At 45.0% G+C, this 144,179-nt stretch overlaps 1 long non-coding RNA gene across 2 annotated transcripts; it reads left to right on the forward strand.

The window, feature by feature from the left end:
• Positions 1–18,548: 18,548 nt before the first annotated feature.
• LOC147729614 (uncharacterized) lies at positions 18,549–48,061 on the forward strand. Of its 2 annotated transcripts, XR_015308336.1 has the most exons (3): positions 18,616–18,804; positions 44,101–46,790; positions 47,164–48,061. It is a non-coding gene; the product is annotated as an uncharacterized LOC147729614 (long non-coding RNA). The 2 variants fall into 2 exon arrangements; XR_015308335.1 differs by lacking the exon at positions 47,164–48,061 and having other exon boundaries at positions 18,549–18,804; positions 44,101–45,302.
• Positions 48,062–144,179: the final 96,118 nt, after the last annotated feature.

The raw sequence follows: 144,179 nt of genomic DNA on the forward strand, positions 1-144,179 counted from the left end.
ATCAGTCTAACTTATTTCAACACAACATTTTATATTCATACATAGACACTTAAATTTCCGTTTGCTGAATCAAAATCATACACATATATACATTGAGAAAACATTAAATTTTCTTGTATGCATCATAATCCGCCCGATTTATACAGAAGTAAATATACTTATTGCGAGCTTCGATCTTCCTAGGTCCAAATAAACTGTATATCCTTCAGGTACCTGCGTCCTGAAAGCCTTTTTCCACTTAATGTGTCATCAAAAATTCGAGACCAGTCGATTAAAACTGCAAGATTAACTCGTCAAACAATCCACACGTAAACCTTCCGACGATCGGAATCTCCCGCGTTCGTATATATTTACTTCTGTATAAATCGTTGCCCCTGACGAAGGGACTCTACACTTGTCCCGAAATGCATTGGGCGGGCGGATTATGATGCATACAAGAAAATTTAATGTTTTCTCAATGTATATATGTGTATGATTTTGATTCAGCAAACGGAAATTTAAGTGTCTATGTATGAATATAAAATGTTGTGTTGAAATAAGTTAGACTGATGAGTAAAAACATATGAATAAATAATATGTTTTTTTCAAAAAAGGTTTGAAAAGGTTTGATCAATAGATTTACTTTAGTTGTGCGCTACTGAGCCTGTGTTAACTGCTTGTTAACCAGCCACATTTTCATGCTACTTTGTAGAGTGTTAGGGTACACTCAATCAGTCGCAGCACACAGATCATAATATCAGGTGTAGACTTGGTAAAACTTGGAATAACATAGGAGTGCTCGGTGCACAATTGTTCATTTCACAAACGTAAGTAGGCACGCCTGAGCAGTGTGTCTCCGATTACTTGGAGGCCTGTGCAGCGGTTCCTCCCGGGTTTTACACTGGCGCCGAGTACCTCTTATGGTTGTGAGGCCTTACTGCCGGGTGAACCCCTTTTGCTTATGCGGCTGGTGTGTCCTTGCTCCACTGAGGGAGAGGGCCGGTTGCCGTTTGCAGCAGGGCAATGAATGGGCCTCCGCTTACCTTCTCAGCGGCTCCAGGGCCCCGGGGGTGCCTCAGGCTGCCCGCTCCGCTCCCGCCTCAATTCCGGGCCTGCTCGTGCCCGCTGCAGATGCAGGAGTGCTTCTCCACCATGGGCTGATGTCGTCGAGAGTTCAGATGCGCGTCACCGGCCCCGCAGCTGCCTCCGAAGTTTGGCACCCTTCCCACCGCACCAGCCTCTGGGTCTCAGTCCTAATTTAGTCCCTTGCTCCGGCGGTTACATCAGGCCGCGATTTTCACGGCGGCGAATCTTGGCAGGGGCAGGGTGCTCCGCGACGCAGGCAGGCTCTTCTTGTAGCAGAGGTGCTCCGGTTTCCAATCTGCTGTAGTGGCGTTGTTTTCGAGCAGGATAATTACGCTGATTTCGTGGGGAAGCTTGTCTGGTCATAGAGCTCTCCTAAGCTGCGGCCATCTTAGCTGGACGCTAGCCACGCCCCCCGGCCAGTTCCTTCTTGATGTTGAAGAGCTCTTTGCAACAGCCTTTGTAATTTCACCTTTGCAGGCAGATAGCCTATGTAGAGCACTTTGGAGAAAAACACGCTGCGTTTCCTTTAGAAAAACAAAAATAATGATAGGTTCAATGTTTGACTTCATCTCAGCCAATGGTTATATCTGGGCTTCAATTTAGTCAATCTTTTTTTGCCCACCATGCCACCAAAGACAGGAACTAATTATATGCAAATCCGCCTTGGACCTGCTCTAATAGGAACACTGCAGCCCAAACTGCTAGGCAAAGTACCTTCTGAATGGAAAAACCAGCCACCCCGGACAGGTTGTGGCCTATTTGAGCCGCATCAGTAATGTGCATATTAGGTGTTATGAGGCAGTAAACTGAGGACCCACGCCTGGGCACACCCTCCACACTTAGGGTGTCACATTGAGGCAAACAAAAAACATGACGGGTGACCTCGTTGACAAGGCCTCAGTAGGCTGAATCCGGTGTTGGATGCTTGTATTCCTGTCTGGAAGGGACCTGGCCTGGAAGTTTGGGTTGGCCTGTTTTTATGGAGGAAGACGGAGATTAATCTGCATGTGATCAGTTTCTGTCCAGAGTAACATAGAGCACAGTAAAAGCATGGACTGGGGTGCAGCCCAGGTGCTTGCAAGTATCTAAGCATAATGCAAGCAATCCTTCCCTCACCTTATAGCTTGCGACAGGCCTACATTATTGACCAAACTCTAAAAAGGGCTAAACTGTCTTTGACGGTGCATGTTGGTACCAATAAATGTAGGCGCTAGTAATAAATGAAACTTATATAGCGCACGACTTACCCTGGGGCATCTCCGCGCTTGCTTAGGGAACCCGTCCTGGTATTCCCCTGTGAGATAACCCTGGCAGGGTATCCACAAGGTGAAAGCCAGGCATCCCACCGCGAGGGGCCGTTGTGGAGATTAAGCAAGCTATTGCCCAGAGTCGCAGAGTGTGAACCCGTGAGTCGAGAAGGCACCGGAGCGAGAATTAACGAGTCTGTGGAATTTTTGAGCCCAAGACCCGCCGAGGCGGGGAATTGAACCCTGGTCCAGGGCCGAACTCAAGCTCCAGGTCTGCCGCCTCTAGCCCCTGAGCCACACTTCTCCAGCCAGTTAGTAGTACAAGGTCTGCTCCATGCCCTCACCAGCATGGGTATGTGGGAGTGCATGTTGTGTATGTGAGAGAAGCATGCTGCACACTCTCACTTGTGCTTCTTGTTCTCTACATATGTCAGAAGGGGGAAACATCCTTTACACCGCAGATGTTTCAACGCAGTGCTGTTACGAAGCGTCCTTTACCACGCAAGTCGTAACCACGACTTGCACTGGAGGGCGCTACAGGATTAAGAATAGTATATTTACTATTCCAACACCTTTCCTAGTGTCCACGGGGACTGGTGTTAGAATAGTAAATTATACTTTTCTTGATCCGCGCCCCCAACACAAGTCGTTGTCATGACTTGCATTGTAAAAGACGCGTTGTAACAGCACGCGTTGTGACAGTATGCGTCGTAACGTCATACATCCGTCAGGAGGAGGGTTTGGACTTCTGGTGTCCATGTGGTTTGCAGTTCTTATGTGCGTGTGGTACCAGATTGGTGTGTGCAAGAACTGTGCATTTTTGGTGCACTACCAGTTTTTGAGAGAAGCTTGCTCTTCATATGCCCATGTAATGCATGTTCTGGGTTTTCTAGTACAGGGTCAGGCTGGGACAGAAAATAGGCCTGGGCACCAAAATAAAAGTGGCTCACATTAGTGAATCATTTAACCAAAAAAGTGGCTATTGAGGTTCCGTGACAATTGTAAGTGATGTTTTCGACTCGCACGAATATGGTCGAGTCTGGTATCTATGAACCGCAAATGACGTGTTTAGTGGGTGTACGCGTTTTCGCTATGCTAGCCTAAACCGTTCGTTTGTTTCGTGGGTTTCTTCATCTGAACCCACGGGTTCCATCTTAGATACGGCATCCATTTTGTTTCTTGCCCTCAAGTAGCCAGCGAACGGACGCTGTCCGCTTCGCGACCCTGGGATTCCCAATCTCTTGCGGAAGACACGTTTCCTTTGAAGGTGTCTTTATGATGAGGGGGATTACACTGTAAGGCAGATGGCCCCGCTCGAGGTTCATCTTGCCGTGCCGGTCTATTGTCTTAGTTGTGCATTCATTAGGCACGTCCCCTTTGATGCCTGCAACTCGTGTTTCCTGATACCACCCCTTTTACACCCTTTTCAATCTGTTCACTTTCCTCATCTTCCTTTGCACCTGTTTCTGTCTCTTCCTCGATTCGTTTACTGCTGATTGGAATGTACTAATGGTGGGAAGATGTACTTTTACAGTTGGGAACTGCCAAATGCTACTGTAATTATGTTCCGGGCCCTGAATACATGAAAGCGACCCCTTATGATCTTTACGATGTGAACCAGGTTGTAATCCTTTGTGCACCATGTTATCCTATGCTCAAAAACGGTATAAGAAGAGCGATCCACAGATACAATTTGAAGCAGTCTCCGTGAACTTACATGCTATGTACTTCTCGTGACTTCTGTGTTCCCTGCAGTAATAAACCTCGAATCTTTGACGCCGAAGGAAGTGTCCCGTGTCTCTGTCATTTGTACGCCGGAACAGGTTACCCACGAAGGTTTTAGGTGTTATCCCTGGCACCGCTGGGTCTTAGAAAAACCCAGTCCTTCAGTTGGCGCCCAAGGTGGGGCTGCATCAGCGGTACCGGTCCAAAGCCCGACGATCGTGAGGAACTTCGTGTGAAATCTCCGAGGGAGGTGCACCCCGCTTCATCGATCCTGTTGTCGAAACAAGTGGCCCGACGACTTTTCCCGCGAAGATCCCCGCCTCCTGACGGCTGTGACGGACTGCTGCCCTGACTGTAGACCTGTTTTGGCGCCTGGCGTAGACCTTGGTACAGCGAGACGATTGACGGGCCTTCCTGGTGACGCCACTGATCTTTGAGTTAAGTATTTGTGGGTCGCTCCCAGAGTCCTTTGTTGTGGGTGCTTAGTTGTTGCATGGTTCCATTGCATCTGTGGTTCTTGGTATTTTGCTCTTTGTTGAGATATTTGACGTCTGCAGTCGCCAAAAACCGAGGGTTTTTGCTTTTTGCAGGGACATTGTAATCCTATAACCCTTGACGTTTGTGATACTCGGTTAGTGTGCACGATGCCTGGCGGTAGTACTTTGTTCAGTTGCTTTAGGAGTTGTGGTGCGGATTCCCGACTGGAGGACTCGTGTCCGATACCTCCGGTTGGAACTCCAACTTACGAGTTGTACAGCCGACACGGTTTGGGTCCAATTACATTCAATGAGTGTTGGGTTTGTTACACTAAAAAAGACGGTGTCCTTAGTTGGCCACCTCATGGTAGTTTTGAGGCCCCGATTTTAGATAATCTTGAAGCTAAATTGTTCCAAAGAAAAGCAAGGCCGGCCATGTTTGATTCCTTTCGGTTGTGGCGTAAAGAAGCCAAGCAGAAAGAAATCAAGCAGCTTAAACGTAATAAGAGAGAAGGGATTGTTACAACGGTAAGAAATGCAGAGCAGTTCCAGCGAGATAAGGAGGAAAAGGAAAAGAAAGTTTTTGATAGATTGCAGCGCATGACTGTCGATAAGTGTTACCCCGCTTTACCGACGGGTACGGATAAGAAGGAGGACGTAGTAGAGGACTCCTTGTTATCCTATCTCTTGAAATCACCACCTCCGTATGCGCAGGGTACCGCAGTTCCTGTGGTTCCCCCTGTCCCTGTTCCTCAACCTGCTCCTGTTACTGTTCCTCCACCTGCTCCTGTTCCCGTTCCTCAACCTGTTCCTGCTCCCTTACCTGCTCCCGTCCCTACTGCTCCCCCGCTTGTACTTCCTCATACTCCTGCTCCCGCTGCTTCTACTGTTCTGGTTACTCCTGCTGTCCCTTCTGTTCCTGACACTTCTCTTGTTACCCCGTTGTGTTACTCTTCTACCCCTTCTGCTCGACATCGTGTCCCTTCTGTTGCTGCTAACTTCTTCACTTCTCTTGGACCGATTCTTGAGTCCGCTGGTTCTGATGGTCCCCAAAGGCGAAGTCAGCTTCCTGGTGGTAGGGAACATGACTCGCTATATAATATGGCAATGGGTTGCATTAGATACCCCCTTAGGAATCCTCCACGTGTGGTGCTTGATACGTTCTCCCAATTCAAAGAAACCGACACAGAGGTTCGTGTTTGAGGAAATGTGCAAGCTTTTACGTGATCAAATATCGGCTGATGCGTCCGATGATGTATTGGCTGCTTTAACTAATCTTCAGCTCCAGTTTGCGAGCGGAATAATGGTGGGTAGCAATGTTCGACGTGCTGTCGAGCAGTTGCTATCTTTTCGTCCTTCTATAATGCCTTGGGCATTGTTTTTAGAAGACATTGAGGAACCGCCAGCAGCGCCTGGTCAGTATCCCATGCGCGAAGTTCCACCGTTGTGGATGCCTGGCGATCCTAATGCTAATCCCATTATTCCGCCGTATTTCCAGAGAGTGTGGATACATCTTCCGTGGAAACGGTCAGAAGTTTTGCAGGTAAAGCAATCTTTGCCTGACCCTCACAAAAACCCTGCAGGGTACTATAAAGAATTGTCGCAGCTCGTGGATGCTACGGTAATGAATCTTGCTGACATTGATATGTTGTTTGGCAATGTCGTACCGCAACCGGTATGGGCTAAGATTCGTCAGGAAGACCATGCGGCAGAATTGGGCGATGACTGGACTGCACTTCTTGCTGCGGATGCCTTGCAAGTTGGTGGGGCTAAGCCCGAACAGTTGATTGCTAATCTCCCTCAGAGAATAATTACACTTATGAAAATGCTTATGCCAGCTATGAAAGTGAATTGGGATAAGTTGTCCGCTTGCAAACAAAAGAAGGATGAGAGTGTCTCTGACTTCTTTACGAGATTTGAGGAGGCATTCATTGATCATAGTGGTCAAGATATGGGTACTGAGGGAGATCAGAGATTGTTCGTGGACAAGTTCGTGTCGAATTTGTTGCCGGACTTAAGCAACAAATTAAGGAATTCAGAGAGTGCGTGGGCTGTTTCCACTTCTGCTCAGATATTGGCTACGGCCCAATATTATGAGAATAGGGAGAAAGAGGAAAATGATCGTGCAGACAAAAAAACAAAAGAGCTCAAAACTAAAGTGTTGTTGCAACAAGCGTATCCTCCACGTTCAAATCAGAATGATTCGCAACAGCGGAATCGATCGCAGTCTCAGTCGAATAGGTCGCAATCACGGAATGACTCCTCTTCGCAGAGATCTACGTTGGGGTACAATCAGTGTGCCTACTGTAGGGGAGAGGGTCATTTGAAATTCGATTGTCCAGTCTTGCGAGATCGAAATAGTGGTAATTCATCTAGAGGAGGTCGTAGTGGTCCTCAGCAGGCATCACGCGGTAGGGGCCGTGGTACTCAAAATGATCGTTCTAATAATTCTTCCGATTCTAATAATTGTTTTGACCAGCGTGGATTGTCGCAAGGCAGATCTGCACAGTATAATGTGGATGATTATTACGTCGATCAGGGCACTGACGACGGTAATTACTAGGACAGCCGTAGACAAGGAGAGGGAGTAGTATCAGTTCCGGTTGATCAGAGAGGGCCTTACGTCGCAGTTGCCACCTCGGGCGTCGTTGAGCCTTTTCTGTTGGACACTGGTGCAGCGAAAAGTTCCGTCATGCATTCGAAACTCCCTGGCGCACCTTTGTCTGGCTTAACAAATGTTTCCGTTGGATTTTCTGGCGCCCCTGTTAGCAATCCGGTTTCACGCCCATTGCCCCTTTCAATTGGGCCTCGTGAGCTGCAAGCTCCTTTGATTTTGACTACTGGTTGTGGTGAAAATCTTTTGGGCTTGGATTTGCTGAAACGACTGTATGCGACTTTGTATTGTTCTCCTGCGGGAGTGAAGCTTACTTTGGGTGAGAGAGTTATCTCTCCTATGTACTTGTCTCTTGATAAGCTTCCACCGGAATTGAGTTCTCTTCCTGCATCTTTGTGGGCAACAGGTCCCAATGACGTGGGCCTGCTTGATATCTCCCCTTATGTTGTCCACCTGAAATCTAATGTGCGTTTGCCACGTATTCCCCAGTATTGTATCTCCCTTGATGGTGAGCGAGCACTGTTAGCGATCATCTACGATTTGATTGAGAAAGATGTTATCGAGGAGACTCGGGGAAACGTGTGCAATAGCCCTGTGCTTCCCATTCTGAAGCGCACCGATCCATCAAAGCCTCCTGTTTATCGTTTTGTCATCGATTTACGGGAAGTGAATAAAATTGTGATTCCTCAGTTCCCTGTGGTGCCTGACATAACGGCTCCCCTGACTCTGATTCCAGCATCTGCGTCCTGGTTCTCAGTGATCGATCTGAAGAATGCTTTCTTCAGCATTCCGATTGCTGAGGAGAGTAGGGGCCTTTTCGGTTTCTCTCTTGGTGGCCGCAGCTTTAAGTTTAAACGCGCTCCTCAGGGCTACTGTGAGAGTCCATCGATATACAGTCAAGCCCTGAAAGGCCAACTTGATGCGTTTGTGTTGCCGGCCGGTTTGGCCTTGATCCAATATGTCGATGACTTATTGGTGGCTGCGGATACTCAGGACATTTGCAAACTTGCTACGGTGTCGTTGTTGCAGCATCTCTGTGACTTACATCACAAGGTGTCACCTTCTAAACTGCAATATTGTTGCCAAGAAGTAACCTATCTAGGTCACTTATTGTCAAAGGAGGGAAGAAGGTTGACCCCAGAGAGAATTGCAGCGATTGCTCGAATGAATGTGCCAACAACTCAGAGAGATGTGCGTGCCTTTTTAGGTATCACGTCATACTGAAGGCAATGGATTCCAAATTTTTCGTTGCTGGCGAAACCATTGGTGGCTCTTACGTGCAAGGATGTTCCAACTCCTTTGCCATGGACGGAAGAGTGTCAGAAAAGTTTTTCTGAACTGCGTGATGCGTTGTGTTCGGCCCCTGTGTTAGGTACTCCTGACTACAGTAAGCCGTTTACACTATACGTTCACGAGAGGGAAGGTTGTGCGTTGAGTGTCTTAACGCAACAATTCGGTGGTAAGCAGCGTCCATGTGCATATTTTTCCTCGACCTTGGACCCCGTAGCTAGAGCATTGCCGAGTTGTTTGAGAGCAACAGCGGCAGCTGCGGTGTCCATCCGACAATCTGCAGGATTGGTCATGGATAATATGCTCACGGTGATGGTTCCGCACGCAGTTGACACTCTCTTGAATCGTACGAAAACCCAACACCTGACGAGTGCAAGGTTGTCTGGGTATGAGTTGACGCTTTTGGCAAGTCACATTCAAATAAAACGCTGTAATGTTCTGAACCCGGCAACTTTGTTGCCAATCAGTATGGAATCAGACGAAGTAGCACCTCACGACTGTTACTTACGAACTGAGGAGGAAACAAAAGGTCGTGTGGACCTAAAAAACACTCCTTTGGAAGACCCTGATGGTACCCTGTATGTGGATGGTTCGTGTTTTAAGTTGCCGAATGGTGATGTGACGACTGCGCATGCTGTGGTAACATTGAGTACGGTTGTGGAGACTGCGAGATTGAATCAGAATTCTGCACAGGCGGCAGAGCCGATTGCCTTGACTAGAGCATGCGTGTTGTCGAAAGGGAAACGGGTGAATGTGTTTACGGACAGCCAGTATGCATTTGGTGTTGCTCACAGTTTTGGACGATTGTGGAGAGAGAGAGGCTTCATGACGTCGCATGGTACGAAGATTCAGCATGGACAACTTGTGAATGATCTTTTGGATGCACTTACATTGCCCGAGCAGGTGGCGATTATTAAATGTAGTGCACACCGTAAAGTGACGGATGATGTTGGTCGTGGCAATGCGTTCGCTGATGAAGTTGCTAAGGAGACTGCCAGGAACCTTAGCACTAAAATGTATGTGACGAGTTCGGTAAGGTGGCCTGCAGAAACTGGTATGTGTGAGGACACTATTGAGAGTGTGAAAGCGATTCAGAATGAGGCCACCGAGGCTAAAAAAACGAAGTGGAAAGAGAGTACGTGAAAGTTAGATGCGAATGGCTGTTGGATTGATTTGTCAGAGAATAGGAGGTGGATGTTGCCGGATGCATATGTGCTAGCCGTTGTGACGATGGCGCACGGCTTGGCACATATTAGTGCGAAAGGTATCTGCAAGTTGTTGTCCCCTGTATGGAAGAATGATGGTATTACTAAGTGTGCTTAGAGATTGGTTAAAAATTGTATGATATGTATTATGTACAATCCTGGTAAGGGAACTCCTACACCCCCTGGCCATTTTGCTCCCCCTTCATGTCCATTTGAGGTGATTCAGCTAGACTTCATCCATATGGAGCGATGCAATAACCTGAAGTACGTTTTAGTTGTGGTTTGCGCATTCTCCCGATGGATTGAAGCCTACCCTCTTAAAGACAACACTGCCCTGTCCACCGCAAAAATCCTACTGAAGGAATACTTTCCTCGGTATGGAATGCCACGGATTGTATGGTCTGATAACGGAAGTGAGTTTGTGGGGAGTGTGTAAAGAATGTGTGTAAGGGCCTTGGAATTACACAGAAATTCCACAGCGCCAATCATCCCCAGTCAGCAGGTTTGGTTGAAGGGTATAATGGCACCCTTAAATTGAAACTAGCAAAGATTCAGGCTACGACTGGTCTCTCGTGGCCTGACGCTTTGCCCTTAGCTCTTCTGTCAACCAGGGCGACTGTGCACTCCCGAGTAGGGCTCAGTCCCTATGAGATTGTGTTCGGCCGCCCTGCCAATGTTTGGGGGGTCCCTAGACCTAGTGTGTTCTCTGATCTTGAGTACCCAATGTTGATCGATTATCTTCATGATCTGACTGCTAAACTGAGGTTAATTCACCAACAGGTCTTTGAAGCACTGCCGACGCAGACGGAGGGTCCAGGCCACCAGCTCCAGCCCGGAGACTGGGTGGTGACGAGGAATTTTGGCCGAAAGTGCAACCTTGAGCCTCGTTTCACCGGACCCTACCAGGTGCTCCTTGCCACGAGAACTGCTGTTCGTTTGGAAGGGCGTGAGAACTGGGTGCACGCTACCCATACCAAAAAGGTACCTATACCTTTACCAGCGGACTCGTGGGTGAGGAAGGGCATCGCCTCGTCTGAAACTGAAACTGTTCCGAACTTTGTTCCATTCAGCGACGCTCAGCCTGTCGGAAATACTTCAGTGCAGCAGAACGATATTGTTGAACATTTGTCATCACAGAACTCAAGATCTGAACAATTGACTGGTCAACAGAACTCTGTGTCACCATCGGACCAACTGTTTGATGATCAGACTCGTCCGGGGAGAAGCCAATATTTTCTTCGCTCCAATACCAGAGATTAATAAATAAATATCTTTGCTTTCTCCCCTGATATCCACGTAACCCCATTGTCGCTATCCAGTTTGAACACACTTGCATAATTGTGATTTTGTAAATTTTGAGTCTTTTTCCACGCATGTGTTTTTGTTTCCACAGCTAGGAGATTTTTGTATATATTATTGATTAAAATACCTTACATCCGGGTGGACCATAGGGCCGCGCGGGTACTTCCTTCTGGTTAGTAGGTCTTGACACTAGGTCAGAGACCGTCGATTCCTGGGAACTCCTGGGGATTGACTACTGCTACACAGAACGAAGTGCGTCAAGAACGTCGCGGACGGTTTTAGAGGATGGCTTTCTCGAAGCTGTCGGAATTGGAAAAGGCTCAGGCCCAAAGATTCGAATTGCGCAGAATTGCACGTACAAAATGCTTCATGTTTCAGGTGTTCCTCTTATTCCTAACTGTTTCTTTGTTATTGGTGGGTGGGGTGTATTGCATGATACAGTCATTGTTGCCTTCTGCCTCACCTACCCCTTCTTCTGAACCTAAACCTACCTCCACTGTTTCTCCTCATTCTTTCCACATTCTACCCCAACACGAGCAGGTTAGACTTGCGGAATTTATGAACAATTCCTTCGTTCAGCTCCTTCACCAGCATCAGTTGGTGGTGAACACTACAAATTGTTGGGTGTGTGGGTTAATGCCACATACCACTGATAAGGGAATTCCGTACTTGGTCCTTTCTTACAGTTCCCAGGGTTCAGCTCGAGCATTCCAAACAATGTTTCGAAGCGCACTAGATTCTTACCCCAATCGAGAGCCACGTTCTCCACACTTTGGTCCCGGTCCGTACCATAAGTCTTTGGCAATAGCGATTGCGGATTTAGATAGGGATATCTATGAACCATCGCTCATCCCAGAGGAAGAGGTGCAAGCCTATAGGGATCTGAGTGAGGCTGAATATAGTGTGCTCGTGGGCGATAGACAGCTTAGAAGCTCTTCTCCAATATGGATCGTACCCCACCTTGGTAATTTCTGTCTGAAAGGCCGTGGCCGAAGCCCGAGAGCTCACCTTGGGGAGAGTGCTTGCACTGAGACTTATGTTTTACCAATGCTCTCTTCCCCTGTTCTCCTGACTGCCAAGGGTACGTACTTTGTCTGTTACGACCGTGCATATACATGGTTGCCCCTTGACTTTGCGGGCACCTGTTATATTGCAAACTTGTTGCCACCGACTTTTACGGTTTCCTCAGATTATCACAAGACTAGAGTTGTGAGGGGCGTGATTAGCAAAGAAGACACCGCCGGTCAAGAGGCAGGAGACTTTTTCAAGGGTTTCTTGTCGTTTTGGGGACCTATGGTCAATAGTAGGAACCTGAGACAGTTGACTCGAGTGGTGGAATCGACTGCTAATATCACTGCCAGTGCCCTTGGCAATATCACAGCAGAGCTTCAGGCGGATAGGCTGGTGACGTTACAAAATCGTATGGTTTTAGACGTTGTCTTAGCAGATCGAGGTGGAGTATGTAAGGTGATACATTCGAGTTGTTGTATATTCATTCCAGACAATGCTCCGACTGTCTATCAGGCCATCTCGAAGTTGCATAAGATCTCCGAGTCCATACACGTGGACGTAGGGGATTGGACGCTACTCGGGTGGTTTTGGGGTCTAATGTCGACTTGGGGTTGGAAGATTCTGATGATCATCGGGGTTGTTGTAGCATTCCTGTTCACGTGTTGTCTTTGTGTGCAGTGTGGTCCTGCCTTATGTGGCCTCTGTGCTACGACGTGTATAAGGCGGCCGCCTGTTACCAAAGGAACTCTGATGGATAGAATTATGTTGCAGCAGCATCTAGATGGTCTGATGAATATCGAGATCGATTATGATTCCGACTAGTGCTTGCCTACATGAGGGCAAAAGGAGCGTCTGAGGTTCCGTGACAATTGTAAGTGATGTTTTCGACTCGCACGAATATGGTCGAGTCTGGTATCTATGAACCGCAAATGACGTGTTTAGTGGGTGTACGCGTTTTCGCTATGCTAGCCTAAACCGTTCGTTTGTTTCGTGGGTTTCTTCATCTGAACCCACGGGTTCCATCTTAGATACGGCATCCATTTTGTTTCTTGCCCTCAAGTAGCCAGCGAACGGACGCTGTCTGCTTCGCGACCCTGGGATTCCCAATCTCTTGCGGAAGACATGTTTCCTTTGAAGGTGTCTTTATGATGAGGGGTATGACACTGTAAGGCAGATGGCCCCGCTCGAGGCTCATCTTGCCGTGCCGGTCTATTGTCTTAGTTGTGCATTCATTAGGCACGTCCCCTTTGATGCCTGCAACTCGTGTTTCCTGATACCACCCCTTTTACACCCTTTTCAATCTGTTCACTTTCCTCATCTTCCTTTGCACCTGTTTCTGTCTCTTCCTCGATTCGTTTACTGCTGATTGGAATGTACTAATGGTGGGAAGATGTACTTTTACAGTTGGGAACTGCCAAATGCTACTGTAATTATGTTCCGGGCCCTGAATACATGAAAGCGACCCCTTATGATCTTTACGATGGGAACCAGGTTGTAATCCTTTGTGCACCATGTTATCCTATGCTCAAAAACGGTATAAGAAGAGCGATCCACAGATACAATTTGAAGCAGTCTCCGTGAACTTACATGCTATGTACTTCTCGTGACATATGTGTTCCCTGCAGTAATAAACCTCGAATCTTTGACGCCGAAGGAAGTGTCCCGTGTCTCTGTCATTTGTACGCCGGAACAGGTTACCCACGAAGGTTTTAGGTGTTATCCCTGGCACCGCTGGGTCTTAGAAAAACTCAGTCCTTCACTATCGGGGGAGTTTTCAGCTTGTAAAGACACGCTCTTTAGGTGTTTTGCAAGGTTCAAGTTCAAGTTCAGGGATTTATATAGCGCACTACTCACCCAAGGGTCTCAAGGAGCTTGGGGAAGGGGGGTTCATTTTTTGTCGAATAGCCAGGTTTTAAGTTCTTTTCTGAAGGAGATGTGGTTTTGAGTAAGGCGGAGGTGAGTGGGGAGTGAGTTCCAGGTCTTGGCCGCCAGGAAGGAGAAAGATCTGCCACCCATGGTGGATTTTTGGATGCGAGGGACTGCGGCGAGGGCTTGATTGGACGATCTTAGTTGGCGGGTGGGTGTGTAGAAGGACAGGCGAGTGTTGAGGCATTCGGGTCCTAGTCTGTAGAGGGCCTTGTGTGCGTGGGTGAGAAGACGGAACGTAATTCTCTTGTTGACGGGAAGCCAGTGGAGGTATTTTAGGTGTCCGGTGATGTGATCTTGACGATGGATGTCCAATTAAGTCTCGCTGATGCGTTTTGGATGCGTTGGAGTTTTTTCTGTAATTTTGCTGTGATTCCGGCGTATAGTGTGTTACCATAATCCAGTCGACTCGTGACCAGTGCGTGGGTGACAGTCTTTCTTGTCTCGAGGGGGATCCAGCGGAAGATCTTTTTGAGAATACGAAGTACGTTGAAGCAGGAGGATGAGACTGCGTTGACTTGTCTGGACATCGAGAGAGAGGAGTCTAGGATGAAGCCAAGGTTACGTGCGTGGTCTGTGGGTATGGGTGCTGTGCCCAGAGCGGAAGGCCACCAAGAGTCGTCCCAGGCAGAGGGGGAAGATCCTAGGATGAGCCCCTCCGTTTTGTCTGAGTTGAGTTTTAGGCGGCTATGTTTCATCCATTTGGCTACTTCTTTCATGCCTTCGTGAAGATTGGTTTTGGCGGTGTTAGGGTCTTTGGTGAGGGAAAGGATTAACTGGGTGTCGTCGGCTTAGGAGATGATGTTAAGGTTGTGCTGGCGCGTGATGGATGCGAGTGGGCTCATGTAAACGTTGAAGAGGGTGGGACTGAGTGATGATCCTTGTGGTACGCCACAGATGACTTCAGTGGCCTCTGAGTTGAATGGGGGAAGTCGGACTCTTTGAGTTCTCCCGGCGAGGAATGAGATGATCCAGCCCAAGGCTTTTCCTTGTATGCCGATGTTGCTGAGGCGTTGTATAAGGGTGCTGTGGCAGACTGTGTCAAAAGCGGCGGAGAGGTCGAGCAGAATGAGGGCCGCTGTTTCTCCGTTATCCAGTAGTGTTCGGACGTCGTCTGTCGCTGCAATGAGCGCGGTTTCGGTGCTGTGTTTGGCTCGAAATCCGGACTGAGAGGGATCGAGGGAGCTGTTGGATTCAAGGAAGGCGGCGAGCTGGCTGTTGACGGCTTTCTCAATTACTTTGGCGGGGAAAGGGAGGAGGGATATGGGTCGGTAGTTTTTAAGTTCAGAGGGGTCTGCTGTGGGTTTCTTCAAGAGGGCGCTGAGTTCGGCGTGTTTCCAGCTTTCTGGGAAGGTGGCAGAGTTAAACGAGCAGTTGATGACATCATGGAGATGGGGTGCGATGATGGAGTCAGCTTTGTTGAAGATGTGGTGGGGGCAGGGGTCGGTTGGCGAGCCAGAGTGGATTGAGTTCATTAGGCGGATGGTGTCTTCAGTGGTGATTGGGTTCCAGGCGCTGAGATTGTTAGTTGGCGGTGTAGGATCTGAGTGGGGTGGGTAGGGTTGTTCGCAGGGAGTGTTCTCGAAGCTGTTGTGAATGTCGGCAATTTTGTTGTAGGAGAAGGAGGATAACGCATCGCAGAGGTCTTGGGAGGGAGTGATTTCGTTAGATGCTGTGGTGGGGTTGGTGAATTCTTTGACGATGTTGAAGAGTTCCTTGCTGTTGTGGACGTTGTTGTCGAGACGATCCTTGAATGCTGATTTCTTGGTGGATCGAATCAGTTGGTGGTGTTTGCGGGTGGCTGCCTTGAGGGTGGCCATGTTGTCGGTGGTTGGGTTTTTTCTCCATGTTTTCTCTAGCTTCTTGGATTTTTTAAGGTCATCATTGAACCAGGGAGCCTTTTGCTGCCTGATTTGATCTGGTGCTTTTTCAGGGGTGCTAATTCGTCAGCGCTGTGGGTGATCCATTGCTTGAGTTTGGTGGCCGCTTGGTTTGGGTCCAATGAGAGGGTGGGAGGATTTTGGTTGATTGATGTGAGGAGTTGGTCGGAGGTGATTTTGTTCCAGTTTCTCCGAGGAATAGGTTGTGGGCGGTTGTGGGTCAAGGAGGTTTTGTAGCTGAAGTGAACACAGCTGTGGTCCGTCCAATGGAGAGCTGTGGTGCGAACGAAGGAAATGTGCTTGCTGGAGGTGAAGATAGGGTCGAGCGTGTGTCCGGCTACATGGGTGGGTGTGTCAACAAGTTGTTTGAGACCGAGATTGGCCAGGTTGTCCAGAAGGGAGGTGGTGTTGCTGTTGTGTTTGTTTTCAAGGTGGAAGTTGAGGTCTCCTAATAGAATGTAGTTCTCGGAGGCGAGGGCATGTGGGCTGACGAAGTCAGTGATGTCATCGCTGAATTGAGTACGGGTTCCTGGAGGCCTGTAGATGAGGGTGCCTCTAAGTGTGGTCCTAGGGTCGGTGTGGATCTGGAAGTGGAGGTGTTCGGCAGTTGCGAGGTTATCGTCGGAGCTGGTCGTTATTTTGATGGTGTTCCTATGGATGAATGCAATGCCTCCTCCTGTTTGATTGGTGCGGTCTTTTCGGATGATCTTGTAAGCGTCCGGTATGGCTATGGCGATGTCGGGTGCTGATGATGTGTTCATCCATGTTTCTGTAAGGAAGGCGATGTCCGGTGACGCAGTGTCGAGTAGGTCCCAGAGTTCAGTAGCGTGTCTGTGGACCGAGCGGGTGTTCAGCAGGATGCACTTCAGGTGGTTAGAGTCGGAGCTGTGTTTGGAGGAAGAGGATTTGGTGTGGGTCCTGAAACAGGAGAACTTGCAGGTGTGGCAGGCGAATGGACCGTGTGTACGTCCTGGGGTGGCTTCGCAGCATTGTGGTGTGCGTCCGGGGTTGAGGGGGAGGAGAGTTGCGGCATCATATGTGAATCTAGTGGGCTGGGTACGGCGGGGGCCAGGGTGTCTGGCGCTGGGCGCAGTCCAGGCGCGGACGGGCGTAGACGGGCTTACCTTTGGCCCACCTTCGGCACGCATGGGGCGCGTCCACTGCGCGTGAACGCTGCGCGCAAAAGCATCTGTCATATATGGATGGTGGAGGGGGCGGGGGCGAGGGAGGGTCAGCTGGGAGGCCAAGGGTGGGGTGTAGGTCCGGGCAGGGAGGCACAACAACAAACGTAAAGATGGCTGCTGGCAACAAACCAAACTGGATTGGGGCAATACTACGCTATGCTATGCAATCATACATTCAAGTGCAATAAAATAATTTAGGCACAATGCGGACTCGCTGACTGCGCGCTTCAGAATTGTAGCTTTCTAATATCTGGCAGTAAACAGTCACAAAAGAGCGTGTGCGAGTCTTCATTAATTAAATTAAAACGATTTGGCAGCACGGATAAATAAGAGCAGCACAGTTCAATAAGAGGAGGAATGGGAGGAGGCACCAATCAGATCAAATGCCAAGTGCTACGATACCACTGCAGTCGGGGTGGGGAGCAGCGTGGGGGAGCGACCGCCTCTGGAAGGATCAGGACGGTCACAGAGGAGATGGCGGAGGGTCGGGCCAGGAGATTCAGTGGGAGGGAGGGTCACCTGGGAGTATACTACATGCATTTGTGTTTTCTACAGGAAATATTTGGGGTAAAAACAGGGAAATCAACAATGAAATCCAGACCATAAAACAGGCCCACAAACAGACAAAAAATGGCCCACACACTGACCTGTCAGACCAGCCCATTGGACACTGCCTGGTTTCCCCATAGGCCAGTCCGACCCAGTGCAAGTGAAGCTTGCACTGCAGATACCAGTACGGTTCCAGTTCTGTGTGTGCGAGGGAAGGTTGCATTTCTTATACATATGTGATACATGTCCTGTGTGTGTGTGGGAAGCTTGCACTGTAGATGCCAGTGTGGTTCCAGTTCTGTTTGTGCCAGGAAAGCTTGGACTTCTAATGCCTTTGTGATACATGTCCTGTGTGTGTGAGGGAAGCTTGCACTGTAGATGCCAGTGTGGTTCCAGTTCTGTTTGTGCCAGGAAAGCTTACCCTTCTGAAGCCCATGTGATACATGTTCTGTGTGTACAAGTGATGCTTGCATCACAGATGCTAGTGTGATATCAGTTTCGTGTGTGCAAGATAACCGTGTCCTTCTCAATCCCATGTGACTCATGTTGTGTGTGTGCAAGTGAAGCTTGCACTGCAGATGCCAGTGCGGTTCCAGTTGTGAGCGCGAGGGACGCTTGCACTTCTTCTGGTACAAATTTAATACATGTTCTGTGTGTGCGAGGGAGGCTTGCACTGCTGCTGCCTATGCAGTTCATGTTCTGTGCATGTAAGACGTCTGCTGCTATCTGATACTTGTTTTCTGTGTCTAAAATAAATGTTGAGAAAAACTGTCCCGTTCAAAAAAGCCAAAACCTCTGACATCATCAGTGCTTCACTTGGACCTTTTGGACCTTGTACCCTACTCTCTGGATTCAAAGGGGCGGGTGTTGGGGCGGTAGTCGTAATAGACAGTAAATTCAATTAGTGTTTATGTGCGGTTCAGATTATGGTCGTGCTAATCTTATGGCTGAGGCCCCTATGGGCACTGTGTGCCTTGAACTGGAACGGGCCGCTTTTGCCCGAGCCCGGTCCAGAGTTGCTCGTTCGGCCGGTCAGTCCCCGCCGGTGGACTTTGTGCCCACTTCGCTTGTTATTGTCCCCGCTCCTCGGACTCGCCCATCATCAAGTCATGGTCTTGCAGCTGATTGGATGTCCCAGATGCAGTCTCTGCCAATGCCAGCCTCTGTTACCGAGGAGGCGGGATAATCCGCCCCACAGCCGCCGCTTTACCAACAACATCTGGCGGGTCTGCTGTGGGAACCGCTCACGAGTCTGGCCACAGTCTGACCTCCGAGCTCCGCAGCCGCTGCCTGGCCCCTACCGCGCCCAGATATCCGCTCCCTCCCGCAGGTAAGACCCCCAACACCATTACCGCAGGTCGGGGAACCCCTGCTGCACCCCCACACCCCGAGACTTCTCTGCAGCTCCGGCACTGTGCACCGCAGGCACATTTTGAGGGCTTCTGCAGCTCGAACACCCCTCTTCCTGCCTGAGCACCCTCCTTCATGTCCGTCCCGAAAGACCCCCGTGTAGACTCTTCACCCCATAGAGCCTTTGCACCCTTATCCCAGCCGAGTGGCACTGAGACACACCCCGGGTCTCTCTGCAATGGCCTGTTATCTCAGGGCGTAGGTTGGACACGCGTCACTCATCCCGTTTCCATGAAACGCCACACTTTCGTCTGAGCACCTCGAATTCAGATTGAACACTCTGATACAGGCTGTACCCCAAGCTTATCCGCCTGACAACCCATCTACACACGGGGCACCGCAATCGTGCCCTACTGCACCTAACAACCAAGATTCCCCCAAGAAGCCCCCTGTTGTCGCTAGATCACCACTCCTGTTCACCGCCCCAACTCCCCCGCTGCACGTACACCCACTCACCCTCCTCCTCAAGGCCCCCCTGCCCTGCTCATGCCGAAGAGAAGAGGTGCTTCTGCGGTTGAGCTATGATACAGCAGCCTGGCTGAGGATGGAAGTGCCCCAGCCCGGGAGCCCTGGTGAAATAGCCGGCGCTGTCCTCTTAACAGCACTTGCACACGCTCTGTCCCGTTGAAAGAAAAGAAACTCTGCTGAGAGGGCAGCAAATGGTTAATTTAAAGGACAGCAGTCGAGTTAAAGTCTGAGAAGTTCAGCTGCCTGCCCAGATGCGTTGGTCCTGTCCAGCTGTAAACACAGGACACTGAAGTCCAGCCATCTTGTGGAAAAGTGCCTGTACTCTCGAACTGAAAGTGCAGCAGCAGTCTTTCTGACAAGTGCAGGCACTGTTCAAAGGAAAGCACAAGAATATTTATAGAGGGGGTTTACCCAGTTAGAAATACGGGGACCTGGGTTATCAATGCGTAATGGGAAGGGGTCCCAGTATTTAGGAAAACATTTAACCAAAAGGATGAAACATACTCAAACAAACATGAATTCAGTCCGCATTGTTTAATTCACAATGGGATGATACATAGAATATGTAAACCTTTCACAATGATTAAACCGTAGTTATTCGTAGTGCCCCAAAGGGAAGGACAGGGGGGTATTGTGAAATAGTGCTGGGAATTGGTGAGGGAAAGTGCAAGGATTCGTACGTGATAGTAAAATCAGTAATTCACACTTGGTTTACAGGGTTACAACATCTGTACCATAGAACATGACCACCCGGTTCATGTAACTTATTTTTACACAGAAATCATACTCCTAATGTTCCATGAATGAAAATAATGTGGTGTGGAGTTGACAATGAAGAACCGTAAGTTGTCGACGTTTCGACCCTCTGGCGTGCAGATATTTATGTTAATCTTGCGGTGGGGTCTTCATCAGGACCAGGGTGTAGGGGACACGTAACCTATTTAGAATGCAAATATATGTATTAAAATTACGGGCGAGTATCCCTAAATTATTTCAAAAAACGATGCATACCATCCACATAATGGAAAGTCACGCCAAAACTAGCAGGGACGGGATAATTAACTATCGGCGCAAGTCATGGCATGTAGTTAACTCTAGTCGAAGTATAAATGTAATTTAGAGAGTGAAAAATCAAAAAGTCAAAAACATAAGGAGATGGGCCTGATCCGCACTAGTGGACAGGTCAGCACTCACTAGGAAGTATTAATAAAATCACCGGAATAACCCCAATGCATAAGTAAGGCACAGGGTGCGTTCCAAATGGGTATATGCTTTGGTATACTTGATGCCGTTAATAAGGGAGAACATGTCAGATTGAGACTTACCACGGGTGTGGTATACACAGGACCCGATATGGTGAAGATTCAGGGTCACTTTGAGGAGAATCTAATGAAGATACATTAAAGGACAAAATTCAGAGATGGGGCCGTGCTTGGAAACGCATCTATAAATTAACCACATGGTGAGTAACTCACCGTAGTATAGCCGAGGTGTTACTAGTATGTTAGAAGATCGGAGGGGTTCCTGGTACCACCGGTACTGTGCAGTCTAACAAAATGAAACAATTACACTCATTAGAAAGCTCATAAAAACATCAAACAGTCTAATTAATTGGTTTTAAGGGACCGAGTCAGACAACTCACCAGCAAGCCGTCTTCAGGACACGTCCCGCGGGGATCGTGTTCTAGGGTGATCGAATGAGTCTAGACATAAAGAAAGGTGCAGGGGCATTAGCGTAAAAATGCCTGCACGGGTAGTCGAAAAGATCGTAGGAGCCCTCAGGAGTCAGGAAAGCCCGCTTACCGGTTAAGGAATGAATCCGGTTCCCGACGCTGCTCTCAATTGAAATGACGAGGCAGTGTTCCGGGTATCGGATTGTAACCAAGGAGACAAGGTCACGTGGTGACTGACTCATGCCGTGGACACAGTGGAAAGACTCCCAAGACTAAGTGGAGTAGTGTGAAAGTCCATTCTCACGGTATCGTGTGGAGTCAGTTCTAGACATATCCAAGGTGTAATGCCCTCATGTAATAGGAGCAATAAACCAACAAGCTGGAGTCACTAATTATTAAGGCTTGATGATGTACTGAAGTGAGCGGTCTATATGATATCTACATATCAAATTAGATTAACTGATCATGCCGCGTTGTGACAATCCTACATATGGCATACATTGTTTAATGCTATATGGTTAATATAATTTAACAATGCTATAGACCTAAGCACTATATAATTACGATGAATGCACAAGTGGATTTTTTAAAAACGCTCAAAGGGCGGCATAGCCTAACACATCAAGGTGCAGACCAACATACCTCGTCACAGTCTTAAAGGTAACCAGATGGATACCGTGTGTTTTCTTTATAAAGTGAACTAATATATCCGGTTTGGGTGCCGGATTGCCGCCTACTTAATCTTTTTGGTGTGATATGTGCTCAACATTGTGCTGGATAATGTGACTTGTTTGTCATTACTATTGACCATACATAAAAGGTGGAGTCTTAAACACACTATGATATTAATGGATGTCATATCGTACATACAGTGGTGTACCTCTCCCATGAGGGTAAAAGACCACATAGCAGAGCCAATTGTTACTCAGTTGGGCTTGAACATTCAGCTGGATAGTGTGACTTGTTTGTCATTACTATTGACCATACATAAAAGGTGAAGTCTTAAACACACGGTGGTGTACCTCTCACATGAGGGTAAAAGACCACATAACAGAGCCAATTGTTACTCAGTTGGGCTTGAGAATAGTCGATAACACAGATCATAGAGTTGTCAGTACTACCTGTTTATGACATACACTTACCATAACTTTATGCAGATGGCGTACCTCACACATGTGGGTAAAGGACATCTGTGCTATGAAAACGAATGACTTCAAGGTAAGGTAGCTAGTTGGGAGAAGGAACTGTCCTGTTCATTGAGCCCAGATTCAATTGAGTCAAAAGTGAACATCCATCTTAGTTCTCGGGTGTTGAGGATGTTTGAAATGTTCCCCCCCCGGGGGCCAAGTTTGGCTTTTTCAATAATTACCCACTTTAAGCTCTCAGGTGAATGTCCGGCTGCTGAGAAGTGGTCAACCAAGGGTGCGCCTGGTACTTGACATCGGATTCTACTCATATGTTGGAGTATCCGCACCTTTGCTTTTTGCTGAGTCTGGCCAATGTATATCAGTTGACATGGACAAATAATGGCGTAGATGATATTCACAGAGTTACAGTTGGTGTGGGATTTGATTGAGATTTTGTGGTGACGATATGTGAATTCCTTTGTCTGGATAGTACTTTCACATGCTTTGCAGCTACCACATTTGAAGTGGCCGACAATTGGGGGTAGATTCCATAGAGTAGCGATGGTGGGGTCCTCTGGTGTTTGTAGAAATGAGCGCACCACGTGGTCTTTAACACTTCTTGCTTTTTTGAAAGCATGTAGTGGCGGGTCAGCTTGCTGGATGTCGTCCGATATGAGTTCCCAATGGTGATTAATTATGCGTTTTATTTTGTTGCTCTTCGTATTAAAAGTGGTCACACACACAATTCTTTGTTCAGACTGTTCATCATTTGTCTTTGGAATCAGTAGTTCTTCACGAGGGTAAAACCAGGCCCTTTTCCTGGCTCGTTTGACCAGTTGTTTGGGATAGCCTCTGCTTATCAATCTTTGTCTCAATTCCTCTGATTCCGTATAGTAGTGGTCTTTGTTGGAGCAATTCCGACGGATATGAAGGAATTGCCCGAACGGTAGGTTATCTCGGAGAGCTCGGGGGTGGTGGCTGTCGTAATGCAGAAGTGAATTTCTCTCAGCTGGTTTTCGGTACAGCGTGGTCTGTAGTTGACCAGAGTTCTCATAGATGGTGAGATCAAGAAAATTGATCTGATGATTGTCCGATTGAATCGTAAATTTTAAGAATTGAGACTGCTCATTCAGCCAGCCGAAGAAATTCGTTAATCCCTCCATATCTCCATTCCATACCAGTAGGATGTCATCTATGTAACGCATCCATAGACTGAGGTGGTCTCTATAGGGATTGATATGACTTAGGACAGTATCTTGCTCAAAAGCGGCCATGTACAAGATGGCTACGTCTGGAGCAAAGGGAGCCCCCATAGCTACTCCAGACGTTTGGATGTAAAATCTATCCTTGAAAATAAAAAAGTTCTTAGTCATGGCTATTCGCAACAAAGCCACGATAAATTCAGTGGGTACTTGGACAGGAGCTGGTCGTTGGTTAAGGCAGCGTGTAATAACCATTAAAGCTTCCTGTTGAGGAATGCACGTATATAACGATACAACGTCACAGGTGGCTAGTCGTTGTTGGTCCACATCAAAAGGTAGTCCCTCTACTGTATTTATGGTGTGCATGGTGTCACGCAGATACGCTGGAGTCGCCTCAGCAATAGGTTTTATGAAAAAGTCTATATATTTGCCAAGGGGCTCAAGGATGGAACCACACCCAGACACAATCGGGCGTCCAGGGGGCTGCGTCATTGATTTGTGAATCTTCGGAATGGTATAGATAGTGGCCAAACGTGGATGTGGCTTGTTCAAAAAATTGAACTCCAATTCCGATAGAAACCCTTGATCAAGACCAGCTTGAGTTACTTCCAGAATCTCCCGGGCAATTGCTTGTGTTGGATCGGATCGCAGTGGCTGATAACTGGTGACATCGTTCAATTGACGAAGAACTTCAGATTCATAGGAGTCAACATCCTGTACCACAATGGCACCACCCTTGTCCGCTGGTTTAATTACTAGTTGGGTATTGCGTGCTAAGGTTTGAAGGGCCTGTTTCTCATTCCTGCTGGTATTGAATCTGGTGTAACATTTTGTTACGAATAACTACGGTTTAATCATTGTGAAAAGTTTACATATTCTATGTATCATCCCATTGTGAATTAAACAATGCGGACTGAATTCATGTTTGTTTGAGTATGTTTCATCCTTTTGGTTAAATGTTTTCCTAAATACTGGGACCCCTTCCCATTACGCAAAGGAAAGCACAGCAGAAACGTCCTGGTACTCTCCAACTGAAGGCATAGGCCCGCACCTGAGAACTGCACGTGGTGCTGTACTGAGGATGTCTATGCTGTAGAACAGAAACGTTTCTGAGACATGCTTGTATTCGCTGAAGGCAACAGGCATTGGCAATGCCACTCTTTGACTTATAACTGAAAGTGCCTATTCAAACTCTGATGAGTTTAGGCACTCACTCACTAACTCATCACACACGCGCCCTGTAGCTCATTCTTCCACACATGCATCCTTCCAGTCTCAGACTCATTATTGCTTTCACCCACTCACCCCCAATGCCTGGATTACTTGAGGTAATCCCCATTACTCTTAGTCCTACTCGTCCTCGACCCAGTCATAACACATGAGGTATTCCACCCGACAGGAAACAAAACAGGAAACGCTTTTTAGACTCCACCCACCCTCCTGTCAGGTGCTATATTACACCTCACCACCAGAAGCAAATCCTGATGTACCAAGCACCAAAGGCCCGGCAAGGGAGGGCGGGCGGGTTGTATGACTGGGTCGAGGACGAGTAGGACTAAGAGTAATGGGGATTACCTCAAGTAATCCAGGCATTACCTCTACGTCCCTCGTCCTCGACCCAGTCATAACACATGAGGCATACCAAAGCAACCCCAACGGCCTTTGGCACACCACAACCAGAAACAAGAACAGACACAAAGGCGTGCAGCAAGACATAGTTTATTAAGAAACCAAATCAAACAAGTGGAGGAACCCCCACCGCACGCAGCACCCCAGAGCCAAAATTCAGGCGGCCCGAAAGAGCACAATTCAGGCGATAATGTCGCACAAAAGTGGACTCGGACGCCCAGGTCCCCGCCCGACAGATTTCATCCAGAGGGACCCCATGGAAAGCCGCCCATGAGGCAGACACACCCCTGGTAGACCTAGCCTGAACACCAGAAGGGCAAGGCAAACCAGAGCCCTGGTAAGCCAAGGAAATCACCTCCTTGATCCAACGACCCAAAGTAAGCCGAGAGGCAGCTTTACCCCTACCAGCCAGACCAAAGGTAACAAAGAGGGAGTCAGAGGACCGAAAGACAGCAGAACGAGCAACATAAATAGACAAAGCCCGTCTGACATCCAAAGAATGGAGCAAGACATCAGAGGGCGAGGAGGGAGAAGGACAGAGAGAAGGAAGAATCAATTCCTGGGAGGAATGAAACTTGGAACGAATCTTAGGTAGAAACCCGGGGTCCAAAGCAAGGACCACCGCGTCGTCCAGAAACCTCAAGAAGGGGGGAGAACAGCGCAACGCTGTAAGCTCGCCCAACCTCCGAGCCGAAGTAACAGCGACCAAAAAGGCCACCTTGAAGGACAGGAACTTCAAGTCCACAGACTCCAGAGGCTCAAAAGGGGGCGACTGTAAGGCACCCAAAACCAAAGAAAGATCCCAGGGAGGAACCGGGGAACGTACCATAGGTGCAGAAAGAGAAAAGCTCCGAAACAAACGGGAAACCAACAAGCCATCCGAAGGCAAAAGAGAATCAGGATCCCGAAATGCCCGGATAGCAGCCCACTGACCCTTCAAAGTGGACAAAGCAAAGTGATTGTGAAACCCATCCAGAAAAAACTGAAGAATAGAGGAAACTGCACAAGAGGCAGGGGACAGTCCCATGGAAGCACACCAAGAAGAGAAGGAAACCCAGTGCTTAGAATAAGATGTAAGCGTGGACTTCCTACGGGAAGCCTGCATCACAGTGATGAGGTGATCGGGCAAACCCCGGACCCCAAGAGACAGCCGTTCAACCTCCAGACCGCCAAGGTGAGAGGCACCAACAGCGAGGACGACCGGCAACTCGGAGGAGACGGGTAGCGGGGCAGGATCCAGGGAGGCCCACCGCCAGCCGCAGCAGAAGCGGGAACCAAGAGCGGCGAGGCCAATAAGGCAGAACAGCCACCACCTGAGCCCCCACCCGCTGAACCTTCAGCAAGAAAGCAGGGATCAGAGGAAAGGGGGGGAAGGCATAGAGTAACCAAGGAGGCCAGAGGACGGTCAAGGCATCCACTCCCCAAGCCCCCTCCTCCGGAGTCCTGGAGCAGAACAGGGGAAGCAGGTCGTCCTTCAGCGAGGCAAAGAGATCCAGCACCGGAGTCCCGAACCTCAGGCACAGGGACCTGAAAATCCGAGGGGACAGGCACAGGGTGATAGAGGACGGGAACCTCCGACTCAAGGAGTCCGCCACCACGTTGTCCACACCCTTGATGTGTTGAGCAGACAGGGCCACCAGATGACACTCGGCCCAACTCGCAATGGCACAGGCCACCAAGTTCAGGGAAAGGCAGCGGGTACTGCCCTGGTGGTTGATGTAGGCCACAGTCACCGTGTTGTCCGACCTCACCAACACGTTGCATCCCAGAAGACGATCCTTGAAAAGGCGAAGGGCCCTCTCCACCACCGACAGTTCCCTCCAATTCGAAGACCGGTGCGACTCCGAAGGAAGCCAACGTGCCTGGATCGCCCAAGGACCCAGAGTCGCCCCCCAACCGGAGGCGCTGGCATCCGTCGTCAATATCAAAGGAGGCGGAGGATGGAACCACATGCCCCTCGACAGATTGGAGGGATCCAGCCACCATTGGAGAGCAGATACCAACCCTGGGGTCACCGGAACAGGAATCGAGAAGTCCAGGACAGGAAAGGGCACCCAACGCTGAACATGCCACAGCAGCGGCCGAACATGGGCCCTGGCCCAGGGCACCGTGAACACAGCGGCAGACATGTGACCCTGGACCACCAACCACTGCAGGAGAGGAGCAGACCTCCTGGAAAGCAATGTCCCCAGCAAGGACTGTAGACGCAGAAGCCGGGACTCCGGGAGAAAAACCTTGCCCATCACAGAGTCGAACACAGCCCCAATGAAGGTCCGCCGAGTAGACGGGTCCAGGTGACTTTTCGGCAGATTGACCAGGAAGCCATGGTCCTCGAGCGTACGCATGGTCAATGAAAGGTGGACAGACATGACCTCCGAAGATGGAGCCTGGAGCAGCCAATCGTCCAAGTAAGGAAACACGGACACCCCCAGGAGATGGAGATGGGCCACCAAGGGAGCAGCCACCTTGGTGAACACCCTGGGGGCGGACCGGAGACCGAAAGGAAGGACGCAGAACTGCCAATGACGACCATCCAGGCAGAAGCGAAGGAACTTCTGATCCTCCAACGCCATCGGGACATGCAGGTAGGCATCCTGGAGATCCAGCGACGTGAACACCCAACCCTCCTGGATCAGGGGAATCACCTTCTGCAGCGTCTCCATTTTGAAAGGTAACTTCTGAACAAACAAGTTCAAGGCACGAAGATTGATGACAACACGGAACCCTCCCGTGATCTTCGGAACCACAAAGACAATTGAATATTTCCCCAGTCCCCGCTCCAGGCACGGAACCGGGACAATCGCCCTCTTGTCGAACAGAGACCCAACACCCTCCAGCAACGCCCTCCGGCGAGCAGGGTCTGCATGTAAAGGGGTCACCACCAACCCCGAGGGAGTAGGTGGGGACAGGAACTCCATCCGGTAGCCCCGTGAAAGAACATCCAGCACCCACTGGTCCGATGTCGTCACCAGCCAAGCCTGGAGGAACAGCCGCAGTCTCCCACCAACCGCGGACTGACCCCCAGCGAGAGCGGGCACTGGAACGGAATAGTCAGGAGCGAGCAGCCCCCGACCCCCCCTCCGGCTGGGGCTTCTTCTGGAACCTCCGAGGAAAGGACCTGCGAGCCCCCCGCTGGCCCTTAAACGAGGACTGCTGGAACCTGGAAGGCTGGCGAAAGGACCTGGCATTCGAGAAGGACGAACCCTTCTGAGAAGCAGGCTGACGGAACGACAATGAATGCTTCCTCTCCTTGAAGACTTTATGCAGCTTGGTCTCCAGGGCGTCCCCAAAAAGCTGAGTACCAGAGAATGGCAACCTCAAAGCCATAGAACGCTGCGCAGCATCAGTCTTCCAACCTCTCAGCAGTAAGTTCCGACGGGCAGCCACCGAGGAACCACAAGACAACGCAGAAGCCCTGACAGAGTCAAAAGCGATGTCCGAAAGGAACTCAGATTGACGTTCCTTCGACTCCAGCAAATCAGGACAACTGATCCCCTCCTGCATAGCAGAAAACAAAGTCCTGAAGTCAGCCAGCAAGGACTGCGCCACATAAGCCCCATAGACTCCCGACCGCAGAGCCAGGTGAGAGCCAGCATAGGACTTCTTAAGAGCAGAGTCAATCTTCTTGTCAACTCCATCCTGCAGGATATTATCATCAGCCATGGAGGGACGACCAACCAGGGAAGCAACCACAGAATCCACCTGCACCGAATCAGGCAGGGCAACCTCCAGAACCTGCAAAGGATACAGTTTAGACATGAATCTGGGCACAGAAATATGGTCCGGGTCCTTCCATTCCTTAAGGAGGACATCCATGACAAACGGGTGCACAGGCATAGAAGAGGACGCAGGCTTCCGAAACTGCGGCAACACAGTATCCTGGGAGGTACTGGGCACAGGCTCCACCGGGAACCCCATATTCAACCGCACATGGCAAAGCAGATCAGGCATCAACTCCCTCGAGATGTACTTGCCCTGTAGATCCAACGCACCCAAAGTAGACTCATCAGAGGAAGCAGCGGAAGAAATATCCGAATACAGGGGTGCAGCCTCCCCAGAGCGACCCCCTGCACCCTTCTTGGAAGCCTTGAGACTGGACAGAGTCTCCAACAGCAGGCGCTTCAGGCGTCCAGAGCCCCCCTGACCAGCACGCCGACCAGCAGGCGCAGAATCCCCACTGTCGGAGGAGGCAGAGGAGGAGGAAGAGTACCGAACAGGAGAGACATGTTTCCTCTTCCTGTGGTGCTTCCCCATGACCAGCAACGACAGCAAATGCAGGAAACACAGCAACACGCCAAACACAGCAACACCAAGGCGTCACAGGCCAAACTGAACTCCAGGACATTATATAGGAACTAAAACACTCACCCCCGCAGCTGCAGCCACTTCGAAATCCAAACGGAGGGGCAGAAAGCAGCCTCCAAGCAACTGCCAATGAGGAAAGCAGAAACGGCACTCCAGCTGAAACGCTCCGATGACGTCATCAGGACGCGCCATCCCGGTACTCAGGTGAACGTCAGGGATCCCGGAGCCCACCCGGGCTCCCGACCATGCCAGACGGAGCAAATTGAGGAAACAACCGGAAGCGTCCCGCTTCCCCACACGGGCTCCTCACCCGGCCGATGCACCCGGTCTCCGGCAATCCGAAACACCGCCACCCAGCGCCCGCCAAACAGGGGCCGGCAGAAGCGAAGCGGAAGAAAGCGCGTCCCGCCCACAATCACTGGCAAGCGAGGGACGCGCGGGCAGCCGACTGCCCCTCCCAGCAGCGACCAGCCCTGGAACCAAAGCGGAGGCGAAGACAGGAAATCCACGGGGACCCGAGAAGCCCCGCAACCCAGGGTCCCCGACTGGAGGAAAGCCCAGGAAGCCCAGCAGCCCGGATTTACAAAGGTCCCACGTCGGTCCATGAGCTCCCCCAAGGCCCCGCCAAGGAAGACACCACAGGACTCCTGATGTAGGTAAGTGCCCAGCACTCACCCCAGCGTAACCCATCAGCATTCCGACCGACAGGAAACAAAACAGGATTTGCTTCTGGTGGTGAGGTGTAATATAGCACCTGACAGGAGGGTGGGTGGAGTCTAAAAAGCGTTTCCTGTTTTGTTTCCTGTCGGGTGGAATACCTCATGTGTTATGACTGGGTCGAGGACGAGGGACGTAGAGGTAATGCATTATTTCACGCCTGATCAATAAAACACACACTCAATTTAAGCAAACATATGCAAGATACATTTATAGAAAAGCAGAAAAAAGTGTAAAAAATGCTTGCATTAAAGAATAAGGTAAACATAACGGTGGTTGGCCATCTCGAAATGGTATTGTGTATAGTTTATCATTGTTTTAAAGTTCTAACATGGCGACCCATCTAGAGGCAATGTCTCAGCCATCTTGGAATGGTGAACCAGTGATACACTAAGGAGAATACCATTGCAAGAACACTGCATAGTCTAGAAGCACTGCAGGTTAATTGAGCTACAGGCGAGTAGCTCAGTAGTCTGGGGAACTGCCAGACGCTCTAGAAAATAAATAAAAATAAAAGTAGGAAACGGAAATAATTGATGAAGTTGAAAACTGAAAGACTTGTCTACCAGCACTGTTATTGAAGGGCACTAAATTTGAGGCATCTGTGTACATGTGATCATTCGAAATGCCATCACGTACATGGCAAAAGAGCCAGTGGCTGAAATAAGCTGACACTCGAACAAACAATGGGCGAAGAGGGCTGACCCAAAAACACTCCAGGTATGTATATACGTATTTTGTATGATTTTATTTTTTTATTCCCAGAAGCTGGCAAAGAACACATTCTGCCAGTCTAGACCTTAAATACTTTAAAATGCATACACACAGCTAAATACACATGAAATATAAATATATACAAAATTACAACTGACAAAATAAATCCGGTCTGTCGCCTTTAACATTTGCTTGTCACCATCACCACCTCAGGCCTACTGTATTGAGCATAGGCCTTTCCACAAGCAGCCATCAGACATACTGTCATACAATTACATATATGTACTCAATTAGATTTGATAAAGCAATACATAACCCGGCCCCCCCCCCCCCCCCCCCCCCCCCAAACAAGGCCTCGGAAGTATAATCACAGTGTAAATCGTCTCCCTCCATGATTTGTTTGATGGGGTATCCAATAGAGAAACCCTGCCTAGTACAATATAATTAGTGATATTCCATGTAATAAAACACCTTTCTACTTGCTTTTGCATGGTGCGATAACAACCCTTAAAGGCCCATTACCTTTAAGATATGTTGTTCACAGCAAATATGTCAGGCCTACTACCTTTGTCTCATCTTTTCATAATTAACAGGTCAACCCCATGGCATTTAGAATAACTTTTCCAAATGAAACAATGAATGCTACTGCCTTCATCGCTGGCTTATCACCATCAACAACCCAGGCTACCTGTATTGGGTATAAGCTTTCCCACAAGATAACTTCAGGCCTACAGTCAAATTACAAATATATGCAAAATTACAGTTGCCAACCCCAAACCCTGCCCTACTACTGTGATATGTGAAATACTGCGTCACTAATCTGATACCTATCTGTAGTAACCTTCTGAAATGCCGATAACTTTCACATATGCATTTCACTATAAATAAGTCAGGCCTACTGTCTTTGTCATACATTTTGTATAATAAACAGACCCACAGCCTTTGACATACCTTGTGCCAATGAACCTATTATGTCTATAGCCTTAATCACTGGCTCCCAACGAACCAAGACGGTGTACTGTATTGATCGTGACATATACAAGCGCTCTTTTTCAGTGGAAGCACACAACTTCTGTCCACTAACATCTTGTAGAAAGGACAATCGACATGTGGGAGGAGCCAAACACCTTTCGCAGTAGGGCTTTTCTAAGTTCTTTACACTTTTGATAAGCGCTTTCACTAGTGTTATAAATCAAATCAAATTCTCTTTATTCGGTTTTCCATAGTTATCGAAATACCATAAAAGTTCATAAAATACATTGTTTGCATAGTTTGTTTGAAAACAGATAAAACCAAATTGACATTATTGTCTGTTAAAATCTAGTTGTACATATATTTACAGTTTCATGGGTAGGTTATAAAACATCGTATGAAGTACAGTGTCAATTACGCTTACGCTTGTTAGTTGTCTTACAACTACTCCAACCTAATCAGAGTCATCACAGTTCATAAAAGCTGTACAATTGTCAAAGATTGGTACGATGTCTAATACAGAATTTGAGAAAGTGGACTATGGATTTCGCTATAAGTTCAAAGTGATGGAGGACCAAAAAGGCTGGCGACACTGACACATCCCCAGTTCTTTCAGAAGCGGAACTATCCATTGCCTGCGTGGTGTTATATAAAACTTGCAAAAAAAAAGTACATGAAATCACTGCAGCCCTACAGAGAAGTGCTGGTACAGTCTAGGTGAAGGCACAGCAGCTCTGAGGTGAAGTGCTGGTACTGACCAGCTTGAAGTACTGTTGGCGTTGCTGGGAAGTGCTGGTACTGACGGGTGTAAGAGGGCCGGGTCCCTCCGAGTCTCAGATCCAGCAGTCATTTAAAATGGAGACTGAAACATGTCCCTTTAGAGTTCAATATTCATGTCCTTAACTTTACTGGTAAAACACTATAGGTTCCTGAACAATTTATATTAAAAACACGTTAGCTTGCTTTTTAATATTTCACATGTTCTCATGTTCTACCTAATCCTGTACTCCATAGGAGCGTTTGCTTTATATATTTTTTTGCTTGGCACGTTCTCTTGTACTGTGCATGCTCTGAACTGAGTCCCCTCGGGGTGTTTATAACAGCCCATGATTCAGAGCTCTGGAGTTGAAGCTGAAGACAGTGCGAGTTTCTCACAGTGGCTCAAAAAGATGTTTATAAAACATGGTTATTCAGTCCTTCAGAGGGCGCAGAGACACCCATTGACGAAGCCAATAGGCCTGGCTGGTCTGAGGTGTATGTCAGTAGTATTGTTCTATATCTGTATGCAGTAACAGAAAGCTCAGAGAGACAGCAGTTTACCTTTAAGGGTGCACTCTATTGGACTCACAGAACCGTAATTTATATGTTTAAGCCACGCCTATAATGACAGATGTCCCACGCCCTCAGACTTTTTTCATCCCACGAAATATGGTTGGCCTGCAGGGAAATGCTGGTACTGACCCACTGAATGTGTCATTGCCCTGCAGAGAAGTGCTGACACTAACCAGATGAAGCTACAGGTTTCCTTCTAAGAAGTGCTGCTATTGACCCACTGAAGGCCAGTTGCCCGTAGTCATGATTAGTTGAAAGCAGAGCAGCCCTACAGAGAAGTGCTGATACCATGCACTTAAAATTCCAGCAGCCCGCTTTGAAGTGCTGGTTCTGGACAGCTGCAAGTACAGTTACCTTGTAAGAAGTACTTGTACTGTCCATTTGAAAGCACAACAGCGCTACAGAAAAGTGCTGATACAGTCTACTTGAAGGCACGGAAACTCTGGTGTGAAGTGTTGGTACTGACCAGATGGAAAGGATATTTTCCCTTTTAGGAAGTGCTGGTACTGACATGTTGAAAGTACAGCTGCCCTTCTGAGAAGTGTGTCAGTGACCAGCTGAAACTACAATTGCAGTTCTGTGAAGTGCTGCTACTTACCAGTTTAAAGTACTTCAGCCCTGCAAGTAAGTGCCCATCCTGACCAGTTAAAAGTATAGTTGTCCTTATGAGAATTGCTGGTACTAAGCATCTTAAAGCAAAGCAGCCCCCAAGAGAAGTGCTACTACTGACTGGCTGAAAGTACTGTTGCCTTGCTGAGAAGAGCTGGTACTGACCAGTTTAAAGTACAGTTAGCCTGTAAGAAGTTATGGTACTGACAAGCTGAAAGTACAGAGAAGTGCAGGTACTAACCAGCTTAAAGCAGAGCAGCCCACTAGAGTAGTGCTAGTACTGACTGACTGAAAGTACTGTTGCCTTGCTGAGAAGAGCTGTTTACTGACCAGTTTAAAGTACAGCTAGCCTGTAAGAAGTGCTGGCACGGACGAGCTGAAAGTACAGAGAAGTGCTGGTACTGACCAGTTCAAAACACCGCAACCCATTGTGAAGTGCTGCAGCAACCTATGCCCTCAAGTGTCCAGTGAAGAACACGGCTCCCAATGGTGCTGGAACTATTTTCAGAGTGGGGGTGCTGCCATTAATGAAATATCACTGAAATTATAGGAATTGTGAAAAATCCAAGTGTCACACAAAAACAAGAGTGGCAAATGTGTAACACCCATTCAGCAGGAGAGTGGTAACCGTGTGGTATGTAGCCCGTGGTGCATTTTTGAGCAAAGGTGTGGTAGTGCACTTTCATTTACAGAGAGCACATTTTTCATTGAAATGCCTACTAAATGTGATTAGACATGCAGCTTTACTGGTAAAACTAAATAGCTCACAAACAACATGTGGAAATCAGGTTTCATCAAATATTTATAATTCGTGCAATATTTCTCAAGCAGCAATTTGTCTGAAGACAGCCTGACATTTTATCTTTATCTCTGAATGCGAGGCAAAGGAGTCAAGAGAAAAACAAAATCAAAGGCATCTTTATTGCTCATTCTACTTCTGAACTCCAGCATGGTTATCAAGTCTAGTCCACGTGCTGTGCAACAAGCCGTATAGTTTACTTTTCAGTGGGCTTAGTTGCTTTCACAGTCACTCTCATTTGCAATCTTTTGATTGCTTGGCTCCCGAAGGCTTCCCTCTCTTTCTTGTGTAGGCTCCTCCCAAGTACACGTGTTCTTTGTCTTCTTTGTCCTTTCTTGTCTTTTGCAATGCACTTTTTAACAAAATGTATAAGCACAACACTATTATTCCTGGACATGCAATGTGCTTTCCAACCTATAACATCGACAAACAGCTTCTCATTGATGTTGATTTCACCCTCTCTGTTGTCTCTTTTGACACTTGAGTTACTTACACCCAAAGCTGCACTACTCAATGCGACTCAACTCTATGCTACTTCACTCTACATCACTTCACTCTACATCACTCTACCGTACACCATTCCACTGTACTCTACTCTTCTCCCCTGTACTCTATGCCATTCTAATCAATCAATCAATCAGGGAAATTATAAATGCACGACTAACCCGTGAAGGTCTCAAGGCGATGGGGGGAGGGGAGGTCAGCAGGTCCATTTCATTCGAAAAACCAGGTCTTCAGAGCCTTCCTGAAGGTGTTCATGGAGGGGGCACGTCTGATGTCAGCGGGGAGCTCGTTGTAGCTCTTGGCTGTGATGTATGAGAAGAATCTTCCCCCTGCTTTGGCTCTGCGGATGCGCAGGGTTTTGGCGAGGAGGAGGTTGGTGGATCAGAGGTTTCGTTTGGGTACGTGGAGGGTGATTCTGTCGTTGAGGTATTGGGGTCCAGTGTTGTGTGGCATTTGTAAGCGTAGGCGAGAGTCTTGAAGGGGATTCTTTTCTCGTCGAGTAGCCAGTGGAGCTTACGCAGGTGTTGGCTGATGTGTTCATGTTGGGGTATCCCGAGGATAAGTCTTGCAGCTGTGTTATACTCTACACAACTCCACTCTACACCACTTTACCAACTTCTACACCACTCCGCAGAATGGCACTCTATGCCAAGACACTCTACACCACTGTACTCCGCTCAACTCTACTCCGTGCCACTCTCCTCTATGCTACTACACTCTATGCCACTCTGCGCCACTCTATGTCACTCCACTCCTTGCCACTCCTGGCCACTCGTCTCTATGCCACTCCATTTGCCGCCACTACTCATTATGCCACTACATTCTACGCCACTACACTCACCTTTACTGTACTCCATGCCACAGCACTCAATGTACTACACCCCACTCTATGCTGCTCTATTCCACACCACTCTACTGCACGCCACTCCACTCTACGCCACTCCACTCTACGCCACTCCACTTCATTGTACTGTACATATTCTATGCTGCGGTACTGTATGGAACTCCACTCTATGTGGTTCTACTGAAACCACTCCACTTTGCCACTCTCCTCTACGCCACTTTACTCTACGCCATACCGCTCCATTTTTAAGTATACTGAACAATGCTGTAGAACATGACTAAAAGACATTGCCAAAACCAGTGGCTCTCACATAGGAAATACCTATTATTGGCCTTGCTAGTGCTTGTTTTGGAGGGTGCCGCAGCAATTCCTGCGCCCCTACTTTCAGAACCTATGACAGCGCACCTCGGGTGAGGATGGTAACAGCCGAGAAGCTGTTGTGAAACAGCCTCGTTTGTCCTGAGCGGTTGATAGTTGTGAAACTTCCGGCGGAGCAGAAGGAAGTGCAAGACGGAGCCGTGAAGGTTGCACAATGTTTGAGGGGGCCGGGGGGAGGGAGGGGGAGTTATCTACAAAGGGCCTTTGTGTGAACGCAGGTCCCAGCAATCAAAGCTGCCAACCAACCTCCTCCTTGCCAAAACCCTGCGCATCCGCAGAGAAGAGCAGGGGGAACATTCAATCAAAGCTGCCTGCAGGGCCAAACATAACTGATCAACGAGAACATTACTTTTTCCGTCTCTTTCATGCTGTAGGAACAATTTTTGAATTGATTGTAGATGTTTCCCAACTGGTCTATGGCTTGGAAAGGCTTTAAGGCTTTTGTGTGCTTGACGAGTGATTGACTGACTCACCCCAGCCCTACCAGCGACGTCAGCCTGTTTGATAAACACACATATTGCATAGAGCGGGCATGCCAGCATACCAGCATTTTTTCGTATGTATTACAAATTTCTGAAGTTGTTGATATTGTATGAATTAGTGCTCCCTGGGGAGTCGTTTGTCTCTTCCGGCATCAAAATCTGATCCCACCACTGCCCGTAGGTGGCGCCAAGGAGCTGAATCCTGTGGAACTCAGTTGCTGTGGGGTTCCTGCCTGACGTCTTTCAGCACGGCATCTGTGGGCGTGACCAGATGATGTCACTGCCCCCGCCAAAGCTTGAAAGCTGACCTCTGAAATGACACCAAAAATTAAATGCTGGCCTCGGTTTGTTTCTCTCGGGTGTTCATTAAACGCGTTTGCTTCTTCGGGTGTATTTAGGCGCAGGACACCATTCTCTGTCATTAGAAGGTCTGTGAAGAAGATGGCTGTCACTTTCAAATTTAAGATCAGGGTAAAGGGCTCTGATCCTTTCAACCGCTGCTGTTCTGAGGTAGGATGTAGTGCTTTTGGTGTGCAGGTGACCTCTCACTGGGAGGACTCTTATGGAGGCAACAGAGCATCTGTGTAGTGTCAAGTAAGTGTGCCACTCTTGGTTCCCTCTCCTCCTCCAGAGTGCTAGGGAACATGGTCCTTCCCGCAGCGGTGCTGTATATATATATATATATATATATATATATATATATATATATATATATATATATATATATATATATATATATATATATATATATATATATATATATATATATACTGCTGAGAAAAACAAAGATTAAAGTGACCTTCTTGTTAAACTTAAAACCTTAAAATCTACAGGAAAAAACAAAGGTTAAAGTAACGTTACGGTTAGGTGAGACCTTAACGGTTTAAATAACAAAAAAACACTGAAATTCACCTGTTCTAGTTATCCTAAGTATCTATAACTCGGGCCCTAAACTAACAATAACTTTCATCCGCACTATGCAGCCTTTTCATCAATGATGTCATCATTTGAGATGTTGCAGTGATGTCATAGATGATGTCATGAGTGATGTAATATGTGGGGTAATTAGCATTGCGCGGCGAGAGCGCGAGTTATAGTTACTTTAGGCCACCTTGTGCTGGAAATAGTTATATTATTTCTGAAGAAGGAGCCACTTCGTGTTATTGGAGGCAGACCTGATATAAAATGTGTTCCTCCTGAAGTGACGCTCACCATCTATGTGGGGGCCACTTAGGGCAAAAAATGTCCGCGGTCTGAACAGACCACTTGTTGGACTTCGAGTCGTATGATAAGTGATAGATCTGAATCCTGTTCTTGCCTTTGTCTCTTGCGTTGAACAGGATAAAAAATGGATGATTGCGGGAAGGCCTATGAGGTCTGGTCCTCTCTGGGCTACACCAGATTGATGCTTGCTTTTGCCGACAGAACCGTGCACGCCATGGGGGGAGGGGCACTCATGATGTTCTATTGAAGGAGTCTTGGATGCTCAAATTTGAGATTATGGGGAAAATTTACGAAAGTGTCACTCAACACAGCACAGCAGCTAAAAATGCTGCGCTTAATTGCGTGACAGGGAGGGAGCAGGAGAGTGCCACATCTACCAAGAGTGTGCAATAGTGCAAGAGTGTGTCTGTGAGTCTAGCATAGGTTGTGTACTGGAAGGTTTGCCTTCCAGTACAAAATACTACGCCTAGACAACTTTAAAAAACTTTCCCTACTTTATAAGTGTGCTGTACAGTGCAGGCAGTAAACATGCAAAGTCGGAAAACAAAGGAGAAATGAAAACCCCTGCTTTCAAATGGCGTTAATTTTTGACCCAAAACCTTGTCTACTAATGTTAGTAGAGAGCGTTTTGTGTCAAAAACCATGGGTGGGTCCTCAGGAACGCCCATGTATCACTCCTGTAACGCCACCTCAACGCTAAGCAATGAACCGCAGTGCTTTGTGCTGCTTTGCATTACTTTTAGCCATCTTTCCAGCGCAAAACAAGTTTGCGCTGGAAAGTAAATTACAAACAAAAACATTTTGCGCTGGTTGGTGCCACTTTTGCGACACAAACCCAGATCAATAAGTTAGTAAAACTTGCCCTTCGTTTCTTAGAAGCACAAGTGTTTGAGGACCTGTTATATTGGCCTGGTTACTGAATAACCTCAGCTTGTGGGAGGAATAATACAGCTTAGAGGTGTTGTGTCCAGGTGCATGCATTGTCCCGATGAGACCCACAAGATTTAGAATATGGGTCAAAACGCCAGCACTGTTCAGAGATTGTCCATTGCTGACTCATTCAAATGCAGAGAACTGGATTTATACCAGATTTTGAGAACATTGGGAGGTATCTCTTATCTGTATATATGTATCATATTTCGTTGTCACTTCACTGCACCTGGGTGCACTGCCCTGTTTGCACCACAGTTAATTATTTTGAACCACAAATATAAAGGATGTTATAATCTGCATGAAGAAAGGCTTTCTGTTTCCTTGTATTCAAAGTACATGTTTTCGTTCACTGGATACACTGATATTTATTTAAAACAAGACCTATGGATTCATTGTTTATGTTCTCTGCTCTTGCCAGAGAAGCAGCAGGGGATAATATTGCAGGGTTCAAGCAGAATATACATCGTTATCACACCTTTTTTTTCCCCCGCAGGGAATTACAATGCAGTAGTAACAACGAACGCATTGTAATTCTACATACCATTACCCCGCAAGTCGTAACAACGACTTGAGGAGGGGGCGCTGGGTGTTGGAATAGTATAATTTACTATTCCAACTCCAGTCTGTGCGGACAGTAGGGAAGGTGTTGGATTTTAAATCCAACACCTTCTCCCCCTCCGCAAGTCGTTGTTCTGACTTGCGGAGTAATGGTATGCGGAATTACAACGCAGTCGTTGTAACAACCGCGTTGTAATTCCCTGCGGGGAAAAAGTTTCGTGGTAAACGTTGTTTATTGTTCAAGTATCGCAAACAACAGAAGGCTAGGTTTCATATAACTTTACTGCTCTTGTGAATACTCTAGTGAAGCCAGTAGCTGGTGTGTGAAGAGGGCAGGATAGTCAAGGCTGGTGAGGATCAACCAAGAAGGAGAGATAAGGGGAAGGTTCCCAAGTCTAGGAAGATAGAGTGATAGTTGACCAATGATCTGTTGGCTGCTTGATGGTTGTTGAGAAGAACCACTTTCCATTGTGAAATGACATCTACAAGAGAGAAGGAGGTTTGAATACTAAGCCTGCTAGGAATGGTCACCTACATCTCCCCTCCCCCAAAATAGTGGGATCTGAGTAACAAAGACATCACTGCTTGAGGTGAAAACTGCCGTCAGTTTGGACCATGCTTGGGGAGAACTCGTCATAGTGACATTTTTTGCAAACTTCAAAGTTTACCTATGTATGCACCATTTACAATGCACATATGCACTGGTATTGTGTCAACTGGTAAAAGGGGTGGTTTCCCCCAGATTTAAGTTAATAATTGGCGATGAGTTAAGAAATCTCAGCTTTGCTGTGGCCAGTTCCTTCTCAGAGCTCCCATTCAGCTAGAGCTGGCCCTGAGCGCCGGGGATACTTTTAGGGCAAAGTTGGGTTGTAGTGTATCTTGGTGCTTGGGTGCAACCATCTTCAACCTCAGGTAAGAATCAACATAAATAAGATACAAAGTTCCTGAGTATGAGTCAGGTGGAGTGGAATCCATGTGAAGATACCACTCTGTCTGATTTGCATTGAGCCGGTGTTTCCCGTGTCTGAACTTAGCTTCCTTCACGGGATGATGCGCGAACCCCCAAACACCAGACGGAAGTGTGATCTAGTCCCCAATGGAATTTAAAAGCGAGATGGAACTGTATGGGGACTGGGCCTGGGAGCCCTTGGAGCAGAGGAGGGGGAGGTTTCCATTGCAGAATGGAATGGAGAGGGTCAGTGGGGATATGTATTTAAATTACACGGTCACCAGATGTTACATATTGTCGAAGGAAAAACAGAAGTGCAGGTACTCACTAACATACATGCGAACGCTTCAGGCAGACAATACTGATTTCAAGGCTAGTCTCCCTCTTCCCGATTCCCGCATGCAGATACCTGACTAAGAGTTATGCATGACTGCCAAAAATATAATGTTGATGCCTGTCACAAACGTTCCAATCTCCCCCTCCTAGAATTATCTCTGACACTTTTTGTCTTTAACTCCTACAGGAGGAGATCAGAGTATGTAACAGGATTCAACATTTTATTTTTGTCAGTTTTGTATAGTGCTCAGTTTTTGTCTACACTGTTATTTTATTTTATTTATGCAGTTGTTTACATACACCAAGGAAAAGAAAAGGTTGCACCACATCGTAGGACATGAGGATGCATAAAATATATAAGCAAAGATACCGCACTTAAATATACATTGAAGGTGTGAAAAACGCAGGTGGTTGAAACAGTCAGATAACCCCCATCCTTGAAAGTCAGAGTGAGAGGGGAGATCATTAGTCTACTGATGCCTAGGTTGGTTGACTTGGTCAGAGAAGGATTGGTTGAGGAGCAGTAGTTTCAGGTCCTTTCTGTAGCAAGGGAAGGAGGGGTTGCATCTGAGGTCAGTCGGGAGTGTGTTCCATATCCTGGGAACATTACCAGAGAAGGATCGGCATTGGGTCGCTCTCCTTTTCATTTCAGGGGGATGAGATAAAGTGAGTTGGTGCTCCTCAGAGTTCTTGATTTTCCTGCTTTAACCAGTTCGTGTTTCAGGTAATTGAGGGATTGGGTGTGGGGGGCCTTGTGTGTAATGCAGGCCAGTTTGTGCATACATCTACCTTCCATGGGAAGCCAGTTGAGTGATTTGAGGGTAGGTGTGATGTGTTCAAATCTTTTTCCACCAGTTATGAGTCTAGCCGCCATAGTAAGGACTGACCTTAGAGGGGCAAATTGAGCTTTTGGTGCACCTGTTAGGATGGTGTTCCCATAGTCTAGTTTAGAAAGAACTAGGGATTATACAATTGTCTTAAAATCATCCCGGGGAATGAAAGGTTTAATTTTCTTGAGGCGTTTTAGAGAGTAAAGTGCACCTTTTGCAGAGTTCTTGATGTGGTCTTTCATTGACAGGTTCTTAACCAGGGTAATGCCTAGTGATTATACCGAGTCAGATAGGACAAGGGGGCAGTTTAGAGCATCAAGATTCTTGAGCCAGCCTTGGATAGGTCGGTGGTTACTTTTCGGAGAGAACAGTATTAATCCCATTTTGACCGGGTTCAGCTTTAAATGGTTTGCGTTTAACCAGGTTTGGATCTTAGTTAGCGTGGCATTGAGGTATTGGACATCCTTGGGTGATTTGATTTTGTGGTATATTTGACTGTCATATGCATAGAGGTGGTATTTAACCCCTGCTTGCTTCAAAATAATTGCAATGGGTTCCATGAAGAGATTGAAGAGATTGAAGAGGGATGGTGAGAGAATCGATCCTTGCTGGGACTCCAAGTTTCACACGTGTTGGTGCAGAGAGGCAGGAGTTGATTTTAATTTGTTGCGAACGGTGCTGAAGGAAGGAAGTGAATCATTTTAGTACTGTGCCATTAATGCCAGAGCGTATCTTCAGCGTTGCAAGTAAAGCTGGATTGTTTATTGTGTCGAATGCCGCTGATAAGTCAATAAGTATGAGGAGACAGGCCTCACCTTCATCTAAGTTCTGTAAATATCATCTGAGATATTGAGCATCGCTGTTTCAGTGCTACAACCTTTCCTGAAACCTGATTAAAAGGTGTCCAACAGGTTGAAGTCGTCCATATGTTTGTTGAGTTGTTAGAGAACACGTTTCTCTAATGTTTTAGCTAGGAACGGAAGGTTGGAGATAGGTCTGATTTGTTGAGCTCGTTGGGATCAGCCCCTGGTTTCTTGAATAAAGGGGTGATTTGCCTTAGTTGTAGGGAGTCTAGGAGGCAACCTGATGCGTGACAAGAGTTGATGATTTTTGTCCATAAAGGGGCAATGATGTGGTTGAGATGTTTTACTATTGTGGATGGGAAGGGGTCCAAAGTGTGGGAAGCGGGCTTTAAGCTGGCAATTATATTGACAACTTTGATTTCTGACATGAGTTCGAAGTTCGACCAATTAGCGCCATTCTTCAGTTGGAAGCAGGCCTGGTTGTCTGTGGTATGATTTTGATCTGTTTGGTCAGGAGTGGTTGAAAGGGGGCAGGTTGTGGGGCGGGAAGCTTAGGGGTTTGGATGAAGGATTGCTACATTTTTGTGACTTTATCTGTGAAGAAGCTGGCGATTTCTTCGCATCAATCCTTGGTGGCTATTATTTCTTGTGGAGGTGTGATGTTTGTTTGACTTTTTACAATTTTGAAGAGTTCTCTAGGTCTATTCTTTGCCTGGTCTAGTTGGGTGCGAATAAACGAGGCCTTTTCTCTAAAGATGTGTTTTTTATATGTCTGTCGGGTTGACCTAAGTTGCGCTAGGTGGAGAGTCGAAGGGTTTAGTCTCCAAGTCCTTTCCGATTGTCAGAATTGTCGTCTTTCATTATTAAGATCTACATTGAACCAGGATTTAGATTTGGTAGATCTCCAATTTTTGAGTTTGAGTTGAGCTACTTGATCTAACACCTCTGTCATTGTGGAATTAAAGTGGGCTGTGAGGTCATCAGACGTCGTAATGGAGGGCTGGTGTAGTAGTTGGGCCTGAATCCTGGATTCCAGTTCAGTTATGGGGACTCCTTTGATGTTCCTGGTCCAGTGCTTAGGTTTGTCAGGTCGTTTAGAATGGTTTCTGACATGTTAGTCAATATTAAACATTATGAGGTGGTGGTCAGACCAGTCAATGGGAGAAATTGATTTCAAAGAGACCAGCTCATTTTTGGTGATAATTGTATCCATTGTAGCTCCTTTGATGTGTGTTGGTCCATTGCAAAGTTGTTTGAGGTTGGTTATTTCAAGCAGGGTGGAGAGGTTCTGTGCAGTGGTGTCTTCTTGGTTGTTCTAGTGAAGATTGAAGTCACCCAGGAACACGTCTTCTGTGTCTGTTAGGGAGAAGTGAGTTATTAGGTCAGTTAGTTCTTCAGTGAAGATGGCACGTTTACCGGGAGGGTAATAGATGGTGTGATACATTGTGAAGTCACTTCCTGTGATGTGACCTCTATTTTGCCTAACTCTGTGAGCCACCTGACCTCCTTTTTAGGACTTTATCCCTGATGGCACCTCCATGGTCTGATGGTGGCACCTTCATGGTCTGCATGGTGGCCACTAACAGGAAAAAAAATGCCATACACAGCATCGGTGGCCCAATCTAAGTGTAGGGTGGCATTCCTGATGTCCTCTAAGTGAGACCGGGGATGTGATGAGTGTGCAGCCAAACTTTACTCCCCTTAATCGTACATCAGTGGCTGTTTGAAATGCACAAATGAGATTCTAATGGGGTGTGTGAGGTGTGAGACTGTTCCTGTTCCAATGACAGCTGTGCTCCCCAGTCACGTTCTCTTCTCTCTTGCACAGGTTCTGCTGTTTCAAGATGGCCGACTTGAGAGTAACTACCAGTGCCTTCCTACTGATGGTGGTGGTCCTCGCGCTTTCCTGCCTCAGCCCCGTCTCCTCGCAATCATGGGCCTCGTTTCAGAGAAAGCACATCGACAGCACAGTCCTTCGTGGAGACAATAACTACTGCAACAATGTGATCACCAGTCGTCGAATCATAGACCGCAACGGGTGTAAATTCCGCAACACCTTCATTCACGCCTCAGCCGACACCATCAAGGGTCTCTGCTCCGGCCCCGATGGGTCTGTGCTCAGCAACAACATGTACCCACTCACTGACTGTTTCCATGACCCACTGGACAATAACGAGAAGCCACCAAACTGCAACTACCGGTTCCAGGTCAGGAGAAGACGCATCAAGATCAAGTGTGAGCGCTCTGACCCTGTGCACTTTGAGGGCATTTCGAGAAATTAGCAGCCCCATAACGGTCCAAGCTTCCCCTTCCTCTGCCTGCAAACGATGCAAGATAGCATGTACACGAACCACAGCAGCAACACCGCCTGGGCATTGTAATTCTGGGAGGTACTTATGTTAAAATTGAGTGGACAGGTTAAAAGTTTTGACCCAGCACATTTTCAGCATGCACTCTTTTCTGGAGAATCTAGGAGAGGAACCAGCTTCTTTCCTCTGCACTGGAACTTCTGCAGCATGCATTAATTGCTGCATATTCCATAACCCCGTCACCTGTAAAACCACAGCAATATAATAAAATACACTTTCTACAATGGCGGTTTTTTTATGCATGGCCACCAGAATTATACGTCATAGGAGGACCAAATTATGCGGCAGGGTTGTACTAAATTATGTGGCAAGAAAAGGCACATAATGCAGCACATTTTGTGATAGTATTACTTATTTTGTGATTTTTACACAGGGAAGCATTGTCTGGGTAAAGGTTTCACCCAAATACAAACTACGCAACTAAACGTGGACTAGTCAACTTTTGCAATGTCCTTTTCCCTGTATAGCACAATGTTTTGCTGCACTGTTAGTTACTTTTGTTCTGTTTGAACTAAAAACAAGTTTTGTATTAAAATCTGCAGATTTTGTAGCAGATTATGGATAATATGGCAAATGAAGCAAATCTAAAATCATGTGAAAACGCATCCAAAAAACACATAATTCCATAATTAAATGGCATTATTAAAAATTTATCACGAAAGTGGCTGAAATCCTTATGTGGGGGTACAACCCACAGGGCGGTGTGTGTGGCCCCTAGAGCAGTAAGGACCTACTGTGGATATTGGTGATTCTGAACTGATTTACACATGTATTTCTCACAATCCCAGCTGTTTTCTAGGGGTATATTTTACTTGATTATACCTAGAAAATGTGACCTCTGAAAACCCTGAGTGTGTGGTAGTTTACCACATCTCTAAATTCAGATTCAACCAGTTGCGCCGTTTTTCAGCCCCCAACCTTTTAGGTGTGCCCCACCCCTTAACCCTAATGCACATCTAATGCCTGGTCGTCCTGCCCCTCAAACAGAGTCAAATTTGGATGTTCACTTTTTCAAAATAGACTCATGCCTATGTCCTGCCTCTACTGCCCGTAAAGGGAACCACACCTGGTTGTCTTGTATCTCCAAACCAACTACACCTGGCTGTATCGACTTTCCCCACCACCAATGTGACTCACGCCACATATTACATCACGGTAGGTAGCAATGCAGATGTTACATCGTCCGCATTGTTACCACGCATGGCATTACAACGCTAGTCGTTTCTACGACTTGCACTATATGGCACGCTGGACTTAGGAATAGTATAAATTTCTATTCCTACTCCAGTTAGCGCAACAGCAGGGAATGTGTTGGACTTAAAATCCAAAACATTCCCTGTTGTTGCACGCCATCTAGCGCGATGTAATGCCATGCATGGTAATAATGCGGGCCATGTAATGTCCGCGCTGTTACCAACGAGCGTGGTACTGACAGCGTTGTAAACGCTGTCTCCCATGGCGACATGGGTGTGCGTGAATCTCTAAATTTACACACATACACATCATTCATTCATCTGCTAAGATAATGTACTGTTGTGCCTGGCTGGAGATTGATTCAGCTCTTACACTTTATTGACTTTTGTTCATGGAAGAAAATAAAAGTACAGTTTGTTAAAGTCTGAGAACAGTTGGTGAAATGTTAAGGAGAGTCCTCAACCACTTTGCTTTTTCAGTGGAAACATTTCGGATCTACTTTTGACGGTGGTAATATGGAGAAATCATCAGACACCCCGCTTTGGTTTTTGTTCCTGAAACGTGCACACTTTGCATTGCCTTCAATGGCAACGCGTGCATGTTTGGCGATTTCTTTGCGGGAGCGAGCTTGACACCATATGTTTGTAATTAACTTGCAAACGCATGGTGCCCATGGCTCGCTCCCGAAAGTGAAACGCTTTGTGTGCTCATGTGTAATGAACGAACTGCTGAAATCTCTAGTGCTCACCCCACCTTCAGCCACAAGATGGCAACCGTTGCATACAATTGTATTGTTTGGGCCTTCGTGGTAACTGATTTTGTTACTTTTAGGTGTAACGTTCAAGTGGTCTTCTTATCAGGACTAAGGGTGGCAAAACGGATCGCTTCACTTGCTTGGCTTGGCTGTTCTTTGTGCTTCGGCAATATATATTTTTCGAGTTCCTGCACGTGTGAGGTATGCTACAAACAACAGGGTTGAACCCAAAATAGTAACTTTATGGCTCCGAATCAGGGAGACCAGTTCAGAATGTATAGGAAACTACTGATCAATGAAGTAAACGTTGATTATTGTTTATGCATTTCACTCCTGTTCACTAAATTTCCTCACAACACTTCCCTCCCTTCCCTATGTGGGCACTAAAACTTTTATGAAGTATAAATAATTTTCAAGAGAACTGTGTAACCATAAAGTGGTTGATATAGGTACTTTGTGAATTAAAACATCGTAACCTCATTTGTTTGTTTTCTTCTATTTTCCCTATTCATTTGATTTTCTACACTGTTTATAAATCACTCTCTCAAGTCCGGGACCCCTATGCACGTGTGAGGTAGCAATAATTCATCAGTTTACCGGTATTGCTGCACAAAGTCACAAGTGTAAGAGACCAATGCCAGTACATGTAGAGAATACTGAAGTGCATGTAACACCGCAGTCTGGCCTTGCTGCACAAGATCACAAGTAGACAATACGGCAATGCCTATAATAGCACAACACGGGTCTTGCTGCACAAGCCAGCAGGGCATATAAGAGCAAAGCGTCACAGTTGGCATACATGTGTAATGACTAGCACAGGACTGGCATACCTCCATAAGACTGCAATGTGTGTAATACTATAGTTCTGGCATACGTGCTCAAGGCTGCAATGAACGTCATAGTCCGGCGCTGTCCTAGCTGCACAAATTGCAGTATATTGCATATTGTAGCACCAGCATATTTGTGCCTATTTATTTCAATCTAAACAGGTTCACTGAGCTATGCAGCAGTGGAGGAATCAATACTAGGACAGTATTAACATAATTATGCAGCAAGACCTGACAAATTATGCGGCATACGGCATCAAAGTCTAAAGCGGTAATATATATATATTTTTTTTGTCCTTTTAACAACTATTACTACTGTTTTGTAAAAGGTGCACTCCAATAATACGAGTTTATCACTAGAATACAGTAATTAGCAACTGAACGTTGAACAGTTAACCCTTGCAAGAGTCAGCTGTAGAATCATCTATCTGGTGCACTTCTTGTTTAGTAACTTTTCATCCTTATGAACTAGACACAAAATGTGCTTATGGCGATTCGGGAAATTATGCAGCCAGTGGTGGGTTGTGTGATGAACTCTGCAAATGTGTAATTATGCAGAGATGGCCATGGCCACAGTATCACATAGCTCCAGTCATGATGGAAATAAAATTAAAACACATATTAAAATAAAACCATGCTTTCAAAGGGTTATGGAGCTCTGTAAACTGTCTCTAATTGTTTATTAAAATGAACAAGGTCAGATGTGTCACAATAGAACATAATACGGAAGACTTTGCCCAACATAATAACAAGCACCAGTGCCTGGCCCTTCCAGAATCTAACAAGCACTGGCATAGCCAATAGGTCTCTCTTTTGGGACCTTATAAGTGTTTTGCCAGACCTATTGGCTTTGCCAGACTCTTTGTTTTACCCTATGGTCACAGGTTTTAAATCTGATGGGTCGTTCAGCTTTTCATCCCTCTGAGGTCGATAAAACAAACATCATTAACATCTGTTATCTATCAAGCACACTAAAGGTCTCCTCGTCAATGGATGTGTGTGCTATTAATACGCTTGTTAAATGTAAAGATAGAGATAAGACCAAAGAAAAAGAGTTGTTCTCATGCTTAAGATATCTTAGAATATATACTTAAAACCATTGAATGATCAAAGAAGATGTGGAGAAGGAGGTAAGACCTTTTTATACATTATATAAAGAAAGACATTATTATATATTATATAAAGAAACAGTACAAAGAAATATTTTCTGCGGTTTTATTTTTCGTAGAGAAGGGGTTGAGTGCACCTTATCTGAAGACACTAGAACACACAAACTCGACGGAACTAAACATTGCATCTAATAGTGCAGGGAGCTCATATCAGTCAATGCTATTTTATCAAAGCGAACTCTTGATTGTGTCTTTCTACAACGCAGCCCGTGCCTCTGTGTCAACACAAAAGTATTCATGTCCAAACACCCTCATCCCTTACCCTTGTAGTATCTGTAGGAAGGGGGATATCTGACTATGGTTGCCCCCAACTTTTTGCCTAGTGTTATGCTGATTTTCGACATAGTTGGCCTGGGAGCCTGCTATCCAGGACCCCAGGCTTCCTGCTCTCTCCGTTAAAATGGACTCCATGCACCTTAGGTACATATCTACTTGGTATTGGGTCACTCTTGTAAGTCCTTGTACAGTGTACCATAGGTACCCAGGGAATAAATGCACTCAAGGCCTGCCAAGGGCTGCAGCATGTATTATGCCACCCCTGGCTGGCCATCCAAAACTGACCCAACTGGCTGGTAACACAGCTGGGGCAAGGTGGTGTAATCACCCTCTGCTTTATATATAGTATACCTATATCTAACCCTAAAATGGACACATATACTCCTATAAGTCACTCCTACGGCAGGCCTTATCAATTCTGGAGGCAGAGTGCTTGGAATTATGTGAGATGGTGCTCTAGCATGAGCTGAGCCTGTCTGCAGCTTTTGGAACCATGTCCTTTAGCTGTTTCCATGATAACACTATACCATATACTCTTAAGTGCATTATAATCCTCGCGGGTATTGCTAACTTTGGCATAGCATTATCAAAACATGTCGAGTAAGGTGTCATACGAATTGGAATACTACCCCCTCGCCAGTTCTGGTGATGGGGGTAGCATTCCACCCTTTTAGAGGGACACGACATGTATGTAACTGAGAACCCCGGTTAAAGTTAACTCGAGCCTCAGCATCACAAAATGGATGGAGCCACCACAGACACAAGTCTGACCTCCTGCTGCTGGGAGTCCTTCCAGCGAGGGAGGCCTGGACAAAGGGTTTCCTGCCTTGGGAGGTGCTAGCACCACCCCAGGCAGGATTTTGTGTATTGGGGTAGGACAGGCTGAAAGGAATGAGACATGCCTGGGCACACAAGGTGTCCCTGTGCATACCCCGGTTCAAACCAGTTGCTGGGGCACTCCAGCGCCAGCTCTGGCACGAAACTGGACAAAGGATAGGGGGTGTAACCACCCCCCTTCCTGGTCCCACCCATAGGAGAGACCTAGTCACAGTACAGCCCCCTTTAGGAGAATAAAGGTAGGAGCTGGTCCCATTCCAAATTAGATTATCCTGATTTGAAACTCTTTAAAGAAGAAACTATGGACTTCGACGTTCTGCTCCACAGAAGACTGAAGAAAATCTCCCTTGTGGCCAAGGAGTGACCACCCTGCACAAGCAGGCACCATCAAGCATCCTAGTGGTTCACTTTGTCGTCCTTCCCGGTGGTACCAGACTTCAGAGCCCGACGAGACCCGGACTTCCAGACCTCTCCGACCTCTACCTACATCTGCAGCACAGCTGAGATCCGTGGGTGCGACGAGAGACGTGGGACCGGCCATCTTGGAGAAACTGCACTTCGCTTCCAGCATGACTTCAGAGGCATCCTCGAGAAAGTGCTTTGGGGATTGAGAAGCCCCAGCCCCGAGCAGCTCCTGCACAGCATCCACGAGATCTGCGTGGGGCCCTTTTGCTTGATTGCTGCTCGACGCGTTGTCTGGTCACTTGCCTGCTGGCAAGTGGCCTCCAAGTCGACGATCCATGAAATCTACACCACTGGTCTGGTTGCTCCAGACTGGCCCTTGCTTCCTTCCAAAAGAGAAGCACCCCGGACCCTCCTGGTCCGCACCAGACGCCATCTCCACTCCCTGCGTGGGTTGCCTTTGCCAAGGCCTGTTGAATCCGGATCTGACACTGCCGACAGCGAGAGCCTGCATGGGACAGCTCGTGCCTCCATCCTGGTCATCGAAGACACCTCCTGGTCCACGTGGCTGCAGAGTCAAGCGTCCACTCTTCACCTGATCGCGACAACAGCATCTGGTTCCTTCCTGGTTCCACTCCGGTCACTGGCTAGTGACTGTGAACATTGTCCCTGCTGCTTTCAGGTCTCTATCTTCCTCGATCCACCCTTAGATCGCTCCGGACATCTTCCTCCTGGTCGCCTGCAGCATCTTTCTTCAAGGCTCCATTGACTTCAACGTGGAAACCCGACACACTTTCACACCTATGCACCCGCAGCCCGTGGGTGAGGTAACAAGAGCATTTCGGTGCTCAAGGGTAGATTGACTCTCCTAGTGTCCAGGTATCCTGTCGTTTTAGTCTTAACCAGTCGGAACTGTCTTTTACTTACCTTTTCGTAATTTGTAATGTTCATTGACTTTGTCCCGCATCTCGCGTGTGAATTCACACTCTGCACACGCGTCCCGTGGGCCTCCTGTTCCTTACCTAAGGTTAGTGTAGTGTAGTGTAGGGTAGTGTAGTCCCAGCGATCCTACAGCCTCTGGACATCTTCATTTCCTCTGTCGATTTCCTTATACCATTTACTTAGTATATGGTTTGTCGTGCCCCTAGGGCACCATTGTAATTTGTGCAACTTATCGTATTTTTCTTAAGAGTCTTGTCATGTGCTTAGCCCTCTGATCTCATAAAGAGTTCAGAGGTGTTTTGTTAGTAATACATATCTTGTTTATTTTCATAACAACCTGTGTGGTGTCCTTTCATTTGGTATTCAAGGGGTTATATGTGGTAAAACAGCTGGCTTCACATGCCAAAAGAGTTTAGCCTAAGACTGCTTTGTCCATGCTACCATTAGGATAGCTGGTCTATAAGGTTGACTTACAACCAATCACCATAAGGGTTGTTTGGACTGATACAAGGTGATCACTAGAACTAGTGAGCATCATATATCAGGCCAACTTCTCACAGTATCCACAGCTACTCCACTATGTTTCTGCAGGCTGCTCTAAGGCTGAGGAAGCCGGCTCCATGCTAATAGAAATAAGCCCCATATACCAAAATATGAACTCTTCATACATCCAAAAATGAAACAATTTGTCCTTCGAAGCCGCCATATTTAAGTGTTACAGCATGCTCTCTGTAGAAGTATCTTTACTGATCACCTTGTCATTGGGAGGACACCTCCACCCCAAGCTGAAGAGGAGGACCGATAATGTGGGGAACGGCAATTAACAGTGGTTAATGCCAGACAGCACATGAGCAATGAGGCTGTCAAATCAATTACTTTCTCTACTCTCTCCAAATACACGTATAAACAGGGCAACTGTCCCATCCTCTCTATATACGAACATAATACATTTATGGAATTGCAGCAAAAACAGTTTTGAGCATGCCAGCATTCGTACTGTCTGAGCCAATCACAGCATTCAATTTGGCGTGCTGATGGGCGTTACTAGCTAAATCAATGATTCACATTTCATCAATCTGTTAATAAAGAAAGACAAAGTCAAATGAGCGTGCTGATTATCATTATAGGAACTTGCTTCTAATTCGATTTTATTTGCCTATTTTTCCTTTGTTTATTTTAGTGGCTGAGTTTCTATTCTGGGGCTTATTTATTTATTTATAAAGTTTTATATAGCGCGAACAAGATCCCAAAGGATATCAGAACGCTTTACAATACGATAGTGGAGAAGATAAAAAGAAAAATACACAGCATTTGTGAAGAAAAAAATTAAACAAACCAAAATGATAAACAGTAAACAATGGAACACGTAAAAGGTACAGTATTAAGCAGACGACATGGACCGTGACTGTTAGTTGTGCTATGGAGCTAGGAACCACGAGATATCCACCTTATGAGTATCAAAGCCCCTTATGGTAGGAATTTGCACATTAAGAATCTCTTGGCTTCCAGTTTGAAAGCTGTCATCGAGGCGAGTCTGCGTACATCCGGAGGAAGAGAGTTCCATATTTTAGGGGCAGCACCAGAGAAGGCTCGGTGACAAGTTCTCTTTTTGCTAAGGATGATAGGTTTCAAGAGGAGAGTAGAGGCACTTCAGGAAGCCCTCTCCCCACAGGATAATTCAAGTTTTTGCGCTAGATAAGTGGGAGTATTGAAGTATAGGGCTTTGTGTGTCAGGATTGCAATCTTTAGCTGGATTCGTGCTTCAAAGGGTAACCAGTTGAGAGATTTAAGGATTGGGGAGATGTGCTCATTTCGTTTGGAACCTGTAATCAGTCTAACCTTGATAAGACAAGTGCTTGTACCACCTGCTTGAACTCCCTTTGTGGCAAGAAGGGTTTGATCATTCGGAGTGTCCTCATCCGGTGGTTTGCTCAATTACAGAAATTGCTGATATGAGCGTTCATACTCAGGTGCTTGTCCACTGTGACTCCAAGCGATTTGGCTGAATCTATGATGATCGGAGTGCAGTTGAGAGTCGTGAGATGAGGTAACCAGAGATCGATCTTGAGGGTGTGGTTCGGTGGGGAGATGAGCAAGAATTCAGTTTTGTAAGCGTTGAGCAGGAGATGATTCTCCGTTAACCAATTTTGGGTCGACGTGAGGATAGAATTTAGTGAGATGAGATTTTTATATAGAGTTCTGTGTCGTCTGCATACATGTGGTAGTGAATATTCATAGAGCTAAGTAGGTTAGTAAGAGGTTCCAAGAAAAGGTTGAAGTGGATAGGAGAAAGGGCGGATCCTGGGGAGGGATGAGCGAGATTTGACTTGAATCTTTGAGATCTGTGGAGAAGGAAGGATGAGAATCAGCGGAGCACCAGGTCAGAGAAACCCATTCTATTTTGTAGGATGGATAGGAGAATATCATGAGAAACTGTATCGCATGCAGAGGAGAGGTCAAGGAGAATCAAGAGGCAGGATTCGCTTTTGTCAAGCATTTTCAGGATGTCATCAAAAATGTGTATGAGGGCCGATTCAGTGCTGTGACCCCCCCTGAAACCAGAATGATGATCATCTAAGAGTTGGTAATTCTCAATGTGAGCACAGAGCGGGGATTGGACACATTTTTCGAGAAGTTTTGCTAGGGTGGAGATGTTGGAGATGGGACGGAAGTTATTGAGATCCGATTTGTCTGCATTGGTTTTTTTTTCAATAGGTGAAACTTGAGCTACTTTTATGCAATCAGGGATCAGGCCTTGAGTTAAGGAGGCATTTACAATCTTAGTCCAGGTAGGGATGAGAGCGCTCTTGAGCTCTTTGAAGATGGCCGGAGGCAACGGGTCCCTGAAGTGGTTAAACGGGTTGATAGTCTTGAGAATATTTTAAATGTCTTTTTCACTAAAACAGGAGAAGGAACCCCATGAAGTATTGTTCTTAGCGTCAGCGACAGTCGGAATACGCTTTTCAAGCAGGTCGGATTATGAGGCAGCTTAGGAAGGGGGCAAAAGGGTCTTCTTGGAGGCGAGGTCAATGGAGATGAGTCTTGATTTCTCCGTGAAGAAAGAGTCAAATTCCTCGCAGGAGGGTGGAATGCCATTCGAACCAGAGAGGATTGGCGTGGAAACAGATTGCTGTTTGACCAGTTCGAATAGTTTCTTGGGGCGAATTGCCGCTTGGTCTAATTGTAATCTAAAGTAGTCAACCTTAGCTTTCTTGATCTGTTTGTTGTAGAGGCCTCTGACATCTCTTAGATGTTTTAGGTGATCCGAGGAACGATTGGAACGCCAAGATCTTTCAGCTGCTCTAAGATTGCGACGTTCGGAATGTAAGTTTTCGTTGTGCCACAGTTTGGAAATTTTTGATGAGGTATTTTTAAGCTTGAGTGGAGCAATATCGTCCATGATCTTGGCGATGCACGAATTGTAGTGATCCGTGAGAGATTGAACCTCAAACAAGTCAGCTTGGGAGGAAAGCACTGATTTACATTGAGCAGCTAGTATGTCATGGTTTATTGAACTGAGATCTCTTTTCAAAATCTTTGATTAAAGCGGTTGAGCCTTCTTCAAAATCACCTCCCTGTTGACATAAAGTAGGATGCTGTGATGGTCAGACCAATCACAAGGAGTTATGGATTCTAAGGAGATGGTCTGTTCCTTGGAGATGATGAGATCAAGGATTTCTTCTTTCGTGTGGGTAGGCTGGTCACAGTGCTGTGACAGATCATGATCATTTAGAAAAGATTTAAGGCAGGAAACTGCTGGGTAATTGTGTTTGGACCAGTGCAGGTTGAAGTCCCCTAGGAAGATTTGTGATACTGTAGAGTCATCATTGCTCGAGATGATATCCATTAAGTGCTCAATGAAAGGGAGATTATCTCCCGGTGGGTGATAAAATGTGTGAAGTTTACAGATTGGTAGGTTCTTATTAGAGATGCTGAGACAAAGATATTCGCAGAAGGATGGGAAGAGGATTGCACCTGAGAGATCGAGAGAGTATTCCTATAAATACAAGCAAGACCACCACCCATTTTCCGATTTCTGTCAATCCTGACTATATCGTGAGTGGGGGGTACTAGGAGATCTAAAATCAGAGTGGAAGCAGAATTTAGCCAGGTTTCGGTGAGGAGGATAATATCTAAATCGTTATCGGATCGTGTCTGATTGTTTTTAAAATAGTGGCATTCAACTAGTGCTTTGGGGCACTTTTTAGACATATAGTAGTAGTAGTAGTAGTAAGTAAGTTTATTTATTTAGACAATTGTCCATAAATTATTCTAAAACACAGATGACAATGAAAAACATAAGTGTCCCATCTACCCAACACCCCGAACAGTTCATCATTAAAACTGTTTAACAGACCATAAAAACCAAGCAGTTCCAACAGCCACATCAAGATAACATATTTCTGTCAACAGCTCCACAGCTTTCATCCTATGGACAACACCATATTTAAACAAGCATTGTCATAGCCAATAGGTCTCACCTTTGGGACCTTATAAGTGTTTAGCCATGCAACAGTTGAGACCTATTGGCTATGCCAATGCTTATTTTTACTATACCCTTACTCGGTTCTCCATCCTAGAAGACGAGCATTACTTTCTTTCAATTTTGGGGCTGTTTATGAATTGGCTTTTACAAAAGTGTAGGCTGCGTTTTTTAATTGATATACTTTTTGTAAGTGAAACACAGACTTGTTGTGTACTGAAAGGTCTGTCCACTGATTCTTGCTTGCTTCCTGTTTGCATCTTACAGAAAGGACTAGATGAAAAGTAGCGGATGGTTCCAAGCAGGAGGATGCCCATAGGCCAGGATTCTCCAATGAGTAGCTCATGAACCACTGCTGTCTCTCCTGTGTGCATCCCCCTCTCTACTAAATTAGAACCTTTTGCTCGGTTGAATTAATGTATGTATGTCAAAATTGTGTACTTGAATCAAAAACATTTATTTTCAGAACTTATAAGCTGATGTCTGAATGGTTACAATGTATTTAAAGGTGATTTTTGAGTGATGAATTATGTGGGGAGACTTATTACTACTACTATGACTTTCGTGCGAGGGGCTTTGCAGCTGTGGTGTTTAGTATTACCCATGTAGTGGTGCAATCCCCTCATTAAGATGTCTACCTTAACATTTGAATCCATTGATGGGTTTCCTAGTAGCTGTAGTTGTGTGAGTGAGCGTGCGCTCTGCTGCAGAGAGAGAGCGCAACCCTTATACCATGGGAAGGCACTTGCACAAATTCACTCTGGCATCGAATCCTTCCCAACCTAGGCCTGTGTCCTAAGAGCCTTCAGGCTGATCGCAGTGGCTCTCTTGTTCGTTGCTGATCTCAGTGGATGTCACTTGCCTGGTTGTTCTCAGGGGTCCTCTCATTCTTGAGGGCCTTAGAGGATGCCTGGTTCAGGACTTCTCTCTCAGAGTACCTCACTCACAGTTGGTCTGTATAAAACTCATGCAGTGCTTAATTTGAGCCGGTGGTTTCCGGGGCTCGGTACCGGCACTTAATTGCCAGCACCGGTGCTTATGACAGTCTGCCACATGGTGGCTCTATTTGTCTAAATTAAAGAAGAGCGCACCATTGTTTATTAATTAGATAAACATTTGAAAGGACTAGTACCTTGTGCACAATCCATTCTCATACATTTGGGGCCCTAGAATAGTCTGAATTGTCACTCTGGTACTGTCATTGACAGCTCTGGCAAGGGCAATAGGGGTCCAAGCTGCAGTGGCCTCTTGAGGCGCGTCCTGCGGCTTCTTTCTTTTTTACAAGTTAAACACTGCTCATGCCAGGCGAGTCGCAGTGGATGCTTGACACAATGCTGGTCTCAGTGGATGCTCTGTGCATATCTGGGATTAGTCCATGCCTCCTGCAGTGCTGACCTCAGTGGATCCCTATGGTTGGCTGGTTTCAGTCATGTGCCTCATTCTTGGTTGGCCTTAGTAGATGCCAACATGTCACACTGGGAAGTAAGATTGAAGTGATGTGATCCTAACGCAGTGGGGTTATCCCTTCTTTTCCCCATACATTGGAAGGGTATACAAGTCCACTAAATTCTTACTTGGGTGAGTAATTTTCACTTTGGCATGAATGAAGACTAGTGTACAGCAGCCCCTGCACATTGCCTGGGGTAGGTAAGATTGTTTAGTGCCGAATGCATCAGCAGTGTATCTAAGTCCTCTTCAGCATATCTTGGAGACTCTGACGGGCTGTGCATTGATGCACAAGGTCTATTCAAGTGCAGCTCAATGCTGCATACATGCCCCCTGATAGAGCGCAGGGCCACCTGATCAATTACCATACTCACATGGGCCCATAAACATACACACTTTGGCAAGGTAACCCTGCTCTAATCAGGATTTTTTTTTAACTTTAGGTCTTAAACCTATACACATAGACTTACCAATGTTTGTCAATTGTATTAAGTCCTAAGGGATTAAAGGGAGTTAGCATAATAGGTAGAAAGTAACATTTATATTCATAAATCAACCACAGACTCGGGAAAGGTTTAAACACTTTATCTATGTAAATTCTCAAATGTCACTGTCCATACATATGAAATCAAAGCCTTTTTGATTAGGAAGATTATGATTAAAACAATGATATGTAGAAATGTTACAAGACTTCTTTTAGGCATTGAAACAGAGGAAGGGGAGAGAAAGGGAAACATACGATCACATATCCACACAGAATTATATTTACCTAGAATGGTGTGAAGACCAACCCTGGCCACGGGCTGGGACAAAGAAACAGGACTTCCCGATAGTTCAGGTGTTCACAGGATAGAACAGGTTCAGATCAGTACAGGTGAAGACCAAATCAGGATGGATGCAGGTCAGGACAGGTACCCTCAGCTAAAGTGCAACGCCAGCGTCACACCCCTCTCTGAGGCTAACAGTCGGATCCCGATTCGGTTATCGATTCTTCTCTCTCAGAACCCCGATTGGGTAATCGATCACCTCACTAACCCACTAACCCCGATTGGGTTATCGATTCTTCTGACAGAGTGCTCCACCAGCACCTCTGCTCTTGATCCCCTATTGAGTGCGTTGGGTCAGTGACAGGTCAGCTATTCGGACAAGTTGGACAATCTAACTAACTAAGCCTACCTTAATTATACCATTTTCCAGGGTAGTGTACCACCCCATAATGTTGCAAATTTGTCTATTCCCTCAATTTGATTGGTGAAAAGACGAGGAGAGGTCATCACACCATACCAGTATGAGGTCATTTCATTCAAATACTTAATTTAGATTCCCGCCCATAATTTATTTTCCCATGATTTTATTCCACCCAGCATTACTGTAGCAAAGATGTACAATTTATTAACATTTTATATCGTTCTCTTCCTCTGGAGAGTTCACAAAGTGAATTTCCCATGGGCATCACATGCATGACTTTCTCTGGCACAGATTCAATGCCATTGCTTGAAGATTCTTCAGAATTCGAAGTCATGCGTAGTGTGGGTTTTCAAAATGGAGTTTTAGACACATCCCAGGCCCAAACACGAACTAGTGATAAGGTTAAAGAGAAAGAGTTTTAGAACAATGAATAAATGAATGCTCTGTATACCACTTATCTCTAAACTATTCCTATGACTTCATTTTAACTATTGCGTTAACTATTAAGCAGAACGAACAATGTTTAATTAGAGCAGCAGCAAAGGCATTAATATGTGAGATGTGAAGCAGCCATCTTAATTGTAGTGCGCAGCTGCAAGGTTTTCCCACCAAGCAGAGAAGACGTCATGTCACATGAGTGTGACAGACGCATGCACAAAGACATTCCCGCGTTGCGGCTGCCATTTTAGTGCATTTGAGTTGCTGTTAGTAAATGCACATTGTCAAGCTTCCCGTAGATGCTAGGAATGTCATGCGGTGCATTATTAGTAATAGGAAACATGTTGATTAATACATTATAGATTATTTCGAGAGGGTTGAGTCCAAGCAAGTCTCTTTAAGTATGAAATCTTGCTCCATCAATCCCCTCTTTGATGATATCATCACAAATTAATGACATAGATGCCAAATTTTGACATTTTCCCAATTCAATTCCTTCAAACCCCTTATTTGGTCTTTTCTCATTATTCACTTGGAAGTCTTCCATCTTTTTATATAAATTTCCATTCAACTCCTTTCTCTACAGAAACTGTAACCAGACTTTATTCTGGAAGCAAACTCAGAGTTCCCTGCTGGCCCTTGCCCACCTACTTTTCTTAAAGAAATTGGAGGTCTGGTGAGTCCAGGACTAGCAGAAATTTTTAATTCAACGTTCACTTCTGGCACCTTCCCATCAATTTGGAAGGACACGTCTATTTTACCATTATTGAAAAAACCCTTGCTGGATGTTTCAGACCCCAATAACTATCGTCCTAATGCCAGGCTACCACTGCCTGCCAAAATAATCAATCAACTCATGAATTTCCAGCTGATTCAATTCATCAACGAGAATAACTTGCTGGATCCTTCACAGTTTGGCTTCCGTCGGGAACAAAGTACTGAAACAGCTCTCATTATTTATTTATTTATTTATTAATGAGATTTTTAGAGCGCGAACAAAGGCCCTTGGGCGACTCGGCGCTGTAGTATCTGCAAAATTCAACCAAGGAGGGGAAGAGAGGGTCTACTGATTAAAGAGCCAAGTCTTAAGTTGTTTGCGAAATGCCCAGAGTGATTGGCTTGATTTAATCGAGGGAGGCAAAGTATTCCAAAGTCTGGGTGCTGAGACAAGAAATCTTCTGTCTCCCCATGAGACAGATTTGCTGCGTGGGACCACCAAATCATTCAGATTGGAAGACCGTAGGGTTCTGGGCGGGCAATAGGGGGTCAGATTTTGAGTGAAAAAAGCAGGTCCCATATTATGCATGGCTTTGAATACTATGCATAAAACTTTGAATTTTATTCTGTTCCTTATGGGTAGCCAATGTAGTTCCTTGATGGTTGCGGAAACAGAATGAAATTTAGGGATTCTGCCCAAGAGCCTAGCTTCTGAATTCTGGATTAATTGCATTTTGTTCAAGACTCCTTCTTGAGCATTCAAGAACAGGGCATTGCAATAATACAGGGTCGACAATACCAAAGAGGTGACCAATGTTTTGCCGGCAGAATCTGGGAGAAAAGGAAGGATTTTCTTAATTAATTTAAGTTTGTAGAAGGCAGCAGAAGTGATCTGGTTAGCATGAGGGAGAAAAGTAAGACGGTCGTCAAAAACGACTCCAAGGTTCCTCACCTTGCTAACGGGCTTAGGGGGAAGGCCCAGTGACGGTGGGCCACCAACAAGAGGACCATTCCGGTGTCAAATGACCGAATATGACTACTTCCGTCTTGTCGGAATTTAATTTTAGGCAATTGGAAGCCATCCAGTTTCCAATTGCCACCATGCCTTGATTGAGGTCAGCTGCTTTTTTGTGTCCATCGTTCTTAATGGCAAGGACCAACTGTGTGTCGTCGGTGTAGGAGGTCAGGCTCATCCCGTGGGCACGAATGGTATTGGCCAGGTCCGACACATAAATGTTAAAGAGTGTCGGACTAAGGGATGAGCCTTGAGGAACTCCACATGGAAGCGACAGAGTGGGAGAATGGAATGATCCCAGTGTAACCCTCTGTGTTCTATTGGCCAGAAAGGACGCCAACAGTTTCTTGGCGTTATGTTGGACACCAATGTTTTCGACACGGCCGATCAAGGTGACATGATCGACCGTGTCGAAAGCAGCCGACAGGTCAAGCAGAATTAAGACTGCGGTCCCCCCAGCATCCCGGATAGCTCTTACATCATCCGCAGCTTTGATCAGAGCCGTCTCCGTCCCATGATATTGGCGAAAACCAAACTGGGAATCGTCGAGGAGGTGGTGTTCCTCTATAAAGGCCGACAGTTGTAAGTTCATGGCTTTTTCGGCTATTTTTGCCAGGATTGGAAGATTGGCAAAGCCAATCATTAAAGCCAAAGAAGAGATCAGGATGGTGATGGATCGGGGAGGCACAGCAGCACTGATACTCCTCGATCTGTCAGCCGCCTGTATACTGTCGACCATTCCCTCTTGCATAAGCGGCTCGAGAGTTTGGGGGTCGGGGGTACTGCGTGGGCCCTTTTATCTTAAAGATAGGAGGCTAACGGTTTCGGTCGGCACATTCCATTCTGAATCCTATACCCTTCCATGTTGAATGCCTCAGGGCTCTTCATTGAGTCTGTCACTCTTCAATGTGTACGTATCGGAACTGGCACAGCTAATTCAGAGTTTTGGATTTTACCTTACATCCTATGCCGACGAAACTCTGATTGTGGTAACAGCATACAAAAATGAAACCCCCCCTACCCTGCAACTTTAAAATTGCATGCGTACCATTAATCAATGGATGAATACACAATGCCTCAAGCTAAACTCTGACAAAACAGAGATTCTGATTTTTGGCAATCTGCAACCAAGCTGGGGGTATCTGTGGTGACCAACAGAGATGAGAGAGCCCCCTAAACCTGTGGTAAAGGCCAAGAACTTGGGGGTGTAGCTGGACCACAAACTTACCCAACACACCAATGCAACAGTTTCGGCCGCTCACTTTCTTATTGAAAAGCAAGCTCCCTCACTTCCTTTAGAAAAGGCTTGAAAACCTGGCTATTCCAGAACTAGTTGTCAGTGCAGACTCCCCGCCGCCCCTAGCACCAAGACACCTCCAGGTATACGCACGCTTTATAATTTAAAATAACATAACAACATAGCTCTTCAAGCTCAATTTCTTCCAGCTCAATTTCTTTCGTTTCTTATTCACGGTATATGTCTTTTTGGTCTTGCAACACTTACACCAAAGAGTTATCCCTAAAATTAATAGGCCTATTCCCACCATTGGCATCAGTATTCTACCTACAATACTTTTTCCTACATTAGAAACCCAACGACCTACAGAGGAGAGACCACTAATTAGTCTCTTCCATGCACTGTCAACCTCCAGTGGTTTTAATTCTTCTTTTAAATGTGTAATGTTTCTTGCGTATTTACCAATTTCAGCGCTTTCGTCTGGAATGTAAGTGCAACAATGTTGCTTTTTTAACATTCTACAGACTCTGCCCTCTTTTGCTAATAATATATCAAGAGCAAGTCAATTTTGTAAAACCATTGATCTTACTGCAACTAGTTCAGTGTTGATCATTAGAAATCCACTAGCAGTGTCAGTCGATAAGCGATCCACCACTGTTGAGAATTTGCAAATTCTTTGAACCACTCCCACTGAAGGTATCAATGCACTAAGTATGTCTCCTACAATCTCAGCAAAACTAGCTCTTTTACTACATATTAGTCCATTATTTCCTTCATTGTTTCCAGTGATTTTCTTTACATTATATGTCTTTGGAAATACTATTCCAAAATAGCAACTCCCATACCAATGATCAGGTAATTTAAAATACGCCTTGTTCCCACAAATGTGATAAATTCCAGGAAACACTGGTTCAGATCCATCTTTGAATCCCCAACCCCCAATTACTTTGGAATTATGATCACATTCACTGGAACCAATGAACATATTATTATAGTAGTCTGTTTTCTCTCTATGGAGACAGTTTCCCTTTCTTTTCGGAATCCAGTAACATAGCAGCTTGGGTTTTGCCATTTGAGGTAAACCCTTTACTTCTAGCCCATTTAGGAATTTTTCTTTTCTGTTCAGTGGCTTTTCTATGGAATTCCTGTCTCCTTTTCTCTACTTATTTAAAAATATATTTTCTTTTTTGTGCAGTTTACAAGTTAGATTATCTTTGTGTGCTTCAGCTATATCTATTGATCCCAGCCGCAGCCCGTGGAGGGAGTTGTGGTGGGGCAGGCAGGCGGGGCGGGGGGTGATAAACACCAGAATATGGATGATTGCAGGTAAGTAAACAATTCAATTAATAAAACGAATTTCGTTCCCTGCACTGCATCACAAAATGTGATGCAGGGCACGCTATGAAATTCGTTTTATTAATTGAATTGTTCACTTACCTGCAATCATCCATATTCTGGTGTTTATCAATCCCCACCCTGCCCCTCCCCTGCCCCGCCTGCCTGCCCCACCGCCTGCCTGCCCCACCGCAACTCCTTCCACGGGCCGCGGCTGATTGATCCTACTGTTAGAAAATACTTGCCCATAAAGTGTGTAGAGTCTCTAGTACTAAGGATACGATTTAGATTTCTACTTAAAGGAACTTTAGAAAAGATTACATCAAAAATGGAATGTTAATATTGCAATTTTCTAGTTCTATAAAATAAACCAGCTAAAATACTACATGAGATACCATATGTCACGGGTAAATGGTGATATGTGAACACCTCAGCTACCGATGTGGGCAATTTCATGCACACATAAGTCACTGATTTCCATGGCTTCTACATAGTGTACTAATAAGTTAGCAAAAAAATTTAAATCTGTTCTATTCTTTACTCCACTGTAGTGTAATTATACCTCACCTGGTGCTTCTAAATCTATCCTATTTTGCTTAAAGCTGACTACCTTCTCATGTGTGTCTATTTTCCTAGGTGTATCTACCTGTTCGGGTATACTAGTATCATTTTGCATATTTTTGCTCATTAACTAAGTTATAGCTAATGTCAGTCCAAACCATACTATAACTACAATTAATATACTACATGTGCATATTCTACAGTATGTTTTTCGGCAGTTTCTTTTCGGTTTTCCGATAACATTATAATCAGCCATTTCCGACTAAGGGGAGACTCAGCCCCTCTTTGTAACTATCCACAGATTTTAACCTGTGAACCTTCTTTCAGGTAGGTCTCACTTCTTCATCAGTCTAATCAACAATTAGTCCGTCATCAGTTTCATCACTTATTTCTAGATTTTCAAAATCTTTAAGGATAACATAGGTCCATTCAGGGCCTTTGTATTTGTTATTCAGTCTTTTCAATCGAGAACTCCTCCTTTTTGGTTTCTCGGTAGACAGTTTAGCTTGACTTGATATTTCATTTACTTGTTCTGGTTCTTCATTTATTGTTTTGAGGCGCAATTTCAGTCTTTTGACAAATCCAGGCCACTTATCTCCTTTTCTGAGTGTTTTAGCTGGCACTGTCTTCTGTTTTTCTTCAGATGTTCTTTTATTTTCATTTAGTTGTGGCACAATTTGTTCAATGTCGCCTTCAGAATTCCTCTCTGTCTGACTTTGTCCAGGGCTTATTTTTGTTAGTTCTGCCTAGATACTTTTTTCAAGAACAATCTGACCTTGTTCAGGAGTTTGCTGAATTTGACTTTGACTTTTATCTTCTACACATATCTGTTCCTGTTCAGGTCTTTGTATCTCTTGATTTTCTTCCACATGAGCCTTTGCCCTAGTACCTATCTGTCCCTCCTCAGTTCTGGTAGGTGTGTTGGATATCTGAGTATATTGATCTTTCCTTATCTGGTCCTCCTCAGAATTACAATTGGCTTTGATTTCTGTAAGTGTGTTCTTCTATTCCTATCTCATCCTCACTATCACTCTGACTATCTATATAGGTTTGACTTCTGGTTCTCACAATGTCTGCAGGTATGTTGACTACTGGAATCCATTCATCTTGACTAGTGCTCAGTTGTTCCTCATCAGCTACTTCAAGATCGATTTCTTGAGACCCCTCAGCTGCACAACCTAAAGCTTCTGTTTCATCAGGCTCTGTCACTCTCTTAGTGTGACTGGCATGGATCCAGTTTGGAATTTCCTTGCACTTTACAGCTGTGGTGGTAACCAATATCACTTAATGTGGCTCTCCCCACCTTGGTGCTAGGCAAGATTCTCGAGTGTGTCCCTTTATCACTACCCAGTCACCTGGATTCAGGTCATGTGCTGGAGTTGACTGTCTGGCGACAGAGTCTTCCCCAACCTGGTGAGAGATAGAACGCACTTGGTCAGCCAGATCTTTGCAGTACTCGAGCACTAAATCATCAGTTATATTAATCAGTTTGTGTCCTGCCACCCATGCTTGACTCATTGCGTTTTCCTTGAATTTTTCATGAGGACTTAAGCCTGTATTTCTGCCTGGAATGCTTCTCAGTCCCATCACAACAAGAGGTAAAGCATCAAGCCACTCAAATTAGGTAGATTCATACATCTTTCCCAATCTTGACTTGATTGTGCCATTCAGTTGTTCTACCACTCTGGAAGCCTCTGAGCGGTATGCACAGTGCAACTTTTGCTCAATTTGGAATGCTTCACATATTAGACAAATTATTTCATTATTAAAATGAGACCCTCGGTCTGATTCAATCATTACTGGAAAACCGAAATGAGTTCTCTTAGCAGGAGTTTGTCTACATTAGGCTATTATTTCTGCGAGTAGGGTATGCCTCTGCCCATTTTGAAAAACAGGCAGACAATGACAAGAACATACTTTAATTCTCGACAAGGGGGTAATTGGATAAAATCAGTTTGTAGTCTTATAAATGGAACTTCTGCTTTCCCAATTTTCCCGGGGCAAACTACGGTTTTCTTACCAGGATTCATTCGTTGGCAAACTAGGCACCTCTGGCAAAGACTCTCTGCTATATTCCTGAATTTCGCGTTGAACCAAGTTTGCCTGAGCAATCTAATCATTGCGTCTCACCTAGATGGGAATCTCCATGATATATCCTAGCCATAGCAGCAAGCATACAGTCGGGTAACACAGGTCTACCATCTAGGTAAACAATGACACCATCTCCAACCCTTCTCTGACAGCCTATCTTTTCCCATTCTTCCGTTTCTTTGTGTTCTGCTTCATTTTGCAAATCTCTCACTTCTTACCACATTCTCACACCTTCAAGCAACATAAGTTGGCAGCTGTTTCCATATGCATCAATTCTTTTATTTATTGCCATTTTGTGTCTGGCGCAATGTTGGGCTAATTGGTCAGTGTATCTGTTACCAGCTGTCACCCTATCATTTCCAGATTTGTGAGCAGCACATTTGACCACAGCTACTTCTTTTGGCAATTGCATTGCTTCTAGCAAATCCTTTACATAATGTCCATTTTTATTAGGAGTACCTGAAGAAGTCAGAAACTCCCTTTGCATCCAAAATTGGCCAAAGTTATGCACAACCCCGTAACCATACTGGCTTATCAGTGTATATGGTTACTTTCCAATTTTTCCCAAATTTGCAAGCTCTTGTCAATGCAATTAATTCACTACTTGTGCAGACTTGACTCCAGGTAAATAGGATGCTTCGACTGGACCCCCCAAAGTACACACAGCATAAGCAGCACTTAATCCTCCTTCCTCATGTCGCATGCATGAGCTATCTACAAATAGCTCATACTCTGATTCTCTCAATGGTTCTTCTTTTATGTCTGGAGGTGGCTTAGTACTGTATTCCGTGATGTCGATATAATCATGTTCGACTTCCTCTTTTACTTCTTCAAAATGTGAATCAGGTAACAATGTAGCTGGATTTAAGACAGTACATCTGACAATGGTCACATTTTCTTCACCTAGAATGATTCGTTCATACTTAGTCAGCCGACTAGGAGTCAAATACTGTGTACGTTTTCTTGTTAATAGAATCACAACTGCATGTGGAACATACACAGTTACAGGATGTCCCATAATAATGGACTCACTTTGCTCAAGACTCATGCAAGTTGCAGCCACTGCTTTCAGACATCCCGGCAAAGCAGATGCCACTGGATCCAGCGTAGCAGAAACATATGCCACAGGACGTCTCATTAGACCATGTGTTTGAGTCAGAACTGAAAGTGCACAATTGTCTCGTGCGTCACAAAACAATGCAAATTCTTTCGAATAATCAGGCATTCCTAATCCTGGAGCTGAACACAGACATTCTCGTAATTTTAAGAAATCAAACATGCTCTCGTCATCCCATTCTACTGGGTCCTTTGCTCTTTTCTTTGTCATTTGTATCAATGGTTTTGCTAGGACTACAAATTCCACAATCCACTGCCTGCAGTAACCTACAACCCCTAGAAACATTCTGATTTCTTTCTGAGTTTGAGGTAGATTCATGTTTTGAATTATTTTGATTCTTTCTGAGGTAACTCTTCTGACACCTCTCAATATCTGGTGCCCCGAGATATTTCACTGATGTGGTGCAGAATTGTAATTTTTCAGGCGACACCTTATGTTCACCTTCAGTAATGCAATTGTATCAACAACACAGTCATTTTGAGTTTTAGACGCCATCAGCAGGTCTTCTATATACTGCACCAGGACTGACTGTCCGGGCAGCACAAGGGATTCAAGACATTTTTTCAAAATCTGATTAAAAAAAATCGATGGACTTTCTGTGTACCCCTGAGGAACGCAGTTCCAGACTTAAACATGCTCGTCAAATTTGAACGAGAATAAAAATGTGCTTTCTGGATGCAATGGAATGGAGAAAAAGGCATGACATAATCAATCAATCATAATCAATGAACCATCCGGCTCCCCACGGTATCTGATACAGAATTACTGCGGGATTTGGCACAACTGGACAACATGGGACGACAATTTTATTAACCTTGCGAAGGTCTTGTATGACCCTGTATTTTCCGCTCAGTTTCTTTATGCCAATTATAGGGGAATTACATGGACTGCTCATTATTTCTTGTAAAATGCCTTGCTCCACCAGCCGCTCTATTTCTGCTGCAACACCTGCTTTTATTTCTGGGCTCATTTTGTACTGTCGAATATTTGGGTAAACTGCACCTTTCACTTTTATTGGATCAACATTTGCCATTAATCCTATGTCTTTTCCCGTAAAATCCCACACATCAGGTTTCACAGTATACTGTAATTCTCTTGGTAGATGTTCTATGGTCAGCTTTTCATTTTCAGTTTCCTGTTTGGCCAACATCTATATATATAAAAACGAAAATATGTCTGTTTGTCCTTTATGCATTACTACACCAATCATCTGATCGCCATGAAACTTTGGGAAGTTGTTGAGTACACTACCGCGAAGGTTTCTGGCAAAAAAAAGAAAAAAAATACAAATGTGTTAAATATCAGCCCCCCCGGGTCCCCAGGGCCCTCATAATCTTTCCAATACTGAACGTTTAAAGTTTCCGGTGCGACTCGCCTTTGCAATGACCATCAACAAAGCACAAGGAAAATCGCTGCAAGTGTGTGGACTAGATTTGGAGAACCCATGCTTCTTACATGGACAACTATATGTGGCCAGCTCACGCATTGGAAAACTTTCTGATTTATTCGTGTACGCACCAGACGGAAAAACAAAAAATACTGTGTATCCACTAGCACTCGAAAAAATAAACAGAATTAAAACGACACTTTAAAATGTTTTCCATATTAAAATGAATACGTTTCAATAAAAATGACACAATGTATATTGAATGTTATCATAATAAGTTTCCTTAAATTTCCTTTCTTCTGAAATCGCAGCAACGCGCATCGGGTAAGCTAGTTGGTTTATAAATTCCATCTTCATCTGGAGTCTTGGGGTGCAAAAGATAGTGCAATTCATTTTGCACAGCAAGTACCTGCCTAATAGATTCACTGGACTAGAGTCGCACACAACAAACTTGTGCATTTCTTTAAAATTCCCTATTCTGACTTCCATTGGTTCTGTAACAGGGGTACTAATTTGTTTATTAGAAACGCCCACTACTTGGATCACTTCTCCCGAGAGCGGTAGGTTTGGAACGTCTGCTGTTCTCACAGTAGAACGGGTATTGCCAGTGTCCAATAAAAAGGTAACATAATTTCCCTCAACTTTTCCCTCAATGTATGGACCTGACTGATCTACCGACAAGGATGCGCCAAGTACGCATTCCTTGTCCTCCCCTCTCAGGCACCGTCAGTAACTATCTTCGTCAAACAATGTGTCACTCAAAAGGAATTGTGATGTCACTGCGTCTCTCTTACCACTTCCATCCCAATTTGTGGTATCCACACTGTATTTAGCTTGACTCCCAGAATCTGACATAGATGCAAGTGGTAACTGGTTTTGCATTACTTGTTGCTGTTGCTTCCTTGACACCCCATTCTGCGTCTGTGAAATCAAATTGTCGTTTTGGACATTATTATTTTGCACAACCTTACACTCGTTTCTCCAATGCCCCAACTTTCGGCATCCATGGCATGGAAACTTTTTCTATGCCTCATCTCTGTTCATTCTTCACCTTGGTTTACCCCCACTTCCACCTCCTTGGCTTTGATTATTTTTCATTTGACTTAATTGAAGTTCCTGTTGCTCTGCTAATTTTACTTGTGCCCACATTACCTTTTCTTCTAAATTCTTCCGTCTATTGTCAATTTCATCCCCACAGTATTTTGCATATTTTAGAATGTCATCGACAGGCTTGGCCTGCCAGCAAATTTTATGATCTTTAATCATTTGCGAAATTTCTGGCCTTAACCCTGACACAAAACGATCAATAAAATGTGTCATGTCTTTCGTATTGATGTTCTCTAAACCACTGTACTGTTTGAATACTTGCAAAAGACGTTCATAATAGGCATGCACTGATTCATCTTTGTTTTGGGTAGTTCTGTCTATTCTTGTCCAATCTGCTTCCTTTGGGGGTACCTTTCCCTTTCGATATGTTATAACTTGATGGTACTTCTTCATAACATCATCTGATGGGGCTCCTGTCTTTGGGTCTCTGGGGTACTCATCATTAGGCCAATCTACAGTAATTTTACATTCTGTCTATAAATCTGCAGGAACAACAATGTCAAACAACCCGTCTAAATATTTTCACAATACTTTTGAGACTTTTCCAAATTTTTCGACTTGCCTGTACCATTCTACAGGTTTCTCTCTGAGTTTCGGGAAATCATTTGTAAATGACAAAATATCTTGTCGGGACCATAGGACGTGCACATAAACTCCTCCTGGCACTTCTCTCATCGGGCGCAACCTTTCTACCTTTTCTGGTTCTTTTAATAAATATTCAGATCAGTGGTTTTTGCTTAGGCTTCCTCCTTTTTCTTTGTCCATCTAGCTTTCCATCTGTCTAAATCACCCCACTTTTGTAACAATGACAATAATTCTTTGTACTTTTCGTCCTGACACATTCATATTTTCTAAATCTTTGTCAGAAAATTCAGTTCGGTAAGGTTTCTGTAAAACTTTAGATTTATCAATGTCAATTCCATTGTCAGAGGACATATTCATTATTTTCTCATGAAACATTTTTGTATTTCGAGTGATACTTTGACATATAAATAACAATTTATCCTCACTGAATGTATTTAATCTTTCTAACCCCACATTGCCAGCAATCATTTCTTCTAATTCAACTCTTAATTTAAAAATATCCAATACTTTCGACTGTGATTTTGGCTTTTCTATTTCTCGGGACCACCTTTCTATTTTTTCAGGAGTTACTACTGTGGCACTTCTCGTTCCTGAGGATGTTTCCATCCGCACTTCTCTAGAGCTTCCAGGAGCATTTTTCCTAACTGAACCACTCTCAGGCTCTCTTAAAGGTAAATCCATTAGGGAAATTACTGACTCACATTCACTTGCCTGATCATCAACTATTAGAGTTTCTTTCCTTTGTTGTACTACAGGTGTAGTCTGTACGGTCGTTTTAGGATTAGACTGTTTATCTCCATATAAAGGACACACAGGACCTATAGTTACCGGAATCGTTAGGGCTTCAGGACTCGTATTCAATTGGAAAATTTTCGGATTTAACTCAATTCTCTGTTTATTTATTGCTTCTCTTTGTTTTTCTTGTAATACCTTTTCTATAGTTGTCTCATGCACAACCTGTGGAATCAAGGGTGGTTTCAAGAACTGGGCACTAGGGTTAACTATAACTGCTTCCTCATGATAAGCTATAGCTAAAAAACAGTTCTTTAGTAATCAAATAGAAAAGGCCAAAAACTCTAGTAAACAGCTTTATGAAGTAGTGAAGGGACTAGTGGGGAAAACTTCAGACCTGGCCCCACCTCCTTCGCAATCTTTTTGAGATGAACTGGCCAATTTTTTCTACACAAAGGTTAATGACATCTATATGGCCTTCTCCTCTAACCAAACTCCCTATTCAACCAGTACGATACCCAGTGAATGTACTCTAATTTACTTCAGAGAGGTGACAGAGCAACAAATCCTGGATATTATTAACACCATAAAATCAGGATCTGCCTTGGACCCATGTCCCCCAAAAATCCTCCCACCGGTCATGGATTTGTTAACCCCTGCTGTTATACAAATATGCAACATCATCTTTAAATTAGCAATATTTCCCACTACCTTAAAAAACACACTCTTAAAACCCCTCCTAAAAAAAACCTCACTTAGCAAAAGATTACTTAAAAAACTATCGACCTATAGCCAGTCTCCCCTTCCTGGCTAAAGTGGTAGAGAAAGCTATGAATTACCAACTATCGGAGTATATTGAAAAACATGCCTTGCTGGATAACACCCAGTTTGGGTTCCGTAAACATCACGGCACAGAAACAGCTTTAATTAAAGCCGCTGATGACATCAGAACCATCAAAGATCAGGGAGGAACGGCAGTACTTGTACTATTGGACTTATCCGCCGCCTTCGACACGGTCGATCATTCCATCTTGATCGACCACGTCGGACAGATGGGAATCCAGCAGCGAGCGAAGAATCTTCTGACTTCCTTCTTGTCGGATAGGACCCAGGCAGTTACCTTGGGCCCTTTCAAATCAAGTGAGCTTTCTCTACCTTGTGGGGTGCCTCAAAGTTCATCCCTGAGTCCGACACTTTTTAATATCTATGTGTCGGACCTAGCTACTGTCATCAAGAAATATGGGATGGGCCTTACCTCTTACGCAGACGACACCCAATTGGTCATCGCCATTAATAATGATGGAGAAAATGTGGCGAAACGTTTTCAGGAGGGTATGCTGGCTATAGGGGACTGGATGTCCGCCAGTTCCCTTAACTTAAACTCCCAAAAGACCGAGGTTGTAATTTTTGGAAACCTCTTCCCCTGCTTGTCTCCTGTGTGGTGGCCTTCATCTTTCGGAACCCCGCCAAGTCCTGTCCCAAAGGTTAGGAATTTAGGAGTGGTATTTGGTGAAAATCTTAATTTTTTGGCTCACCTCAATCAAGTTGCAGCCACAGCTTTTCATAAGCTGAAACTCTTTAAAAAAATCACTCCGTTTTTACCTGATGCTGCAGGTAAAACCCTGGTAAGTGCACTGGTATTATCGTCACTCGATTATTGTAATGGATTGTTTACTAGTGCACAAACCAGAGTCATTAATAAAAAGCAATCAGTGCAGATTGCAGCAGCGAGACTGTTGACCAGAACCTCTAAATTCAAACCCATTGCTCAAACTATCCGTAATCTTCATTGGTTGACTATCAAAAACCGAGTAAAATTTAAAGCAATGTGCTTGGTTTTGAAGACTCTTCAGAACTCAGGTCCGCAGTTTCTTAGGAATCAGATGACTCCATACCGTCCACTAAGACAATTGAGATCAGCTACCTTGCTTCATCTAAATGTTCCCCGTACTAGAACAGTCTCTTGGGGAGATAGATGGTTCACAGTTGCAGCATCCAGACTCTGGAATTCCCTTCCTCTGTCAATTCGGATGAGTCACACTCTGTTGTCATTTAGGAAGAACTTAAAAACTTTGCTGTTTAACCAATGACTTGGCCGACATCCTCTGTAGGGAATCATGAATCGAATCTTTAGCGCCAAGACGCCCCCGGGCATACGTTCGCGCTCTACAAATTTTATAAATAAATAAATAACTAAATAAGGTGGCAGATTTTTCATGAACAAATCCTCTAAGTAATCGTCTTCTGAATCACCGCTAGTCATTACATTTCTCGTTTTATCTGTACTATTACTTCCTGATGGTTCTTCTAGGGTTAGGACAGGATATAATCCTTCCACTAACATGGACTGTCTCCACTGTTTCATTTGTTTATCTCTTGTCTCGGGGAAATCTAGGATAGAACTTACTACAATTTCTGTTACTTCTGGGTCTATCTCGTTCAAAAGCCTCAGTTTCCCATTCCTCCAATGCCTCGTACTGTGTTAATCTAGGTCTGGGATCTAACTCATTCATGCGAGTTCTTAAATTATACAATATTCTGCCATTAAAGGTACCATTTTCAGGAAATGCTAAAACTCCACCACCTTTAGTGTATTCCAACCAGTTTTCTAACCACACACAGGTGTGGTAGCCCCTTTCTACCATCATGTATGATGCGGGCATATTTGGTGGTGGAATAATAATTCCTTCTCTTGTCTTAATTAATTTGTCTATTTTAAAGAAATTCTTCACCTTTTTGAGAAGTGACATTTTCCTCTTTTCTATGTACATAATATAAGGTCTCCCTCTTATGTACTGCTCTTGTGCAAAACCTAAATACCTCCTGTCGGGTCTTTTTCCTATTACTGCTGGATCTAAGTGCCACATATAATTTGTACCTTCAATTTAATTTTGCAGTTTTACTCGATTGTTTACTTATATGCTCTTCCAATACTATTGCATTTTCTTATTTTCAAATGACCAATCAACAATTAGAATTCAAATAAATTCAAGCAATGATTGCGCGATTTTTCCCATGAGGCTAGTTCTCACGCTCACGCTCCTGCACTAACCCCTCCTTTACAATATTACCTCAGCTACACACCCGCTGTCTCAACCAATACCAGTGCGGCTTTTGGTGACGTCAGCGCAGCACCGCGACTGACTTCCCTCTTTGCAAGGTAATACAAAAACTTATTTTTTTCATTTTTAAATGCAATACTCATTAATTAACAACATAAAAACATTTGCCACTGTGCCCAAGTGACTAATTCAAAGGATAGATACATTTTTACTGCGAGTAAATCCCTTCCGTTTACCCTTCACTCACTAGGAGTAAATCTCTTCCGCTTACTCTTCACGCAAGCATTAGAGAACCTGTTACTCCCTCGGGCTTACAAAATCAATAATCAATATAATTCAATTAAGCAACTAACTACTTATCTTTACCTAAACCCTAGCCACTACTCTGCTACCAAAGAAATACTGATAGAGCATGGGCCAACTGATCAATTACCATACTCACCTGGGCCCATAAACATATACACTGTGACCAGGTAACCCTGCTCAAATCAGGATTTTATTTTACTTTAGGACTTAAACCTATACACATTGACTTACCAATCCTTGTCACTTGTATTAAGTTCAAAGGGATCCAAGGGAGTTAGCATAATAGGTGGAAAAGGACATTTATATTCATAAATTAACCACAGACTCAGGAAAAGTTTAAACATTTTATCTATAAAAATTCTCAAATGTCACAGTCCATACATATGAAATCAAAGCTTTTTTGAGTAGGAAGATTATGATTAAAGCAATGATCTGTAGAAATGTTACGAGACTTCTATTAGGCATTGAAACAGAGGAAGGGGAGAGAAAGGGAAAAATATGATAACATATCCACACAGAATTGTATTTACCTAGAATGGAGTGAAGACCAACCCTGGCCATGGGCTGAGACAAAGAAACAGGACTTCCAGATAGTTCAGGTGTTCACAGGATAGAACAGGTTCAGATCAGGATTCAGGAGAGGTGAAGACCAAATCAGGATGGATGCAGGTCAGGACAGGTACCCTAAGTTAAAGTGCAACGCCAGCGTCACACCCCTCTCTGAGGCTAACAGTCGGACCCCGATTGGGTTATCGATTCTTCTCACTCAGAACCCCAATTGGGTTATCGATCACCTCACTAACCCCGATTGGGCTATCGATTCTTCTGACAGAGTGCTCCGCCAGCACCCCTGCTCTTGATCCCCTATTGAGTGCGTTGGGTCAGTGACAGGTCAGCTATTCCGACAAGTCGGACAATCTAACTAGCTAAGCCTACCTTAGTTATACAATTTTCCAGGGCAGTGTACCATCCCCTAATGTTGCAAATTCGTGTATTCCCTCAATTTGATTGGTCAAAAGACGAGGAGAGGTCATCACACCATACCAGTATGAGATCATTTCATTCAAATACTTGATTTAGATTCCCGTCCATAATTTATTTTCCCATGATTTTATTCCACCCAGCATTACTGTAGCAAAGATGTACAATTTATTAACATTTTATATCGTTCTCTTCCTCTGGAGAGTTCACAAGGTGAATTTCCCACGTTCATCGCAGGCATGACTGTCACTAGCACAGATTCAATGCCATTGCTTAAAGATTCTTCAGAACTCCAGCTCATGCGCAGTGTGGGTTTGCAAAATTGACTTTTTGACACATCCCAGGCCCAAACACGAACTTGTGATAAATTTAAAGAGAAACAGTTTTAGAACAATTAATAAATGAATGCAATGTATACCACTTCTCTCTACACTATTCCAATTACTTTATTTTAACTACTGCGTTAACTATTAAGCAGAACGAACAATGTTTAGTTAGAGCAGCAGCAGATGCATTAATATGTGAGATGTGAAGCAGCCATCTTAATTCTTGTGTGCAGCTGCAAAGTTTTCCCACCAAGCAGAGAAGACGTCATGTCACATGAGTGTGACAGACGCATGCGCAATGAAATTCCCGCATTGCAGCGGCCATTTTAGTGCACTTGAGTTACTGTTAGTAAAAGCACATTGTCAAGCTTTCCCTAGATGCTAGAAATTGTGTGGTGCATTATTAGTAATACCAAACATGTTGATTAATACATTATAGAATATTTAGAGAGGGTTGAGTCCAAGCAAGTCTCTTTATGTATGAAACCTTGCTCCATCACCCCCCCTTCACCGTAGGGGAAGCCAAGAATGGCTCCATCCTGAGAGAGCCACTGTCTGAGATCAACCGTGAAAATGCTGCCTCTCGGGGTAGAAGTACAGATTTACCTACTTAGGGGCAGACAGTGCTTTACTCTCGATGGGCGCTTAATGGAACTGGTAAAAGGGCCAAATAGGAGCTCTTAGCATCTCTGCATGCACTATCTAAGGGTGACCACTCTCACTCTGGCCACTCTGTGCACATGACGCATCCTCTATACAAAACTTTCCTCAGTCAATCCCTCGGCTCTTATAACCATTACAACGTCATCCCAAGGCAGTTTGGTCCAGACATACCCACAATACACCTCTTTGCCCAACAAGAGCTCCCTGTCATCAGAACAAGATTTCTCCTCACCTCGACAAGATGCCCGTCCGTGAGGAATACAACATTCTCCAGACCTGGATATGCTACACTGTTTTTGTTTGTGAGGAGAAGCAGGTCATTCATCTCACTAAAGCAATTCATTCCTAATAGTCAGTCAAAATATAGGACACTATGGGATAGATGGCCCCTCTAACCTAAGAAGAAGATGCTTAATCTCTGTAAATAAAGGATCTTTCAGACGAGCAGAAAAGGTATTATCTTGGAGCTGGCATTCTAAAGCACCAACAAAAGGTCACAAAATACCAAACTGCCAACACTAACCCTGACCAGAAAAGAGAGACCTCCAGTGAGGAGAGGAATTGTCCTGACTCTGTCTTCAACGGCAGGAGCAGTGTTCTCCAGGCTTGGGCCCTTTTTTTCCTCAGCACATGCTTTAGATATTTGTTATTATTAAAATTGTTGCAAACACACACATTAGAGCCCTATGTTTTTTTTGAGGTACATTTCCTTTGGGCGTCAGATTTTCTGTCTGCCTTGATGACACATGTAGAACCTTTGAAAGGCAGTGGTTAAAAAACACCATATTTAGTTGGAAAAGGTCTATAGCTGAGTAGATCTACTAAATGAAAGAACCAAGATGATTAAGAATAACTGTTACTCAACACTTAAGGACTTATCACCAAAATTGTTGATGTATTCTTTAATTTTATTTTTCATAAATATATATTTTTTTGTTTTTTATATATATATAGCAATTTTATACATGGTTGAATCTATTTCATTTTAGTGCAGTTGAATAGTTATATGGCAGTAATTACAAAGAGTTCATAAAAAACACACATAACAGACAACCAGTTTGCATAAGAGAGATAAGATGATGGAGGCAATGCTGTAGATGGACACACTACGCGCGTTTTGGCTCGTTAGCCTTCATCAGGTGACCCGTCTATTGCACTACAATTTAAAAAAATATGGGGAAAAAGTAAAAAAAAGTAAATATATACATGGGATTTCTACGAGTAACAGTTTACAATAAGATGCTATACACGTTGAGAATATAGAAAAAAAGTAATAGAGATGTGAAAAAGACTTTATTGCAAATATATATTAGACCTGATGTACTGTATTTACATAGCCACATGTCTCATATATACACCTATATATAGTATGTACAAACAGTGCAATTTATTCACAGGAGCGTGAGTATATTAACATTCTTGGTATAGTTAAGTGATTCATCCAAACCATCTAGGAGGAAAAATATCAATCATCTATTCATACATAATCTTGGACATGATAAGTGAACTAATCATAACGAGTTGGCACAGATAATGTTGCATTATATTATACCTGAGAGAAAGACAGAATTCTTTTTTCATATACTGACGAATGCTCGTTGAAAGAAAGCACATAGTTACCGGAAATTTTCTATATAGGGGATACAGATAAGAAAAAAGGCACTGGTGGTAGGTACTTACACATAAAACCTAGGGGCGGGAAAAGGACTCACAAAAATGTTACCGCCTCGTGGTTCTGTATAGCTAGGGAGAAAAGGAAGGGAGGGGACAGGATATAATAAGAGCAAAAAGTAAAAGTGTATATCAGCATTCATCTATAGAGATATTATGACTGTAGAGAGTGACCAAAACGAGAAAGTGTTTAAGTGATATTAGTCGTGTAGCAGGAAGTATATATGCATAAGATGACAACATACACAGAACTTTGAAGAAACATAAAATATATAGGTCAAAAGAATAACATGGGAATGAGAGAGAATTACCAAATAAGTGACTACCCAAAAAGTGAAGAAAGGAAAAGAATCAAAGAAAACTTAAGTGGATAGATAGTAACCCTTAGTGATACGATGGATAATTAAATAAATAGATAGTGACCCATAGTGGTACGATATGTTATGTCCAGATAGAGTAATTAACCACCACGATATGTCTATCGATGCTTACCGTCCGTCGATATCGCAACGTAAATGATAGCACAGTAAGTGGACTGATAATGCTGAATTCCTGATGAATGTCATTAAGATGAAGCCCTATTACCTAACATATACATATATAGTTTTCTTTGATTCTTTTCCTTTCTTTCTTCTTGCTTCCACCCTCCACATCCCTATCGAAGGAGGTGTAAGGTTTTTAAATCTATACTAAACATTTTATTAGGAAATAGAGCATACAATAGGCCCAATATCAAATAATGGTCATACAGAACAAGCGTAAGCTGGTTTTGCCTTATAAATAAGGCTCCCGGTTTTCCATTTTTTACAGATTTTTACAGATAATTTCAGACATAAAACAAAGTGTTTCCTCTATGTATGTACTTTTACAAGCGGAAAAATTATGAAAAATTAGCTTCTTGTGGTTGACTCTCCATGCTGTTTTTCGTGATTTCTAGGACCACAGCTGAGTAGATAGGCAGCATGGGAAGTTAAAAATAGGTTATTTCCCTAAATGCAGGTTTTTGTTAACATATATTTGTATTATAATGGTCATATTTACCTGAAGGTGTAGTGGTTTGCTATATTTGGCTGCTTAATGTGCGTAAAACGCTACAGGCAGCAAAGTATGAGTGCATGTTTAGAAGTAAAATAAATGGGGAAATATACCATTTATTGACTCCACATATTTGCAAAACACAAAACAAATATGGATAAATACCAATAAGATGGGCAAAAAAGAAATACGGATAAATACAGACAGAAATGTTAAAAAAGCAAATACCATAAAACCGGGAGCCCTGTTTATAAATAGAGGAACACTCTACCCACTAGAATGCTATAGGGTCCTTCATAGAATCCTTGAGGAAAGGCTGGACCTCCAAACCCCCTGTTATGCGTTGAACTCTAGGCTCGTAAAGGAACAGCTATGAAAAGTGTTTCCTGTGCAGTTTCACAATTCTGTACAAACTGATAGAGTTCCTAACTGTAAAGCAAGAAGAAATTCTTTAATGGCCCTTTTTGCAGGGTTTTCCTCAAACATTTTGCTTCTTCCTCCCCAATTGTTCCCGACCTGTTGTTGAGGGATTTAGGACTCTGGGCACTTTACCAATGCTGTTCAGTGCTAAAGTGCATATGTTCTCTGTATAAATTGTGAACATGATTGGTTATCCATGATTGGCAAATTTGATTTACTGATAAGCCCCTAGTAAAGTTCACTTTGTGTGCCAGGGCCTGTAAGTGCTACTAGTGGGCCTGCAGCACTGATTGTGCCACCTACATGATAAGCCCTGAAAAGCTAACTCAGACCTGCCAGCACAATGTCTGTGCACAGTTTGCTAACTGCCATGTCGACCTAGCAAGTGCACCCACTTGCCATGCCCTAACCTTCCCTTTTCTTACATGTTAGTCATCCCTAAGGTAGGCCCAAGGTACCCCTGTGGCCAGGGTGCAGTGTATGCGAAATATATGACATGCCCTGATGTGTGTAGAATGTCCTGGTAGTGAATTACTGCCAATTTCGTTTTTCGCTATTGCAAGGCTACCTGTTCCCAACGGACAGAATGGGGTGTTTGTTTATAACATCTTATAAACATAACTACCACTGGGAACAAGGTATGAAAATAAAGTTTTGTATGCCTGAACTCAGAATGTTAAAATGCATCTTTTAGCGTGGGTGATTTTTACATTCTGTGTTTGAAAATACCACTTTTAGAAAGTAGGTATTTTCTTATTTAGCCATCCAGTGTGCCTCTGCTAGGATATGGATTGACTGTCTGGGTTTGGAGTGTCAGTGACTGGGGATGAGCAGCGGCTCCAGAGAGCCTGATGTGTCAGGGCTGGGCTGAATAGACCTGGGCTGCATTTAGAGTAGGGGGAGGAGATCTCCTTTCACCATAATGGGCCTGGTCTGCTTTCCACAATGCTGTCTCCACCTCCTGCCAGGAAGCTGCACCAGAGAGGACATAACTGGTTTTTACTGGGCACAAGGATTCTCTGCACAAAGTGTATAAGTATTAGACATAAAACCCCTGTACTTTAGACTACTTCTAGAATCAAAAGGAACCTTTGCCAAGAAGAAGAGCTGGAGAAACTGAGGAGAAGTACTGCCCTTGCTGTGTGTTTGGGGTTGGCCTGCAGTTGCTGTTTCTGCCAAGGAAAGGAGAAGGACTTTGCTGTGTGTTGTATCTCCAGCTTGAGGAATGTCTCCAAGGACTTGAATAGAGCTTGCTTCCTGTTTTGAAGTCTCAGGAACACAAAGACCTCACCCCCAGCTCACTTGAGCTTCCTTGCTGGGAGGTCTGACTTGCCAAGCAGTACCTGTGACTGTGTGGGGCATCTGGAGGTTGTTTTTGCTACTGGGAGCTGGAAAGCAATGCAACAACAAAGAAATCGACGCATCGCTCTTCTTGCGACAGTTTTTCCGAAGCAACACTGTGGCGCGAGAAGAATCTCCCTGCTCCGTCGTGCCGCTGCTGAACTGACGCAGCGCCTGTCGCCGCTGCAAGAATTGATGCATCGAGGGATCGTGGCAGAAGAAATCGACGCAGTGCCTCTCGACACCGCCCCATCATTCACCGATGCATCCCAGAGTTTCATGCATCGCCCCTGTGCAGCAAGATTTCCCAGATTCATCAACCGAAGATCAGAATTGTTTCAGAATCTACGCATCGCTTCCCCCTGCAGACCGGACCCGACCCATCACTCCCATGTGTACAGCATAACTGTTGCATCGCATCCACGAAGGTCTCAGGAACAACGCATCTCTTTGTTTTTCGACACTTCTCATGGCTGTGGCTGTTTGGCTTGGTGAATTTTGTCACAAAGACAGCTACTTTGCAGGAAATCACGCATCCATAGTTTTCTATGGACTCAGTTGCTAATACCTTTTGAAAGTCATTTTTCCTAATACTTGTAGATTTTTGTAATTTTGGTCTTTTTAAGTTTAGATCAAGATAAATTATTTTTCTAATCTGGTGTGGTGTCCATTTGTGGTGTTATCACTGTGTTACTGTGAGCGTTGGTACACATATTTTACACATTGCCTTTGGGATAAGCCTGTCTGCAAGTGCCAAGCTACCAAGGGGGTGAGCAGGGGTTATCTAAAGTGTGTATCCACCTCACCCTGACTAGAAGCAAGGGTCCCTATTTGGACAAAGATACCTACCGCTGCCAACTAGAGAACCCCATTTCTAACAATATTTGAGGAGTGAGAAGAGATCCTTAACCATCTAACAGAAATCTAAATATAGTATAAGAGCTTTACTGGTGGAGTCCAAAGTAAGCGCTGGCAGAGAACTCCGCTCTGCCCGTGGAGTCTGCAGCGATTTACCTACTCCGCGTTCCGCAGAGAATGCAGAGTAGGCAAATCTCCGCACACTCCGTGCGCACATGCACATTTCTCGCTAGAAATGCGCATGTGCAGGAGCGTGCACTGTGCAGTTTCCACAAGGATTACCCAGGAACGGCGAGGAAGAGGAGGAGGGCAGCCGGGGATGCCGCAGTACAGATAAGTGTTTTTTATCTTACTTTTCATGAATGTATCATTAATTGTTAATAGGGGGTGGAGGTGGGTGGTGGAGCGGAGTTTCACGGAGTTTCTTCCCAACTCCGTGGACCTCTGCGCAGTCCCGCTATGCCAACTAGGCCCAGGGTTAATCCAAAGCAGTGAGACTGCTCTCATTTTATTAAAAACATACTATGGACAGAAGATGCAATAGGCTCTCACTCTTGTAGTGTGCTGTACCCCCGACTAACTAGTGTCCTCTTCCCATATTTCCACAGGTTGCCGCAGTGGAAGACTACCCTCTCCAGTGTCGGGTGGCATTGTGTGTTGAATATAATTCACTCTATTTCTTAGGAAATGAGACCTAACAAAATACGCCCAGATCATGTCACAGAAAAAATATTTGTCTCCCCATTTCTATAGACAGGAGACCTTTCGCCTCTATGGAAGTCTAGAAGAGTAAATTTGCCTAGAGCACATAGGAGGGATTTACAGCATCTTGAAGAAAATAAAGATTCATAAAATAGGAGCAATCTTAAATAGATTTACAGTTATCAGAAAGCACTAACCGTGCACTATGGATCCATTGGAAGCAATGTACACCACCCCTCACCGCAACCGGTACTGACTACTTCGGTTACTTTGTTGACTTGATCAGTGCGTATTTTGTTAGGTCTCCTATCCTAAGAAAAAGAGTGCATTTTGAGACAGGTTACAGCCCGAATTGCTGAACGGAATTACCCCAAATTTGGCAAAAAGGTAGTGCTTGGTTCAGAAAGCAACCTTTTTTTTCTAAATGGTGTAAATCCATTCACTAGTTGCTTAGAAATTCCAAAAATAAAAGTTTAGATATCTATGGCCGCGGTGGATTCGCGAACCCTCTCGACCACAAGCTTTATTCTAATTGGCTGTCACACTCCAAACCTGGAAGTGTTGGCAGCCATCTTGTGACTCGGTAGAACCTAGAACCGAAAACAGTGAAAAAATGTATAAAAACAAGAAAAGGGGGCAGGGTAGAACACCATTACCACCTAGTCCTGCTCATGGGGTCCCACAAGGACCCCCAGGGCCCAAAAAAGCATTAAAAAAATGGCAGAATTCGCTCTATGGTCGTGAATCCCGCCGAAATGTAAAAGAAATGAGCGCTTCATTTAATTGAAGCCCCCGGGTGAGTGAGGTCCCAGGGGCATTGCTAAGAAAAATATGCGGGGCTTGCTTAAATTATGTGCGGGAGGGCACTCGGCCTTCCCACAGCCCTGGGACGGCCACCCCTGGGGCTTCCATTTTAACGTGTGGGGGGGCTCCAAGGACCCCCCAAGTCCCAGGGACCGCCATCCCATAGCTTTTATTAATTATTTGCGGGGACACACGGCCCCCCGCTGCCCCAGGGACTGCCACCCGGGCCTTTTTTTAGAAGGGCCCCATCCTGGAGCCCTTCTTGGCCCTGGGGACCGCCACCCCCTAGGGCCGGCTCCTGCAGTGTCCCGGGTGCCCAACCCTGGGACACTCCTGTTTACTATGGCAGGGCGGGAGCCGTGAGGCTCCTGCCCTGTCATAGCAAACACTGGTTTGGACTTTGGAAGCGAGAGCAGGTTTGCTGCTCTCGCTTACAAAATCCAAACCAGATTGCTTTTCTACATAGGGAGCTGCATGTTTGCAGCTCTCCTTGTGGAAAAGCAATACCGGCTCCCGCAGGAGGTGGGGAGCCGGCGGGACTGTGGAGGAATTGGGGTCCCCCCACAGTCCCCAACAGATAGGGCCGACCCCGGTGGATGGGGTCCCCGGGCCAAAAGTGGCAGGGAGGGGAGCCACTCGGCCCCCCCCTCCCCTAAAAAAAGAAATAAAGAAAGGTAGGCCGGCCCTGGGATATGGAGTCCCCGGGCCCATAATTGGCCTGACGAGGTGGGCCATACGGCCCCCCCCTCTGAAAAATAAATTTTAAAAAAGGATGGCCAGGACCCGGGGAAGGGGTCCCTGGGGCCAGAAGTGGCCCGAGAGGGGAGCCACGCGGCCCACCTCCCCCAAAAAATAATATATATTTTTTTTAAATAAAGGCTGGCCTCGGGGGATGGGGTCCCCGGGGCCAATAGAGGCCTCAGGAGGGGGGCCACGCAGCCCCCCCTCCTTCAAAAAAGAAACAAATGTGGATATGCACCAGGGGATGAGGTCCTCGGGGCCAGAATTGGCCACAGGTGGAGGGCCCACAGATTTTTTTATTTTTTAAAAAGGGTTCAGGACCTGGGGATGGGGTCCCCAGGGCCCAAAGAAAGCAAAAAGAAGGGGGCCCACACAGCCCCCCTTCTAAAATATAGTAATGAAAAAAAAGACCGGCATTGTGCCGGAGGCCCCGCCCCCTCCCAGCAACACTCTGCATACGCGCCCTGTGGCACGTTTTAAGTGTGAGAAATAATTCCCCTTCAGTATGGGGGTCCCTGGGGTCCAACTAGCCCACCAGGTACCTCCAGTATGTGCCGCAGGGCTGACTTGCAGAGAGGTGGTGCCAGGGACCCTCAGGACTCAAGGGGATTTAATCCTCCAATTTACAACGCACCAGGGGTCGCGTTTGCACAGTGGTGCTGGAAAGGGGCGTGGCCTGATTTGACAAGTGTGCAAACGTGCCCTGTGGCCCATTTTAAGTCGGAGTATTAAGTCCCCTTCAATCCTAAGGGGCCTTGGGGGCCAACTAACCCACCAGGTACCTCCAGTAAGCGCCAGGGAGCTGCGTTGCTGAGTGGTGGTCCAAGGCCACAGCCCCTTTTTACACCACTCTGCAACACAGCTCTGTGGCGCCTACTGGAGGTATCTGGTGGGCTAGCTCAGGGCCCCTCAGGATTCAAGGAGACTTAATCACCCAACTTAAAACGCGCCACAGGGCGCCTTTGCACACTTGGCACATCAGGCCCGCCCTCCTCCCAGCACCACAATGCAAACGCGCCCTGTGGCGCATTTTAAGTTGGGGGATTAATTTCCCTTCAGTCCTGAGGGACCCTGGGGGCCAACTAGCCCACCAGGTATCTCTTGTTAACGCCACAGGGGGGTGTTGCAGGGAGGTGCTCCGAGGCCAGGCCCCTTTTCACACCACTCTGCAAACGCGGCTTCTGGTGCACTGCGGTGGGGCGATGAGGTCCTCTTGTGTCCTGAGGACTTCAAGACACAAGTGGACTTCATCCTCTGAGCAGCAGTGTGCCAGAAGCCGTGTTTTCAGCGTGGTGTAAAAAGGGGCGTGGCTTTACAACACCTCTCTGAAACGCAGGTCTGTGGAGCTTACTGAATGTACCTGGTGGGCTACTTCACCACGAGGACCTTCAGGATTCAAGGGGACTTAATAGGGATGTCAAAGTTAGAAATTAGCATTTAAAGAACCATTAAAATTCACTGAAAAAAATCATAGGTTTCAGGTACGTTATAGTTAGAAATTAGCATTTACAAAACCATTGAAATTCACTGAAAAACCCATAGGTTTCAGGGACATTATAGTTAGTTGGACCGTTCACTCATACAAAACCATAGAAATTCCACCCTTATAGTTAGTTCAGCTAACTATAACTCGCGCCCCCACAATGCACTGCTGATGACGTCACATATTACATCATTTATGACATGGTCAGTGACATCACTGATGACATCACTGATGACATCTCAAATGACATCACTGATGACATCATCCACATGATAATCTGATGCACCTCCTCATACCCTAATATTACCTTTCATATACCCACTCTAAAATACAGACTACCATTTTTCGAAACCATAGACACATCAATACCAAATTCTCTGAGTTTTATGTCAAATAATTTGTATTGAAAATTTTTGAAAAGTAAAACGGAGCGCAACCAATGCACCTAAGTAGTACAAAGTACATAATTAACACAGAGTGCATCAGTGTCAACATGATTAATGAATGGACAAGTACAGTAAAATAAAGTAGAAGTAAAGTACCATAAATATAATAAAATATAAGCCACTGACTCACAGTATTGTTACATGGGCACGTTAAGAGAGACTTCTGTAAAATATGTTCAAGGTAGGTCTGTAGAGTAAGGCATTATGTGTCTCGAGAAGTTCGAATTCCGAGGGGTGTCATGGAGGACCATAGATGAAAGAGGAAACATCCATGGCATTCCACATTTTTCTATGTGTCGAGCGCTGTGTAGAGAGCTGTAGGACCGTGTCACCTGCACCTCTCAGTAAAATGTGCCATTCCTGCCACTTCTTAAAGTTTACTTGTTTGAAGTCCTTCCAGTTGCCCAATATTACTTTGCATACCAGGGTAAGCATTAAGTCCAGGAGGTCTTGTTCATTATCTTGTTGTACTTGTGGGTCAAGGAATCCCAGCAGGATATATGAAAATTGTCTAATTGGAGTGATATGAAGAGTGTGTGATTTGTGATCATAGATCTTGTCCCAGAACGGTTGAGAATCGGGCAATAAAATAGCATATGTGGGAGGTTTTCAATGTGGGATTCAGAGCTCCAGCATAGTGGTGATTGGATGAGGTTGAGTTTGTTTAGCTTGGCAGGAGTCCAATGAGCTCTGTTTATAATCATCTACTTCGTTTGAGAGAGCAGGGAGAGATGTTGTTTTTAAAGGAAGTCATGTGTATGCGTTCCCAGTTAAATTCTATAAATACGGAGTTGGCTTCTGTTACCCATTTCTTTTCATTTTCTGTAATGTTCTTTCCTGGCTTGGAGAGGAGTAATTTATATATATTTGATACTGCGTGGCCAGTTTTGAGGAGTTGTGTCAATTTGCTTGGAAGGGAGGGGTCTGAGGAAATGACAAATGAGCTCCATCGATGGCCCCATTACCCTCCAAGAAGTAGACACAGCCCTTAAAAAACTAAAAGTAGGTAAAGATCCGGGTCCGGACGGCTTCAATGCTCTTTTCTTTAAAACATTTATATCCAAATTAAGGCAACCCCTCTTGAATCTATTCCAACAATTTGCATACACAGACAAAATCACCAGTACCCCTGCAGAAGCAATTATAACAGTTATCCCAAAAGAAGATAAAGACCCGCTACTCACAAAAAACTATAGGCCAATCTCACTAATAAATCTTGACTGCAAGATATACGCCATGATATCGTCTATTCACTTACAAAAACATATTAGCAAACTCATACATCCTTCGCAAGTAGGCTTCCTAAGACATAGGCTCTCCAGTGATAACACCAGGGTGTTTTGCCATGCAATAGAAAAAGCAAAACAGACCGACTACCACACTGTAGCTTTCACCCTAGACGCGGAAAAAGCGTTCGAAAAAGTGGATTTGGCTTTTCTGCGAGTGATGCTACAAAAACTCAACTTGGGCAAGCAAATGATACAACTGATCATGGCTTTATATCATGAGCCCAAAGCCAAGGTAAGAGCAAGGGGAGTGATCTCCCACTCTCTACCTTTAAATTCTCCGAGTTTTATATACCGTAGTTATCAGACCGCTTTACACACGCACCAGTTGCTTTAAAGGACACATTAATTTTTTTTGTTAGGCATGGGGAAATTAAGTGATTTACCCAGAATCACAGGATGTTAAATGTCGTTGCTGAGATTCAAACCTGTTTCCCCAGACCGTAGTTATCAGACCGCTTTACACACGCACCAGTTGCTTTAAAGGACACATTAATTTTTTTTGTTAGGCATGGGGAAATTAAGTGATTTACCCAGAATCACAGGATGTTAAATGTCGTTGCTGAGATTCAAACCTGTTTCCCCAGATTTGAGGTCATCTGCAATAACCGTTAGGCCACATCCTCTCCCCCTCTTCAACTGCCTGTTATGAAGCACGTAAAATATATTGAGCGATGACTCATTCCACATATGACAAAAAATATTTTCTCCCTTTCCTGCTATACTCAATATGCAGTGCGTGTAAGATGTCCTGCTAATATAGAACCCTCTTTAGGTTTCATTCAACATATTAATCCCCCACGCCATTTTCTTGAACGAATGTGATCCTTTTTAACATAAAACATAAAATGGAATATTCTACCACTTTTATTGCAATGTTTTTGATTTCTTTGTTCTTTCATTTGTTTTGATGAGGATGCACGATCTAGGCTTTACTTCCAAGTGATATGAGTTTGTAATAGGAAGCGCCTATGCAGCTGTTTGGGTCACATGGGCATATGTATATTTGCAGGGTTTTGCATACAATCTAGGTCATGCTTACGAGGCAGACAAATCTACACAGCTCGGGCCACATTCTGAGTGGCAACAAGATTCCCATCCCTGCAGAGGGATTGAAATTACAAGTTTTGCGGAGTTTATTACACCTGATAATTATCGAGTTCATTAAAATCTGCACACCTGGATACATTTTGGTAGCTCAAACCTGACAAAAAACACGTGTGAATTACTGGTTCTTATTGATTGTGATACAGAAAGCACCAACATCTACATACCGGTCCCTATTATTATGGTTAAACTCAGAATAGGGGCTTTCTATCACACCCAGTATATTCTGAACTCTGCGGTATCAGATTTTCCCTGGTGCGATTAGTATGGCAATTAATAAGTGTTGTGCCTTTACTGGTGTTACCACACCTACTATTGGATTCATGAAAGAGCTCTGTGTTTCTAGGGCCATTTTGCTTCTGAGGACGTTTTACTAAAACACTGGCAGAAATGATGTTTCTGTGTGTTATTACCCAACCCTCTAGAATCTTTTGTCCTTGAGCTGGTAAGATTCCTCCTAAAAGGAGTGTTTGAGTTCTTTCTTTAAACAAGTACATAAGATACTATGTTCTAAAGCACTGATGTAATTTGAGATGTCATCAATTATGTCACTGACCGTGTCATCAGTGCTGTAATATGTGAGGTCATAGACAGTGCTCAGGTAGCTATAACTGCTGAATTTCAATGGTTTTGTACGTAAGCCGCATTTAACGTGTTGAGTCCTAAAAAAAGACAACTCTATCCTGCCAGTCATAGACTTTCATTGACTATATTGAATTTAAATATTGACTTCAAGATTTGGAGGTGTGGACGCTTTCCAGGTTTTCATGTTTGCAGATGTCTTTGTATGACTTCTGATGTCTCAATGTATCACACGCTCATATCCTGTGCCTGTCACTACAGATCTCACAGAGGCAGTCTAGCCCTGACCGTGGTGGTCTGCCACCTGCGCCCTGACGCATTCTGCTGTACATTTCACAATTTCCGAAGTTGCAGACATGTTGTGGCTCTTCTAAGGTTATGGTGTTGTTCTAAGTGTGAGACATGTGGCACAGAAGGACCTACATTACAACTAAGATCGACTAGATCTACCAGACAAAATGAAATCACAAATCACTCAGCTTTGGGGACTGATCATCCTTGTGATTCTGATCTAATGAAAAGATTATAGATTATTAAACCCTATACTGTATAAATTGTCCCAAATAGAGGAGAAAGGATCTTTCTTGAGGCCTCTCGTCTCTCAACCCAGCCCCTCTCTAATACCTCTCTAATACCGTTGTGCTAACTGACATAGTTCGACCTAAACCCCAACTAGGTATGGTCCACACTATGATGTCTGATAGGCCAAATATAACCATTGATAGTATGGAAAGTCAAGCCCAACAACAAACTAAGGAGCTTCCCACTGTTTTCTCTGGCTCTGTCCATGACTCTGCCAAAAAGCTGAGAGCTAAAGTATATAAAACTCATGGTAGGACACAGACGCAGACACAGGTACAAGGTAACTCTGAGAATATTGGTTGTTCAAGGTTACATGGTGAACCATAAATACCCTCTAGCTCTATTGCTACTCACCCACATACTACCCCATCCTTACCTACAACTTGTTTGGAGGAAAGGCCACAACCATCGGGTTTGAGTGGGGAGCTTCTCAGCATCAAGATCAAATTGGGAAGCCTAAGTCAACATTAGATCTCCCTCCAGCTGCTTGTCCGTATGTTATAGTTCTAGTTAATGTTCCAGAACTCAAACCAAATACATTAGAAAATACAGAGCAGTCAATAAACAAAACCCAGCATTGGCTACCTAACCGTCTAGGTGAAAACTCCAATGCCCACCATAATATTATGGCTAGGAGGGTATCTTGGGTTGGAAGAGCTCCCAAAACTATCAGAGGGGATTGCATTGTTGTGAACTTTGATAGACACCATATAGTTGGTGAATTATTATCTTTTTTTTTACCAAAACGTCATCATTTCACTCTGAAATTGTTGTCCTACCTTTGGGTTTCTTTTATAAACCCTATTCTACATCACAGCTGTTTACTTCTAGATCACAAGTTATCTGGAGGCCTTCCCGTCACCTGTTTAACCAACCTCTCCCCCTTCAGTCCCAACCGCTTTCGTTAAGAAATAGATTTGCTGCTCTAGAATGTCTGTCTGCCTGCGACTGACTGGATTCTCAGATTATGTTAACTAGTGGGGATGGTGTTTTAGATCTACAAAAGGGGTATCCCTCAGCACTGCTACCTCTTTTATTCCTGCAGAGACATTAGCCAGACGCCAAGTCAGCTTACATTTTCCCGAGTCCCCTACCTAGAGGGAATCTTTTTGGTTCTATAACGGCTTTGTCTAATAATGAACGGCTCTCTCTGTTGACATCTAGTGATATAGTGTGCCTTTAAGAGACCTGGGAAATACATCCAATATATTTGAATGGATACCGTTCTTTTCATACTTCTGCTGTACCGTCCCCTTCTGGTCGGGCTAAGGGTGGTTAGCTGACATTACTCTCTAATGCTTTTCCTTTTAAAGTGAAGTCATTTTTGAATAGGTCACCTTATTACCATATCATTTTAATTGAATATTGTTTGGATTATTGTTGGCTTCTTATTAACTTTTACAACAATACCTCTGGAAGTAACCAATCCGTGGTGTTGACCCTTCTGGAAAGAGATATTATTGACTTACAAGATAAATGCACTAAACCCTGCAATATATTTTGGCTTGGGGATTTTAAGTTTAATGAGTTAGCTTGTGGAATACAGGATGATGATGTGGAGTGTGTCCCCCACTTTTGTCATACGGAGTATGGTAACGCCCTAAACAGATTACTAACAATAAATTATCTTGTATTTTTAAATGTGTCAGATGATTTAACTGGTCTGTTAAAATGTACCTTTTGAAATCATTTTTCCTCTTCTACCCTTGATTATGTTTTGGTCTCTGACTCACTGCACCATCAGGATTCAAGCAAGCCGGGCCGAAGACGGCTGAAATGCCAGAAACCGGTCCCCGGTAGCTTGTCTGCTTTCTGGTGAAGAATTGGCTTGGTAGTTTAGTCTGCCCTGTTCCCATGATGCACTGGGCCAGGGACAGACTGATTTGCATATAGCCAGGTTCTGAGCTGGGATGGTGCAGTGAGATAAATAACGGTGATGGATCAAGCCCTGATCTTTGGACTGGGTAAGAGTGGTCTGCTTAATTCAGACACTCCGTTCATCACCACCCCCTTTTCTGACTCAATGATAGGCCTTTATTCTTATTTTAGGCCTGTGTTCTATCCATTCAGTGAACACGCTGCAGAAACCTTTTTTATTCAAACTGCAAAGAAAAATGATTGTGCCTTTAAACTCCCTATAAACCCTGTATTTGTAAGAGAAAACGGCATTGTTTTAAAATGGGAAAAAGTGGGCACTGGGAGATTTCTGGCCAATTTAGTGTCCAAACGATATGGGGAGATAATGCTCTGCTTAGATTCGTACCTACTTGACAGCATGCTTTCGGATTTTGAGTTAATCTTATCTGATGTTGAAAACAATTTAACCTGTGTTATCCGGAATGGCCGGCGTAAAAAATATAGTTGGTTTGATGACAACTGTGACAAAACACTAAAGAGTCTGTTGGATTAACTATCAGAGGAAGATCTGACCTGTGTAGAGCGGTCACACCGCATTGCTCGCTAAAGTGGTGCATTCTGCTTGATTTGCAAGCATTTTTAAATCTCGTTTTTTATTTGCTTTTCGTTTTATTTTATCTTTCCCCTTTTTTTAACGGTCTGCTCCCCCACACTTGCACTATAATTGGTATTTCACCGCGTTTTGCGGGTCCCGGATCCTTTTGTTTCTTCCTCTCGGCAGCTGGGCAGTTTGGCGGCCATCTTAGGTGAGGGAAGGACGCCGGGCGTGTAGTGCACGCTCTAGCGCCCAAGGACGCTCGACCTCCTCTTGAGGAAGTCATGCTGACGCGCAGCGGTCACGCGCAGCAGGAACGCCGGATCACCCCCGGAGTCACGCCAGAGTCCAGCCCGTCTGCGCCCGCCAGCGTCCCGGAGGCGAGCGGGGCGGCGCACGGGGCTCTTTCTCCAAGATTACCTTCTCCTGCTGCTACTAGGATTTGCTACACGTCGTTTGAGCTTCGGTCTCTGTTAAAGATACCCTGTGGCTGCCATAAAGTTTTTCCGGGTCGATATAGGGATAAGAGACGATGCCCTGGCTGTGGATGGGTACCAGATAATGCCCCGCCCACTCTACCATATAGGGAGCCGGATAGTGTGAAGCATCTCTGTTTGCTTCTAAATACTAGGTCAGCACGTAGGCATGCGCAGGATATCTATGATCTCCTGACTGTTGAAAAGCCGCTATGTCTAATGTTAACAGAGACTTGGTTTGAGGACTCCTCTAATCCCGATATAGCCTTAGCAATCCCCCCAAAATAAAATATCTTCAGGCAAGATAGGCTGGATGGGAGGGGCGGGGGAGTAGCACTTGTGGTGAATAAATGGGCCGCTTGCTCCATTATTCCCATGGATGCTATTACTGGATCTGAAGCCCTTGCTTTCTCTATAGCTCTGGCGCCGCATCAATCTCTTAAAGGGCTCTTAGTCTATAGGCCCCCTGGACTGGCTGGCTCTTTCTTCGACGAGCTGCAGTCGGCTATTTCGGGGCTGGCTTTGAGAGCTGAGCACTGCATCCTGGCTGGGGATTTTAATTTCCATATGGATGAGGGATTGGACCCAGATACGATCAAGCTGATTGAGATTACGGCCCCCTTAGGCTTGGCGCCTTACCTGTTCGGACCAACGCATGAAAAGGGTCATACTCTGGATCAGGTTTTTTCAACGTCTCCCATTGAGATCATGTCACTTCTGCCGGTGCTCTGGTCAGACCATAGGATGGCCAAATTCTATGTTCTTTGCACAAAGAAACCAACTAGCACCGCCTCTAGGCAGCTTGGGCGAGCCCCTAGGGCGTTTCATCGGGTGACTCCTGAAATGCTGGCTCAAGCATCCCTCGATCATCATTGCCCTTTCACAGGAGTTTTAGAGAAAGACCTAGAGTCCTTGCAGGCGTGGCTAACAGATAGGCTGAACGATCTAGCCCCTGAGATGGCCCCCCGATTAACATCAAAACGGGTTTCTGCCCCCTGGTTCACCGAAGCATTGTCGGCCTCTCGTAGGCAATGCAAGGTGGCTGAAAGGGCGTGGCGTGCTCAGTATGATCCAGCAGCCAGGCTTGTCTACAGGACAGCGGTCAAGGCCTACCATCGGGACATCCTCTCGGAGAAAAAATACTATTTTGCTAGGAGGATAGAGGCTGCCTCCAACTCGTGCAAGGAGATCTTTATGATCGTCAGGGAATTCACGGCCCCTCAAACTAATTTGACCCTGGCCGCCCCCTCTGACTCGTGGGCCTCCGCTCTCGCCAACTTCTTTACCACCAAGATCAAATCGATCCAGGATTCTTTTCCTCTGAGGGTAGTTGAAGTACCTCCGAGCCTTGAAGATGGGCCAGGCCCATGGGCCCTTTTGGGTTCAGTCTTGGCAGATTTTCCGCCTATTTCAGCTACTTCCTCATTGGCACTTATGGCCAATCTTAAATCTGGGTCGCCTCTTGACCCATGCCCTGCCAAATTCCTGGTGAAAATGGCCGACGTTGTAAATCCGCTTGCGAATCCACTCTTGAATCTCTCCTTGACTCGGGGAATGGTCCCGCAGGCCTGGAAGCTGGCAATGTTCATTCCCCTTCTTAAGAAGCCGGGTCTTGACCCGGAGGCCTTGGTCAACTACAGGCCAATCTCTCTCCTCCCTGCGCTGGCTAAGATCCTGGAGAAGCATGTTCATATCGGGCTTTCCAATTTCTTGGAATCTCACAATCTGCTGCACTCCACTCAATCTGGCTTCCGCCCCAATTTAAGCACCAAGACGGTGCTTTTGGAGGTGTCTGAGGCCATAAAAGAGGTGCTGGATTTGGGCGGCAAAGCTATGCTCGTAATGCTGGATTTGTCAGCGGCCTTTGACACCGTCCCCCACGAGGGTCTCCTCACCAGACTTCATGAGATCGGTCTGAGGGGGACGGTGCTTAGCTGGTTTACATCATTCCTGGCTGGCCGTCGACAAATGGTCTGGGCCTCACCCAGCTCCGCCGTTATGCCGCCTTTGGGAGTCGGAGTTCCGCAGGGATCTGTGTTGAGCCTGACTCTTTTAAACATCTTTATGACCCCTTTGGCGGCATTGGCGGAGTCTTATGGGGCCCAGATTGTATCTTATGCAGACGATACCCAGCTCCTCTTTACCTGCAGGAAAGGAGATTTTGATGGAGAGAGTATCCACGAGTGCCTTGGGGCTGTTTTTAAATGGTTCCAGCTCAACAGCCTCAAGTGCAACTCAGACAAGTCTGAGGTACTCTTCTTCGGCTGCCCACACGACCCAGATTGGCAGGAATGGTGGCCTGTCAACATGTTTCCTCCAGCGCACTCTTCCCAGCTAGTTAAGAATCTGGGGATCAAGATGGATAATGGCCTGGCGTTAAGATCTCAGATCCTTGGTCTCACGGGGACATGTTTTGGCCTCCTGAGGATGCTCCGTAAGTTTCTTCCTCTGCTCTCAGAAGATCATAGGAAGACGACGGTGCAGGCCTTAATCGGCTCAAGATTGGACTATTCCAACATCCTGTATCTTGGCCTGCCGGAACATCTTTTACAACGTCTGCAGGTCGTCCAGAACTCGGCCGCGCGGGCCATTATTGGCCTTTATAGACGTTCTCGAGTTTCACGCCTTTTACAGTCGCTCCATTGGCTGCCTATCCGGAAGCGGATAGTTTTTAAGGCCTTGACCCTGGCCCATAAGGCTCTCCATGCCTCGGGAGCTAAATATCTCCAAAGGAGGATTGCCTTCTACCAGCCGACCTGATCGTTGAGATCTCAATCACTGTTCTTCGCGGTGGTACCCCGAGTAAAGAGGGCCCGCATTGGGGGTCGCTCCTTCAGGCTGCTGGCACCACAGATTTGGAATACGTTGCCTCTGGCACTATGCAGCACCTATAATCTGTTGAATTTTAGAAAGTGCCTTAAAACTTGGCTTTTTGCCCAGTAATTCTTTTCTCTCGGATTTTTGCTGTTCCATTCTTGCTTGTTCTATGTTGTGTTACTCTACGACTGGTTTTAATAAAAGCGCCGGGACACTCTCTGGAGTAGCCGCGCGCTATAAAAGACAAAACTAATATAACATAACATAACATATAGCTTTGAAGGCCAAACCTCGCAAATCACTATTGGTCAAATGTTTGCACCAAGTGTATAAAAATGCAAGGAACACTAGACTGAAGTCCTTAAAAGAAGAATGGTGGGAAAACTTGCAGAAGGCTGCTATACTAAAAAGCTTGCATGCATTCTGGTCTCTGATTAATGCTCTGCTCCTACAAGATGAGCAGGCTATGACCACAGTTACCAATGTTAACCAGGAGAAATGGGTGACTCATTTTGAAGGTCTTTTCAAAGCGGACGATATGACAACCCCTCAATCTTTTTCCCAAATTTTAGAGAGTGACGAGGCTGCTGCTAGTTTTACACTTGCTGAAACAAAGCATGCTTTAAACAAATGGAAATGAGCAAAGGCTCAAGGACCAGATGGAGTCCCTATTGATTTTTTCCTAAATACCCAAGATCTATGGGCCCACTTTTAACAAAGGTTTTTAATAAAGTTTCCCAAACAGGTGCACCACCATCGTGGAAAACTACCGTAATCGTCCCATATATAAAAAAGGGGATAGGTCGATTCCGAAAAATTATAGACCTATCTCTTTAATAGACTCTACTGCAAAATTAATGGGTCGACTGATTTTAAACATACTAGAGGATTGGGCACTAGAAATGAATATTATCATCCCATGTCAGTTTGGCTTTAGAAAAAGGAAAGGCACTGTGGATCCGTGTCTGAACCTGAGCCTGATTATAGGGAAATACACGGCTGTAAAAAAAGGTAATCTAGCTTTCTTGAATCAGTCTGCTGCCTGAGACTACGTGGCACAGCCTAGGCTGTGGCAGATCATGGAGGCAATGGGGATTGACCTGAATATTACTAATATCATCCGTAACCTGCATTCAGGTGCTTCAACCTGTGTTCGCAATGGGAGGGATGGTGAGTGCACCAGGTCTTTTAAAACTGCAAGAGATGTGAGGCAGGGGTGCATTCTTGCCCCCTTCTTATTCGTACTCTACACCAATAGTGTAGAATCTGCACTGTTGGGTTATACTTCGGATTTCTCTTATATTAATTCGTAAAAGAGGAATCAGCCTGTGCCTCACGTTTTTTGAAAGCTGTGAGTCTTTGCTAAATAGCCAAACCCATTGATTTCAATTTGAACCGGTGTATTTATTTTCACCTTTTTATTTTCACAATTTTTAATTCTTTGTTATTTCTTTCAATCTGAAAAAGACGTATGTTGTGTCATATCAATACATCCCTGTTCACAAAACAATTTAACAAACATACTTAAAATAAGACATGAATTTGCAATACAAAATATATCACAAACACATAATGCATGAAGAACATTTTAACAAAAAAGACATCCAATACATATATCGCTATTGGTAATATGCTTTTGATTATGATCCTTAAGACTCTTTAATGTCTATATTCGGTATCCAATCTTATACAGGGCAAGTAGTTTTTTTGCGAAAAACTGGAGATTTTTCTCTTTAATCAAAACTTAAATTATTCAGTAGTCCTCTCTATATTTTTCTGCCAACGCATTACTGTTCCTGGGCTCGAATTACGAGGAATCTCATCAGGGCAATTGTATTTAAACAGCAATGGCGATTTCTGTAAGGGTATGTGACATAAAACAATTATTACAAGGGGCTCCTTTTTTATCTTTTATTAACTAATCTCATTGTTTTTGGTTGGATCATTTACCTTAGGTTTTTTATTTATCTTTCTCTTCTTTGCATATTTTAAACCAGCAGGTACTTATTCGCAATAGGGGTTAGTTCTGTGTGAAACAAAGGAAACCGTCATTATTGCGCATTTGTGTAACTTTATTTAAATGTTTGTGCTGTTAGCAGCTGTCTCCTACCTTTGTTAGGCTTTCCGTCCATTTATCAAAGTTGTGTAAAGGCAGTTGAAGCCCGGAGAACAATAGACAGGCTTAGTGGTGTGACTGAAGTGGAGGAACAGAGTTTAACTAATTCTATTTTTGCTCTGTATAGGCTCATTGTTTATTGCACCTTTTAACCGGGCTTTTACGACCTGCTGTGCACTCAGCATTTCTAACGTTTGTTGCAGCGTTTCCTTACAGTAACGGAGCTTGCTTTCTTTAACTTGACTCATGTGCTCTGCAAAAATTACTGAACGCGGTTACTGATTGTCGTTCTGTGTCTATTTAACAGTCAATTGCTGCCAGATCTTTTTGCGCTTACCTCATTTTTGAATCTCTACTCTGCAATTGCTTTCTACTCCTTCTTCGTTTGGCCAGCAATGGAGTTTGTCCTCAGTGTTCAAACTAATATGGTGTTAGTATACTTGGGAATTGTAGTTTCTAAATGTTGTCCAATAGGACTCTATTGCCTTGAAAAAGCATTGCGATGCATTCTGGGTGCAGTAGTGTCTAGGTTTTTGATAGCTCTGACATGCTGTTAAGACCTGTCAGTGTGCAGCTATACTTAAGAATGAGGTAAGCCTCCTTTCTAAGTAGCGTATCATCAATATCGATTTGATGTTTAGAAGTCTTAATGACCGGCAGTATAGTCCATTTGAAGTTATTTTCACTATGCAATTTCTCCACAAAATGTTCTACCATTGGTGCAGTATTTTTTTTTTTAAATTATATTTTTATTGCAGAGTTATAAACCACAGGATACAATTAATCAGCCAGTTCACTCGTGATATCCCCCCGTCCAATAAGAAATCCAAATCGTACACAGCCATTCAGCCCGCATCCCGGAGGCCGGGCGGCATATTACTCCATTCAATAGGAAAACATCACGGTGCACGTCCCATAGGGACCATGGTCGAAATGTCGTTTTGCGTATCTGCTTTTACCCCCCCACCCACAACATCACTCCCGTCAGCCATCCCAGTGATAATCAGTGGTACCGCCCTTGTCGGGACCTGCCCTAGGCGCCATGGGTCTGTCACGCCTTGGCGCTCTCCCCAGCCATTCCACACTCCACACAGTACCCACCATCCTAGTAGATCCAAGGTGCCCTAACCGGGTACCATCTAATGGCTTCCGGCCCACCCCAAACTCCCACGAACCAGACCTCCCCAAAGCCCCCCCTCCCCTGGCAACTGCTAAGGTGTATGCCTCGTCCTGTCGAGTTGGATGGATCCACTACAGTGCATGGTACCATACTTTTGAGTTCGCCCCGCGGTGTCCACCGGCTCAGTTCTCACCATCCTCATCCTCTACCAAAGAGTCACGCAAAGCTTGTACCACTAACTCCCATGCACGCGCCGCATCCAATGCCTTCTCATTCCCCATCTTGACAGCCTGCTTCATCCGGAGCACACTCTCGCAGTCAGACCACCGCAGCAATTCATTCTTCCATCTACGCAGTGAGGGTCCCCCCCTGGACTTCCAATGCCACGATATTTCCCTCTGCGCCAATATCAGACCCAGGTCAATGAATTTGCTGGTCACCTTGGTGTGTTTAGTATGCGGGAACCAGAGCAGCAGGCACGCCGCCATATCGAATTCCACCTCCCTGTCAGTCACTTCGTTCAGGAGTTCCCCTACCTCCACCCAATAGGTCCCCAAGTGTGAGCACCCCCAAAACAAATGGTCCATGTCCGCTCCCAGAGATGAACACCGTGGGCATCGGGCATCCGGCACCTGAAAGTACCGCTGTAATTTCTCAGGAGTTAAATAAGCCCTATGAAGCACATAGAAATGTACTTGCTGAAAGCGCGCATTTCTCGTGCCCTTCCACGTGCACCGCAGGATGTGGCCCCATGCCGTATCCGGTATGGGCCGGCCCACGCTCTCCTCCCATTTAGCCTTGAGCCCTTGGAGCGGTTCCAGTCCCTCATTCAGCATCCTATTATGGAGGCACGTCACAGCTTTGAACGTACCTGCCGCCATTACCACATATTGGCACGCCATAGTCGTTGTTGGTTCTGTGAGCCCCCCTTTCCAGTGCTTCTGTATGGCAGCCACCACTGCCGCGTGTAGGAGGAACCCCCCATCAGGCAGACCGAACTGGTCCCGGAGCGCTTCGAACGGCGCCAAAGCCCCGTCTATGTATAAGTCTCCTACTACCTGCAGTCCCGCCTCTTCCCAATCCAGCAACGGGGACCAATCTCCCCCGTGTGGCAAGGCCGTCAGCATTCCGATCGGGATCTCCGGTGCGTAAGGCCGCGATGCCTTCGCTCTCCGAAGGCTCCTCTGCCAGCACAGCCGGAGCGTCCGCTCCTCCATGGTGAGGGCTCGCCACTCGAGTCTCTGTTGCATGATGATATAGGACAGCACGTGGCGTTGTATCCCCCGATCCCGGTCCTCCTCTGGACCCCGGAACACCCTAGCTACGTTCTGTGTAAGGACCTGCAACTGCGCCGCTAGATAATACAGCTCAAAGTCGGGCACAGCCAAGCCCCCTTCTAGCTTGGGGCGAAGAAGCGTGCTCAGGGCCACTCTACGGCGGCCATGCCCCCATAGGAAGCCAATAATCATTGACCGCATGTCTCTAAAGACCCCCTGGGGAATCCAGACAGGCAGCGTTCGGAAATAATAGAGGAAGCGGGGGAGCGCCACCATTTTCAAAAGTGCAACCCTACCCAGAACCGTCAGCGGGAGGGTCGACCAGAAAGACAAGCTGTCCCTCAGTGCCCGGACACAGCGACCAATGTTGCCCTCCAATAAGTCCGCAGTCGCGTGGTAGATGCGAACACCCAGATAGGTGAAGCAAGAGGGCTCCCGCTCCACTCCCAAGTCGCTGCCAGGGTCTGGTGATCCCGCTCGCAGCGGGAACACACAAGTCTTCGCCCAATTGACCTTGAGGCCCGACAGCCGGCCGAACTCAGACAACAGATCCATCGCTCCGAACAATGCCCGCGAGGTGTCAGCGAGGTACAGGAGCAAGTCATCCGCATATAGCGATATATAATGCCACTGCCCGCCGCTGGCTATCCCCGCGTACCTGTCACCTGACCTCGCATGGACCGCCAAGGGTTCCATCGCCAGAGCAAACAACAGGGGGGAGAGGGAACATCCCTGTCGTGTGCCCCTGCCCACCGGGTACGCCGCAGACACCAGGCCGCCCAAACGCACTCTCGCCGTTGCAGAGGTGTATAAGACCCTCGTCCACCTGCGGAACCCCTCGCCCATGCCAAACCTCTCTAACACTCCATCCAGGAAAGACCATTCCAAACTATCAAAGGCCTTCTCGATGTCCACGGACAGGACCGCCGGAGCTCCCTCCCCGTCCAAGATGGCGTCCATTATTCCCACCAGGCGGCAGATATTCAGCGCCGTGCTCCTCGTGGGTATAAACCCGGCCTGGTCCCTATGTTCGAGGCCCGTCATATGTGGGGCCAGCCTGGTGGCTAGGATTCGGCTAAGAATCTTATAATCTACCGTCAGCATGGATAGCGGGCGATAAGACCTCACATCCGCGGCATCCCGGCCAGGCTTTAGGAGCGGTACAATCAAGGCCTCCCACATGGACCCAGGCAATGCCCCAGCCTCGAAAGCTTCCGTATACACCACCAGCAACCTGGGAGCCAAGCTGTCCACATACTGTTGATAAAATTCAATCGGCAGTCCGTCCACCCCAGGCGTTTTGTTGCGGGCCATATGTTTGATGGCCACCCGTATTTCTGTGAGCGTGATCGGGCCACCCAGCTCCTTCGCGTCCTCCTCGTCCAGGACCGGAAGCTGCCTCTCCCCCAGGTATTCCGCAATGTCCTGAACCCCCACTCCCAGCTGACTCTGGTATAATTCCTCATAATACCCCCTAAAACGTTCCAATACCGCTGCCTGGGAATACACCATTTCTCCCTGCGCATTACTAATGCTGAGGATCAGGCAGCCCCTAAGTTCCGGGTTAGCTAGTCTGGCCAAGAGGGTACCCACCTTGTCCCTTTCTGCATGTGCCCTGATGATATACTGCCTGTAGTCATAACACCTTAAACGTTCCGTCTCGGTGGCAGCCACTTCCTTCGCTTCCATTAACTGGGTCTGTAAATCTGGCCTAGCCGGCCTGCGGCGCTCCAAGTCCCTCAAAGTTTCTTCCGCTTTCATGAGGTCATTCAACACAGTCGTGCGAGCATTCGAGAACCTACCCAAACACACCCCTCTCACCACCACTTTCATTGCATCCCATTCAACGGACCTACTCGTGGCCGTGCCCTCATTCACTCCGAAATAGCTATCAATGCCTTGCCGAACCGCGTCGCTGAACACAGAATCCTCAAGCGTCTCCGGCCGAAGCCGCCATGTTGGTATCACTGAGCGCTCTCTCTCCAACTGAATGTGTACCAATAGGGGGTTATGATCGGAGATAGTCCTAGCCAGGTACTCCGCATGGGAAATCAATGGGGCTAGGGATCCACCGCAGAGCACCGAATCAATCCTAACATGCAGATCATGGAGAGCAGAGTAAAAGGAATAATCCCTGGCTCCCCTGTGCCGCTCCCTCCAGACATCCAGCAACCCCCATCTATCCTGCCAGTCCTTCCTGTGCGCGGCCAACCTGCGCACTGGGGAGTCCACCAGGGGGGGATGGGACCTATCCAGAGTCACATCCGTGATCGAATTGAAGTCCCCCCCTAACACTATCGGGCCCGCCATGAAAGAGGCCAAGGACCCCGAGAGGCTATCAAAGTAACGAGCTTGATCAGTGTTCGGGGCATATACACAGCAGAAAACCACATCCCGTCCATATAACCTCCCCTCCACTGCCACAAACCGGCCATCCGGATCCACTACTTGATTCAGCACTTGAAAGGGTATCCCCGCCCTCACCCAGATCAACACCCCCCTGGCATACGCTGAGTAAGTGGTGCCAAACACCTGGCCCACCATCTTTTCTGCAAGGAAGCGCACTCTTTTTTGGTGAGATGAGTCTCCTGGAGCATAGCAATCTGAACCCCCCTGCGTACTAGATATGCATGGACTTTGTGACGTTTCACCATAGTTCGCAGCCCCCGGACATTCCACGTCAGGCATTTCAAATTAGGTAATGTCCCCATTCCAGCTTCGTACAGTCCGATTCAAATAACGAAGGCTCATAGGCCCCCCAATGCAGTTGCCCACCCCGAACATACCCAAAACAGAAAAACTTCCCAAACCCCACTCCCCAGGACAGAGCACACGAACCTGATGTCCGCCCCCATCCAAACCTTGAACCAACTTCTCACACTCTTACCCTGTGGTCTCCACCACAGTTGGCCTTAAGGGCCCAAGGGGGGTGAGTTACCGCCGACCCCAGCAAGCGGAGCCCGCGCCCCGCGCCTTCATCCCCTCCGAAGCGCACAGCTCCCCCTCCCGGCATCCCGCCCTCCATCAACAGGATACCACCCTACCATGAAGTCTCGATCTAGTCCCAATTCAATCTCAGCCGCAAAAGATACAATCCGATGTCTGTGGGGTCACTATCGGCCCCTTCGAACTTTCCGCCTCTGAGAGTTCCTCTCCCGTCCTGCTGCCTTCCCCTCCCGAGTCCGTTTCTGCCCGTTCACTGTTCTGTTGCGACCCTGTAATGGCCGCCGTCGCCGCGAGCGCATCCCTCTTCTCCGCCGCCATTTGAGCCTCCCGTTTCTCCCGCTGGCGCCTGTTGCGGGATCTGATGCGTTGTGATTGCCTCACCCGGGGCTGCTTGGGTTGGTCTCGCCTACTTTTATGCGATCTGTCCGTCCCCGCTCTATACGACTCCAGCCATTGCCAAACTTCATCCGGAGTCTGAAAAAAGTGCGTGGAGCCATCCATTATGATCCGCAGCTTAGCCGGGTAGAGCAAGGAGTACTGGATGCCTTCCTCCCTGAGCTCCTTCTTCACCGCGAGGAACGATGCCCTGTTGTTCTGGACCGCTTGAGTGTAGTCCGGGAAGATCGTGACCTTACTGTTCTCCACCTCATACGGGCCCGACATCCTGGCCCGCTGGATGAGGAGATCCCTGTCCTTGTAGTGGAGGAGCCGCACCACCATCGGTCGGGGGGGGCGGCCAAGCCCCGGCGGGCGAGCAGGTACCCGGTGAGCTCGCTGCAGAGTGAAAAAAGGAGTAAGCCCCTCCGGCGCTACCACAGTGCGGAACCAGTTCTCCATATTGGCCACCGCATCCTCCCCCTCAATCCGTTCCGGCAGGCCTACGACCCGCACGTTGTTCCATCTATTGCGGCCTTCGGCATCCTCCGCCCTCCGCTCCAGCGAGTCCAGCCGGGCCAATATGTCCGTAATCCTGTGCTCCGCGGTCACCACCGATGGCTTCAGGTCCAGCAACAATTGGTCATGGTCCTTGACCCTATCCGCCAGCTTCGCGTGATCCGCGCGTAGCAGCCCCAGGCCCGTGGCCACTTGGGCAATGTCTTGGTGCAATGCTTCCTTAGTTGAAGTGATCGCATCAAGTATGGCATCCAATCGCCGGTTCAGCCGCTGTTCTTGGTCAAGCTCCGGGGAGGGACTCTCGCCCAGCCGGGTTGATGTCGCCGAGTCCCCCTCAGCGCGTCTCTCGGCCATCAGCCCTCCGATCGCCTCCATTCCAGGGTGCTGCGTCACAGGCACAGGAGCCCGTTTTGCGTTGGCGCCCGCAGTTCCGCGCCCGTCTCCAAGCACCGGGCAGTGCAATGTCCCCACCGACGCTCTCAGGAGCAATGCCCAGTTAGACGAGCTCCGTTCCGTCGCCCCCCTCGGAGGCCTGAGGGGGGAAGGATGAGTCTTAGGGCGGTGGCCAACGAGGGTCCCCAAGCTCCGGGTGAATCAGGTCAGCGTCCCCTGGTCTCAGGACACAGCACCGCCGATCCTAGTGCCTCGATCAGCCGATTGCAGGATCTCTTGCCAGTCGGCGACAACTTGGCTCAGGGCTGAAGTTCGGGGCCGTCCGACCTCCTCGCCGCCATTTTCTTCGCACCCTCGGCAACACCTCGGCCGCCTCTTCAACTCGGTCTTCTCGGGGCCAGCAGTCCCCCAGCGACTCTCCGATTGAGCCCAGCTGTCCCCTTACACTTCAGAGGGCAGGAGCGTCGTCTTCGGGTCGCCTAGGGTTCCGAAAACAGGAGAATTAGCGGGATTCCGCGCGGAGCTGCGAGCTCACGCCGCCATCCCGATCGGCGTCCAAGCCACGCCCCTACCATTGGTGCAGTATTCACTATTTTCTTTATTCGTGATCTGAGTTGCGTGATCCTAGCATTGACTGGTTGGTTTGCTTTGCCTATGTATATTTTGGACATGGGCAAACTATGGCATAAACTGCAATCTTTGTTCAGCAATTAGTGAAATCATGATGTTTCTATATGATATTATTGTGAATGAATTCCGTGCCTTCTATTGTGGAGTGGCAAGCGACACAATTGTTGCACTTGCGATGACCTTCAATAGGTTTCAAGTTCCATTGAGTTAATTAATCACTTTTTTGTTTAGGTAAGGCGGTGTCGGCACTAAATATTTGCTGACCTATACTTTGGCTCTTTTTCATTGCAAATAGTGGTTTAGGAAAAGGCCATTCTAGGTTTTCAAAACTATTTGTCTAAATTTGTTTGTGTCAGGGCCAAATGTTGATACACACACTAACCTGTCTAGCAGTTTCTTATCTTTGACATTAAGGAGGGTTTCCCGTAGTGTGAATCTTGCTCTTTTTACGGAGTGTCTAAGCAGCTTTTCAGGATAACCTCTTTTTGTCATCTCATTACAAATAGAGGTGGCATGTTTTTCAAATTCTGATACCACTGTGCAATTTCTCCTAATCCTTAATAGTTGCTCATGAGGTATTTATATTAATTCAGCACAGGTGCCAATTCTACTGTATACGGATGACGCAGTGCTTTTAGCTCGTACTAGTAATGCATTGCCTCGTCTAGTCCTGGAATACACACAGTTTATGAACAATCTAGGTGTGAAAGTACATTAATCAAAGTCTTTTATTTTAGTAGCAGGCACAAAACAATGAAATCATCCGCAAATTACTACAGACGGGGGAAAATTGGGGTTGTCGATTCTTTTAACTATCTAGGGATTATGTTTGATTCCCACACCAATTGGCAAAAGATGATTGTTAATAGAGGGACTTATATGGAAAAATCATTGAGGCCCTAACTAAATTCATTTAAAAACCTGGCTTAAAACCGATAGATCTAATAAAATCAGTGCATCAAGCTAAGACTGTATCTTCTGCCACTTATGGGGTAGCTTTTTAGGGACTGAGAGATTGTACGAATTGCAGAATATTGAAGATAACTTTTTAAAAAAGGTCCTTTCACTACCTAACCAAAGTCATGTGCCAACTATAAGTGCCACATGGAACTGAGGGCCCCTTTATAGCACCGATAAAATTGCAATTGCCCGATCCTAATGTGGCACTCAATATGGCAAAAGGAGACCCTTGCTCTAACAAGAAACATTATAAAGGATGTTTTGAAATTAGATGGGGCAGGTAACATTACCTGGTTAACTTATGTTGAATCAACATTGAAGGCAGTTGGGCTACATCACGTTTTTTTGGATCCTTCTATTTGTTGTTCCAGATCTAAAATTTACTTAAAAGAGCAATTATCATCTAATCGACAGACAAGAAGGAAGACTAAAAATATTAATTTGTCGACAGTTAAAAAATAGCTGGCCTCCCCTAGTATAAATTAAATGGATTCAAACATAACATATCTATCTTTCGTCACTAATCTGAAACACAGGAACATCCTGGTGAGGTTTCGTATAAATTATATTCCACTTATGTTGGGTTTCCCCTGTAATGCCTATGTTGCTTCTGACCTTCCATTCTGTACCTGTGATGAGCGATCTGTACAGGATGATATACACTTTTTGTTCTTTTGTAAATGTTATTGTGATGAAAGAAAACAATTTATTATCCCTGTTATGCGTAAAATTAACTTTAAATGATGTTGTGTAGTCCTCTATTATCTGCATTTATTATCTGACCCTTTTATCTGCTTCTCTCTGGTGTCCTTTTTACTATCTGCACTAAAAAAGAGACGTACACTCAGCTAAAATTATATCCCAAAAAATGAAATGAATTTACTGTATTGTGTAAATAACTATGAATTTGTATTTTTAAATGTAATAGTTGTTTACATTCTTTATATTTTAACTTTGCTGTAATGCTGTGAAATGTTTCTTTAAAATGTATGCCTACATTGCGTTTGTGAAATAAATTTATTCTGACTGAATGACAAGAAACATGTAGTGTGTCCAACACAGAAATATGTCAAACATTCAGCTGAAATTGAAAAAAGAAAACAATTGAAGAGAAATTTGAAGGCGTAAAGAAAAAGAAAATGGAAACTGTTGATGACATTGTAGGATACCAGTTGGAAAACAGGTCAGGTACCAACTGTTATGCTATTGTGATTCTGAATGTTGTGTTTTATCTACCAGATCTTCATCATGGAATCATGGGAAAGTGTGAAAAAAGATTCTATTCTTTACTATATCATGTATTTCAACTGTTGGTAACTGACAGAAGTCAAATGCATACTGCTTTTTGTATTCGGCACCTTTTGGATAGATGTACTAGTTCATTGACATCAACTCTCAACATACAACAAGAAGCACAAGAATATCTAATGCCTATGTTTGGAGTATGGAACATGAAGGAATACAGATTGAAAACTTATTTGGACTAAGTTACTAATAGGATCATAAGTGTGAAGAGTGTTCATTTTTTCTACCACTGAAATACAAACAGAATGAGTCCTATACTTGACAATACCAGACTGCAAATCAGTACCTTTTAACAAATCGGTAAAAACAACCAATCAGGATATGAAATGTTCACATTGTAGATCAGAGATGTTGTCTACATTATACAAGGAAAGATTTGGGAAATATTTCATTTTAATACTACAGAGTTGTAGAGCAAATGGAAGAAAACTGGAAATTCAAGTATCTATTTCAAGAAGAAACTTTACAGCAGTGGCTATTATTTTCTATGATGGACCTACTATATCATCTGGAGAGTATACTATGTATTTAAAGTGTAATAAGGGATTAACGCATAGCAATGATGCCAACTTGGAATTCCAAACCACATTGCCATATGAATTATCAAATCTATATTTGTTATTTCTGCAGTCAAAGTTTTGAGTACATCCTATTTATTTATTTTTATTTTGAAGCTTATAGAGCGCACAGCTACCCCCAACGTGGGTGTCCTGGCACTATTGGCAGGCACATCATTTGGCCTATTGGGAAGATATAAACAGAAACTAGACAGTACTGCAAACTGTTACTATTTGTAATTAGTGTTTAGATTATTATTTGCACTAATTGATATTGCAGTTGGAAAATTGTGTTTAAAAGCAAATAGTTTATGTGTTTGTTGTCCATATTGTACCAGATATAAATGAAAGTCTATATTCTGGAAAATGTATTTGAGATAAATAATAGAGTTAATGTAGATGAAGGAAGTAATTGTAGATAGAAAAAGGCATAGCTACACATATTGATAATGATGTATAACGCTGAGATTTTTTTTTGTACAATCAATTTGATTGTTTTTTCCCCCACTGCACAATGATGATACTACATTGAAATCACTGTGTTTGGTGAAGGTAAGTGGAATCTGAGAACAGCAAAAAAGAGAAATGGAAAATGTTATGTAATTATAAATTTATGTTGTCTTCTTAAAAATATTATATTATAATTTCTGTAATATGTTATTATAATTAAATAACAGTTTTTCTTCTTCTTTATAGTAGCTACTATTGAAGTTTGAAAACAGTTTTAATTCTGCATAGGACAATACTACTCTAAAATAGTTCTACTGAGTAATGTATCTAAATTATGTGACCTGGAAAAATGTTTAAAATGTAATTATATATTTATTGTTTCTAATATAAATAATGTTGATCCTTTACACTATTTGAAAATGATCATATTTCTGAGGAGCAGTATCAAACTTACTTTTTACAAAACTGCATAGAGCAATAACGGTGCTTTAATTGCAAGTTATTGACTCCTCATTATACATGACATGTGTGTATTGAACTCCCTATCCAACAACTTCTCAGATACATACATAGAAAAGATATGCACTAATAGAATTACCCAGCGACTACCCATCCACTCATGGAATGAAACAGATAGTAAAAATGCACTCATGCAATCACTTATTCACTCATTCCTTACTATCTATGTAGCCAAAGAGTCATCCAGACAGTGCTGTTCCACTCAGCTATTCATCTAGCTACTAGCCATGCACTCATCCATTTACTCACGCACTGCACATGCACTTATCCAATCAGCCAGTCACTCATCCTTTCACTTATTCACTACCCACGCTCTCATCCCTTATCTCATGCACAACTCATGCACTAATGGGATAACCCAGGCATTACCCTTGCATTCTTCCTTTCACACAGGCACTACCCATGCACTCATCCAATCACCCAGACAGTAGCTCTGCACTCATGCAATCACTCAGGCACTATTCTTGTACTCAACCATTCACACAGGCATTACCCATGCACTCATCCATTCTCTCAGGAATTACCCATTTACTCATAAAATTACCCAGGCACTTCCTTTGCACTGATCCATTCACTCACACAGCACCCATGCACTCATCTAAGTAACCGGGCATTACCCTTGCACTCATAAAGGCACTCAGATACTACTCATGCAGTCATCCAATTACCCAGGCAGTACTGCTGTACTCATGCAATCACCCAGGCACTACCTTTGCAATCACTAAAGCACAACTCTTGTACTCAACTATTCCCTCAGGTACTACCCATGCACTCATGTTTTCTCCTAGGAACTACCCATGCACTCATCCAAAGACCCAGCTGTTACCCTTGCACTCATCCTTTTACGCAGGCACTACCCATGCACTCATCGAATCAGCCAGGTTCTACACTTGCACTCATACATTCACTCAGGCACTACCCATGCAGTCATGCAATCACTCAGACATCAAATGACCCAGGCACTTCCTTTGAAATGATCCATTCGCTCACACAGCACCATGCACTCAGCTAAGTAACAAGGCATTACCTTTGCATTCATAAAGCCACTCAGATACTACTCATGAAGTCATCCAATTACCCAGCCAGTACTGCTGTACTCATTCAATTACCCAGGCACTACCCATGCAATCACTGAACTCTTGCACTCAACTATTCACTCAGGTACTACCCATACACTCATGTTTTCTCTTAGGAACTACCCATGCCCTCATCCAATGACCCAGTCATTACGCTTGCACTCATCCTTTTACTCAGGCACTACACATGCACTCATTGAATCAGCCAGGCTCTACACTTGCACTCATACAATCACTCAGGCACTACCCATACACAATTTGAGGGTAAAATGAGCAAGACTAAGAGTGAATTTCTGGATTTGGAAATCAGTGTAGTTGACATTAAATTGCCATCCTGCTTATATCAAAAGAAAACAGCTGGCAATACTTTGCTGCATGCTGAAAGCAGTCATCCTAGGGCACTGATCCACAGTATCCCTTACGGGGAATTTCTTCGGGCACGAAGAAATTGTAGAAATGAATTGAGTTTTGAAAAAGATTGTCAATGCATGAGAGAAAGATTCCGGGAAAGGGGATATAGTTCTAAGTATATATCGAGGATGCTTATACTAAAGCTGCAAATTTTACCCATCTTGAGTTGTTAACACCTAAAGAAAAGGAGATGGGGACTGAGTATAATGTCATCAGATATATTACTACTTACAACTCAAATTCTGTCAATGTTCGGAAAAGCTTAAAAAAACATTGGAAGATCTTAGGCACTAAACCCGCACTGGCGAATGCTATCAAAGAATCCCCTAACATCACTTATAGGAAAGCTAATTCTCTAAAAGCCAGATTATGCACAAATGAAATTGTACAACCCAAACCTGGTCTGCGAGACATTCAGGGATTCTTTGTGTGTATGTCGTGCAAAGCATGTAAATACAGTTCAAATGTAAAGAGTGTGTACTATCCTATTGTTGAAAGTGAAAAGAACATTGAGAAACATCTAACTTGTTTATCTGACCACTGTGTGTACATTCTAAACTGCCCCAAAAAATATGTAGGGAGCACAATGTTTGCTGCCAAGAAGCACATTTTAGAACACATGAGGGCGATTCAAAATAAGGATAAAATATCCCCTGTAGCACGACACTTCGAAGAACTACATAGCAGTAATCGAAATTTGCTGCATTTCATTGTGGTTGATAGAGTGCCCCCGTCCGGTCGAGGAGGAGATAGACTCCAGCTGGCGCAACCTGCTAATCCCAAGTACATCTTGGAACTCAAATCAAAAATTCCTAATGGTCTGAACTCCGAGGAGGAACTTTCCTGTTTCCTGGGGGATTAGACTCAATGTTTAAGTTTAAGGCAATGTCTCTCCTTGTTAATGAATTTTGTAGGATTTGAAATCTCCTATTCTATTGCTTCCGTAAAAAAAATTAAATTTCAATTTGAATGTTTCTAAATTCACTTTTTCACTACTGTTCAGAGAATTTTCATTTTATTCTGTCTGAGCCCTCTATCATATCTGTTTTTTGCAGGTGGTGTTTGCGACAAGAAACATGCCATGATCTTCAACATTACACAACATACTGTCTATGTGCAATGAACTCTATCTTATGGATAGATGAGATGTTATATATTATGTTGACATTGTCGAATATTTTCTAGTAATTATTTTGAGGATGGTACTATATGCATATAGGCTGTAGTTATCAATTTAAGTTGGATTTGTTATGTAGAAAAAGTTATACTCACCATATGAGTGATGATTACAATGTTGCCCACTGGGGACACATGATGTATGTTTTAACTACAGCCTGCATTATGTGACTGAATAAGAGTAAATCACTGAGTATAACTTAGGAAATCAATTTTGCATTGTTAACATTTTCTGCATTTATTTGATATATTTCGATACATTTATAATTGACAGTATCGTCATAATGTATAACTGGTCTTGGGACATATTATTGTTTGAGAAATATGCTGAATTGTTCCTTTGGGTCTGAACAAACACCTTGTTACGAGCGGTTATAGGAATGAAACTGCCACATGCAATAAGTTTCTGCTTATCTATTCATGCGGGCATGTGAATTATTAATTTTTACCTTTGGGAATGTGCTAATATGATATGATTGATCCAACAACATTATCTTATATGAATTCATATGGCAAAATATTACCGCTGGTTGAATAAGTATAAAATAGGATATAGTGTTGCTGTGGGCAGCTTCAAATTGACTAGTTTAAGATGGCCAACAGAAATAATGTGTATAGTCCATTTTCTATTTTAACTTTGTTCACGTAAAGTTTAAATGATTTGATTTTGATTATCTTACTCACCCGTGACCAAGGCGGTTGTCCGCCAAAACGCGTTGGATTTTTGTCTTGGCTAAAATGATGGATTAAACATTTTTCCAAGCTTCTAACATTGCGTGGCATCGTGTTTACAGTGCATCGTGCACTTGGATGTACGGTGTAAGTGAATGTTAACAGGGTAATCTCGATCCCTGGGATGCACCGATGCCAAAAGTGTCCTGGCGTATTGAGGAAAGTGGAAAGGATATATATATATATATATATATATATATATATATATATATATATATATATATATATATATATATTTTAATGATGCTCGCTTCAGCCACCAACTCCAAAAGGGTCAGAAAAGAAAACGAGGCAGACCCTTTCTTCTTCCTTTTGATCTTTCTTCTTCCCCTGACTCTCTTCCCAAGTTCTGTTCCACTTTAGTTTTCATTTCTGACTGGATGTGCGCTAACCAACTGAAGCTCAATCCAGATAAAACTGAACTTGTTCTCACCGGTGGCTCTTCTAACCCCTGGACTCCCGCACATTGGCCCCTCTCTTTTGGTCCCCCCCCTGTTCCCTCTTCTTCTGTCCGCACTCTTGGCATCAAAGTCAGTCATGACTTATCCATGCACAGTCAGATCAGCTCTGTTGTGCCCTCCTGCTTTCTTTCCCTCCGTTTAATCCGGAAAATCTCCCGCTTCTTCTCCTCTGATGCTCTCAAATCCATAGTCATGGCCCTCGTCATCTCTCGCCTTGACTATGGGAATGGCCTGTACGTGGGCATACCTGCTTACGAATCTCGCCGCCTACAGGCCATTCAAAACCAAGCCGCTCGTCTCACCCTTTCCCTCCCCAAATCCTCTCATATCACCCCGGCTCTTAAATCACTTCACTGGCTCCCTGTCCGTCTCAGATCCTTTTTCAAATTGGCCTGTCTAGCTTTCTTGGCTCACTCTCGCTCCGCACCCCTGTTCATCAACACTCTTGTCTCTTCTCATGCCCCTGTCCGCACCCTCCGGTCTTCCTCTCTCTCTCTTCTTCACACCCCTCGTTTCCGCAAATCCAGAACCGGGGGAACCCGATTCTCAGTCCTTGCCCCCCAGTTCTGGAATAGCCTTCCTCTCTCTATTCGCTCCATTCCCATCTACTCCCACTTTCGCAAAGCCCTTAAAACCTTCCTCTTCCTTCAGGCATTCCCCTCTTAATCTTCCCTGGGTCCCCTCTGCCGAGTTCTTGATCAGGTCCCCAGCGCCAGGAAGCCGCTCGGCCATCGCGCGCTTTATTAAATATTTTATTCATTCATTCATTCATTCATTCATTCATTCATTCATTCACCCTTCTCGGTGCAGTTTTTAGTTTATTTCACACCAGTCCTCACGACGCGTTTCGGCAGATCCCTGCCTTGATCACATGACAACACGTCAGTGAAGCACATCCCATTTTAAAGTGCAAGTGCCCATTAATAAACATAGAAGAGGTATTGACATATATACATAACGATACTTTGTCTTTCTATAATCATTTTAAAACTCATTTTCGTTTTTGCAATTATACGTGAAATACATTTGTGCAACATGGGTAATACATGGTTATTCATGTCAATGATAAAATTTAACATACTGTAGTAGCCACCAATAATACTTGTAAAATACAATTTTCACTCCACACATTTTCTGCAATGATTTGTATAAATACATTTATGAACCTAGTATTTTCATGTTGGTGAGAATAACCATGATTGCCTGAATGTATGTTTTATTTATCGATAGTATATCTAAATTTGTACTCTTGTTACACTCTCCTCTCTGATTTATAATATTGTGCTTCTCTAGGAACAACCCATGATTTGCCTATTTAGTGTTTTACACCAAAAAGTGCTTTGTGAGTGCTTATAAATAATAAAGTGCTAATCTATGTAGTCATTTCACTTGTGCGGTTTTTGTCTATATTCTTATTTTTCGATGACGGTCGGCGTTTTTCACTCCAATTGGGATACAGGTTAAATGGACTATCATTTTACTGGGCTTATAAAACATGATTCCCACAATTAATTTCTAAAAAACATTTGTATAAAATCTCTTAAAAATCAATTTCATGTTTTGATAGCTAAAATTTCCAATCCATTTAAGATTTTAAAACCTGACATTTAATTACACATAGTAAAAAAATATGTACAGTTTCAACAATTAACATTCCCAATGAATTAAAATGATTATCAAATAATTACATAAAATTACCTAATTTACAGATCTACTTCATACAACGAGTTCTAGTTTTCTTTTACTTTTTGACTTGATCCTTATTAATCTCTTATTTAGACAACTCTCCTCAGTGTGTAGATTGTTATATTGATAACATGGTGTATTGGTCTCTTTCTAATCCAAGTAGGTGTACAAATCTTCGCCCATATTCAACCCATTTGGTTGTTTGCTATCTAGTAGCAGTATGTAATGGGTCTCAAGGCGACGCAGTGCCCCTTCCCTATTACCTCCCCATCTTTGTACTGGCACATTGTCTATTAGGTAATATTTCAGATCTTTGGGTTTTCCACCATGGTATTCTTTGAAGTGGCGGGCTACTGGATAGCTAGGGTCACTGTTAGTTATCGCCCTGATATGTTGCAATATTCTCTGATATCCAGGAAGTTTTGTACTTCCTACGTACCTGAGACCACAGCTACATTCTAGAACGTACACCACATATTCATTTCTACATGTGAGATGTTGTTTGATCATGTATGGTTTGGGACTAAAGGCTGTCATATAAGACGTTGTGTTTTTTTCCATATGTACAAGCTTTACAGCTGATACATTTGAAAAACCCCTTTCTTGTACTGAGCAAGTCTGTGGTATTTTCACATTCCGGACTGCTCGTAACTAAAATGTCTGCAATTGAAGTCGATTTTCTGAATGTTATAATAGGCTGTTCTGATAATGATTTCCTAATGATGGGGTCATCCTTAATTATGTGCCAATTGTTCTTAAGTATCTGGCGCAGGGACTTACGCTGACGATTATATGTTAATATAAGTCTTGGATTCCCATCCATTTCTGCTGTTTTAGATTTATGGGATTCCAAGTCCTTGTTACTATTTAACAATAAGTCCTCCCTTGGTCTGGCTCTAGATTTTTTAATTGCGCTCTTGATAGATTTGGCAATGTAGCCCCTTTCAATAAATCTCAATTTACTTGCCTGCTGGTTCTTAAGCAATTCTGCTTCACTACTACATATCCTACGTAGTCTGAGCATTTCCCCATAGGGGATGCTTTGGATAGGATGAACAGGATGAGCACTTGTTGCGTGCAAAAGTGTTTTTCCAGATGTTTCTTTCCTGTATAGTGTAGTGCTTATTGTCTGGTTGTCTATTCTAATCAGGACATCTAGGAACGGAATTTGTTCCTCACTTATATGTGAAGTGAAATTGAGATTAATTTCATTATCGTTTAGCTCTTCAATGAATTTCTCAGCCTCCTCCTTAGTCCCTTTCCATATGATCATCAGATCATCTATATATATTGTAGCCACGATATAACTTTGTCTTTGTAGGTGTTGTTGTGTTGTCTCCTTAGGACCAGCTCCTCCCACCAACCCATAAACAAACAGGCATATGTGGGGGAGAAGCTGCCCCCCATTGCTACACCCTGCACTTGTCGGAACATTTGTCTTTTAAAGAGAAAGAAATTATGCTCTAAGCAAAAGACTAAAAGATCCATAAGCATTTTGTTATGAATAGTGTATTCAATGGGTCTCCTTGCCAAAAAGTATTCTACTGCCTTGATGCCATCAATATTTCTTATGCAAGTATATAATGATTTTACATCCAGAGTAATCAACATGTATCCTTCTTCCCATTTGACTTTCCCTATTTTGCCCAAGAAATCTCCAGTATCTCTCACATAGGAGTCTAGACCTTGTACATGTTCTTGGAGGAAGAAGTCGATATATCTTGATACATTTTCAAGAGGTCCATCACAGGCTGCAATAATGGGGCGACCTGGTGGATGATCTTTATTCTTATGGATTTTCGGGATAAAATAAATTACCGGTGTTTTTGGAAAATCCTTCTTTAAGAATTTAAATTCTTCCAAACTTAGTAATCCTTTGCTCTTCCAAGCAAGTAGTTTACTCCAGAGTTCATCTTGCATCTGCTTATATTTAAGGGGCGTACTGTGGTGGTAACATTGTGTATCATTTAATTGTCTTTCTGCTTCAGTTAGATAGTCTTTGAGGGGCCACAGCACTATATTCCCCCCTTTATCTGAATTCCTTATCACAATGTCTTTTTGCTTTTTTAATTTCTCCATTAAAGCCCCATAGTTTCTTTCCTGAGTGGTAAGTTTCCTTTTTGCGTTTGTTATTTTCATGTTCAATTTTTTTATTTGTGAAACAACCACATCATTGAAAACATCGATAGCATCTTTCGTCATTAGTGGCACAAATTTAGACTTCTTCTTAAATGGGGTTTCAGGTTTTTTATTTCCCATATTGTCTATATCTTGGGTGTTCAAAATTGGAAATTCCCCCTGGCTTACTTGGCTTCCTTGCGGGGTACTATCGGTCTAAGTGCCTGGTGTGGTATTTACAATGGATTGAACATCCCTTAGCAGATCAAAATCACCAGCTAATAGGTTAGGCATAGCCACTGTGTCCGATGATGGAGTATTGGACTTTGCTTTGGTATTCGCCTGTTTGTGATATTTGCACAGTTTTAATTTTCGTATATATTGGTACACGTCAGCCCTAGTTTTCGTGTACTGGAAATTGGATTCCGGGCAGTATGACAAGCCCAGAGATAAAAGCTGTTTTTCTGCAACTGTTAAATCAATTCCTGCCAGATTGATAATAGTATTGGCATTGCTAGGGGTAGTTGTAGTTTCCATTATTTTGTCTTCTTGTTTGTCTACGACCCCCTGCCTCTGCCTCCTCTCTTTGTTGCGTTGTTTGTTTGCGGTCCTCCTCGCCCTCCTCCTCTTTGTGCGCCGTTTTTTGCCGATTGTACGGTGCTTGAGCGTAGAGTTTCTCGCCGGCTTTGTCTTACATATTCCAATTCCTCAGCCATGGTTAATTTGGTGGTATTATCCAGGCCCTCAGAGTCTGAATTGCTTTCCGCTATCCTGCTGCCATCTGACAGTGATGAGATTTCAGGCTCTGATTCTTCCACATGTGCAGGTGGTTTATTGCCATTTTGTATAACTTTCTTAGCTGCTGTCTTTCGCATTACATCAAATTTTCTCGCGAAAGTGAAGATTTTTCCATCCTCATAATCTTGTTTATCTCGCCTAAATTTGTATTGTTTTCTTGCTTTGATTTTTTCCTCCTCCTTTTCAAGTTTTTGTTCCATTTCCTCGTTGTACTTAGTTTTCTGTTCTTGTGGGTCCCTCATGGCTTCTATTTCTTTCCTTAGATTCTCAATCTGAGGCACTAGTTCCTCTCTGTCGCTTTCGGCATATTTAACTAGTAACTCCACCAGTTTTCGAGAGGAATCTAGGTTACACTGTGCCCATTCTGCCATTAATCGCGGGTTAGGGGTATCGTAACTTGGGGCAATCATTATTCGTAACCCCCTCGGTATACGGCCCACATCCAAGTATCTTCTGAGCGATTTGGACTCTCACCATTTCGCTGTCTCCCTGCGAATGAGTTTTTCCAGTTGTTTATATTTGTCCCTTAATCCTGCTCCCGCATTGGTGTTACTTGTGCCGGCAGTCTTATTAATATTCGCTGACTGCGGTGTCTCGTCCGAAAACACGTCAGCCGCCGCACTCTCCCTGTTCCTCAGTGTTGTTGCGGACATGGTGTTAGTTGTTTTCTTATTGTTTGCCCGCTACTGCAGTAAAGCGCACAGTGCTCTCACTCAACACGCTTAGCGCCAGTCTAGGCTCAGCACTCCTCCTCACCTGCCGTCTTGTCTTGGATTTTGTCCTTTGCTAACGTCGTCCGGTTTTCCCGCCACCGAGGCTCCCTTGTCCCAGCTCCTCCGAACTGCACTCAGAAACCTGTGGGCGTGTCACCTTCCGTTTTGCTCAGCTGGGCGTTTTCCTTCCAGTGCAGCAGAGGGCTCCGTGTTTTACTCCGTCTCCGGTTTGTTTTGCAGCCGGCACCTTCCCGAAAAGCACTTTCTCCGGGATTCAGGTGCCTTTGACTTACAAAATTAAAACATACTTGCCCCAAATGGGGTAAAGGTGACATCAACCTGACCAAGGGAGAGATGGATTTTATCTTCTCCTTGGCAGATGATAAAAATGTAGTACTACGTCCCTCGGATAAAGGAGGTAACATTGTTCTGTGGGGGAGAGAATTCTACATAAAAGAAGCCCTTTCTCAACTTGAGGGAGGCATCTTTTATTGTACAAGTAGTATGGATGAATATAACAGAAGCATCCTTGACACATGGGAACAATTGACAGAATGGCACAATGAGGGATTACTTTCCTGGCATGAGTTTCGTTACCTTAAAAAAGACTTTTCTAAACTCCCCATCTTTTACCTTCTTCCCAAGGTCCATAAGAACTCTAAGGTACCTCCAGGGAGACCCATTATCTCTTCCATAGGCAGTATAAATGAGAATCTTTCAAGATATATTGACCATTTTTTAAGAGAACATGTCTGCCAATTACCTTCATATACTAGAGACACTACCGACTTCCTTAAACTGTTAGAGAACATCGTATGGTCAGAGGGTGACCTGCTCATTACTATGGACGTGAGCGCCCTCTATACTATCATAGACCACACACAGGGGATGGAAGCTAGTTATCATTTTCTTAAACAGAGCGAAATAGGCTTCCGAGAACATACTGCTATGCTAATATGTATGATGAAATTATGTCTCCAAAATAACATTTTCATGTTTGATGGAACTATCTATAAACAAACTCGTGGCGCGGCTATGGGTTTGGCCTTTGCGCCTAGTTTCGCAAACCTGTTTGTGGGAAAATGGGAAGAAGAATTGAGAAATGATGTAACGTTGAAGGATGAATTCTCAAAGGTCAAAACATGGATAAGATATATTGACGATCTGTTCATAGTGTGGTGCGGTACAGAAGTAGATGTGATCAGTTTTATTGAAAAACTTAACTGCAAGGCATATAACATACACCTCACCTACACTATGAGCAGACACCAGGTTGAATTTTTAGATACAGAAATAGAAGTTATGGAAGGGAAAATCACATCCAGGTTACACAGAAAAGACACGGCTGGCAACAGCCTATTACATGCTTTAAGTACACACCCCGACCCACTCAAATGGAGCATCCCTTATGGGGAATTGCTCAGAGCCAAGAGAAATTGTAGTAACAAAGAGGGATTTGTCAAAGAACAAGAGTGCATGCTGTCCAGATTCCGAGACAGGGGCTATCCAGAATGGGTATTGAGAAAGGCTGTGAGAAAGATTGCTGAGGTAGAGAGAGCTGATACACTCATCCCCAAAAAAGACAGGGAAAGTGATACCACACCTACTAGGATTATAACCACCTTTCACCAAAGATCAGACAAAGTCCGCAAGATTTTGGTTGATAACTGGAATATTCTCCAGTCGGATAACACAATAGGACCGGAACTTACTGAAAGACCCTCAATTACTTACAGAAGAGGTCGCAATCTACGCGACATCTTGGTCAAGGGTGACATCACTGACACCACAAAACAACATATACAGGGTCTTAAAGGGTTCTATCCATGCGGACACTGTGTGGCATGTAAATCAAGCTACATGGTAAAAGAGGTTAACATCTCAGGACAAAAAACAGCACACAAAATCAAACAATTTCTTACATGCAACACCAGTTTTGTCATTTATGTCCTCAAATGCCCCTGTAAAATGAAATACGTACGCAGCACAACCTGTATGGCCAAAAAATGTATACAAGAACACCTAAGAGCCATAACTAACTTGGATGTCCGATACCCAGTTGCCAGACACTTTCAGGAATACCATCAATCCAAGTCCTCCCTGTTAAGATACTTCGCATTGGAACAAGTAAATTTGGGGAAAAGAGGGGGTAATCGCACTTTAGCACTCAGGAAGAAAGAATACAAATGGATCATGGAGTTAGAAAGTAGATTCCCTGGGGGCCACAACCTTGATGAGGAACTAGCAACTCATCTTTATGAAGATTAATCACATCCTGTTTTAGAAGAATATTTACTGTACTGAAATGCTTATGAAATGAATGTTGACATAATTCTTGTAGAATTTTCTTTTAATGCATATTTTATCATTTTTTCCAGGAGAAAAGGAAGGGAGAAACCACTTTTTCGTTTGCAATGCACATCTTCCCTACCCTTTTCTTCAACGCAATAGGATATCACTGCACTTGATGGAGATAAGAAATTTACTCTTTTTTCACTTTTTTCATGTTTTTCACTGTTTGTATGGAACATTATCTGGGTTTTAGAATTAATTCTGAAACCCTCCTTCTTTTTGCAATAATATGTGTATACAGAGGTGTGATCAACCAGAGTATGATTAATGTGCTAACTGAGAAGCGTTCATATTGGAACTAATTGAAATTTTGGTATGGACATCATGGGCACTAGTCCGAAAGAAATATATATTATGGATGTTCCATACATGGTTACAACAAGGCACTTAACCTTTGTACACAATACAAATCTGCAGGAATATGTATAATGCGATATTACATGTGCTGACATAACGGTTAATATCTGTCACAAACTTGATTTTATATCCTCGTTTAGATGTACAATAATAATAACCATCAATTAGGGTTGTACGTATGACACAACATGAGGAGTAATATTTAATTTGCAAAAACAACTGTACACACAATGATGCAGTCACTAGCTTAAAATGGCGGATTTGTTTGACTACATGAACTAGATGTACGTCTTCTATGTCACTGACACTCTCTAACCTCTGTGTTTACATAAAATTGCAACCTTGTTCTGTTTGGGTAACGTGTGAACAAGACACACTTTGGTGTCGAAACGAGTTACGTTGACTGAGGAATAAAGAAAAAACTTGGCATCTCTACTACTGAGTGCGCGTAGTGCTTTCAGCACACTGGGACTTTTTATTAATTCCTTTCGGCTTACGGGTTCGCCGAAAGACGCGCCACCCGACAATGGGAGCAGGACCCCGGAAGGACCCTTTCTGGTTGAAGCGTTGATATATATATATATAAAATATATATATATATATATATATATATATATATATATTCACCTAGAATCATATAGATTCACCTAAGGAACCAAAGGTTACAGGAATGTTATAGTTAGGAAACAACACAAAAAAAACATCAACATTCACTGAGAAAAAACAAAGGTTAAAGGGATGTTATAGTTAGGAAATAGAAAGAAGTAGAGATTCGCTAAAAAAACAAAGCTTAAGAGGATGTTATAGTTAAGTTCAGATTTTACTCTTAAAAACCCAGTGAAATTCAGCAGTTATACCTATCTGAGCTAACTATAACTATACCTATAACTTATGCCCCCACAATGCACTGCTTATGACCTCACATATTACATCACTCATTACATGGTCAGTGACATCACTGATTACATCTCAAATGACATCACGGATTATATCATCTATAGAACCACTCACACACCCACTCACAATCCCATGCGACCTCTGAGAAATCCACTGACCTACCCATACAACCACTCACACATCTACCTACTCATCCACAGAGCCATGCACACACCCACTCACTTACACACACATAGCCACTCACCTCTACACCTACTAACACAGTCACCCACATACCCATACACTCACTCACTCTGCCCCCTCCCCGGGCCAATTTCAGCCCCAACCCCCATCCTTCAGGGCCTGCCCACGTTTTCCTGGGTGCCCTGGAGGCTACCTATTGCACCAGTGACCACTATTGAGGACAACCGGTGAGCCTTAAGGCACCCATGATCTCAGCTGGCCCCCTGCCCCCTGCAGGAGTCAGCATTATAGTTGCACACAGGTAGCTGCTGGAAAGGCGGCTCCCTGCTTGTGAGAGCAATCTTTCATCTATTTCCCTGCCCACATGTCTGCAGGCAAGGAAAGAGATGAAACCTCAACTTCAAGCAACTAGGAGCACTATGACAGCTCCTGCTTGCTGGAAGATTTCTAGAACAATATTTGTCTGAGAGAGGTGGTGGTCCGGGGTCCATGTGGACCCCCTTTTAAATATTTATTGTAGCCCTGTGGAGGTGCTGTTCCACAGGGCCCCCGGTGGCCATTCCCGGTGGACCCCATCTTTTTTTAAAGCTCCGGTGGTCCATGAAGCCCCCATTATTATTTACATAAGCCCTGGGGAGGTGGTGGTCCCCGGGGCATAAACATGTGCCCCTCTCCATTTTTAACAAATCTCAGAATGTCTCAGGGACCTGGCCCACCCGTGTGCAACATTAAAAACAAGCATGGGAGACTGCACTTGTTTTTTTAAAATTAATTCATGTCAATATTTGGAAATAAAAAAATTGCTTTGTTGCCATGCAAGGGTACTCAGCTCGGCAAAAGCTCCTCATTATTTGCAAAAAATTGTGGTAGTAGATATACAAATTTTTCCTTTCATTTCTCACAAATTAGAGAATGATTTACACTAAGTAACTGAAAGCATAATTTGAGAACAAAAACTCTTTCTGCCAAATTTGGTGTAATTCCGTCCAGCAGTTCGGACTGTAGTCGTGTTCAAGCCCCTACGGGAATTAACAAGTGAAAACATACTTTTTTCAACTCCCCCTGTTTCTCAGCCCCTGCTTGACAGATCACTGTGATGTCATTCTATGCAGAATTAGAATCATGGAGTACTTTTTTGGAAAAGTTTGTACGTTTGTAAAGATTCGGTTTATGGCGCAAAAGATATAGGCAAGTAAATAAAACGATTTTACTATGGAAATATGGTCCTAACTTTAACTACCTACTGGCCAGTAAGCAATATATATATATATATATATATATATATACAAGTAAGGGGTGAGGGGGGTTTGGTGTAAATACATTTGTAAACTGGATACCAGCGTGCCAGCCAATCTTTTTCTGAAACCTACACTGGGATACAGAAACGTGCAGCTATATCGAAGCGTCTCACCAACGCTGGCGTTTTGGCACCCGGAGAGAAGTGGAGCGACGGCGGTGAACGAAACCGTGCTACAAAAAACAAAAAAAACAAATATATATATATTTATATATTTATATATATATATATATATATATATATATATATATATATATATATATATATATATATATATATATATATATATATATATATATATATATATATATATATATATATACATACACATATTACCTACGGGCGGTCACCAGTAGGTAGTCATAATTAGACCTAGTTTCCATAGGAAGAGTGATTTTTTCATTTGCCGATATCTTTGGGGTCGTCTGATGAATCTTCGGGAAATGTTCAAAACTAATACACCACTGACTTCAACTGCTGTATTTTAAGTTTCGGGGTGATCCATCTAGCTGGGGCCGAGAAAAAGGGGTGATTCCCAAAACGCTCTTTCTCCATGGTAATTTCCATAGGAAACTTAAGACATGGCAACAGCCCGCCCTGCAGAATGGAATTACACCAAATTATGCAAAAGGGTAGCTCTTGGTCCTGAAAGCACTCTTTTGTTAAATGGGGTAAATCCATGTATTAGTTCCTGAGAAATATAAAGATTTCTCAGATATACAATTGTGGCTGTGGTGGATCCGTGAACCCTCCCGATCTTGTGCCTGGCGAAAAACATTCAAAAAGAAAAGGGGTCAAGTAGAAACACCCTGGCACCCCCTAGGTCTGTTCAGGAGGTCCAGAATAAACATTTATTTTCTCAAGTTATCTTCAGAAATTGAATTGGATCCACAAATTGCTCTGAAATTTTTTTAAAATGAAGCACGATTTGCCGCTTTTTGTTTAATTCAATCAATCAATCAATCAACAGAACTTGTATAACACACTACTCACCCATAAGGTTTTCAAGGCGCTGAGGGGTGGGGTCATTACTGCTCGAACAGCCAGGTCTTGAGTTGTTTCCTGAAGGAGAGATGGTCCAGGGTCAGCCGAAGGTGAGTGGGGAGGGAGTTCCTTGTCTTGTCTCCCAGGTAGGAGAAGGATCTTCCTCCGACGGTGGATTTGCGGATTCGTGGGACGGAGGCGAGGGCGAGGCTGGCGGATCAGAGCTGGCGGGTGTGTGTGTAGAATGTGAGGCAGCTGTTGAGGTACTTCGGGCCCGTGTCGTGGAGAGCCTTGTGTGCGTGGGTGAGGAGTCTGAACATGATCCTCTTGTTGACGGGGAGCCAGTGCAGGTCTTTCAGGTGGGCAGAGATGTGGCTGTGGCGAGGGATGCCCAGGATGAGTCGTGCTGAGGCGTTCTAAATGCGCTGGAGTCTTTTCTGGAGTTTGGCTGTGGTTCCAGCATAGAGGGTGTTCCCGTAATCCAGATGGCTGGTGACGAGGGCCTGGGTGACCGTCTTCCTGGTTTCAGTGGGGATCGATTGGAAAATTATTCGGAGCATGCGCAGGGTGTTGAAGCAGGATGACGAGATGGCGTTCACTTGCTTGATCATCGTGAGGGAGGAGTCCAGGATGAAGCCCAGGTTGCGTGCATGGTCCGTTGGCTTGGGAGGAGGAGGTCCGAGGATGAGGACTTCCGTTTTGTCTGAGTTCAGTTTCAGCGGGTTGATCTTCATCCATTCTGCGACGTCTGTCATGCCTTCCTGGAGGTTGGCTTTGGCGGTGGCGGGATCGTTGGTGAGGGAAAGTATCACCTGGGTGTCGTCGGCGTATGAGATGATGTTGAGGTTGTGTTGGCGTGCGATGGCTGTGAGAGGGATCATGTAGACGCTGAAGAGGGTGGGGCTGAGTGAGGATCCTTGCGGGACGCCGCAGATGACTTCGGTGGCCGCGGATCGGAACGAGGGGAGGCGGACTCTCTGGGTTCTTCCGTCGAGGAACGAGATGATCCACTCCAGGGCCGCTCCTTGGATCCGGGTGTTGCTGAGGCGCTGTATCAGGGTGCGTGGCATACGGTGTCGAAGGCTGCTGAGAGGTCCAGGAGGATGAGGGCAGCAGTTTCCCCGTTGTCGAGCAGGGACCTGATGTCGTCGGTGGCTGCGATGATGGAGGTCTCGGTGCTGTTGTTTGGTCGGAAACCGGACTGTGAGAGGTCGAGGGATCCGTTGGTCTCAAGGAAGGCGGAGAGTTGCCTGTTGACGATCTTCTCAATGACTTTGGCTGGAAAGGGGAGGAGCGAGAGGGGGCAGAAGTTCTTGAGGTCCGTGGGGTCGGCAGTGGGTTTCTTCAGGAGGGCGCTCAGCTCGGCATGTTTCCAACTCTCCGGGAAGGTGGCAGATGCGAAGGAGCTGTTGATGATGTTCCGGAGTTGGGGTGCGATGATGGAGTCGGCTTTGTTAAAGATGTGGTGTAGGCAGGGGTCGGTAGGGGAGCCGGAGTGGATGGTGTTCATCAGGCGGGTGGTGTCTGCTGTGCTGACAGGGGTCCAGGTGCAAAGGGTGGTGGTGGAGGGCGCTGGTTCGGCGGTTGGGTGCGTGGTCAACGCGCCAAAGCTGTTGTGTATGTTGGCGATCTTGCGGTGGAAGAACCAGGTGAGTGAGTTGCAGAGGTCTTGTGAGGGTGTGATGTCGTTGTTGCAGGTGCTGGGGTTGGAGAGCTCTTTAACGATGCTGAAGAGTTCCTTGCTGTTGTGGGTGTTGTTGTCCAGTCGTTCTTTGAATGCTGTCTTCTTGGTGGCGTGGATCAGCTGGTGGTGTTTGCGGGTGGCGTTCTTGAGGGCAGTCATGTGTTCTGCTGTTTGGTCGTGGCGCCAGGCTTTCTCGAGGGTGCGGCAGGTTTTCTTGGAGTTTTTGAGGTCGTTGGTGAACCACGAGGCTTTCCTGCTGCCGGGTCTGCTGGGAGGATTCTTCAGTGGTGCAAGTTCGTCGGCGCAGTTGGTGAGCCACTGTGTGAGGTTGCAGGCTGCTTCGTTGGGGTCTGTCGTGTTGGTGGAAGGTTTCTGGCTGAGGGAGGTGGTGAGCTGGTCGGCGGTGATCTTGCTCCAACTTCTGCAGGGAACCTGTTGTGGGTGGTGGTGGTGGGTTGTAGTTCTCCTGAAGTTGAAGTGGACGCAGCTGTGATCTGTCCGTGATCTGTCCAGTGTAGTCCAGTGGAGTGGCTGAAGGAGATGTGCTTGCTGGAAGAGAAGACGGGGTCAAGCATGTGGCCGGCATAGTGGGTGGTTGTGTTCACCAGTTGCTTGAGTCCGAGGTTGGTGAGGTTGTCCAGCAGGGCGGTGGTGTTGCAGTCCTTGTTGTTCTCCAGGTGGAAGTTGAGGTCCCCTAGGAGGATGCAGTCTCTGGAGGTGAGTGTGTGTGGACTGACGAAGTCTGCGATGGCTTCGCTGAATTGTGTGCGTGGTCCCGGAGGTCTGTAGATGAGGGTGCCTCTGAGGGTGGTCTTGGGGTCAGTGTGAATCTGGAAGTGAAGGTGCTCGGTGGCGGTGAGGGTGTCGTCGGAGTTGGTCGTGATGCGGATGGTGTTTCTGTGGACGATGACAATGCCTCCTCCGGTTTGGTTGATGCGGTTCCTCCGGGTGATCTTGTAGCCATCCGGGATGGCTATGGCGATGTCGGGCGCTGAGGAGGCGTTCATCCAGGTTTCCGTGAGGAAGGCGACGTCTGGGCATTTCGTGTCGATCAGGTTCCAGAGTTGGACGGCGTGCCTGTGGACGGAGCAGGTGTTGAGCAGGATGCACTTGAGGTGGTTGTTGCTGGTGCTCAGCTTGGCGGGTGCGGTGCAGGTTCGGAGGCAGGTGAATTTGCAGGCTTGGCAGGTGAAGGGTCCGTGGGTGCGTTTCGGGGTGGCTTTGTGGCAGGCGGGGTTCCTGCCGGTGTTGAGTGCATGGGGGGTGGTGGCGTCGTAAGTCTGTCGTGTGGGCTGGCATCGTCGAGGACCAGGGGTCCTGGCGCTGGGCGCGGTCCAGGTGCAGACGGGTGCAGACGGGCTTGCCTTTGGCGCACAATCGGCGCGCCCTCTGCGCGTGAACGCTGCGCGTACGTGTGAGCTCTATATGAGGCGAAGTGGGAGGGAGGAGCAGCTGGGAGGCGGGAGCGGGGCGGCCAATGGGGTTACAAAAAGAAAAAGGGGATGGGGCCGCGAGGGAGCAGCGGCGGGGAGCGGGGAAAGAAAAACAAGTGCAGAATCTATCACAGAATCTATCTAATTACAGAAAGAAAATAAAAGTACAGTCACGAAATCACCAAATGGGGGCAACAGCGGGGAGAGACAGAAGCGAACAGCAGCAAGGGGCACCGAGGCCAATGACGAACCTGTGGCGCCGGGGCCTGGACGCGCTACAGCTGGTAAGCCGTGCGGCGTAGGGGGTCAGGTCCCTGGGGCACTAAATAATAATGATGGGGGGCTCCGGATGGGGACCCTGATGCTCTGGGGACTGCCACCTCCCGAGGGCTCCATCACTGAAATGCAGGGAGGCCACAAGGCCCCCTGCAGCCCCGGGGACCGTCACCTCCCTGGGGCTACCATACTATGGTGCTGGGGACCATGCTGGGCCCCCACAGCCCAAGGGACCTCCACCTCCCCCTGGCTATATTTAAGTAACATGCATGGGGGTTTTTGCCTCCCCATGCAGCCCCAGGGACCGAAACCTCCCGGGCTACTATACTTAAATGCCTGGGCCATGCGCCACCTCCCTGGGGATATTTTTACGATGGGAGGGGGCCATAAATAGCCATGGGGACCTCAAACCCCAGGGCTGGCTACAGTAATGTCGTAGGGTGTCCACGCCGGGAACTTCGCACTGCTCCCGCCATCCCATAGCAAACAACGTACCTCCCTTCTGAAAAAGCAAGAGCAATATGCTCATGCCCCCATGGTCCCCAATGAGAGGCCATGCTCCAGAGGAATAGGGGCCCTGGGGCTGAAAATGTCCCAGGAGGCTCGCCCCCCTTAGCTTTAAAAAAAAGAAGAAAAAAAGGACATGTCCCGGGGAATAAAGTCCCCGGGGCCCGAAAGGGGTAAAAAAAAATCAAAAGCCGGCAACTCTCCGGTGGCCCGGCCCCTGTTCTCTACTACTTTGCAAACGCACCTCCTGGTGCGCTCTTGGTTGGGGGAAGAAGTCCCCTTCGCTGCTGAGAGTCCTTAGGGACCAACTAGCCCACCTGTTACCTCCAGTAAGACCCACACAGTGGGATTGCTGAGAGGTGCTCACAGGCTTCGCCCCCTTCTACACCACTCTGCAAACTTGCCTCTACGCGTGTTTGTATAGCATACATTAAATGTGTATGGTATAACTCTATGTTCCATTGACCACTTGGGCGGTGATTTAGCAATACAGCAGAGGGTTGTTTTCATAAATTGATGCATATTCCTATTATATGTGGTCATATGCTGAGACCCTATTTTGCCTGTAATCATCTCTGCTTAAATTTAGGGCCACTGTGTCTTATTTAGGTTGCCAACCTTGCACTCTTTCTTTGTCCCATTTATGGTTTAATTTGCTTCCATATAGCCATCTGTTAGCCAGTCTGATATTCCAAGATGTCACTAACATTGTTTTGCCTTTTTTTATTTCTATGCACGTATAATGGTATTCATGTTCTTGTGTCATTTCTGCTTTCCACTCGTGAGCAAGACACTTTTGTGTTGAAACGCATTGAGCGTACTGCTCAAAAAACTGGATTTGCAATTACCTGCAGGGAGTGTGCGTGCTACTTCCCACTATTGCCTGGAAGTAGATGTTTTGAATTTGCACATATATATATATGTAAAGAAACCAAAGTTCCGGTAAATCACCAGTCACGCTCGCGGGTGGGTCGGAGTAGGGCTCCCGGTCACCCACTCAATTAACAAAAGTCTTCTATTCATTCGAATAGACGTCTCCGACACTCAGAAGTTGCTGTGCACGCAATTTTAATCAGCAGTCATGTCATGAGTGATGTAATATGTGACGTCATCAGCAATGCATTGTGGGCGCGCGAGTTATAGTTAGCTGAACTAACTATAACGGGGGAATTTCAATGGTTTTGTATGAGTGAAATGTCCAGCTAACTATAACATGTGTGAAACCTATGTTTTTTTCAATGAATTTGCAAGGTTTTTTAAATGCTAATTCCTAACCTTAACGTGTGTGAAACCTATGGTTTTTTCAGTGAATTTGCAAGGTTTTTTAAATGCTCATTCCTAACTATAACGTGTGTGAAACCAAGGTTTTTTTCAGTGAATATATATATATATCAATCTGCCTTGAAGACTGAGTGGATGTATAAGTGCATGAATGGAGGATTTAGTAGCAATGTGATTGACTGTTTAAGTGACTAATTTAAAGTGTCTCACTAAATATATGGGATAGTGATTAAACTGTGTGAATACCTGTATCACTCTATCTCTTGTTGTGTAAACTAGTACATAAGTTGGTTACTACCTATGTGAAAGTCTATATTAGTTATTAATTAGTTAAGTGAGTATGTGTATGGGATAGTGAATGTGTGTGTGGTTGAGTGGGAGGTGTGTGACTGTCCAAAGATGTGTAAATAGTTGATTTACTAGGTATATGAGGTTAAGACTGTATGTGGAAACAGTTGTTTGGGTGAGTGAATCTCTTTATGGATATGGTGATGAGTAAATATATTTCTCAATGATACATGTCTAACAAACTAGAAATATAAAAGGCAGTGTATGTGACAGTTGTATATAAATAAGTATACATAAGACTCAGTGATTGTATGAGTGACTATCGAAAACTGTATACTTGTAATAGTAATTTTATAACACACTAAGTATGAGTTACTATCTATACGAATAAATAAAGTGGTGTTTGTATAAGTGTGTAGCTTAGTAAATGTTTGTATGATCAATTGTTTGCATAAGTGAGTAGAATGACTGCATAAGTGAATATGATGTATGCTGGTGTGTAATGTCAATGTAGGTGTATAAGTATATTTAATAGTGTTCTATTGATCATTGACAGCATGTATGAGTGAATCTATAGGTAAGTGTTTAGATGTGTGTGTAGATGTAGGAATCACTTAGTGGGTTTTTAGAAACTGGTATTGGAGTGTCAATGGTTTCAAATATGGTACTCTGTATTTTACAGTGAGTGATGAAAGGTTATACTTGTGTATGATGAGGTGTATCAGATTCTCACATGGATGATGTCATCAGTGATGTCATTTGAGATGTCATCAGTGATGTCACTGACCATGTCATGAATGATGCAATATGTGACATCATCAGCAGTGCATTGCAGGCGCACAAGTTATAGTTAGTAGAACTAACTATAACGGAGGAATTTCTATGGTTTTGTACGAGGGAAATGGCCAACTAACTATAACACCCGTGAAACCTATTTTTTTTCTGTGACTTTCTAAGGTTTTTAAACGCTAATTTCTAACTATAACATTTCTGAAACCTATGGTTTTTTCAGTGAATTTCAAAGGTTTTTTAAATGCAAATTTTTAAGTGAGATAGTAGTTATCCCTATTTTTTTGTACTGATTTTCTACAGTTTTTTAGCTGTTTATTTATAAATATTTTATTCATTAAATAACATTATATATTTTTCTGAAAATTGTAAAAAAATATTTTAAAAAAATTAAAACTAAAATATTGATTACTTTTTTTGTTTTCATTTTTTATTTTAATATATTTATATTATTTTCTTTTAAAAAAAAGTTTCCAATTTTTTTTTAGAGACGCGCACTCAAAGCGTACACAACACGGTGAGTGCGTGGATTCTAGACACCATTCTAGAAAAGTCGTGAAGGATCCGCGTACGGTGTGCGAAGGCTGCGTGTTTTTCAGTTACATCATATACATTTAATATTACGTGATGTGGGCAATTGGTATGCGACCAGCCGCGACTCCTGCTCCCGCGCATTCGCTACACATGCGCATTACGGTACGAGACGCTTGCACGGTGGCGGGTCCTGCGTGACATCATATACGTGCTGGGGCACGCTGGGTGCGCAACTCCCGCCAAAAAAATTATGTTGCAAAATTATATGTATGTGTCTTTAATATACATATTAGGGCAAGAGATTATCTAAGATATTCATAAAAATAATATATTTGTACTTAAAATAAAATATTATTTTTTAATATATTTTCGCGAAGTCGGGTGCGTGCATCGTGAGCGCAGAGAACCAGGTCAAAAGAGCTGCTGTAGAGCCAGAGAAACCAGGTCAGCAGAGCCGCTGTAGAGCCTGAGAACCAGGTCAGCAGAGCTGCTCTAGAATCAGAGACCCAGGTCAGCAGAGCTGCTCTAGAGCCAGAGACCCAGGTCAGCAGAGCTGCTCTAGAGGCCAAGAACCAGGTCAGCAGAGCTGCTGTAGAGCCAAAGAAACCAGGTCAGCAGAGCTGCTTAAGAGGGAGAGAACCAGGTCAGCAGAACTGCTTTAGAGCCAGAGAACCAGGTCAGCAGAGCTGCTCTAGAGCCAGAGAACCAGGTCAGCAGAGCTGCTTTAGAGCCAGAGAACCAGGTCAGCAGAGCTCTTTAGAGGGAGAGAACCAGGTCAGCAGAGCTGCTTTAGAGCCAGAGAACAAGGTCAGCAGAACTGCTCTTGAGCCAGAGAACCAGGTCAGCAGAGCTGCTTTAGAGCCATAAAAGCAGGTCAGCACAGCTGCTTTAGAGCCATAGAACCAGGTCAGCAGAGCTGCTCTAGAGGCAGAGTACCAGGTCAGTAGAGCTGCTTTAGAGCGAGAGAACCAGGTCAGCAGAGCTGCTTTAGAGGGAGAGAACCAGGTCAGCAGAGCTGCTTTAGAGCCAAGGGACCAAGTCAGCAGAGCTGCTCTAGAGACTAAGAACTAGGTCAGCAGAGCTGCTCTAGAGCCAGAGAACCAGGTCAGCAGAGCTGCTGTAGAGCCAGAGAAATCAGGTCAGCAGAGCTGATTTAGAAGGAGAGAACCTGGTCAGCAGAGCTGCTTTAGAGCCAGAGAACCTGGCCAGCAAAGCTGCTTTAGAGCCAGAGAACCAGGTCAGCAGAGCTGCTTTAGAGCCAGAGATCCACGTCAGCAGAGCTGCTTTAGAGCCAAAGAACCAGATCAGCAGAGCTGCTTTAGAGCCAGAGAACCAGGTCAGCATAGCTGCTTTAGAGCTAGAGAACCAGGTCAGCAGAGCTGCTCTAGAGCCTATGAACCAGGCCAAAAGAGCTGTTCTAGAGCCAGAGAACCAGGTCAGCAGAGCTGCTGTAGAGCCAGAGAACCCAGGTCAGTAGAGCTGCTTTAGAGGGAGAGAACCAGGTCCGCAGCAGAGCTGCTCTAGAGGCAGAGAACCAGGTCAGCAGAGCTGCTCTAGAGCCAGAGAACCATGCCAGCAGAACTGCTTTAGAGCCATAGAACTGGGTCAGCAGAGCTGCTTTAGAGCCAGAGAACCAGATCAGCAGAGCTGCTCGTTAGCCTAAGAACTGGGTCTGCTGAGCTGCTCTAGAGCCAGAGAACCAGGTCAACAGACCTGCTGTAGAGCCAGAGAAACCAGGTCAAGCAGAGCTGCTTTAGAGGGAGAGAACCAGGTCAGCAGAGCTGCTCTAGAGCCAGAGAACCAGGTCAGCAGAGCTGCTCTAGCTGACACTGACTGATTGACACTGACTGACACTGATTGACTGACACTGACTGACACTGACTGACACTGATTGACTGACACTGACTGATTGACACTGACTGACTCTGATTGACTGACACTGACTGACTGACACTGACTGACTGACACTAATTGACTGACACTGACTGAATGACACTGACTGACACTGATTGACTGACACTTACTGCCTGACTGACACTGACTGACTGACACTGACTGACACTGACTGACTACTCTCTACTACTCACTCTCTACTACTCACTCTCTACTACTCTACTAATCTCCACTACTCACTCTTTACTACTTTCTACTACCCATTCTTTACTACTCACTCTCTACTACTCTCTCTCTATTACTCTCTAATTTTCAGTCTCTACTACTCACTCTCTACTACTCTCTAGTACTCTCTCTCTACTACTCACTCTCTACTACTCTGTACTACTCACTCTCTACTACTCTCTCACTAGTACTCACTCTGTACAACTCACTCTTTACTACTCTCTACTACTCACTCACTACTACTCTCTACTACTCACTCTCTACTACTCTCTACTACTCACTCTCTACTACTGCTCTCTACTACTCACTCTCTACTACTCTCTACTACTCTCTACCACACCCCCTCTACTACTCTACTACTCACTCTCTACTACTCTCTCTACTACTCTCTTTACCACTCTCTACTACTCACTCTCTACTATTCACTCTCTACTACTCACTCTACTACTCTCTACTACTCATTCTCTACTACTCAATATCTACTACTCCCTCTCTACTACTCACTCTCTACTACTCTACTGCTCTCTACTACTCTCTCTACTACTCGCTCTCTACTACTCACTCTCTACTACTCACTCTCTACTACTCTCTACCACTCACTCTCTACTACTCTACTACTCACTCTCTACTACTCTCCCTCTACTACTCACTCTACTACTTACTCTCTACTACTCTCTCTCTACTACTCACTTTACTACTCTCTACTACTTACTCTCTACTACTCTCTCTCTACTACTCACTCTCTACTACTCTCTCTCTACTACTCACTCTCTACTACTCACTCTTTCCTACTCGCTCTCTACTACTCGCTCTCTACTTCTCGCTCTCTACTACTCTCTACTACTCACTCTCTACTCCTCGCTCTCTACTACTCTCTACTACTCACTCTCTACTACTCTCTCTACTTCTCACTCTCTACTTCTCACTCTACTACTCTCTCTCTTCTACTCTCTTCTACTCACACTCTACTACTTGCTCTGTACTACTCACTCTACTACTCACTCTCTACTACTCCCTAATACTCTCTCTACTATGCACTCTCTACTACTCTCTACTACTCACTCTCTACTACTCTCTCTCTACTACTCTCTACTACTCACTCTCTACTACTCACTCTACTACTCATTCTACTACTTACTCTCTACTACTCTCTTCTACTACTCACTCTAATACTCACTCTCTACTACTCTCTACTACTCACTCTCTACTACTGCTCTCTACTACTCACTCTCTTCTACTCTCTACTACTCTCTACCACACCCCCTCTACTACTCTACTACTCACTCTCTACTACTCTCTACTACTCTCTCTCTACTACTCACTCTCTACTACTCTCTTTACCACTCTCTACTACTCACTCTCTACTATTCACTCTCTACTACTCACTCTACTACTCTCTACTACTCATTCTCCACTACTCAATCTCTACTACTCCCTCTCTACTACTCACTCTCTACTACTCTACTGCTCTCTACTACTCTCTCTACTACTCGCTCTCCACTACTAGCTCTCTACTACTCACTCTCTACTACTCTCTACCACTCACGCTCTACTACTCTATTACTCACTCTCTACTACTCTCTCTACTACTCACTCTACTACTCTCTACTACTCACTCTCTACTACACACTCTACTACTTGCTCTGTACTACTCTCTACTACTCACTCTACTACTCACTCTCTACTACTCCCTACTACTCACTCCACTACTCACTCTCTACTACTCATTCTCTAATACTCTACTACTCTCTACGACTCACTCTCCACTACTCTCTCTCTCTCTACTACTCATGCTTTAATACTCACTCTACTACTCATTCTACTACTCACTCTCTGCTACTCTCTTCTACTACTCTTTACTACTCACTCTAATACTCACTCTCCACTACTCTACTACTCACTCTCCACTACTCACCCTACTACTCTCTACTACTCACACTCTGCTACTCTCTCTACTACTCTCTACTACTCACTCTCTACTCTCTAATACTCACTCTCTACCCTCTACCTCTCTCTCTACTACTCTCTACCTCTACCTCTACACCTCTGCCTCTACACCTCTACCTCTACCTCTCTCTACAGGCACACTTATGCACATATACATATGTAAATGCTTTTATATATATGTATGTGTGTATATATATATATATATATAAATATATAAACATATATAAAATGCATATCCATATAAATACAAATATAAATGCATTCATACATATACATATACGCATACAAATGCATGTTATGTTCATGAAAGTTTGAAAAACACTAATACAAGCAAAGCTAAAAAGTTACCTAATTACAAACAGAATTGCTCTAACTTAAACGAGGGCGAAACCTATTGCATTTTCAATGCTTGCCTACTTTGGTACCATCAAGAAGGCATTCAACTTTGTCACACATTTGCCATAAATTCGGAATGTTAGCCCTCTAGTTGCTCATTAGATCACTGTAGTAAAGATACTGCTCACCAGGGAAGTCAGCTGCCGGTATTCAAAGTGCATGTTTCAGTCTGCATGTCAGAATTTTTTAATGAAATAGAAGAGGATTGGAGAAGTCAAAATGTGCCCTAATTTTTCTATCTGCAGCACTAATCATAATTTCTGTGGCAAAATGAACCCCCTCATTCTGTTCCTTTGCAAAGTAAATGTTTTAAGTGTTACCACTTTTCTCCAATCAAGATGGCTTCAGGTGTGCTATACTTTTGTCATAAGTAAGACTGTTAGCGTTCTAGTTGTTCTTTAGAACACTCTGGGACATTCTGTCATTGGGCTATATTTGGGCTACATCTGGGTGATATTTGTGCTACATTTGGGCTCTTTTGTCTCTGGTGGCCATCTTGGGAGACGTATTTGTTATGAAGTTTCCAAATTTCCTCATTTACTACAGTCTCCTCAGTAGGAAATACTTTAAGTTTTTTACTTTGATTCCATGAAGGAGGCATTCAGATGTGTCACACATTTGCCATAAATTCAGAATGTTAGCACTCTAGTTGCTTACTAGATCACTGTAGTAAAGCTACTGCTCACCAGGGAAGTCTGCTGCTGGTATTGAAAGTGCATGTTTCCGTCTGCATGTCAGAATTTCCTAATGAAATAGAATAGGATTTGAGAAGTCACTCAACATGTGCGCTAATTTTTCTTTCTGCAGCACTAATCAAACTTTCTATGGCAAAATGAACACCCTCATGTTGTTCCTTTTTAAATTAAATGTTTTAAGAGTTACCACTTTATTCCAATCAAGATGGCTTCAGGTGTGCCATACGTTTGTCATACGTAGGACTGTTAGCGCTCTAGTTGTTCTTTAGAACACGCTGGGAAGCTGCAGTAGAACACAAAGGAATCAACTGACAGTCTCTGCTCTTGTTGGATGTACATGTTTTACTGAGAATGTCAGACTTCATTCTCACATGACTGAGAAAGATAATGTGAATTTACAGAAAATATTCTCTCAGTTTAGCTTATAGATCACCTTCCAAACCGATGTGGGAAAAGCATGAGAAAATAGTTTTCTCTAAAACATGATTCATGATATCCCAGCAGAAGGCTTTTTCACATGGTAAAATCACCTTAGAACACACCACAATTCCTATAATTAGTATGGTACTATCAACAAATGGTTTATAATGTAACTAAAGTCTTAAAACCTTCTATTAACTGCAATGCTTTTTAATGAGGTACTATCATGTATATTGGTCCCAAGATGGCTGCAAACAATTTCAGGTGTGGAGTGTTGACAGACAGTTGACAGCCAATCAGCATGCAGCTCGTGCTCGGAATGCTAGATATATATATATATATTTTTTCTTTTGATTTTCTCAGGAACTACTGGAGGGATTTACACCATTTAAGCAAACGCGTGATCTGCGAATCAGACTCTACCATTTTGCCAAATTTCTTGTAATTCCGTTCAGCAGTTCAGGCTGTAGCCGTGTCTAATAGTCCTATGGAAAATAACATGGGGAAAACACGTTTTGGGGCCCCCCTTTTTCTCAGCCCCCATTTGACAAATCCCCCCAAAACTTTTAGGGAATGAGCGAAGCGGGCCATCTTCTTTGTGAAATTTGCGAAGATTCGTCCACTGGCGCCAAAGTTATTCCAAATAGAATGTTGTGGATATCCTATGGAAACTAGGTCCTAACTATAACTAGGATATATATATATATATATATATATATATATATATATATATATATATATATACAACAAATATATATATATATAAATATCTATATATATATATACAACAAATATATATATATATAAATATCTATATATATATATGCTAGCAAATCTTGTCAGCAAGCTCCAATAGCCCACATGGAGCGAGGAAAAGAACAGGTACAGACCACAGCAGCTTATGGAATAAGGTGCGTTTATTTTCAATTAGACCACCACAGCATGACGCGTTTCGACCGGGTTGCCCCGGTCTTGATCACATGACGGGCTTGTTGCAGGTGTGTCATTAAATAGTGATTGACATAATGCCACTCCCACTGATAGAGTAGATACAGACAACATACCTTTAAATAAGAATCAGTACAAAAGCTTATGCAAATAAATAATAACAAGTTCTAGCATGTAATTAATAGCCAACCCTATATCGAAACAAATTCATTATACATAATACAATAGTAAAATGTGGCCAAGTGGCCTGATGTAGGGGTGAGATAAATATAAATCAAGTAAATACATAACCTTGGACCGAAAAGTTGACTTTCCTATCTATATGGAATACTATATAAGTTAGAAATGGTGAAAAAGTGCAAGTGCATAAAAAAGTGAGCTAAGCAACACATAAAATTATTTCAATATATCAGGAAGTCAAGGTAAAATAATTGAATTAAACCGGAATAATATCTAAATACATCTGCTGCCCTGTGGGGCAGAGCATCATGTGCAAAGAAATATGTGCAAATCAGCAACAATGTCATATCATTATTCTACTAGAGAATCCACCCTTGACAAATGACAAAGCCTAGTCAGATGTATGACCTAGTTTAGTACCAACTTTCTGAACTCAGTGGATATCTCTGTTTGATTAAACAGTGCAAATAATGCAAGTGATACCACACAGTGGAGACAACCTACTAAATTGATGCTCAGAAAATTCACAATGTGTCTGAGGATTCAGAAGATCATATATACATATATATTACCTACTGGCGGTCACCAGTAGCTAGTTATAGTTATAGTTATAGTTAGGACCTATTTTCCATAGGAAATTTGCAACATTATATTCCCAATAAATTTGGTGCCGGTTGACGAAATTTTTAAAACTCATGGGGCTTTCCGATCTGCTTCTGTCCTGAAAGTTTTGGGGTGATTCGTCAAGTGGGGGCCGAGAAATAAGGGGGGGTCCCAGAATGTGTTTTCCCCTTGCAATTCCAATAGGACACTTTAGACACGGCTACAGCCGAACTGCTAAACTGAATTACCCCAAATTTGGCAAAGAGGTAGCCCTTGGTTCAGAAAGGTGCCTTTTTATGAAATGGTGTAAATCTGTTTAGTAGTTGCTGAGAAAATCAAAAGTAAAATCACATATATATCTAGGGCCGCGGATCCTCCCGAGCACGAGCTTTATGCTAATTGGCTGTCAATACGCCAAACCAGGAAGTGTAGAACTGAGGCACAAGAAAACTGAAAAAGAAACGTGAAAAAAACAAACAGGATAGAAACACCCTGACCACCTAGGCCTGCTTAGGGGGTCCCACAAGGACCCCTAGGGCCAAACATTTTTTAATTTTTTATTAAGCCCCAGGGACCACCACCCCTAGTGCTTTTCAAAATTATGTGCGGGGGGCTCACAGCCCCCCAGCCACGGGGACCGCCACCCCACCCCCTGGGGCTTTTGAATTTATTGGGTGAGGGGCTCAAAGGCCCCCCAAACCCCATTTAACATGGGGGAACATCCATTCCCCCCAACAAACTCCAGGGACCGCCACCCGGTGCTTGAGCCCCCCCTGCATGCCCCAGGTACCACCACCTTCTGGGGGCACTATGTATGGAGATTTGGGGATCCGTGATGGCCCACCAAGGCCCGGGGACTACCACCCCCTGGGGCTTTGAAAAAGAGGGAGGGGGCCACACTGCCCCCCTCCTGGAGCCCTGCGATGGCCCTGGGGACCGCCACCCCCAGGGCCAGCTCCTGCAGCATCCCGGGTGCCCACCCCGGGACACTGTAGTTTGCTATGGCAGGGTGGGAGCCTCGCGGCTCGCCCACCATATCAAACTGCTTTGGACAATTGCTTTTCCACACGGGGAGCTACATCTTAGCAGCTCCCCATGTGGAAAAGCAATGCCCACTCCCGAAGGACGCGGGGAGCCGGCGGGACCGTGGAGGGATTGGGGACCCCCCCCATGGTCCCCAACAGAGAGGGCCATCCCTGGGGGATGGGGTCCCCGGGGCTATTAGTAGCCTGGGAGTGCCCCCTCCCGGCGAATCCCCTCCGGAAATATATTAAAAAGATAATAAATAAAGGAAAGGCCGGGGTCCCCGAGCCATCAGTGGCCTGAGGAGGGGGGGCAATGCAGCCCCCCTCCAAATCTATTATAAAAAAGTAAATGGGCATGCCCCGGGGATGGGGTCCCCGGGGCTGATTATGGCCTAGTGAGGGGGGCCACGCGTCCACCTTCCAAAGTAAAAAAAAAAAAAGAAAATTAGGGGGCAGGCCCTGGGGTACCGGGTCCCCAGGGCAAATTATTTGAAAAAAATGGGGGACACACAGCCCCCTTCTTAAAAACAAAAAATAAAAAAGACCGGCATTAAGCGGAATCCCTGCCCCCTTCCTGCACCACTCGACAAAGGCGCCCCCTTGCCTGTTTGGAAATGGGGAACAAATTCCAATTGAATACTGGGGGTCCCTGGGGGCTAGTGGGCATTTACTGGAGCTACCTAGTGGGCCCCTTAGGATTCAACAGGACTTAATTTCCCAACTTAAAACTGCCACAGGGTGCGTTTACACAGTGGGGAAGGGAGGGGACGGGGCCTGAGGTGACGTGTGCTTACACACCCTGTGGTGTGTTTTAAGTTGGGGAAATAATTCCCCTGCAATCCTGAGGGCCCCTGGGGCTAACTACTCTACCAGGTGCTTCCGGTAAGCGCCACTGCGGTGTGTTGCAGAGTTGTGGTCCTGGCCGTGCTCCTTTTTACACCTCTCTGCAACGCAGCTTTGTGGCGCTTACTGGAGGTACCTAGTGGGCTAGTTGTACCTTAGGGCCCCTCAGGATTCAAGGGGACTTGATCTCCCAACGTAAAACAGCCACAGGGCGCGTTTACACAGTGGTGAAGGGAGGGGACGGGGCCTGAGGTGACGTGTGTAAACCCACCCTGTGGTGCATTTTAAGTTGGGGAATTAAGTCCTCTTCAATCCTGAGAGTCCCTGGGTCCAACTAATCCACCATGTACCCCCACGAAGCACCACAGAGCTGCGTTGCAGAGAGGTGATCCGAGGCCATGCCCCATTTTACACCTCTCTGCAATGCACCTCTTTGGCACTCACTGGACATACCTGGTGGGTTAGTTGGCCTCCAGGGACCCTCAGGATTCATGGGGACTTTATCCCCCAACTTAAAACGCCCACAGATCGTGTTTGAACACATGTCATCTCAGGCCCTCCCTTCCTTCACCAGTGTGCAAACGCACCCCGTGGCGCATTTTAAGAGGTAGTTTTAATCCCCCTGCCCTATTATATACTAGGGGCTTACAGAGGAGGTCATGCTAATCACAGGGGGAATCCACCGCATAGTGTTCCCCTAGTGTATGTAGGTGTTTTCACTGTATTCTCCAATTTCATGGCACTGGGGGATTTTAATCTCCTTGTTGATGACCCCTCCTGTACTCAAGCCAGGCAAGTAGTGTCCCTCCTTGAAGGGGCCAACCTCTCCCTATCTACTAACCTCCCGACACACAAAGCAGGGCATATCCTGGATCTCATTTTCTCTAACATACCGTCTCTAAAAAGTAAAACCCTGAGCCAGCTGGTGTGGTCCGACCACTTCCTTGTCCTTTTATCCTTTAATCTGGCTAAATCCCATCCCCCAGAAAGCTCCCGCTATTTTGTGAAAAGAAATTGGAAAAAATTGACAGCTGAATTTTTGGACCCTGCGCTGCTGGCCAGCCAACCTGCACTTTCTGGGGACCCAAATGCTGACTCTGTGACCCTTCATAAGTGGATCGTGGAGGCAGTGGAGGTCACTGCCCCAGCAAAAATAATGAAATCCTTCAAGAAATCGCCCTCCGCCCCCTGGTTTTCACAGAAGCTGAGAAGCATGAAAAGTAGATGTAAGCAGCTGGAGAGACACTGGAGAGTATATTACGACAGCTCTGCTAAAGATGCATACAAAAAATCACTAAAAGAATTGCACAAGTCTATGAAGAAAGCCAGGAAAGATCATATGGCTAACTGTATTGGGGAGGCTGATAAACCTGATAAAGTTATTTTTAAAGTTGTTAATTTGTTCCTCAAACCCCGTGAGTTGCTGATTGACGTTCAACCCTCAGCTGCACTATGCGAGGAATTATCAGAGTTCTTCGATAATAGAATCCAGAAGATTTACAACTAATTTTCGGCCGCAGTTGAAACTGCTAAACCTGATATATTGATAAGGAAAAATCCCAGACCTCTCCTCTCTAATTTTACACTGATAACGCAGAAGGAAGCTCAGATGGCCATTCAGAATTGTAAGTCAGAATCACCGGAGGACTCAAGCCCTCCAAAATTGTGGAAGGAGCTAGTTAACTCATCCTTACAGGCAATGTTTGAAATTTGGAACACCTTGTCGGAAGGCATTTTTCCGGATTTATGGAAGCATGCAACGCTACTCCCCCTCTAGAAGAAATCTAATGTTGACTCGGGTGAGCTCAATAACTATAGACCAATTTCTCTATTGTCTGCACCTGCAAAAATGCTGATACAAATAGTGCAGAAACAGCTGGCCAACTTTATTGAGTCACTACATCCTGCATGACACACAATCAGGGTTCCGCGCGGGAATCAGCATGGAAACCGCGCTAATAGAGGTGGTGGATTCAGTCAGGATGGAGTTGGATTCAGGGGCATCAGCTATGCTGGTGCTCCTGCATTTCTCTGCAGCGCCTTCAGGATCTGGGGATTGAGGACACAGCCCTGCTGTGGCTTAAATCTTTCCTCTCTGGACGCACGCAGAGGGTGGCGCTTCAACCCCATCAGTCCAAAAGCAAGCCCCTATGGTGTGGGGTCCCTCAAGGGTCAGCTCTGAGCCCACTGCTTTTTAATATTTATTTGGTGCCATTATTTTCAGTGATTGCCAACTGGGGAGTGAAGGCGATCTCGTACGCCGACGACACCCAGCTGGTATTTCCTTTTCAAGATCTGTCAAGTGCCTCTTTGCTGAATTTTAAGAGTTGTTTAAAAGACATAGTCCAATGGATGAATAACAACAAACTCCAGTTGAATGCCGTTCTTCGGTAACAACCAACCTCCCTCCGCGGACCTTTGGTGGCCGGAGGAAATGAGTTGTCCCCCTGCCCCTGCAGGATATACATGATTGGCATATTTGTATCACCATGAAGTCCCTAGTAAAGTGCACTGGGTGTGCCAGGGCTGGTGATGACAAATGCTACTAGTGGGCCTGCAGCACTGATTGTGCCACTCACATGAGTAGCCCTAAAATGGTGTCTCAGGACTGCCACCGCAGTGCCTGTGTGCAGTCTGTGAACTGCCCTGTCCTCCTGGTCAGTGTCCCCACTGACCAGGCCTGACCCTTCCCTTATTGTGCACATTGGTCACCCCTATGTAAGGCCCAAGGTACCCCCTGTGCAGTGTAGGTGTAAGGTAGAGCATGTACTGGTGCAGGTGACATGCTCTGGTAGTGAATTACAGCCATTTTCGTTTTCCACTATTGTAAGGCTATCTTGCTCCATAGATTAACATGGGGGATGCTGGCTACAGTGTCCACCAGCATTTCTTCTCATAGGAACAAGATCAATAATTTTAATAACACATCTTTTAGGAAAGGTTGTTTTTAAATCCTGTGTTTGAGAACAGCACTTTTAGAAAGTTGCTGCTCTCTTGTCTGACCCTTCTGTGTGCCTTAGCCTGTTTGTGTATTGCATGTCTGGTTTCAGAGTGACAGGGGCTGGGGATTCCCCAGGAGGCTAGCTGAGTCAGCCCTAGGCTGAATGACTGCATTTGCAACTTGAGTGGTGGGAGGAGATAGCACCTGGGCCTGAATAGGGCTGTGTCTGCCTTCCACAATGCTGGCTCCATCTCCTGCTGGGCGGCTGATGACCCTGCCCCTCACTCTGAAAGGAAAGGAGAAGCTAGGAAAACAAAGGGGCATATTACCAAGCAATAGCGATAATTATCGCTATTGCTTGGTTAGAGACAAAAATTTACCGCAGAGCTGCGGCGATTTTTACAGCAAATAAACCTTGGTATTACCAAGGTTTATCGCAAATGCGATAAAAATCGCCACAATGCATGAATATCGCTGAAAAGTCAGCGATATTCATGCATTACCGAGCTAATGCCTTTAGCCATGTTATCCACCTCCCATTGGATAACATGGCTAAGAACTGCTCAGGGCAGGTGTTAGCTTTTGGAGATATTTGCGCTTAGCGCAAATATCTCCAAAAGTTGGTAATAGGAGATAGCGATGTTAGCGACTGTTTTCAGTCGCTAACATCTTGGCACGCCCACTTTGCATGTCATTAGTGATAAATATCACTGACATGCAAACTGGGGCCCAGGATGGTCGCTATCTCCTACTAGCTGCCGCTAACTGGTGTTAGCGACAGCTAGGTAATAGGGAGATAATTTTATCTCCGCTTTCGGAGATAAACCCCCTTGATAATATGCCCCAAAGTGCTCAAGAAACACCCAGAACTGGTTCAGACCGGGCTCAGGGCCCACTTGCACAAAGAGAACAAAGACTTTTAGGGGTATAAGTACAAAACCCCTTACAACAGAAAATTAGATCATCATGGAATCAAGAAGGAACCTCTGCCAAGGAGAAAGCTGAAACTGAAGAAGGAAGATTGTCCAGCTGTTGCTCTGCTGGATTGCCCTGCTGTTGGTTTGCTGCCAAGGAGAGGGGAAGGACTTTGCTTTGTGCTGTGTCCCGTTGCTTGAAGGAATCTCCAAGGGCCTGAGAAGAGCTGGCTCCCTGTTCTGAAGTCCCAGGAACAAAAGGACTTCACCCCCAGCTTCCCCTGAGCTCTACTGAGACAGTTCTGTCCTTCCTGGAGTGCTTGGCCCCTGTGTGGTGCCTCTGGAAGTTGTACCTGTGTTGGGAAGCTGGAAACTAAGCTTGAGAGACTTTGCTACAGAAAAGTTATCACATCGCTCGCTGCAGAGCGCAACCCCAACAATGCGAGGAAATTCCCGCCGCTACGAAGGTCGAGATCGTCGCAGCGTCTGTTGCCGCCTGCATCCTTCGTTTGCGGGACGCACCCGATCGGTGCGGGAAGTCTAATATCGCTGCGCCTGTCGTCGCAGAGCCTGTAGTCGCTGGGTGAGATTGCCGCACCGCCTGCTTGCGGACCGCATCACGTCGCTGCGAGAGTCATCGCCGAAGCCATCGCATCAAGGAGCTGCGAGAGAGAAGATCACTGCTGGTCTGCGCATCGTCACCCCGGAGATCGTCGCAACTCCAAAGATCGTCGCATCGTGCCTTTGCAAGAACAAACTTCCTACGGAACCTACGCACCGGAATCCATACAAGTGGCCTTCCTCCCCATACAGATCGGATTCGTCGCAACACGCCCGCTGCTGCAGCGGGGCTGTCGCACACGCCTCCCCAGGGTCTCAGGAGCAACGCATCGCTTGTTTTCCAGCGCACCAGCTTCTGCTTTTTGGAACTTTGTCGCAACTAAAGGTACTGTAAGCTAAACGTGACGCAACTGTGAACTTTTCACGTAACTGTGGATTATTTTATCGCAACCTAAAGAATTTTATCGCAACCTGAAGAATTTTTATCGCAACCTTAAGAACTCTTTTGAAACCATATTTTTCAACTGTGTATGTTGGATTTTTGTCGTTTTGCTCTTGTGTAGTTTAGATTAAATACCTTTATTTTTCTAAACTGTTGTGGAGTCAGTTTGTGGTGTTTTCACTGCGTTACTGTGAGTGTTGGTACAAATACTTTACACATTGCCTCTGGTTAGCCTAGACTGATCGTGCCAAGCTACCTACAGGGTGAGCAGGGGTTATCTCAGAGAGTTTCCTCCTTACCCTGACTACAAGCAAGGGTCCCTAT

This window comes from Lissotriton vulgaris, chromosome 2_1 (genome assembly GCF_964263255.1).
Source record: "Lissotriton vulgaris chromosome 2_1, aLisVul1.2, whole genome shotgun sequence".
NCBI lineage: Eukaryota > Metazoa > Chordata > Amphibia > Caudata > Salamandridae > Lissotriton > Lissotriton vulgaris.